Source organism: Ursus maritimus, unplaced genomic scaffold, assembly GCF_017311325.1.
Source record: "Ursus maritimus isolate PB19 unplaced genomic scaffold, ASM1731132v1 scaffold_30, whole genome shotgun sequence".
Lineage (NCBI taxonomy): Eukaryota > Metazoa > Chordata > Mammalia > Carnivora > Ursidae > Ursus > Ursus maritimus.
The window spans coordinates 13,099,932-13,244,110 of record NW_024425564.1 but is presented as its reverse complement, the minus strand read 5'-3'; the positions used below and the strand labels follow the sequence as shown (position 1 = coordinate 13,244,110).

At 41.3% G+C, this 144,179-nt stretch overlaps 1 protein-coding gene and 2 long non-coding RNA genes across 4 annotated transcripts; 2 read left to right on the top strand and 1 right to left on the bottom strand.

Annotated features, from left to right (window-relative positions):
• Positions 1 to 53,335: 53,335 nt before the first annotated feature.
• FOXQ1 (forkhead box Q1) lies at positions 53,336 to 56,016 on the bottom strand. Its single transcript, XM_040645211.1, has one exon. The coding sequence runs from the start codon at positions 55,408 to 55,410 to the stop codon at positions 54,187 to 54,189; it is 1,224 nt and encodes a 407-aa protein (XP_040501145.1). The 5' UTR covers positions 55,411 to 56,016; the 3' UTR covers positions 53,336 to 54,186.
• A 700-nt stretch (positions 56,017 to 56,716) lies between these two features.
• On the top strand, positions 56,717 to 59,020 carry LOC103664977. The gene is made up of 2 exons (XR_569192.2): positions 56,717 to 58,689; positions 58,785 to 59,020. It is a non-coding gene; the product is annotated as an uncharacterized LOC103664977 (long non-coding RNA).
• Positions 59,021 to 64,098: 5,078 nt separating this feature from the next.
• LOC103664979 lies at positions 64,099 to 95,243 on the top strand. 2 transcript variants are annotated; one of them, XR_569195.2, is made up of 4 exons: positions 64,099 to 64,387; positions 93,672 to 93,762; positions 94,221 to 94,340; positions 95,173 to 95,243. It is a non-coding gene; the product is annotated as an uncharacterized LOC103664979 (long non-coding RNA). The 2 variants fall into 2 exon arrangements; XR_569194.2 differs by lacking the exon at positions 95,173 to 95,243 and having other exon boundaries at positions 94,221 to 94,731.
• The last annotated feature ends 48,936 nt before the right edge of the window (positions 95,244 to 144,179 follow it).

The following is a 144,179-nucleotide window of genomic DNA, read 5'->3' as shown; positions in this document are numbered from 1 at the left end:
TCATTGTTTATTAGCATGTTGTTTAGCCTCCATATGTTTTTGGGTTTTTTTCCAGTTCTTTTTTCTTGTATTTGATTTCTAGTTTCATACTGTTTTGATTGGAAATGGTGCTTGATATGATTTCAGTCTTCTTAAATTTACTGAGACTTGTTTTGTAACCTAACTTGTGATCTATCCTGGAGAATGTTTCATGTGCACTTGAAAAAAATGTGTATTCTGCTGTTTTGGATGGAACATTTTCTTTATATCTGTTAAGTCCATTTGGTCTAATGTGTTGTTCAAAGCCACCATTTTCTTACTGATTTTCTCTCTGGTTGATCTATCCATTGATGTAAGTGGGATATTAAAGTCCTCTACTATTATTGTATTACTTTCAGTTTCTCCTTTTATGTCTATTAGTATTTCGTTTATATATTAGGTGCTCCTATGTTGGGTGCATAGATATTTATTTATTGATATAATTATTATATTTTCTTAGAGGATTGATCCCTTTATCATTATGTAATGGCTTTCTTTGTATCTTGTTATAGTCTTTGTTTCAAAGTCTATTTTGTTTGATAAAAATATTGCTACTCCAGCTCTGTTTTTTTTTTTTTTTTTTGGATTATGTTCAATTAACCAACGTATACTACCTCTTTAGTTTTTGATGTAGTGTTCAACGATTCATTAGTTGCTTTGTCCAGCTCTATTGTCATTTCCATTTGTGTGGAGTCCTTCCCATTCCTGCACTATCAGTTTGAATGTTTCTTTAGGTCTGAAATGTCTCTTGTAGGCAGCATATAGGTGGTCTTGCTTGTTTTTAATCCATTCAACCACACTTTGTCTTATGGTTGGAATGTTTAGTCCATTTATATTTAATTATTGATAGGTACATACTTACGGTAATTTTGTTAATTGTTTCTGGTTGTTTTTGTAGTTCTGTGTTCTGAAGGAACTTCATTAATGTTAAAGGTGGCATGTTAACTTATTGGGAGACAAAAAATTATTCAAAAATATTGTTGGAAAAATTGGCTATCCATGTGGAAGAAAAACAATAATTTATAACACCATAAATAATCATCAAATTCAGACAGTTTATGTTATTTTATTTTAAAAGATTTTATTTATTTATTTGACAAAGAGAGAGCGCACAGTCAGGCGGAGCAGCAAGCAGATGGAGTTGGAGAAGGAGGTTCCCTGCTGGGCAGGGAGCCCAACATGTAGCTCGATCCCAGGACCCTGGGATCATGACCTGAGCCAAAGTCAGACACTTAACTGACTGAGCTACTCAGGCGCCCCACCCAGACAGTTTAAATATTTAATTAATTTATTTGACAGAGCGACAGAGAGAGCACAAGTAGGAAGAGTGGTAGATAGAGGGAGAGGGAGAAGCAGGCTCCCTGCTGCTTGATCCCAGGACCCTGGGATCATGACCTGAGCTGAGGGCAGACACTTAACTGATTTCTGAGCCACGCCGGCACCCCTGGCAGTTTAAATATATAGATGTAAATATTAAATAAAATACTAGAATAATGTATTAAAGAATAGTTTTTTAAAAATTTTTTGTTAGTCACCATATAGTACATCATTACTTTTTAATATAGTGTTCTGTGACTCAATGTTTGCATATTACACCCAGTGCTCCATGCAATACATGCCCTCCTTAATACCCATCACTGGCCTATCCCAATCCCTCACCCCCCTCCCCTCTGAAGCCCTCAGTTTGTTTCCCAGAGTCCTTAGTCTCTCGTGGTTCATTCCCCCTTCTGTTTACCCCCCCTTCATTCTTCCCTTCCTTCTCCTACCGATCTCCCTGCTATTCCTTATGTTCCACAAATGAGTGAAACCATATGATAATTGTCTTTCTCTGCTTGACTTATTTCACTTAGCATAATCTCCAGTCCTGTCCATGTTGCTGCAAATGTTAGGTAATCGTTCTTTCTGATGGCTGAGTAATATTCCACTGTATATATGGACCACATCTTCTTTATCCACTCGTCTGTTGGAGGGCATCTCGGCTCCTTCCATAGTTTAGCTATTGTGGACAATGCTGCTATGAAAATTGGGGTGCATATGGCCCTTCTTTTCATTACATCTGTATCTTTGGGATAAATACCCAGTAGTGCAATTGCTGGGTCATAGGGTAGCTCAATTTTTAACTTTTTAAGGGACCTCCACACTGTTTTCCAAAGTGGCTGTACCTACTTGCATTCCCACAAACAGTGTAAGAGGGTTTCCCTTTCTCCACATCCTCTCCAACATTTGCTGTTCCTTTCCTTGTCAATTCTTTTTAATTCATAATAATATTTTTATTATATTATGTTATTCACCATACAGTACATACCTGGTTTTTGATGTAAAGTTTGATGATTCATTACTTGCGTATAACACCCAGTGCACCATGCAGTACGTGCCCTCCTTACCCCTCATCACCAGCCTATCCCATTCCCCCACCCCCTGCTCCTCTGAAGCCCTCAGTTTGTTGCCTTGTCAATTTTTGCCATTCTAACTGGCGTAAGGTGGTATCTCAATGTGGTTTTGATTTGAATTTCCCTGATGGCTAATGATTTTGAACATTTTTTCATGTGTCTGTTAGCCATTTGTATGTCTTCATTGGAAAAGTGTCTGTTCATATCTTCTGCCCATTTTTTGATATGATTATTTGTTTCTTGAGTATTGAGTTTGAGAATTCTTTATAGATCTTGGATACCAGCCTTTTATCTGTAGTTTCATTTGCAAATATCTTCTCCCATTCTGTGGGTTGCCTCTTTGTTTTGATGACTGTTTCCTTTGCCGTGCAGAAACTTTTTATCTCGATGAAGTCCCACAAGTTCATTTTTTCTCTTGTTTCTCTTGCCTTAGGAGATGTGTCATGAAAGAAATCGCTGTTGCCGATGTCAAAGAGGTTACAGCCTATGTTCTCCTCTGTGATTTTGATTAATTCCTGTCTCACGTCAGGGTCTTTCATCCATTCGGAGTTTATCTTTGTGTATGGTGTGAAAGAGTGGTCAAGTTTCATTCTTTTGCATATAGCTGTCCAATTTTTCCAGCACCATTTATTTGAAGAGACTGTCTTTTTTCCACTGGATGTTTTTTCCTACTCTGTCAAAGATTAGTTTCCCATAGAGCCGAGGGTCCATTTCTGGGTTCCCTATTCTGTTCCATTGGTCTATGTGTCTGTTTTTGTGCCAGTACCATGCTGTCTTTGTGATCACAGCTTTGTAGTATACCTTGAAATCAGGGAACGTGATGCCCCCAGCTTTATTTTTCCTTTCCAACATTTCCTTAGTGATTTGGGGTCTTTTCTGGTTCCACACAAATTTAAGGGCTGTTTGTTCCAGTTCTTTGAAAAATGTCATTGGTATTTTGATCGGGATGGCATTGAAAGTGTAGATTGCTCTGGGTAGAATAGACATTTTAACTATGTTTATTCTTCCAATCCATGAACATGGAATGTATTTCCATCTTTTTGTGTCTTCTTCAATGTCTTTCAACAGTGTTCTGTAGTTTGTAGAATATAGATCCTTTACCTCTCTGGTTAAGTTAATTCCGAGATATCGTATAATTTTTGGTGCTATTGTAAATGGAACTGATTCCCTAATTTCTATCTCTTCAGTCTCATTATTTGTGTATAGAAATGAAACTGATTTCTGAGCATTGATTTTGTATCCTGCCACATTACTGAATTGTTCGATGAGTTCTAGTAATTTGGGGGTGGAGTCTTTTGGGTTTTCCATATAGAGTATCATGTCATCTGCGAAGAGAGACAGTTTGATTTCTTCTTTGCCGATTTGGATACCTTTTATCCCTTTTTGTTGTCTGATTGCTGTTGCAAGGACTTCTAGTACTATGTTGAATAATAATGGCGAGAGTGGACATCCTTGTTGTGTTCCTGATCTTAAGGCAAAGGCTTTCAGCTTTTCCCCATTGAGAATGATATTTTCTGTAGGCTTTTCATAGATGGTTTTTATGAAATTGAGGAATTTCCCTACACTCTGAAGGGTTTTAATCAGGAAAGGATGCTGTATTTTGTCAAATGCTTTTTCTGCATCAGTTGAAAGGATCATATGGTTCTTGTCTCTTTTCTTGTTGTGATCTATCACACTTTTCAATTTGCGAATTTTGAACCACCCTTGCAGCCCAGGGATGAATCCTACTTGGTTGTGATGGATAATCCTTTTAATGTACTGTTGGATATTAGCTAGGATCTTGTTGAGAATTTTGGCGTCCATATTCATCAGGGATATCGGTCTGTAATTCTCCTTTTTGATGGGGTCTTTGCCTGGTTTGGGAATCAAGGTAATACTGGCCTCATAGAATGAGTTTGGTAGTTTTCATTCTGTTTCTATTTTTTTTTTAAAGATTTTATTTATTTATTTGACAGATAGAGACAGCCAGTGAGACAGGGAACAACAAGCAGGGGGAGTGGGAGAGGAGGAGGCAGGCTCCTAGCGGAGGAGCCTGATGTGGGGCTCGATCCCATAACGCCAGGATCATGCCCTGAGCCGAAGGCAGACGCTTAACCGCTGTGCCACCCAGGCGCCCCGTCATTCTGTTTCTATTTTTTGAAACAGCTTCAGGAAATAGATATTATTTCTTCTTTGAATGTTTGGTAGAATTCCCTGGGAAATCCATCAGGCTCTGGACTCTTGTTTTTGGGGAGGTTTTTGATCATTGCTTCAATCTCTTCATAATTAATTGTTCTGTTTAAATAATCAATTTCTTCCTGTTTTAGAATTGGTAGTTTATAGGTGTCCAGAAAGGTATCCATTTCTTCCAGGTTGTCTAATTTATTGGCATATAGTTGTTGATAATAGTTTCTAAGGATTATTTCTATTTCCTTGGTGTTAGTTGTGATCTCTCCCCTTTCATTCATAATTTTATTAATTTGGGTCCTTTCTCTATTCTTTTGAATAAGTCTGGCCAGTGACTTATTGATCTTATTTATTTTTTCAAAGAACCAGCTTCTAGTTTTGTTGATCTGCTCTACTGTGCTCCTGGTTTCTAATTCATTGATCTCTGCTCTAATCTTGATCAACTGCCTTCTCGTGTGTGGGTTAGGCCTGTTCTTCTGTTCCAGCTCCAGCTTCTTGAGGTGAGAATATAAAAACTGCATTTTAGGTTTTTCTATTCTTTTGAGTGAGGCTTGGATGGCTATGTAATTTCCCCTTCGGACTGCCTTTGCAGTGTCCCCTAGGTTTTGGACTGATGTGTTTTCATTTTCATTGGTCTCCCAAAATTGCTTACTTTTCTGGTTTACCCAATCATTCTTAAGCAGAATGGTTCTTAGTTTCCAAGTGTTTGAGTTTCTTCCAAATTTTTCCTTGTGATTGAATTCCAGTTTCAAAGCATTGTGGTCTGAGAATATGCAGGGAGTAATCTTAGTCTTTTGGTATCGGTTGAGACGTGTTTTGTGACCTAATATATGGTCTATTCTGGAGAACGTTCCATGTGCATTCCAAAAGAATGAGTATTCTGTTGTTCTGGGGTGTAGTGTTCTGTATATATCTATGAGGTCCATCTGGTCCAGTATGTCATTTGAAGCTCTTGTTTCTTTGATTTTCTGTTTAAGTGGTCTGTCTATTGCTGAGAGCAAAGTGTTGAGGTCCCCTAGTATTAACGTATTATTATCTATATGTCTCTTTATTCTGGTTAAGAGTTGGCTTGTGTATCTAGCTGCTCCCCTCTTGGGGGCATAGATATTTATAATTGTCATGTCCACTTGTTGGATACCTCCTTTAAGAATAATATAGTGTCCTTCTGTATCTCTAACTACAGTCTTTAGTTTAAAATCTAATCTGTCTGATATGAGAATTGCTACCCCAGCTTTCTTTTGAGGTCCATTGGGATGAAAAATGGTTCTTCATCCCTTCACTTTCAGTCTGAATGTATCTTTAGGTTCAAAATGAGTCTCTTGTAGACAGCATATGGATGGTTCATGTCTTTTTATCCAATCTGAAGCCCTGTGGCATTTATGGGAGCATTTAGGCCATTCACATTGAGAGTGATCATTGAGAGATATGATTTTAATGATGTCATGTTGCCTGTGAAGTCTTTGTTTCTATAGATTGTAAATTTCTGTTCTGTATCACTCTTGGGGTCTTTTTTCTTTTATAGAACCCCCCCTTAATATTTCTTGTCGGGCTGCCTTGGTGGTCACATATTCTTTCTGTTTCTGCCAGTCTTGGAAGGTCCTTGTCTCTCCATCAATTCTGAATGACAGCCTTGCTGGATAAAGGATCCTTGGCTGCATGTTCTTCTCACTCAGTGCTCTAGATATGTCTTGCCAGCGTTTTCTGGCTTGCCAGGTGTCTGTAGACAGGTCTGACATTATTCTGATGTTCCTCCCTCTGTAGGTGAGGATTCTTTTCCCCTTCGCCTCTTTCAAGTTTTTATCCTTGGATCTAAGATTTGGGAATTGTACTATGATGTGACATGGTGTTGGTCTGTTCTCATTTGATCTTGGGAGGGGTCCCCTCTGCCTCTTGGACACAAATGCTTGTTTCCCTTACCAGATTAGGGAAGTTCTCAGCTACAATTTGTTCAAATATCTCTTCTAGACCTCGCTCTTTCTCCACCCCCTCGGGGATGCTAATAATTCTGACATTGGAACGTTTCATTGAGTCAGTAATCTCCTGTAATCTACACTCTTGAGATTGGACTTTTTAAAGCCAAGTTCCCATTTTTTTCCTTCTTTTCTATCATCCCATCTTCCAACTCAGTAATTCGTTCTTCTGTCTCATTTACCCTGGCCTTCAGAGCTTGTAGTTTAGACTGCATTTGATTCATAGCATTTTTAATTTCTGCCAGATTCACTCTCATTTCCACCCTTAGAGATTCTATATTCTCGTTAATATTTTCATTAATATTTTTTTTCAAGCCTACACATCATCTTGACCATTGTTACTATGAACTCCATTTCTGAAAATTTGGTTATATCCTATCCATTGGTTCTGTGGCAGAGGCCACAGTCTCTGTTTCTTTCCTTTGTTGGGGGTTCCTCTTCTTTGTCATTCTGATGAGGAGTGGTTGTGGGAATGTACAGAGCCCAGATTATTGACCAGGACCCAGGCAGTGTGCACTTGTTTTATAGGGACCTTAGGGATGTGGGCTTCTTGATTTTTCAGCCTGCCTTCTGGGGGGAGGGGCCTACTCAGGCAAGCCTTTTTGGGTAGAGTTGCCCCGTCCCCTGTGGGGATGGATGGGGTTGGGCACAAGGCAAACTTGTATTTCCGGGCTTTTGTTCTCTGGTGGCTTTTCCTGGTGGTTTTCTGTGACTCTTCTGAGAGTCAGCAGCAGTGGCCATATCCCAGCCTCTGTCTCAGAACAGAGAGATTGCAGTCCGCTCTCCACTGAGCTCTTCTGGCCACTTTAACTGTTTCTGTCCATGCTGCCAAAAACCCTTCAGAGTCCCGGCTTGTGCACCCCACAGCCACTCTTACAGCCCTCGCTCCCAGGCCTGACTCGTCTCTGTCCTTTGTGTTTCTAACACCACCAGCTGCCCCGGTTCCCACGCGTACTCCCGAGCACCCTGTTTCAGTGTGGTTCGGCTCACTCCTGAGCTCTGGTTCTCAGCTTGGATGCGCGCTCCTGAGCTCCTGGTATCGGTCCAGTTCTTGTGTGCGCTCCGGAGCTCCGGTTTTCAGTCTGGTCGCACATGCGTTCCCGGGCTCATGGTCTCAGTCCGCTCTTGCGTGTGCAGTCTGTGGGTCAGCCCACTCTCCAGTGCAGGTGGGTACCGCTTCCCGGCACCCGAGCATGTCGGCTCCCTCCCCCTTCCATTTATCTTCCGCTAGCTGTGCGCGGATTCATGGCTCACCGCTTCGTACCTCAATACTCAGTGCTGGAGATGTTCGTTTGTAGAGATCCAGATGTATCTTCGTGCATCTCGGGCTGATTTCATGGGTGTTCAGGATAATCTGGTAGATATCCAGCTTGACTCAGGGGACCAGCTGAAAAAATGTCCCCTACTCTTCCGCCATCTTTTTCTTCCCCCAGTGAATAGTTTTATAATATTGTGATAAAGATGACATCTAAAATAATATGGAAAATGCATAAAGAAAAAATTGATGGGTTTGAGCACCTAAATATTAAAAAGATTCAGTATTGAAAAGAAGAAAACTGACATTCAGAAGATAAGTATTAATTACAGTGGGGTAAAATTTTATATGTTATTAAGAAAAAGACAATCTAAATTTTTAAATGGACAAATACAATCAATTTAGTGAAAATATGAACAAGTATATATAAAAACATGAAAAAGTATATATAGAAATATGAAAAAGTATGTATAAAAAAGATGTTCAATGTCACTAAAAGATCAGAGAACAATAGGGTAGCATTGTCTGCCATCATTTGTAGAAAGAAAGCAAAAAAGAAAGAAAGGAAGAAAGAAAGAAAGAGGAAGGAAGCATGGAAAGAAGGAAGGAAGGAAGAAAGGAAGAAAGAGATGGAAGAAATCTCAAGTTTCCTACACGGGAATAAAACAAAAAGTAAGTATATTTTTGTCTTTTGTTTCAGTAATATTTTAATTTTTTCTGAAAAACTTTTCTTAATTTTATAATTCTATTAAATCTTTTACTCTTTTAGAATTTAATATCTTTATTTAAAATAAGATGAAATCTATTTATAATGTATTTTCATTATATTTAAGGATGGATCATTGAATTGGAAAAAGGAGATTAGATTTTTCTCAATGAGCAGCTGCACCATTTATGGTATAGGATAAGGATAGATTGATACATAAGGGTGTTAGCTCACTTGTGAAAGGAAAATTGTAGTCCAAAGAAATTGTTTGAAACTGTAAGTAAGAAGTGAAAATATGATGAAAGTTATTTCCTCCTCAGTCCATAGAATAAGAATTTTCCCTACTGTGTTTAATGCAACAGAAAAAATTTCAAATTATATTATAGTGCCAGTAATACTGTGGTACCATTTTTGGACCTATCATTCAAAGTTCAGAGATTAAATATTAGAATATTTTAAACATAGACATGATGAGTTCTTTCTTTCTAAAGATTTATTTAATTTATTTATTTGGGAGACAGAGAGAGAGAGCACTTGTGTGGGCAGGGGGAGGGGCAGAGAGGGAGAAGGAGAGGAAGAAGGAGAAAAGCAAACTGCCTGCTGAGCGCAGAGCCTGACACGGGGCTCAATCCCACAACTCTGAGACCATGACCTAGGCCAAAACCAAGAGTCGGACACTCAACCGATTGAGCCAGCCAGACACCCCATGATGAGTTCTTTTAAAAACTAAAAATTGTTATAGCTTTTCAAACTAGAAATGAAAAAGCCACAGGAGAATCTTAGAGAATAAATTATTATATTGCATAGGCTGGAAAAGTACACACAATAGCTTAGGAAAGAATAAAGTCTTACACAGTTGACTTTGCTGAATGTTTGCTGGCTGAAACGTCAGTGAAAGAAGTGTGGCACTGCCACTTTCCAACAATACTGTAATTTGTGTTAAAGCTTTTGCTGCAAGCATGAAGATTGAGTTAAAAACCTGTCTGCAAAATTCTACTTTTTGCTTATAAATGGACATTAGACTTACTATTTTGCTTCTGTTTATCTGTATTAGATCAAATATCATACTATATGTGAACTAGCTAGAATTTAAATAAAAACTTGAAACATTAAAAAAATGAGTGAGTTGCTAGCTGCACTAGCAGCTTTTTTTCATGGAACATCATTTTTGAAAGAATGATTAACAAACTGGTATTTTCACTTAAGTATTTGGTAGGCAGGCTTTTTTTTTTTTAAAGATTTTATTTATTTACTTGGTAGAGCACATGAGCACAAGTAGGGGGAGCAGCAGAGGGAGAAGGAGAAGCAGGTTCTCTGCTGAGCAGGTAGCCTGATGTGGCACTCAATCCCAGGAGCCTGGGACCATGACCTGAGCCACCCAGGCGCCCCTGGTAGGCTTTTTCTTAAGAAGGAATGCAGTGAGTGACTTCTAGGGAAACAATCTCTGTCATTTCTAGGGAAACAATCTCTGTCTATATTTGTTGTCAATAATAAAATTTTAGTTGTCTTGTGAAAATTAGAATTTTGGAAACTTGTATCCACCATGGTGAGCTTAATAATTCCTAAAACTTAAAGAATTTTCAGCTAGAATCACTGGTGATATTAATAAATGTTATTTTAAAATATCTGTATAAGGAAATGTGTCAAATTTAGGAAATCTCCATACTTCAGTGAATCAACTTTTTGGAATGACCAATAATGCATGGTGTTACAAAATCACACAAGATACAGCAGTAGGTTTTTATGTAACAGAGTTAAAAAGTACAGTGATATGATTTCAGATTTCACATTGCAACTAAGCCTTAAGAAATTGCTACTTGGCAAGTTTTGATGTAATACAGAAGAAGAATATGCATAGTTATCTAAAAAGGTAATAAAATACTCCCCCTTTCCCTACTACATACCTGTGTGAGATTGGATCTATTTCATGTACTTGAAACAAAGCAATATATGGCAACAGATGACATGCAGTACAGATATGAGACCCCAATTGTCTTCTGTTGCACAAGACATTGAAGAGATTTACAAAAATATAAAACAATGCTGCCATTCTCACTAGTTTGTTTTGGAAAACATAGTTACTTCATAAAATATATTTTTTAAAGATTTATTTGTTTATTTGAGAGAGAGACAGGGAACATGAACGGGAGGGGCAGAGGGAGAGGGAGAGAAAATCTCAAGCAGAATCAGTGCTGAGCGCGGAGCTGATCTGGGGCTTGATCACGACCTGGGGGAAACCAAGGGTCAGTTGCTCAACTGACTGCACCACCCAGGCACCCCTTTTTATAGAATATGTATTTATGCTAACATAAAATGGTTTTATTCTTATTTAAAATTAATGAATAAATATTTTAAAACTTAGTTTTGATTTGAATACAGTAAAAGTTGGTAGATATAAATCACCTACACAAAAGCCTCTGGGGGTACGTTTTTAAGGGGGTAAAGAGGTCCTGAGATGAAAAAAATGTGAGAGACACTGCTTTAGAATTTTGACTAGACCAGATTAATCTAGTCCCACTAATTTCAGGAAATGGATTTATTTTTGATCAATTCCTAGTCTGTCTTCTCCCAAACCTGTTAATTCAATTCAAGTAGCATTTTTTGACACCTATCAAGTTCTGGTCATAGTAAGTGATGGTACAAAACCAAAACTTTGAATTCAAATTCCAAGGAGCTATGCAAGTGGATGATGGTCTTTGGATCCCAAGTGAGACTGGTTGATGGATTCGAGATTTTTAAGGGGCAGCATATATAGGTACGGATTCAGGCAGGATGGTTTCTATTTGAATAGTGAGAATAAGGACATGGGAGAGTATGAGCGTTCATGGAAAGAGGAGGTATGAAGTAGTCTTGCATATTTCTTATTTTACAAATTATTCAAACCATATTGTAACAATATAAATGGACATTTAAAGATTTAGGCATCATAAATGAAAGGGGGTAAAATCTGTGATGTGTAAGATAGATAAAGGGTCAATACATCAAATGTAGAAAGAACTCTTATAAATTGTTAAGAAAATGACAAACAATCTAATAGAAAAATAGGCAACAGATACAATTTGGCAGTTCATTGTTAGGGAAATCCATATACATATCAGTATGAAAAGAAGCTGAATGAAATAGGGAGATGGGGTTTATATAATGATATTGTTTTCATACATCAGCTTGGTAAAAATTAAAAAGAGTGAAAAAGCAGAATTCAGAGACAAGAACCCACTGATATATTGTTGCTATGAGTGTGAAGTAATGTACCACTTTTGGGGAAAAAAACTTGGCAATATCGAAAATTGGGAAATAACCCCATATAACTTAGACACAGCAATCCCACACTTAGGAATCTATCCTTAGAAAGAAAACCCTAGTATGTAGCAATACATGTACAAAAATGTTTATTATTGCATTTTTTCTTTTATTGAGATACAAACACGCTCTATTTACATTCCTTTCCCTTTAGTGTACACATTTCAGTGGGTTTTGGTATATTCATAAAGTTATGCAACCATCACCACTATCTAATTCCAGGACATACTTATCACCCAAAAAGAAACCCTGTACCTATTAGCAGTCATTCACAATCTCCTCCTTCCCCCAGGCATTGGCAACCACTAATCTACTTTTTGTTTCTATGATTTGCTTATACTGGACATTTCATTTAAATGAAATAAAACATTATGTGGTCTTTCATTCTGCTACTTTCACTTTTATAATGTTTTCATGGTTCATCCATGTTGTACTATGTATCCATACCTTGTTATATATTTTATTGTATGAATATACCACTTTGGTTTATCAATCAATCGGTTGATAGACATTTTGGGCTGTTCCTATTTTGGGCTATTATAAATAATGCTGCTATGAACATTTGTGTGTCAGTTTTTGTGTGGACATATGTTTTCAATTCTCTTTGGTAGACACCTAGGAGTGGAGTTGCTGAGTCATATGGTAATGCTATGTTTAACATTTTGAGGAACTTTGCAAACTGTTTCCAAAGCTCTACACTATTTTACATTTCCACTAGCAATGTATCAAGTTCTAGTTTCTCCACATTCTCACAAATGCTTATTATTTTGATTCTAGCCATCACAAGTATAAAGTGTGGTTTCAATTTGCATTTGCATTTGACTAGTGATACCAAGCATCTTTCTATAAACTTTCTATTTGTATACATTTGGAGAAAGGAATATCCAAATACTTTGCTTATTTTTAAAAATTAGAGTTATTTGTGTTTTTTATTGTTGAATTATAAGACTTCTTAATATATTCTAGACACAAGTCCCTTATCAAAGACATGATTTATGAATATTTTCTCCCGTTCTTGTGTCAACTTCCACTTTTTAAATTATGTCCTTTGAAATACAAAAGTATAAAATTTTTTTTTGGAAAGATGACTATAGTTTTTACAACTTGTTTGAAACATTGTTGGTTCTCCAATGTTTGCTCTTCCAGATTTTTAAAAAAATTTTTAATTCCAGTGTAGTTAATGTAGTGTTATATTAGTTTCAGGTGTACAATATAGTGATTCAGCAGTTCCATATATTACTCAGTACTCATCAAATACATGTGCTCTTAATTCCCTTCATCTATTTCACCCATCCCCTCACCCACTGTCCTTCTGGTAACGTCCCTTTGTTCTCTATAGTTAAAAGTCTGGTTGTTTTTTTTTATCTGTCTCTTTTTTCCCTTTGTTTTGTTTTGTTTCTTCAATTCCACATATGAGTGATATGATATTTGCCTTTCTCTGGCTTATTTCCCTTAGTGTTATACTATCTAGAATCATCCATGTTGTCCCAAATGGCAAGGTTTCATTCCTTTTTTTATGGCTGAATGCTATTCCATTGTATATATATGTACGTGTGTGTGTGTGTGTGTGTGTTTCTATATACAAGATCATGTCAAGCGTAAATATAGGTAGATATCTTTTTTGTCTTTTTTAGTCTGCTTATTTCTTGCCTAATTATTCTTCCTAGAACTCCAGTACAATGTTCACTAGAAATAGTGATAGCAGATATCTTTGTTTTGTTCCTAATGATAGGGGGAAGTATTCATTCTTTTACCATTAACTTTGGTGTTATCTACAGGTTTTTCATAAATTCCTTTATCCAGGGGAAAAGGTTTCTTATTTTTCTCATGCTTTTATTGTGAGAAGGTATTTGGTTTTGTTAAATGCTTTTCCTGAATCTATTGAGATGATCATATGGCTTTTGTCCTTTTTCTATGGTTTATTACATTAATTGATTTTCAGTTAAGCCAACCTTGCATTCCCAGAATAAATCCCACTTGGTTATAGTGTATAATTCTTTTTATATGTTGCTTGATTCAAGTTGGTTGGAATTTGTTGAGGATTGTTTCATCTATGTTCATAAGGCATATTGATCTACAGATTTCTTGTGTTGTTTTTGGTTTTGGTGTCAGGCTCATACTGGCCTCATATATTGAGTTGGGAAGTGTTCCTTCCTCTTCCATTCTTTTGGAAGAGTTTGTGAAGAATTTGTATTAATTATTTTTTAAATGCTTGGTAAAATTTACCACTGATACCACCTTGTACTGGCCCCTTCTCTGTGAGAAATTTTTTGGTTATTAATGTTATCTCTTCATTTGTTAAAATTCTATTAAGAATTTCTGCTTCTTCTTAAGCCAGTTTTGGTAGTTTGTGTCTTTCTAGGAATTTGCTCATTTCATCTAGGTCATCTAATTTGTTGCCTTTTTAATTCCTTATAGTATTGCCTTATAATTCTTCTTTCCTTATAAGAAATAAGATAGATAGGGGTGCCTGGGTGGCTCAGTCATTAAGCATCTGCCTTTGGCTCTGGGCGTGATCCTGGTGTTCTGGGATCGAGGCCCACATCAGGCTCCTCTGCTGGGAACCTGCTTCTTTCTCTCCCACTCCCCCTGCTTGTGTTCCCTCTCTCACTGGCTGTCTCTCTCTGTCAAACAAATAATAAAAAATAAAATCTAAAAAAAAAAAAAAGAAAGAAAGAAGATAGTAATATCTACTGTTGTAGTCCTAATTTTAGCAATTGAGCCTTCATCATTTTTTTCTTGGTTATTCTAGCTAAAGTTTATCAATTTTGTTAATCTTTTAAAGAAACAGCTTTTGTTTTATTGGTTTTATTTACTGTTTTTCTATTTTTTCCTCTAATTTGTACTTTTGTCTTTATTATGTCTTCCTTCCCTATGTTTTCTTTTTGCTCTTCTTTTTCTAGTTTCTTTAGATGGAAGGTTAGATTATTGATTTGAGAATTTAAAAAAATGTAGGTATTTCCATCTATAAATTTACCACTGAGCACTGATTTTACTGCACCCCACTAGTTTTAGTGTTTTATTTTTGTGTTCATTTATCTCAAAGTATTTTCTAATTTTCTTTGTGATTTTTTCTTTGACTCATTGATATTTAGGAAGGTGTTTTTTAACTTGCAAATATTTGTGAATCTCCTAAACTTCCTTCTGTCATTTAAAAGTTTATTTATTTATTTATTTAAAAGATTTTATTTATTTATTTTTTGAGAGAGAGTGAGAGTGGGGGGAGGGGCACAGGGAGAGAGAGAATCCCAAGCAGACTCTATGCTGAGAACGGAGCTTGTTGCAGGGCTTGTTCCTACGACCCTGAGATCATGACCCGAGCTGAACCCAAGAGTTGGACCCTTAACCGACAGCCACCCAGGTGTCACTAAAATTTATTTATTTATTTTTAAATTTAAATATGATGAATACAGTGTTATATTAGTTTCAGGTGTACAGTATAATGACTCGACAATTTTCTGCATTACTCAGTGCTCCTCGTGATAAGTGTACTCTTAATCCTTTTCACCTATTTCACCTATCTCCCATCCATCTCTCCTCTGGTAACCACCAGTTTGTCCTCTATATTTAACAGTCTGGTTTTTTGTTTGTTTCCTTTTTGATTTTTAATTTCATTCCAGTTTGTTTAGAAAACATATTGTGTATAATATTAATCTTTTAAAATTTATTGAGAGTTGTTTTATAGATTAACATATGGTTTGTCCTGGAGAATGTTCCACATCCATTTGAGAAGAAAAATATGTATTCTGCTGTTGTTGGGTGGAATTTTCTAAAGGTCTAGTTGTTTGATAGTGTTGCTTAATTTGTTTATTTCCTTTTGTCTAGTTTTTCTTTTCTTTTTTTTTTTAATGATTTTTTATTATATTATGTTAGTCACCATACAGTACATCCCCAGTTTCCGATGTAAGGCTCGATGATTCATTAGTTGCATATAACACCCAGTGCACCATGCAATACGTGCCGTCCTTACTACCCATCACCGGTCTATCCCATTCCCCCACCCCCTCCCCTCTGAGGCCCTCAGTTTGTTTCTCATAGTCCATAGTCTCTCATGTTTCATTCCTCCTTCTGATTACCTCCCCTTTCTTTATCCCTTTCTTCCCCTACTGATCATCCTAGTTCTTATGTTCCATAGATGAGAGAAATCATATGATAGTTGTCTTTCTCTGCTTGACTTATTTCACTTAGCATTATCTCCTCCAGTGCCGTCCATGTTGCAGCAAATGTTGAGAACTCATTCTTTCTGATAGCTGGGTAATATTCCATTGTATATATGGACCACAACTTCTTAATCCAGTCATCTGTTGCAGGGCATCTCGGCTCCTTCCACGATTTAGCTATTGTGGACATTGCTGCTATGAACATTGGGGTGCATATGGCCCTTCTCTTCACTACGTCTATACCTTTGGGGTAAATACCCAGTAGTGCAATGGCTGGATCATAGGGTAGCTCAATTTTTAACTTTTTAAGGGACCTCCACGCTGTTTTTCAGAGTGGCTGTACCAACTTGCATTCCCACCAACAATGTAGGAGGGATCCCCTTTCTCCACATCCTCTCCAACATTTGTTGTTTCTTGCCTTGTCTATTTTTGCCATTCTAACTGGCATAAGGTGGTATCTCAGTGTGGTTTTGATTTGAATTTCCCTGATGGCTAATGATTTTGAACATTTTTTCATGTGTCTGTTAGCCATTTGTATGTCTTCATTGGAAAAGTGTCTGTTCATATCTTCTGCCCATTTTTTGATTTGTTTATTTGTTTCTCATGTATTGAGTTTGAGAAGTTCTTTGTAGATCTTGGATACCAGTCCTTTATCTGTAGCATCATTTGCAAATATATTCTCCCAATCCACGGACTGCCTCTTAGTTTTTCTGACTGTTTCCTTGGCTGTGCAGAAGCTTTTAATCTTGATGAAGTCCCATAAGTTCATTTTATCTTTTGTTTCTCTTGCCTCTGGGGATGTGTCATGAAAAAGGTTGCTTTGGCCGATGTCATAGAGGTTGCTGCCTATGTTCTCCTCTAGAATTTTGATGGATTCCTGCCTCACATCGAGGTCTTTCATCCATTTGGAGTTTATTTTTGTGTATGGTGTGAGATAGTGGTCAAGTTTCATTCTTTTGCATGTAGCTGTCCAATTTTCCCAGCACCATTTATTGAAGAGACTGTCTTTTTCCCACCGGATGTTTTTTCCTGCTTTATCAAATATTAGTTGCCCAAAGAGCCGAGGGTCCATCTCTGGGTTCTCTATATTGTTCCATTGGTCTCAGTAATGTGGCGGGATACAAAATCAATGCTCAGAAATCAGTTGCATTTCTATACATGAATAACGAGACCGAAGAAAGAGAAATTAGGGAATCCATCCCATTTACAATAGCACCAAAAACCATACGTTACCTTGGAATTAAGTTAACCAGAGACGTAAAGGACCTATATTCTAGAAACTATAAATCACTCTTGAAAGACATTGAGGAAGACATAAAAAGATGGAAAGATATTCCATGCTCATGGATCGGAAGAATTAACATAGTTAAAATGTCCATGCTACCCAGAGCAATCTACACTTTCAGTGCTATCCCGATCAAAATACCGAGGACATTTTTCAAAGAACTGGAACAAATAGTCCTTAAATTTGTATGGAAACAGAAAAGGCCCCGAATCTCCAAGGAACTATTGAAAAGGAAAAACAATGCTGGGGGCATCACAATGCCGGATTTCAAGCTGTACTACAAAGCTGTGATCACAAAGACAACATGCTACTGGCACAAAAACAGACACATAGACCAATGTCTAGTTTTTCTATCCATTATTGAAAGTAGGGTATTAAAGTTTCCAATTGTTATTGTTGAGACATCCATTTCTCTCTTCGATTCTGTCAGTTTTTGCTTTGTGTATTTTGGGGGCTCTGTTGTTAGGTGCATATATGTTATGCTAGGTGCTTCTATGTTTAGAATTGTAATATTTTTGACTGATTGACTCTTGTATCATTATGAAATATCCTTTGTCTCTAGAAGCATTTGTTTGTCTTAAGATATATTTTATCTGATGTTAGTGTAGCCACTATAGCTCTCTTTTTATTGTTACAATGTCATGTTTTCTTTTATGTTTTATTTACAACTTATTTGTGTCTTTAAGTATAAAATGTATTTTTTTAAGATAGCATATAGTTGGATCATGTTTTTAAAATCCATTCTGCCATTCTCCTTCTTTTGATTGGACTCTTTTATCCATTTACTGTAATGTAATTAATGATAAGGTAGAATTTATATCTACCATTTTACTATCTATTTTCTATATGCTATAATTTTTGTTCCTTTATTCAATCAGTATCACTTAATTTTATGCTACATAGATATTTTCTAGTGTACAATTTAAATATCCCACAGCATTTTTTAAACTAAACTTTAAAAGTTATTTTCAGTTATTTTTCTGGTGTTTAAAATCAACATCCTTAATTATAAATGGTTATAATCTGTAATTTAATCTATAATCTATAACTAAATTATAACCTAGTTCAGATTAATACCAAATAATTTCAGTAGTATACAGAAACATTGCTACTATACAGTTTCACTCTCCTTTCCTTTGTCCTATTATCTTCATATGGATTACACCCTATACATCGTATGCTCATCAACACAGATTTATTTATAATTATTGTCTTATGGAGTGTCTTTTAAATTAGGTAGGCAAAGAAAAAGAATTAAAATAAAAATACTTTTTTACTGTCTTATATTTTACTTAATACACACACACACACACACACATATTTGTATATGTGACTTTTATTGGTACTCTTTAGTTTTTTATTTGGATTTGATTTAGCCCAGATTAATCTCCATAGTAGTTATTGTATGGCAGGTCCAGTAGCAATGTATTTTCTCAGGTTTTGTTTACGTGGAAATGTCTCAATTTCCCCTTCATTTTTGAAGGATGGTATTGCTGGATATAGAATTCTTGGTTGGCAGTACTTTTGATTCACCATTTCAAATGTGTCATCTCATTACCATATGGTCTTCATGGTTTTGATGAGAAATCAGCTTTTAATTTTTTTGAGAAGCTAATGTACATGATGAGTTGCTTCTTTCTTGCTGCTTTCCAGGGTGATCTCTTTGTCTTTTGACAGTTCTTGTTTTCTTTAACTTTATCCAGCTTGGAGTTTATTGAACTTCCTGGATGCATTGATTGTTTTTCATCAAAATTGGGAAATTTTGCCCATATTTTCTTTAAATATTCTTTTTGTCCCTTTCTTTCCTTTCCTTTTTGGACTCCCATTAAGCATATGTACATTTGCTTGATAGTGTTCTACAGGTCTCAAAGGTACTGTCCATTTTTATTTTCATTCTTTTTTTTTTTTCTGTTCCCCATGCTAAATAACCTCTATTAATTTATCTAGATTTTTTTCTTCTGCCTATTCAAATCTGCTGTTGAGCTCCTCTAGTGAATTTTCATTTCAATTTTTATACTTTTTCCTTCTAGATTTCATCTTTTCTAAAAAACAATTTCTCTTTATTGATATTCTATACTGGTGAAATATCATTCTCATACTTTCCCTTAGTTGTTTGGGTCTGATTGCTTTTAGTGCTTTGGACAAATTTAAAATAGATGAATTAAATCCTTTGTCTAGTTAAATTTAATGCCTGGGCTTCCTCGGATATATTTCTTTTTTTTTTTTTTTTTTTTTTAAAGATTTTATTTATTTGACAGAGATAGAGACAGCCAGCGAGAGAGGGAACACAAGCAGGGGGAGTGGGAGAGGAAGAAGCAGGCTCCTAGCGGAGGAGCCTGATGTGGGGCTCGATCCCATAATGCCGGGATCACGCCCTGAGCCGAAGGCAGACGCTTAACCGCTGTGCCACCCAGGCGCCCCCCCGGATATATTTCTTTTGATTGCTTTTGCTCTGTGTGTGTGTGTGTGTGTGTGTGTGTGTGTGTGCTCGTGCCATTGTTTCATTTTTCTTGCATGTCTTATAGTTCTTAGGAAGATGACATTTAATTTTTTTTATTCCTTTTTCATTATTTTTATTTAAGTTCAGTTAATTACAATATATGTATTATTGGTTTCAGTGGTAGAGGTCAGTGATTCATCAGTCTTATATAATACCTAGTGCTCATTATATCATGTGCCCTCCTTAATTGCCATCACCCAGTTACCCATTCTCCCCCTCCCCCTCCAGCAACCTTCAGTTTGTTTCCTATGATTAAGAATCTTTTATAGTTTGTCTCCCTCTGTGATTTTGTCTTGTTTTATTTTTTCCTCTCTTCCCTTTGATCCTGTTTTGTTTCTTAAATTCTACACGTAAGATCACATGATAATTGTCTTTCTCTGATTGACTTATTTTGCATAGCATAATACCCTCTAGTTCCATCTACATGGTTGCAAATGGCAAGATTTCATTTTTCTGATGGCTGAGTAGTATTCCATTGTATATATATGTATCACATTTTCTTTATCCATTCATCTGTTGATGGACAGCTTACTTTTTTATACAATCTGATACCCTGTTTCTTTTGATTTGTCCATTTAGCCCATTTACATTCAGAGTAACTATTGAAAGGTATGAATTTAGTGCCATTGTATTGCCTGTAAAGTCATTGTTTCTGTATATTGTCTCTGTTCCTTTCTGGTCTATGTTACTTTTGGGCTCTCTGCTTAAAAGATCCCTTTTAATATTTCTTGTAGGGCTGGTTTGGTGATCACAAATTCTTTTAGTTTCTGTTTGTCCTGGAAGCTTTTTTTCTCTCCTTCTATTTTAAATGATATCCTAGCTGGATAATGTATTCTTGACTGCATATTTTTCTCAATTAGCACCTTGAATATATCATGCCCGTCTGCTGCCAGTCTAATGTTTCTACCCTTGTAGGTTATGGACCTCTTGTCCCGACTGCTTTCAGGATTTTCTCTTCATCTCTGAGATTTGCAAGTTTCACTATTATATGTCGGGATGTTGACCTATTTTTATTGATTTTGAAGGGGGTTCTCTGTGCCTCCTGGACTTGGATGCCTGTTTCCTTCCCAGGTTAAGGAAGTTCTCCACTATAATTTGCTCCAGTATACCTTCTGCCCCCCTGCCTTTCCTCCTCTTCTTGGATCCCAATTATTCTAATATTGTTTTTCCTATGGTATCACTTATCTCTTGAATTCTTACGTCCTGATTCAGTAGCTGCTTATCTCTTTTTCTCAGCTTCTTTATTCTCCATCATTTTGTCTACTCTATTACTAATTCTCTCTTCTACCTCGTTTATCCTAGCAGTTAGAGCCTACATTTTTTTAATTGCATCTCATTGAAAGCCTTTTTGACTTTTACTTGATTAGCTTTTTGTTATTTTATTTCTCCAGAAAGGGATTCTCTTGTGTCTTTTATGTTTTTTTCAAGCCCAGCTAGTATCTTTATAATTGTTATTCTGAATTTAGTTCTGACATCTTACTTATATCCATACTGATTAGGTCCCTGGCAGTCAGTACTGCCTCTTGTTCTTTTTTCTGAGGTGAGTTTTTCTGTCTTGTCATTCTGTCCAGAGAAGAATAGATGAATGATAGAACAAAATACTAGAATGGCAACAACTACCCCAGAGAAATATACACTAAAGTAGTCTGAAGTGACCCAAAACAAACAAAAAAAATTAAAAAATGGGGGATAATATAATCAGACAGGTGAACAGAATAGACCAATACATTGGATCCTGTGTTTATTTTGGTCTGTTTGATAGAAAACTAGATCCCAAAATTGTAAAGTAAGAAAAACTTATATATTTACTAAAATAAAATTAAATACAATGAAAGGATAGAATGTGTAAGTGTAAAAATGAAAATTAAAAGAGATTTTTAAAAAAGTTTTGATAAAATAAGAAATTGGTTAGAAAAGAAAAGAGGGAATAAAAATTAAAATTGAAAGACTAAAGAATCATGGGGGAAAAACCATGAATTCTCTATGCTATATTCCTCTACTTGAATTTTGTAGTTCTCAATGATCGGTAAACTTGGTCTTGGCTGGACATTCTTGCTGATCATCTGGGCGAGGGGCCTGTTGCATTGGTTCTGAAGTGTCTTTGCCCTGGGTGGAATCACACCCCCTTGCCAGGGGGCCAGGCTAAGTAATCTGTTCCAGTTTGCTCTATGTGGCTTTTATTCCCTGAAGGCTCTCTGCACAGCTTTAGAGGATGAGAATGAAAATGGGGGCATCTCAATTTCTATCTGTGGAGCCAAGAACTTGGGGCCCCACTCCTCAGTGAGCCCTCAGGGAAAAGCAGTCAATCACTTCTTTCTCCCTGGTCTTCTTCTGCACTCTGTGCTCGCCCAGCCTGTGACTGAGCTTTGTATCTCAGGCATGTGATCCTGTTTCGAGTCTCCAAACCCTCCAGACTCTTGTGGTGTGCACCCATGCTGGTCCTTCTGGGGGAGAAAGGGGGGGGTCTTTGGGTGGTTCTGCTGCTTGCTGGTTCACAGTACATGGCAACCCTGAGCTGAAAGCCCACTCCTAGCCTGGATGATTGCAGCTGGCTTCCTTGCTCCAATGCCTGGGAACTCTACCTCACTCAGGCACCTCTAGTCTTCCTGTGACCCCAAGGATCCTGAGACCACACTGTCCTACTTAGGATTCTGCTCCAGTTCACCACCTGAGCACCTTTAAGTCAGGGACATCCCTCACCGGAGCAGACTTCTAAAAGTTCTGATTTTGTGCTCTGCTGCTATATTACTTTCTGGTCGCTGGCTGATGGAGGCTTCCTTCCCCTGTGGTTTATCTTTCCACATATCACCTCGGATTCACTTCTCTGCACCTTCTACCTTGCAGAAAGTGGTCACTTTTTCTATTTGTAGAGTCGCAGCTATTCTTCTCTTGGATCTCTGGTTGAGTTCTCAGGTGTTCAGAATGATTTAATAGCTGTCTAGCTGAGTTCCTGGGACCAGATGAAACCACGGTCTCCTACTCCTCCACCATCTTAGACTCTACCTATCTGGCCCTTGGAAGATGACATTTTATTTTTTTAAAAGATTTATTTATTTATTAGAGAGAGAGAGAGAGTGAGAGAGAGAGAGCACAAGCAGGGGCAGCGGCAGAGGGAGATGGAGAAGCAGGCTCCCTGCTGAGCATAGAGCCTGACCTAGGGCTTGATTCCAGGACCTGAGATCATGACCCGAGCCAAAAGCAGCCACCTAACCACCTGGGCCACCCAGGTGCCCTGGAAGGTGACATTTTAAATAATATAATGTGGCAACTCTGTAAATCAAATTCTCCCTCCTCCCTAGGGTCTGTTCTTTTCATTGCTTTTTGTTGTTTTTGTTGTGGTTTGGCTTTTTTGAACTAATTCTATAAAATCTGTATTCTTTGCCATACATAGTCACTGAAATATCTGCTCGATGATCTCATGATTGAGCAGCAATTTCATTAAATATTTAAAACTGTTAAGTTTTCCAGTTTTTGCCAAGAACCTTTTGTGTGTATTAGGGTATGCCTTCAATACTCAGCAGGGGAAATGCCATCTCTGCCTTAGCCCTTGCTTGCTGTTTGCGCAAAGCCTCAAGGTTAGCCAAAGGTGAGACATTAGGACCTTGTCCAGTCTTTTGCCCTACACATGTATGTGGCCTACTAGAGTCCCAGGAATATGCCACAGCCTTTCAAAACCTTCTATGGATATCTCATTCCACAATTTTTCCTCCTAACCTTTTTGGTTAGCCGAATTTTTGCTCTGCTTTTAGCCATTATTTCAGGCAGTCATGATATTAAATAATTGCTATTGATTTGTCATGATGTTAAATAATTGCTACTGATTTGTCTTTCATACAAATGTTGTTTGCACTTTATTTGAGTCAGGTTAAATAAAGCATGGTCTTTCACAGGATAACCTGAGAAACCACATCATGACAATTTTTTGGGAATGGGGCTTTGCAGATGTTCTAACTTCTTACCTCCCCTTCAGCAGTTGCCACACTGCCAGTTTCCATAATGATTTTGGGCTATTGGTTTTCAAGGCTCCAGGAGATAGAGAGGATGAGATGGGAATAGGGCAGTTTAAAATGCCACAAAGCTCTCTTTTCTTACAGAGATTCAGCTGTTTTACCTGAATAAAATATCCTTGGATAATTGCAAGCCTTAGTTAATTTCCAGATGCCAGAGAAAGTTGATGATGAGAATTTTTGCCAGTGGTTTTGTTGCTTTTATGGAGAAGAAGATAAGAAGATTTTTGGAGGTCATTACTTTGCCATTCACAGTGATGTCTGCATTGTATTTAAGAGCAAAAACCTTAAAACTATCTGACAACCTCATGCTCTATCAACAAGAGAGTTTAATATGTCATGGAACACCCATGTCATGGTATATTGTGAAACCACTCAAAAGAATGAGTTAGAGTTTTGTCTCTTGACCAGGAGGGGTGTCCATGACATTTTAAATTAGAGAAGATAGAGAGAATGAGTTCATGTGTTTTGTGTGTATGTATGTGTGTATATATGTATGTCGGTATGCGTATATCTATCATCTATCTATCCATCTAGCTCCAATTTTTCTAAAAACAACAACCAAAAGCCCCTACGTATGTGCCTGTGTTTTCTTTTGAGCATTGGGGCAGGTGTGTAAGGATAATACTGGGATGTCCATATTGACTGCAATGAGATTTGGGGTCTACAAGGAGACAGAGTGTGGGGGATATTTTATCAGCTTTTAATTACCTTTGCATTGTTTCACAGATTGTGGTAACCATATGTTACACTTTTCATTTCTGAAGTTAACATTATCTTAAGAAGTATTTATGAGGACAAAACTATGCATTATTCTACAAGTCCTAAAGGATTTTACATTAAAATTTTTCTCTTTCTATATCCATAACAATACTTTTTTATAGTAAACCATGGATAAATTTGTATTATTCTTTTTTAAAAGATTTTATATATTTATTTGTCAGAGAGAGAGAGAGCACAAGCAGGGGGAGCAGCAGGCAGAGGGAGAAGCAGGGTCCCTGCTGAGCAAGGACCCTGATGAGGGACTCGATCCCAGGACTCCGGGATCATGATCTGAGCTGAAGGCAGACGCTTAACTTACTGAGTCACCCAGACATCCCTAAATTTGTATTATCCTTTTCCGAGTATACCACAAGTTTCATAATTCAAAAAATTAAGCAGTGCACTGGCTCTCCATGTTTGTTGAGTCTATGTTTTAGAGTCAAGGAGATGAGTAGTTCAGCTGATGCCAAAATACTGTGTTTATGGTAAATCAAAGATGGCTGAAACAGTCGACAGGACCCCCTGCAACCACTGCTACCTGCTAAACTCCTGAAATATTCAGAGTGTAATGAAAGGGAAGGGTTGGCTTTGTCTTGTGGGACTCCTAGAGGACATTCTCTTTTCCTGTGCCCTCTGTCCTCACGTGACACTCTAAAATCTGTAGTAATGCAACCTCTAAGGAATGCGCTTTACTCTTGAGAAGAGTTTGCAGGAAAAGCCTAAATCCTCTACTGCCCTACTTCCACTTTGCTGAGTTGGGGCCCTGCCTGTGCTGGATGATTGCAGGTTCACGGAACAATTCCAGGGAGAAGAGCACACCGGGGGGCTTCTGTTGCCTCTGGCTGGTATTCTTTGATAAACCCTGGAACAGTCTCTGCTTCCCTCCCACTCCCTAGATGGTTAATAGAGCGATAATACTTCCCCACGACATCAGCATCGCTCTGGACTCATTACCTGATAGATGTGTATGCAGCATGATATGTACCGTAGTTCTCACCGTCTGCCAATTGTCTGCCAAGCACCACTGCCACATCTATGGTATGCTGCTGTTATTTAGGGGCTATGGTCCGTGCTGTTATTCCTTAATGTTGCTTCTCTTGCCACATTTTTGTCTTTTTTCCCTCCAAGGTTACACATCCCCTTTCTTTTGGTTATAGGAAATGTATGATTTAAATGGTGCTATATTCAGAACCATGATGCTGTCATTGCAAACACTGTGTGATGTTCTGAAGAGGTGCAGAGATGTGGCGTGGAGGGTGGGAGGACTGTAGCACTGCTGCTGACAGGATGTGAGTGAAGACCACATTCTAACTCAGCCCTGCTCCGGAGAAATTGGGAGGAAGTGTCAGTCAAATGAGGTCTTCAATACAAATGTGAGTATGCCGGGGTGTCAGCTCAGGCCCATGTTTAACCTGGAGGACCATGAGCATGCCAGAGCTGCTGACTGTTTATCTGAAGAATTTGGCAGGTTGCTAGAGTCATGGCCAGGTTAGAAACCTTTGAGGGCAGAGTCTATGACAGGTGCACCCACTGCAGTCCCAGCTGAGTAGCCTGGCCTTATTAGTTGTCTCGTGTGATGTTTTCTGTCAGGACAGCGATCCCATTTCATAAGGGTCAACAGGCAACTCGATTACACCTTCCTTATGAGCAGAGCAGCCCTTAGGATTTTGAGGATTCATGGGATGGAAAGCCATATGCTGCAGCTTTTTAGATCAATCTCAATTTTGAATACTTTCCTTTTTTTCTGTAAGTATATGTGTACTTGTTGAAATATGTCTTATGTGATACTTGGAAAAAATGGTTCTTTCCATGGGTGGGATTTTTCTGGGCACTGTTCTAAGTATCTTACCTTTTCTACCAGTTTGATAATGCTGGGGGGGGGGTGTGTTTGCATATATACACAAGGAGATAGCCAGAATTTTAACATATATGTTACCTGACTTTGAGGTTATGTGATTTCCGTTTTCTTTTTTTGCAGTTTTTTTCACCTTCTTAGTTTACTTGGAACATCAAGTACACTTATGATTAGGTGAGAAAACAATATATTTTAAATAAGTTTCTTCTAAGAGGAATCACACATTCAAAAATACCAGCCACTTTACACTTTTGTGTGAATGGACCAATCATATTTTATTCAGGGAGCAGGTTTTGGTATGGGAAAAGGAAGAACTCATTTCAATCCTCAGACTTTGAATGGTACAAATGCAAGAGCAACACATGGTTTTAACTTTTAGGAGCAACCAGGACCCCAAGAAAGAGAGCATGGGACTCAGAAGAAAAAAAAAAAAAAACGAAAACCCAGGGGTGCCTGGGTGGCTCAGTCAGTTGGGCGACTGACTCTTGATTTCAGCTCAGGTCGTGAGCTCAGGGTCTTGGGATCCAGCCGCACATCAGGCTCACTGCCCAGTGGGGAGTCTGCTTCTCTCCCTCTCTCTCTTCTCCTGCCCATTCCCCTGCTAGAATGCCTTCTCTCTCTCCAAAATAAATAAATTTAAAAAGTCTCAAAACCAGAAAGATTTAAAGAAGAAAAAACCCCAAAATTTTGCCAAAGGGCCAATCTTGTTTATACAGATATGAAAATTTACCCTTTTATAAGATTCAAATTCGGCAAAAGTTGGCAGACATATAGTAAATATATACTTATTCAGAAAGTTCTAGGACTTCAGAGGGGAGGGGGATGGGGGAATGGGATAGGCTGGTGATGGGTATTAAGGAGGGCACGTATTGCATGGTGCACTTGGTGTTATATGCAAGTAATGAATCATGGAACTTTACATCGAAAACTAGGGATGTACTGTATGGTGACTAACATAATATAATAAAAATATTATTATAAAAAAATAAAAATAAATTAGTTTCAGGGGTAGAATTTAGTAATTCATTAGTTGCATACAACACCCAGTGCTCATTACATCAAGTGCCCTTCTGAATGTCCATCACCCAGTTACCCCATCCCCAACCTACTTCCCCTCCAGCAACCCTCAGTTTGTTTCCTACAGTTCAGCATCTCTTATGGTTGCCTCCCTCTATTTTCATCTGATTTTATTTTTCCTTCCCTTCCCCTCTGTTCATCTGTTTTGTTTCTTAAATTCCACATATGAGCGAAATCATATGGTATTTGTTTTTCTCTGATTGACTTATTTCACTCAGCATAATACCCTCTAGTTCCCTGCCCACTGTTGCAAATGGCAAGATTCTATTCTTTTTGATGGCTGAGTAATATTCCAGTGTGTGTGTGTGTGTGTGTGTGTGTGTGTGTATAAAACATTTTCTTTATCCATTCATCTTAAGCCCACATTCTTGGAAAAAACCAGAGCAAAAATACATGATGAATAATGAATAAATTTGTTTAGAAAAGTCCTGAAATTCTAGTAGGGCTCCATTTAAGAAAAGACTTAAGGCAAAAGAGGATAATCATGCAGAATAATCTCCCATCAATAGCAATAATTTAAAAATAATCATTATAACAAAGAGTTCTATATGGTGCTGATGTGTTGTTTGTCATGTTTCACCTCCTGCTCTGAGAGTTTTATTTTAAAAGTCGTTAAGGGCACTTGGGGGCTAGTTGAGTTGGGGGCTGGCAGGGACAGAAGTGGTTAGAGGAAAACAAGAGCATGCATATGACAGCATGTCTACTCATCTCTGTTTCAGAATGCCAGGTGGGTGTGCCATGTTATTCACAAGCCATCACGGGGTGTGGACTGCAGCCTTCATAGTCCACATGGGGTTCTCACCTTGGAGCTTTCTGTGGTACAGAGATGAGTCCATGCTGCCACTTATGTTACTTTTTTCCAACATGCTAAGGTGACAGCATTTGCTGAAATTGTTAGCATCTCCTTTAAGAAGCAACTTGGCAATCAGCAATTACTCACTCATTGGTGACACGTGGTTAAAAGAATACTTTACAAATATACATTTGGATAATACAAGTCTCACCAGAGTTAGAATGTGCTGCTAGTTAGTACAAAGAGCTGGCGGTTGAAAAGCAGACCTCCAGATGTACTTTCCAGCAGTCCTATCTTAGTTATTCAGACCATCTGAGGGATTTATATTCTTAGTTCCTCTAGAGCTTATCCACTTATTTGCACTTTTAGGTAAATAGCTATTGGTCCTGGTGAGGCCAGTAAATTCATGAAATCATTCAACTGGTCTGTGCTGGGTGCTGTGCAATTTGCTAGGAATACTGCAGTGAACAAGACAGTAGCTTGCATGCAGTCTAGCTGTCTTCGTGGTTTCACAATAAGCTGAACTCCATGCCTGCCCTGAAATGCTCTCAGTAGAGGTATGGTGTCATGGTTTAATACACAGGCTTTGGATTCATAGAGGAAAGCTTGTGCAAAACCCATTCCTAATGCATCAAAGCCTCAGAAAAGTAATTTAACCTTCCTATGTACAGCTTCCTTATGTATAAAATGGAGATAATAGCAGTGTAGAGACGTAGGCCTATTAGATGTTAAAGGAAATGATATACATAAGAACTCAGCACTGTGTGTAACGCATAGTAAACCCTCAATAAATATCAGGTAGTGGTATGATTGGACACAAGCCTGGGGGACAAGGTAGAGATGAATTTGCAAAAATCCACCACCGCTCTTAAAAAGAACAATAGAGATGATGCCATCAATAGATATGTTTTGTTCATTTTATGTGCCAAAGACTACAAATTTGGGCTCCTGTGGATAAATGGCTTCCCTGTACTTTGAGAAAAGTTTACCTATAGTGATGGAAATATACACTAAGAGAATTAAACCATAAATGTAGGGGCTCTGTTTAAAAATTGACAAATGTATGTGAGAAAACCTCAACTATCTCTTTCTGAATTACCTGCTTCTGTTTGAAAGGGTTGTGGAAGTTGTTGGCTGACCCTTTTTCTCTTAAACTGAGAAATGTAAATGGTATGAAAAAATGCTAAGAGTTCCCTCCCTGGTTCAATCCCCTCCTTCTTTTCCCTTAAGTAACTATATTCAGTTTTTGTATTTTCATCCGGGAATAATCTGTACATAAGCAAACTCATTCCAAATATTGACTTACACTTTTATTATTTAAAATATTTTTAGTTGTCATAAGATATATAACATAAAAATTACCATCTTAATAATTTTAAGTACACAGGTTAGTAGCATTAAGTATTTTCATATTGTTGTACACTCAATATCCAGAATTTTTTCATCTTGCAAAATCAGAACTCTGTACCTATTAAATAACACCTCCCTACACTCTGTCCTGCACCCCAACCCTTAGCAATCATCATTCTACTTTCTGTGTCTATGGATTTGGCTACTTCACATCATGTAAGCACAGTATTTGTCTTTTTGTGTCTGGCTTAGTTAACTCAGCATAATGTCTTCAAGATACATCCATGTTGTAGCATGTGTCAGAAATTCCTTTTCTTTTTGAAGCTGAATCCTATTTCATTGTCCTCATATACCATATTTTGCTTATCCACCCATCTGTTGATTGACACTTGGGTTTCTACCACCATTTGATGATTGTGAATAATGCTGTTATGAATACAGTTGTAAAGATATTTCTTTGAAGCCCTACTTTTTTTTTAATAATATTTTTTTATTATATTATGTTAGTCACCATACAGTACATCCCTAGTTTTTGATGTAAAGTTCCATGATTCATTACTTGCGTATAACACCCAGCTCAGTTTTTGATGCAATGTTCCATGATTCATTACTTGCGTATAACACCCAGTGCACAATGTAATACATGCCCTCCTTAATACCCATCACCAGCCTATCCCATTCCCCCACCCCCTCCCCTCTGAAGCCCTCAGTTTGTTTCCCAGAGTCCATAGTCTCTCATGGTTCATTCCCCCTTCTGTTTACCCTCCTTTCTTCTTCCTTTTCTTCTCTCACCGATCTTCCTACTTCTTATGTTCCATAAATGAGTGAAACCATATGAGAATTGTCTTTCTCTGCTTGACTTATTTCGCTTAGCATTATCTCCTCCAGTCCCGTCCATGTTGCAGCAAACGTTGAGAAATCATTCTTTTTGATGGCTGAGTAATATTCCATTGTATATATGGACCACATCTTCTTAATCCAGTCATCTGTTGAAGGGCATCTCGGCTCCTTCCACAATTTAGCTATTGTGGACAATGCTGCTATGAACATTGGGGTGCATATGGCCCTTCTCTTCACTACATCTGTATCTTTGGGGTAAATACCCAGTAGTGCAATTGCTGGATCATAGGGTAGCTCAATTTTTAATCTCTTAAAGGACCTCACCGTTTTCCAAAGTGGCTGTACCAACTTGCATTCCCACCAACAATGTAGGAGGGATCCCCTTTCTCCACATCCTCTCCAACATTTGTTGTTCCTTGCCTTGTCAATTTTTGCCATTCTAACTGGTGTAAGGTGGTATCTCAATGTGGTTTTGATTTGAATTTCCCTGGTGGCTAATGATGTTGAACATTTTTTCATGTGTCTGTTAGCCATTTGTATGTCTTCATTGGAAAAGTGTCTGTTCGTATCTTCTGCCCATTTTTTGATTTGTTTATTTGTTTCACGTGCATTGAGTTTGAGAAGTTCTTTGTAGATCTTGGATACCAGTCTTTTATCTGTAGCATCATTTGCAAATATCTTCTCCCATCTACGCGAGACTGCCTCTTAGTTTTTTTGACTGTTTCCTTGGCTGTGCAGAAGCTTTTTATCTTGATGAAGTCCCACAAGTTCATTTTTTCTTTTTGTTTCTCTCTTGCCTTTGGAGATGTGTCATGAAAAAGTTGCTGTGGCCAATGTCAAAGGTTGCTGCCTATGCTCTCCTCTAGGATTTTGATGGATTCCTGTCTCACATCGAGGTCTTTCATCCATTTGGAGTTTATCTTTGTGTATGGTGTGAGAGAGTGGTCAAGTTTCATTCTTTTGCATGTAGCTGTCCAATTTCCCCAGCACCATTTATTGAAAAGACTGTCTTTTTTCCACTGGATGTTTTTTCCTGCTTTGTCAAAGATTAGTTGCCCAAAGAGCCGAGGGTCCATTTCTGGGTTCTCTATTCTATTCCATTGGTCTATGTGTCTGTTTTTGTGCCAATACCATGCTGTCTTTGTGATCACAGCTTTGTAGTACAGCTTGAAATCCAGCAATATGATGCCCCCAGCTTTGTTTTTCCTTTTCAACAATTCCTTGGAGATTCGGGGCCTTTTCTGGTTCCACACAAATTTAAGGGCTGTTTATTCCAGTTCTTTGAAAAATGTCATTGGTATTTTGATCGGGATGGCTTTGAAAGTGTAGATTGCTCTGGATAGCATAGACATTTTAACTATATTAATTCTTCCAATCCATGAGCATGGAATATTCTTCAATCTTTTTGTGTCTTCGTCAATGTCTTTCAAGAGTGATTTGTAGTTTCTAGAATGTAGATCCTTTACGTCCCTTGTTAAGTTAATTCCGAGATAATGTATGATTTTTGGTGCATTGTAAATGGAATGGATTCCCTCATTTCTCTTTCTTCAGTCTCATTGTTCGTGTATAGAAGTGCAACTGATTTCTGAGCATTGATTTTGTATCCTGCCACATTACTGAATTGCTCTATAACTTCTAGTAGTTTGGGGGTGGAGTCTTTTGGGTTTTCCATATAGAGTATCATGTCATCTGCGAAGAGAGACGTTTGATTTCTTCTTTGCCAATTTGTATACCTTTTATCCCTTTTTGTTATCTGATTGCTGTTGCAAGGACTTCTAGTACTGTGTTGAACAATACTGGCGAGAGTGGGCATCCTTGTCGTGTTCCTGATCTTAAGGGAAAGGCTTTCAGCTTTTCCCCATTGAGAATGATATTTGCTGTAGGCTTTTCATAGATGGTTTTTATGAAATTGAGGAATGTACCCTCTATCCCTACACTCTGAAGGGTTTTAATCACAAAAGGATGCTGTATTTTGTCAAATGCTTTTTCTGCATCAATTGAGAGGATCATATGGCTCTTGACTCTTTTCTTGTTGATATGATCTATCACACTGATCGATTTGTGAATGTTGAACCGCCCCTGCATCCCAGGGATGAATCCCACTTGGTCATGATGGATAATCCTTTTAATGTACTGTTGGATCCTATTAACTAGGATCTTGTTGAGAATTTTGGCGTCCATATTCATCAGGGATATCGGTCTGTAATTCTCCTTTTTGATGGGGTTCAAGCTATGCATCATTGCCAGGGATGGACATGTAGCAGAGAATGAAGATGGGATGAGACTAGCCACATGACTGGAAGAATAAGTCAGCTCAGACATCAGCTCTAGGAGAAGGAGATGAGCCCCATAAGTAGACAGCTCCACGTATGTGTTCCCCCAATATGATGCCAGTACTACCAAGTGCCCTCATCAGTTTCCTAATTCTGGCACGTGAGGTGTCACGCTGTGGCTCAGTACCTTGGAATTTGGAAGGGAATCTGGGTGATTTCTGATTCATCTTACCTGTTGTATATCTTTGTAGGAGAATGTGCAGCTGAAGCTGGGGTTGTATCAGTTGGAATAGATACTTAGATGTGACAACTGAAAATTAGCCCTAACCATCAGGTGTTGGCTGTAGCAGGCATCCTGACCTGAGCAGTGTGGCCAAACATGGGCAAATTACTTGTACTCACAGATGTCCCTGCGGAAAGCAGTTTGGCCAAGCAAATTTGGTTAACATTAGTGTCAGCTCAGCCACCAACATTTTGGAGCTAACTGAGGAGCAGGACCCTGCAAGATCCAGTATTCCTAAGAATATCTGGAGAGCCTTTTGTGTATGGACCCAAGGCCATTGGAATGCTAAGGGCTCCCTGGCTTCTAGAACAAGAAGAAGGACTGCAAGAAGGGAGGTTGGAGGGAGAGGTGGCCAGGTTCTTCTCAGGGTGTGGATGAGATGAGACAGGCTAGGTTAAATTTGTTCTCCAAAATAACACTCTTCAAAAGTTAATGTGCAAAGAAATCATTTGAGAATCTTCTGAAACTGCAGATTTTGTTTTAGTGGGTCTGGGATCAGGTCTGCTACTCTGCATTTCCTCTTTCTTTCTTTCTTTCTTTCTTTCTTTCTTTCTTTCTTTCTTTCTTTCTCTTTTTACTTTTTTTTTTTTTACTCTGCATTTCTAACAAGCTCCCCGATGATAGCCAAGCTAATGGTTAGAGATCACCCTGAGTAGAAAGGCTTTTAATTAACTCTAAACAAAAACTGGCATTTATTTTCTTTTTCCTTTAAATCTTTCTCTTTCCCCTGCCCCACTTACCTGCTTGCCTTAGAGACTGCTCCACATCAGTACATTCAGAATGTTTTCATTGTTACTTAAAGACTCTTTTGTATTCCATGGTGTAGCTTTTCTTAATTTATTTAATGAGTTCCTATTGATGAATATTTCCGTGGTTTCTCATCTCTGCTCTTACAAGCTGGGCTGCAAGGAATAACCTTGTTTGCATGTGCATTGCGTGTGTGTATGAAAAGATAGGAGTTCAAATGAAGGGATGCATATGGGCACACTTATATACTGAAAAGTATGGTTATTTTAATTAGTGATGACATCAAAGATCACACTTTTTTGACAGGCTGGTTTTATTTTTGACTCACATTGAGCTGGCGGTCATCGGAGAGCCTGTCATTTTTGCCTGTGTTATTATTTAGCCACATTATCTTTCCCATCTTGATCTTGTGCAATTGTTTTTCTGAAATCTAAGTGTGGGATTGATTTACACAGCCTGTTAAATTTCATTTGCTAGCTTTAGACTATTCGCACCTGTCTTGGTAATTTTGGTTGTTGACTTTGGCATCTACTATTTTCCTCAACTCTCCTGGGTTTATGTTATCTTCACATTTAGTAAGCATGCTATCTTCATTCATTCATTCGTTTATCCACCCAGTGACTGTTTATTGAGTACCTTATAATATGCCAGGCACTGACTGTTCCAAGCTCTGGGGATACAGTGGTGATCAAAACAGAAAAAAATCTCCGTATTCCTGGAGCTTTCATTGACTTAGGGAAGACAGATACTAAACAAAGATAAATAAGTTATGTATATGGTATGGTAATGCCAAGAGCCCAGGAGAAAAATAAAGCAGTGTATGGTGACTAACGTAACATAATAAAAAATAAATAAAATAAAGCAGGGTAGAGAACTAGGAAGAGAGGAGAAGGAGGTTTTGTAATTTTGGATATGGGGGTCAGAGAAAACCTCACAGAAAAGGTGACATTTCAGCAGAGATCTGAAGATGTTTCTATCTAATTCACTAGAAAATATGGTGAAAAATAATTCTTTGATCTGTCATTAGAAACCTCCCCATAGGTTGATGTTAATCCCATTAACTCATACCTTTGGAGCACAAGTGACTAATCCATTGAAACCCTCTGTGACTTAAGTATCTAGCCTGCATTTCTCTACAATGCTTTTAAGGACATTTTGAGGCATAGTAAACCTGGGTATCTAGCATCCACGGCATTTTCCTGATCCAGGCTAGTCAGACTCTTACATAAGGAAAATGAGTTTAATAGGAAAGGCTATTTTTCTCTTGTCAACTTGGAGTAACTCTTAGTGATTAGAAGGCTGCCGTGGGCAAGGGCGGAGACAGGAGGACGTATGGGACATTTTCTATCCTCATGGACGTCATCCATAAAGCACAGGGGAAAACACTCAATTCTCTTGGCAATATTGTGGGAAATTAAACTTTTTCCTCGTAAACTTTGGAAAAGGTCATTCTGAGTATCAGACCACTCCTTTGGCTCCACCATTTGAGTCCTAAGCCAAAGGGTGCCTCTTTACTACCGTCTCTGCAGGTTCTTTGGGCACCGTTGAGTGGAGGGTGAGGCTTTCTGAAGGCCTGGGCCCATCTCCAGGTGCACTGCTGTTATCTTCAAAGTTACCTGCAGGCTGCACTGTTGCCACGATTATCTTCTCGCCCGTACACAGGGCTGTGCACGAACAGGTTGCGTGAAGGTTTCAGGTGGACGCTGAATTCATACAGGAGACAAAGAAAGCACGTGAGAGGTTAGCTATGTATTCCAAGTATAAGGTAAAGCCAAGTGCCTTCACTGGGGCCCCAAGATGTTTGTAAGTAAGCTCACTTTTTGGCTTCTCTGGCCTCCGTTCCTTCATCTGTAGAATCACTGGACTAGACTAGATTATTTCTAAAGTGAATTCTGTACCCCCCAAATTCAAGTTCTCTATATTCATTTAATTAGAAGTAGCTAGGGCCGCAATCCTGTAGAACTCTAATTTCACATAGATTTAGTCCGTTGAAAAATGACATGTGTGGCACAAGAAGACAGTGATTTTCCTGGGATAGGAGTAGAAATCAAGAATGCTCAGAGGCCTGACGGGAGGCACGGTCCCAATTGGTAAGCCAAGGCCGGTGGGCCGGGACGTTTTGATTTGGTGGGAGAGTAAACACAGTGGCAACAACAACAAGAAACACAACAGCAGGAACATAAAATCCCCACAGAGTCTGTGATCTGCAACAAACTGACCCACCTCCTTCTCCCCACCTCCCTCACTTTCCTTCCTAATCCCCCTGACACTCTTATAGGGGAGAATGTGCAAGAAATATCTCCTTTCCGGAAAACAAATTCATACAATATTAGAGAGCCCTGGTGTCAGAATGGCCCTTTGTCCTGCTTCTTAATGACTAATTATGATGCTATGAAAAAGCTTATGCAACCCGGGCAGAGTGGGGCCCTCATGCCAGAGCTGCTGGAAATGTGTCATCTTCAGAAAGCCAGGACTGTGGCCTGCAGTTGCGTAAGAAGTAATTACCGAAGCCAGCAGAGGCTTGCTTCTTATTACAGGCCCCAGGCTCTTACCCCCAGTAGCTTTACATGCTCGTTAATATTTAAACTGTCGAGTACTAGAAGAATATTTTGTAAGCTTCGGTCATGGTTGCAGAGTTCAGCGTGGGGCTAGGAACCGAGGACAGGCAGGGTAGGAGCAGGGTGTTGAGGAGGTCCCATTTGCTTTTTCTAGAGGATTTTGTCCTTCTGCAAATGGCCCTGTAACAGGTCTACATTTTGCTCCTTTCCTATAGAAAAGTAAAAAAAAAAAAAAAAAAAAAAAAAAAAAAAAAAGCCATCCTAAGATCAATTTTTAGGAAACCAATTCTTTAAAAAACAAATCCTCTGCAATAAGCCATTATCTTTTAAAATAGATCTCAAATATGATTTTAATTTTTTTAAAGTGAGTGAGAAAAAATTATGGTAGCTTCTGGTCAGCTACCAGAATCATAAAAGGAAAAAGCAAAGATATTTTATCTGGTAAAAGCTCGCATGCTCTAGTGACAAAGACTGGCGCTCTAATCTGCCCCAGACACCAAAGCTCTCCCTTGGAATTCTGATGGGCTCCGTGGCCTTTAGAAAGAGAGCCTCTTGACCTCCACATGTCTGTCTCCTCTCTGCAAAGTCAGGGCGAGTTCTCTGTCCGACTGTGTACTTTTGTGGCGCCTATCACTGTGGGATCTAGGCACAGAGACAAAAACATCAGGCAAAATACAAATTTGTGTATTATGGGAGGAAATGCCGTCTGGCTTCCTGGAGTCACCCTTGGCTTACATTCAGTAAGGACTTTATCCCAAGGTGGTTTGCAAAGACCAAGAAAAAGTGCGGACAAATCCAGCAGTCTGGTACTTCTTCCTTGTTTTCATTTATAAAAGAGGTAACAAAGTAGTGTTTGTGAAGTTTGCTAAAATGCTGAAGTTTTCACATGTGCTGTCTCCATCAAAACAAGTACATAGGGCTCATCTACTCAAAAGAATCGGAAAGTGTTTATTGTCTCTCTCTTGCCCATTCCCCTCCCTCCTTCACTCTTTTATGCCTTCCCTCTGTCCTCTTTCTTTCTCTCCTTTTCCCTTTTGTGTTCTTTCCCTTTTAGTAAACTACGTTTGTTTAAATTGTAAAGTATGTAAGGTAATATCAGGGACCCAGAGGTAACTTTACAATTAAAGCATTTCTCAAAATCTTTCTGAACATTTCCTCTGCATATATAAGCATTCATACATGCGGACAAACCGTATACTTACAGATCTTTAACATGAAGAGGCCCAGTCAATGTATTGTTCTGCAGCTTTCTATGCCCCACCTCCAACAGACACCATAACAGTGCACAGACACCCACCCATTCGCTTCATAACTGCTTAGAGACCGTTGTGTGGTTGTATCCTAATTAATTTAATCAGTTCCTTAAATTGGTATTAAAAGGCCTTCTTCCAGTTTGGGGGGGATTATAAGCAACGTTGCGGCACGCATGCAAACACACACGCGTTTTTTGCATGGTTGAGAGAGCAGATCCTTAGGATAAATGCCTAGCAATGGGATTGCTGGGTCACAGTGTATGTGCATTTTACATTTAATAAATATTGCCAGATTGCCCTGCAAAAAGGTCGCACCAACTTACAATCCCATTAACACTGTATGAACAGCCTATTTCCTCAAAACCTCACCAACTCCATGCTCTACCAAACTTTTACATCTTTGCTAACAGGCAACAAATGGCAAGTCATTGTTGTTTTATTTTTAGTTTTTTATAATTTTTATTTTGTTATATTAGTCACCATACAGTACATACCTAGTTTTTGATGCAATGTTCCATGATTCATTATTTGCATATATGTGCCCTCCTTAATACCCATCACCGGCCTATCCCAATCCCCCACCCCCCTCCCCTCTGAAGCCCTCAGTTTGTTTCCCAGAGCTTTAATTCACATTTTAATTATGAAAGATTGAACATTTTTCACATTTTATGGGTTATTTACATTTCTTTTTTTGTGGAAACTATCTGATCTTGACCACTGTCCTGGGTTTTTAGTAATTTTAAAAATTGATTTATAAAAGCTCTCATTTATCATTAGCTTGTTTGTGTATTTTTTTAAACAAATAGAAGTTTGCAGTATCTGTGAAGTCAAATTTACCTGCCTTTTCTTGGATAACATTTAGGGTTTGCACCAGGCTTCAGTGAGCCGTGCCTACGTCAAGAAGACTTCACGGTCTTCCGTGCTTTCTTCTAGTGCTCTGAAGGTTTTGCTTTTAGTAAATCTTTGCTATTTCACACATTTATTTTGGTGTATGGAGTGAGGTAGGGATTCAGTTTGAGGAGATTCTATTGGCTCTATGTAGTTTTGCAAGCCAGCCTATTAGCTATAGTGACATGCTGCCTAGTGAGGCTTTGGAAATGAAAGAACTCAGACAGCCCTTTTGTGGATCCAGGCAGGGACCTGCCTCATTCTCTCTTCTCCTTGGATCAAAGATTTTGCCCTTTTCCAGCCAGGAGAATACTTGGCTGTACTTTGAAGGAGGCCTCAAATAGGGAGAAGATGGCAAAAGAAGATCAGGAGAAAATGGAAAATTGAGAGATTCTGGTGGGAAGTGAGAAACACAAATTTAAGATGAGGTTAGGGGCACCTGGGTGGCTTAGTCGGTTAAGTGTCTGACTTTGGCCATGATCCTGGGGTCCTAGGATCGAGCCTCACATTGGGCTCTATGCTCAGTGGGAAGTCTGCTTCTCTCTCTCCTTCTCCCTCAGCTCTTTCCCTTGCTCATGCTCTCTCTCTGTCTCTCTCAAATAAATAAATAAAATATTTTTTTAAAAGATGAGATTAATCACTTACGTGCATAAACCATAGAGCTAATAGGGCCTATTTTTACTTTAATAGTGTGAACATTGAAGACAGAGAATCACTGGGCTAAAACGCAGTTGAGCCGATGAATTCTGTTTATCTTTAATTCATCTAGCTCTGCTCACAAAGGAAAGAAGGAATACGCAACTTTTATGTTACTTGCATTGTAATGATATTTCTGCATGAATTTTCTTGATTTAACAGATAAAATTCTTATGAGAAGGTCAAGAAATCTCATTTACTATATTACTAGGTTTTTAGTGTTCCTCCCATTTTTCCTAAAGGTATTTCTTCTTTGAAGACCAAATAAGTAATTGCACAATCAGTAACGCCAGAGGTTTGTATTTCTTGGCATGAGTGATATGATATGCATGTTGGCAAAGACCAACGTGACTTTGATTTGCAATATAAATAATATAATCCTGTAAATCAAATTCCAGGTGATTTAGTTAAAAGATACTGAAGAACTCTCTCTTCCCCAAGTGTCTGCCTCACATAAACTGTGTAATTTGTATAATAATTATAAGTTGATTGATGAGGATTTGATTTCATCATTAAAGGGTAAGGTATACTACCACTACTATTAATACTGATTACCATTTGTGCCATATACTGTACTGTAGTCAACAAATCTGTGTGTGTATGTACTCTAATTTAATCCTAATGTCTCCTATGAGGCCCACGAGACAGTTCCATTATGTCCACTCTACAAATAGAAGAAACAGAGGCTCAGAAGCTCAGATTGACAAAGTAGAATATAAGATCATACAACTATTGAGTAGAGAGTTGAGACCTAACCCAGAACTATTTGACCCCAAACTCCATGCTCTTCCCCAGTTTCTTAGTATCTCTTTCTGCAAAGACAGGTGCAGACACGATGAGAGGCAGGACAATTTCCAGTGAAAGTTTAATTCCATATCAGCTTAAGGAATCAAGATCTACCATATTCTCTCTTTCCACCACTCCCTTCATCAGTTCTGCCATCTCCTTGTTGCTGTGGAAGACTTACCTCTAAGGTCCCTAGGAGCCCCCAGCCCTGCCCTCACTCTGGTATTCCAACTATCCTAAGAGAGCTCCTATGGAGTCCTGGGCAGGGCAGGGAGCTTCTCCCAGGCTGACCACTGTTAGCTTCGGGCTGAAACGAGGGCTTGCGCAAGGACCAGCGGTCAGGGTTGGGGTGAGAGAGGTCTGGGAGGAGCCCTTAGACCTCCACCCATCAGTGTGCCAGGTGTGTGTGATTAGCTCCTGTTGGCCCATCATGTCAAATTGTGACTGCCCCCCAATCTAGCCCTCACTACTTCTTTTCAAGCATCTGTAGCCTCTCCTCTCTCCTGACTCTTTTCCAGTAACACTTAAAAATGTTCAAGCTTTTTACTTTTTTCTTGGAAAGGAAGAATAATCTTCTCTGGACTCTTTTTCCAGATTTCCCCTAATCTGTTTTCTTCCAGATCAATGTTTTTTGAGAGGATTTATCCCAGTCGCTGCTCCCGGCCCACCCACTCTGCTCTGCAGTGCCCCTGCTCCCAAGGTCACTGCTGATCTTGCTGGGAAGTCAAACCTCATTATCCTTGACTTCCCTGCTCTATTTGGGTTTAATGGATAGCTTCTCTCTTCATAAAACATGATTTTTCCTAGTTCTCATGATTCTATACTCTGCTGGTTCCCTCCCTTTTGGTTTCCTTTACTCACCTCTTAAATGTAAATATCACATCCTTGGCTCTCCTGTCTTCTTCCTTTGCTCGGGGATGCTTTACTGTTAGCTTCAGAAGCTGTGTTGTTACCCCTGTTCTCCCTCACTCTCTCCTATCATATATATATGTATATGCATTTTGATATAGGTTTAATTTGGTATTTTTTAAAAAGATTTATTTATTTATTTTAGAGAGAGAGAGAGAGTGAGCGGGGTAAGGGGCAGAGAGAGAGAGAGAGAGAGAGAGAATATCTCAGGCGGACTTCCTGCTGAGCATGGAGCCCAACCGGGGTTCCAACCCAGGACCCTGAGATCATGACCTGAGCTGCAATCAAGAGCTGGCCGCTTAACCGACTGAGCCACCAAGGCACCCCTCAATTTGGTATTTCTGTGTATTTCTTTCAACTGAACCTCAAAGAAATCTGTTACACCCGCAAATTAAGAACCCTTGTTCAGCTCACACTTCCTTAATGACATCATCTATTTCCATGATTGTAAAGCAATCTATGTGCTGATGTTTCTCAACCTGCATCTCCAGCCCAGATCTTTCCTGGACTTCACACGTGTGTTTACCTGCTTGTTTCACTTAGATGTCCTGTAGGCAACTCGAACTCAGTATCTTCAAAGTCTAACCCCACACTGCACTCAGGGCCATGGCTAGCACATATGGTGCCTTTGAGCAGATTACAAAAATATACTTTCCTCAAAATACTTTATTTTCATTAAGTAAAAATTGTAATTGATACACAGAATTATTGTGACTGTAGTATAGGTGGCACTCCCTCTATTTGTGAACTATATTAAGTACTGAACAATTGCACACTCATAGCCCTCTTCCACCCCCACCTGTAAGCAGGATTAACTCCTTCTTGATGCTCTTGCTGCACGGGTGGCCTCACACCTGCCCAGTGTCCCCTCCGTATCCAGTCAGTCTCCCCATTATCCTCAGCATGACGATCGAAGCTCTTTGTGATCTGGCTGATATTTACCTCCTTTTCTGCTCTCCTTTTTTTTACATACCGCAGGTTCTGCAGCTCATGTATGCAGACAATTTACTTTTCCCTGACTAAGCCATGCTGTCTCTTGGCTCTATACCCTTGTACATGCTGTTCCCTCCACATAGAAATCTTCCCTTCTACTCTCTGGCCCTTTACCTGAGGCTTATTAATGGTCCAGGTTTCAGTGGAAGATCCACTAGTTCCAGAAAGCCCTCTCTAAATTCCCCAAGGCCTGGGAATGATGCATCTCTCATAGAGCCACGTGGCATTGAAGACCTGCCTCTAGTATACCACTAGCATAGGTGCTGCACTTGCCCACTCTCAGTGAAGCCTGGAGGGCAGAGGTTGTGTTTTGCCCTTGCTTCTCCATCAGTGCTAGGTGCCTGGCACATAGGAAGCTGCTCACAAGGCTTGGGATTGAACAAGATCCATGGAAGAACTTCATCTTATCTTTGGATTTCCATTCATATAATTCAATTGGAACCTCCTTATTTTATTGAAGGCACACAATAGACCAAAAAAACTATAGATATAAAAGAAAGGTAAGGAAAGGTAAGGCATCCATTATTAAAAATAGCTTTGACCTGGGCCTGGGGCTCTGCTAAGCCCAAAACAAGGTAGGTCTGCTCTTCTAAGACCCTGGGCTGAAAGGATTATTCCATTGATTGTGGCATTAAAAAGTTTCTCTCATCTCTCTCTTTCTCTCTCTCCCTCTCTCTCTCTTTCTCTCCCAGGATCAATTTTGGGTGTAACTCCAGTTGGTGGAAATGTAACATTATGCTATTAGGGTCTTGACTGATCAACTGCTCATTCCTATTCCTAAGTAATAATAGCTATCTCTAAGTAGTGCTTACTATATGCCAGGCACTGTTCTAAGCAACTGTGCATATAATAACTCAGTTAACCTTTACAAGAACCTTGTGAGATAATTACTATTATTATCATTATTATTTCCATTTTATGAGTGAGGAAACAGGCACAGAGAGGTTAAGTAACTTGCCCAGGGTTACAACAATAATACATGTAGATCTGGGATTCAAACCCGGGCAGTCTGGCTTTAGAGTCCATGCTTTTAATTACTATGCTACATTGCTTCTTAACCCCGAAGTTAACTCCTGAACTTTAAAAGTCAGCACTAGACACAAGAGCTGCTTCTGGGTTGAGGATCCCGTTATAGGGGTCATGTGACCTTGAGATCCAGTCCCCAGGAGATAGCAAATGATGAGGCTAAAGCCAGTGCTCCACACCGGAGTCCCAAGACTTGGGGATCCCCATTCCAGTCTCAGCGGTGTGCTAGAACTGTCTTCTGCTAGCTTGGAGCATAACAGCCAATTGCTAACTAGTTGGGAATGTTGCATCCGGTGCTAGACTGTTGATGGCTTGAAATCAGCCATGGTAGGAATATTTACACCATGGAAATTGGCAAACACTGCAAATCAGACACCACATCCCCAGAGTTCCTCTGGAGAATCCCACTCTTGACTGAAAGAGCCAGATGTGAGCCCACAGGATGGTGGATTTGTTTGTTTGTCTGTTGTTGTTTTTACTTTCCAAGGGCCAAGCTGGGCTGGATTAGATGTTTTCAATTGCTGGAATCAGCCTGAAGCTTCTATTTGAAGGCATGGCAAGCCTCTCAGCCTAATGCATGACAGCCCAGAAATGCCAAGGAATCAACACTCCCCTGCCTCAACCAACTCCAGAACCTCTTCACCAATGGCTTCCTTGTCCCTCTGGTCATTAGTGGGATCTTTTTGAGGCAGGCATTTTATACATCTCCCAGAATTTCCTCATAGCCTTAAAGCTCTAGTCATTGCTAGCTTAATAACTCATCCTGTATTTGCTGCCTTCAGCTCACTAGCTCAATCCCCTGCCCCCTCCTGGTATTTCTTGCACTTTCTAAATAAACTTGTACTCCAGTTCTTCTCGGAGAGTGCTTCCGGGGGCACCTCATCTAATAGAGGCTGAGTGAGCAGTCCCTGGTGCTTGGCATGCAAAGGCAGGGGGCCTGGCCAAGGAGCTGGACTGCTTCAGCCCTCCCTGGCTCTTGCTCTGTATTTCAGAGACTCCATTCCATGGCTTTGCTGGCCCTCCTGTCTTGGTGTGTGCCCTGCCTCCCACCACACTCCTGGAGGTGAGGGTGCATTGCCGACTGCCCAAACCACCGCCTATTTCTCCAGGGAAGACCTTGCAGTGTCTAAAAGAGTTTCCCTCGATGGAAGAAAAGAGTGACATGAACTTGTTATTGTCATTCTGACGCTAGCTGAGAGGTGTTCCCCCCACAAGCCCAGAGTAGATATTACCTGGATCTCCTTCCCTCCAGGTGGACAACATGAACTTTCTGGAGGAAGTCACCAATTCGCTTAGGTGTGACAGTAACAGACATCTCTAGCAGAACATTTCAGGGAAGCAGTCTGTTTGAACTGGTCTCTTACCTGGGTCTGGCAGGGAATAGAGATTTTTGAGCTGATATGTTTGGTTATGGTGATCCCATTTATCCTTTAGATTGCTTTTGACTTAGAGTTAAAGCCTGCCTTTGGCTACTGGGAGCGCTCAGCACTAACAGCACATGTTCATTCTCCAAAAGGGCAAAGAGAGCTGACGTTGGACTAGGAATTGAGGAACAAGAACCTCAGAGCCGTGGCTGACCCAAGAGCCAGGCTGGAGGGGAGGGCAGGTTATGGCTCCTTCCCAAGTCACTATAATCTTGTCCTGTCCTGCATCACTCCCATTTCCCTGAAGCCTGAATTCTAAATATAGATTGTGTATTTTGTTAAGCTCTTGGGTTTGCTTTCTAACTTCAGTAAAAAGATGTAAGTGGGAGAAAAATGATCTGTCAAAGGAATTTAAAAGCAAATTTATTGAAGTACACAATGTGGTATTATTACATCCTAGAACAAAGGAAGAGTGACCACCAAGAGGGAAGGCTGACTGTGGCCAACGGGCAGCAGAACTTAACACCAAATTCACTGTATGAATTGAACTTACTGCCGCTTACCGGAAGTGTTTCACTTATACCCAGTACCTCTCCTAGTGAAGTATAGAAAAGAAAAGTTAAGGGGGGCCTGGGTGACTCAGCTGGTTAAGCGTCTGCTTTTGGCTCAGGTCATAATCTCAGGGTCCTTCAGCAGGGAGTCTGCTTCTCTCTCTCACTTCTTCTCACTTGTGCTCTCTCTCTTTGTCTCAAATAAATAAGTAAAATCTTAAATTAAAAAAAAAAGATGATAAAAGTTAACGTTGGCACCAGGAATTTTTCTGATGACTCTGTCGTTTGTGTTTGTCTACGGACAGATGATTTTGTGTATACAACATGAGTACTCTGTGGCCAGCAAGCTGGTCTGCTTGGGTTCTGCAATTAGCAAAGTTCTGAGAAAGGGCAAGTTGTGTCTATAATGGAACAATGATCGCATCTGTCTTCCCGTCCCCTTTCCCCATTTCTTTTTCTTTTAGTGGTGCTTATGCTCACTATTTTATTAAATAACTCCATAGACTGAAATAGTAATATTTCAGACAGCAGAATAAGCCAGGGGGATGGTAATGGGCTTCTGGTGGGCAAAGTGTGGGGAGAGAGATCTTCTCTGGCAGAGCATTTTGGCTCCCTCCGTAAATCAGTCTGTGTGAGCAACCAACCACTGGCCCCAGATGTGGAGTAGCCCTTGATTCAGTTGAATCAACTGTGACTAAAAGATGCACTAGTTTTAATTTCCTGTGACTCATTAAGAAAGCCGCATTGGGCACACTTTGTTTCTAAGACCAAATGTGTGAGCTCAAGCACTTTGACTCTGCCCATGGGCACAGCTTGAGGAGGTGACCTGGGCCACCAGACATCTCTTAACAGTCATGAGTCATTCCAGGGGTACATATTGGAAAATATGGGCTCAGATTTATCTTTACTGTATCCAAATTGGCCCATATCTTTTACTAACTTCAAACCTCTAAGTTCCACAAGCACTTACAAGGCAGACACCAGAGTTGTTCACAAGAGTGGAGAAGGGTCAAGTCAGAGCTTTTACCTTTCTTGAATTAGACAAAAGCACTGCATGGGCCGAAGGTTTTGCTTCAGCACAAATCCCAAACGAGCCACATCATTTTGCACTTAACAATGACGAGGTCTTTTACTGCATATATAAATATGCCCAGAGGCTATTACTCAAAAGGGTTCAGCTAATAAATATGAGAACTAGTAATTATCTTGTTTCAGATTGCTGACTTGTGTAACTGCTGTGAGGGGTCAAAAGTGTCCAGTTTGCTCAACATTTCCTCAACATTCTGACCCTTGTGATTACAGAATTGGGGTGTAGGTAGGGGTCAGAGAGCAAAGGGAATAAATTATGCTTGTGGGATCTCTTTCCTTTAGTATTCGTAGGTGTATTTGATAGGTTTGGGTGGTGTCACATTGTCCTGGTAGTTCCCTCTTGGGTCCGTCTCTTGACCTCTCTTTGCAGGGGTGCCAGGCATTGATCCAGGTCTTAGGGTTGGCAGCATCCCCCAGGAGTTGCTTTGTGAACTAATCCAGGCTTCAGGGAGCACGTGGGACTTTCTCTTCCACTTGGGTTGACGGCTCATAACCCCTTGGCCTTCATCAGCTAACTGGCCAGGTGAAGAAAACAGTTTGTCTGAATGTGGGAAGAGCACACGTAGGGGAAGTCCTGACATGATATCTCTTCTCGATGGTGGTCCTTGAGATCATTCCCATGTTGAAGTGGAGTGGACACCAATGCCATAGGCTGCCTTGCCCACAGTGGGGAGGGGACAGCCGAGTGCCATGTAGGATTTAAGAGGCACTGGAATGTTTACCTTTCGTCAGAAAATATTCCCCTAACTAGTTCTAGTTAGCTGAAATTTATAAATAAGACTTTCCTTCTTTTAACTTAAGTTGTTATTGGGAAATGTCACTGGTTTGGGCCATAGAGTAAGTCTTAGCATTTATTCTCTATGAGTTTATTTGTTAAGTCAGGGTGACTAAGTAGAATCTACAAGGTTTTTTAGGTATACAGCACTGAGTTTTGACCAACATCTGCAATCATGAAACCACTTTCACAATGATGACGTAGATTACTTCCATCACCCCAACATTCCCGTGTGCTCCTTCAAGTTCCCCAATCCCAGCACCTGCTTACCACAGATCTGATTTCTGTCCTATTTTTCAGAGTGTCATATATGTAATTGGAATTGTACGGATGTGAACTTTTGGGACTGGTTCCTTCCACTCAGCCTCATGTTTAGAGGGTCTCCTTGTGGCTGAACTTGGTCTCATGCCTTTGTTTTCCCGAGTAGCCATCCATAGCATGAGGTTTCCTTTGCTGGTTGTTCCCCAGAGAGGAGAGAGTTGCCCTGCACTGTCTGACCACCCGTGTGACATTTCCCGGCAGTTTCTGTGTCACCCACATCCTTCTGTTGGAGCAGTGTGTGTCCAAGGAGGGCCAGGAAGAGAAGAGTTCCCAAAGGAAATGGGCAAGAGCATGGCCATCTTGGCTGCCTTGAGCTGTTCCTGGCCTGACGGCATAGAACCATGAGAATGACAGATAACTTGACTAATGTGAGCAAAGCAGGACTTGATTGGAAGGATTTTTCTAGAAAGGAGAAGAGCCAGGGCACCTCCAGGGGTTCCTTAGCAGGAGAGGATGGACCATTTCATTGGGCAGCAGGGACAAATCAACCCAGCTTAGGTTTGGCCCTTGAGTCTTGTTGCTCCAGGTCCAGAGTCCTGGAGAAGAGAACGCCTGCCTGACCCTTAGACTGGAGAGCATAACACACAGAATGGTGCACTGCAGGGTGAGGTGGCTCACCAAAAGAAAATCAGGGTGCTGGGACCAGGGGCAGGGGTGTTGACCCTGGGATGGCAGATACAAATGTTGACTCCCCCAGAAAAATACCAGCTCCTCCAAATGAGTATGTCTTGTCATTCATGCTTTCCCTGAGCCTGAGAATGTATCTAGAATATGCTTTTTTAAGTAATAATATTTACAACCATTTAGTTTCATATTTCTAGGGCTTTTCTCTAGTTTCTAGATTTGCCCTCCTTTAGTGTTCCTACATTTATTTTATGTTAGTATTTAATGTTAGTATTTCCGTGTTCTATTTGTACACACATGTGCACATGTTCGTTTTCATGTTAGTTGCATTTTTAGGTTTTATCGACTCTGCCTTTGGCATCTTTGGACTTTTGGACTTTGGACTTTGTTCTTCAATAAACAAACAAAGGGCTGATCTGATCCTCTCATCGCAGGATTTGAACACTGGCCTGGGGGGCCATCAAAGCCAGGAAAGTAGCCCTGGATGCCTTGCTTATAATGAAATCTCTTGAGAATAGCCCAACCTCTCTCGGCCTTGCTTTCCAGACTGAAATAAGCACGCTGGTGTTTTATACCTAATTGTGAAAATTGGGATATTGTGCAAAAATCATGTTGTTGAGAATGCACTGGGGGGAGGAAATGTTATTGAAAATATATGTTATGATCCATTAGAATGACAGCCGTATGTGTGCTCTGTACCCTAATGGTCTCCGATATGTTTTGCTATGTCTATAAGTATTTCAATTATGTTGAATAATGCTAACATGAAACTTGTCCCTGAAATACATATTTGATCCCAAGATGATAGTGTTTAGGGGAAAGAAAAAGCATCCATATGCGTTGATATCTCTGACATTCTATACAAGCTTTCATGGCTGGGAGCTATGGTATGTTCTAGCTCAATTTCCTTGTTTTACTGAGGCTTAGAGGGATGACCCATTTTCCCAAGGTCACACAGCTGTGAGAGACAGAGCCAGAATTTAGACTCGGGTCTTCTTTGAGCTTGCATTCTGAGTTCCTTCTTGAATTGACCACTTTTGTGATTTTGAGCATTACCAGACATGTAACTACAGTGAGCACAGCCAGCCAAAGGTTGGGAAACTTTTCTACCTTTTCCCTTAATGGTTAGAAATTGGTGGTCAGAAACAACAAATACATGTCAAGGATGTTGAATACGTGTATTATTTTGGGCTTCAAACAGATGTGATAAAAAGGCTTAGTTATGGCAAGTCTTCTAAGTTAAACTTTTCCTGAAAAGAGCTGCAAAGAGGGTCCAGGAGTGGTAAGGGAAATGTGGTATTATGTTAATGTTTATGTTTGGCTGTAGTTCACCAAAAATGAAGGTCAATACAGTTCTCTCTTCCAGTCTGTGTGTAAGCTGGCAAATGACAGGAACAACATTTGCTTCTAATCACCCATCCATCTTAATAATGCCGAACAGATACAGTGCAGAAACTATTGCACAATAACCAGCATTTCATGACATTGGAATCTTTGCCAGTTTGAAAGAGGACCTCGAATCCGGGGAGAGTTACATTTTTATGTTTTTGATCACAATCTTCTTAGAAGATACTTATTAGGGCCATTTGTTGACAACATTAAGAATTAACAAATTATGTTGTTAAAGCATAACAAAAGTTTAATGGTTTCATTAGAGAACTATAAAGTCTGTTACTTAAGAGAGAAATATTGTGGTGTTTGAAAGCAGGAAATATTTACTGAAGGACTCTTTGGGTTCTAATTTCTGGAAGCAAGGCAAAACTCCTGATCTAAAGATTAAAAACAAATAGTAAAATAGGGGAGCAATATTCTTGTATGCTTGATGCCAACAAAGTGCCCTAATACCTAAGAAAGTTGTCAGTCATGTGCTGGATTGAGTTGGCAATTTTTAAAACTAAAAATGGAAGGTAAACGATTATAAGTTCTACTTTCTTTTTCATGTGAGAAAGGGGCCATTTTTGTTATTTTGGGCCTGGTGTGGAAAAGTAGGAGAGGTGTGCATCAGGGAGTGCCCATCTGTGAGTGCTCTCACCAGACAGCAGGTACTATGTCCTCTAGAGATCCTTCTTTCTCAGCACAGAATTGTGCTTGTTACCTTCAGTAGGGGTATGCACTTGGCATTCTGCAGAAGTGAGAGAAAGCAGTTGCCAAATTCCATTGTGGTAGCCACCTATCTCATCTATCTATACATTAAAGCTAAAGGGTATAAGACACTTCACATTCAGGTGTCTCAGGTGAGGAGTGGGCATGACTTCTTCCAGAAAAGGACAATTACTGTGGTGGTGCTGGTGGGTGGCAAGTTCTTAGTAACGAAAGAAACCACCTACCGGTTTGAGAAATCTGCCTATCATTGTAATAAAAGTGGCTTGAGACAATTATCTGAATAGTTCCACTCAGCTCAGGCCAAAGTATGTTTTGGTCTGAGTTATTCAGATAACTGTGTTATAAGGGAATTCTGAACTGGGAGTTGGATCTTGCTTTCCACCAGGGTCTCCCATAAGGAGTGCTTAAGCTACTCTGAGCCTGTTTTCACATCTATAAAATTAGGGGTCTACCTAAGGGAGTCAATGAATTTAACTTAGTATTTTGTGTGTGAATACACAGATAAATGCCAAATTTGTGAAATTGTGCCACAGTGGAACCAGAGTGGGCATAGGTCATTCTCCTTAAGGATGCTTCCAGCTCAGCAAGGTCAACCCTGGGGTGCTCATAGAGGAACCACTGTTCATCAGCTGGGGGTGAGACTTTCTCCGATTTCTTTTTTCTTTTCTTCTTTTTTCTTTTTCTTTTTTCTCTTCTTTTTTCCTTTCCTTTCTCTTTCTTTCTTTCTTCTTTCTTTTTTGTTGTCGTCGTCGTCGAAAATTCCTATGGGATCCGGAAACTGATTTACAATTCTACAAGGAGCTTTAGTTAGGCTGCGTATCCATAAGCTAAGGGGCTTGGAGTAAGCCATCGCCAGTGATGGCTTAAGTTATTCACTGTCCAGGCTCACACACAGGCCGAGAGGTGGTGGAATGCGGGCCTCCGGGCGCACGGCACGACCACGGCACCGGCACTCGCACCACCCAGCCCCAGGCTTCCTGTATTTAGGACGCTCGTCTTCTACAGTAGAAAGCGGCTTTTAGATTTATCAGGCTGTCGTGTGTCGCTTCGCAGAGAATTTTCAGCTCCCCAAAGCGGCGGACTTGATCCCTGGTTCTGGGGAAGGCAGACGGGAGCAGGTCCCGCACCCTAAGAGGAGGCCCAGCTGGACCGGGCTTTGCGGTTGTGTACTTCTTTCCCCGCGTTTGTCCACGGCGGTCTGTAGGGGCTCTTCTGAGCTGTGCAGGGGTGACGAGAAAAGGGACTGCAAAGTGCCAACGCAGGAGCAGTAGAGAGGATCTTTGAAAACTGACCCACGGAACCCTCCGCCCACATCTCCGGCTCCCGGCAGGCCTGACAGGTATCAAAGGGCGTTTCCCAAACCAAACAGCCTCCCACCCCCACCCTAGGGTCGGCGCGCTCGGCAGCCGGGTGTTTGCACAGGTGGCCCGGGGCCCCAGCGGCCGGCAAGGGGCGAGCGGGGGGAAGGGCAGGCTGTGGGAGGGGGGTGGACCTGGTGCGGGCGGAGCGACAGGCAGCGCTAGGCCCACCGGACGCGCGCAGAGCCCGGAGCGCTCCTCTGGCGCCGCAGAGGAATCCGGTTTTCTGGGCGGAAGCCACAAGGGACAGCCTTGGCGGGGTCACACCGCCTAGGCTGCAGCCCAGACCGGGGTCCTGAGAGCAAGACCGAGCCTGGTCGCTGAGGGCCCGAGTCTTTTCCGCGAGGTGCGGTTCCCGTGAAATTGGAGTGCCGCCTGAACTAAAAGCGTCCTTGCAACTTTCCACTTTCATTTCGAAAACCGGAGCTTGTGCTGTTCCCTTTCCTCGGGGCCTCCGCCGGCCCTGCAGGGAGAGGCTGGGGAGTGCGAAGGTGAGGCAGAGAGGCAGCGACTAAGCCACAGGTCCCTCCATCCCTCCACTCTCCATATCCTGCTTACCCCCCCCACCCCGCCCCAAAGTCTCGGTCGTGGGAGTAGGAGTTTGGAGCTGGACATGGAAAGTCGTACAGGGACGCCAAGTTCAAGGGCATCTGACCATTCTCTAGAAAACCTTACAATACCTGGGGAGACAGCGAAGGGGACCAGAAGCCAGGGAGGGGACCCCAGTCAGCGGGACTCCGGAGTGTTCATTAGGAAGGAAAGATTTTTTTCAACAGAGGGGAGAATAGCTGTGATTTTTTTTTTTTAAGTCACCTTTCCCTTTGCCCCTTTTACATTGCCCTGTGTTCTTTAACATACATAAATAAACTGCGATTTAAAATCTCCATTTGCAGACCTGACTTCACGTACCAATGTAGAAATGAAAATCGTGGCTTTACAAAACTGCTTTAAAAGTAGGCAGCACCTTGCCTCTGGAGGCAAGGCACACAGTTAGAGAGAAATGGTCTGCTGGAGTTCAGAAGCACAAGCGTCTGACTCCTTGCTCGCCTTTAATCTGAGTGTGTTTTCAAGAGAAAAAGCAAAGGATTGAGTATACGAGTCCTGATATTTTCAACCCAATGAACTCGTTGCCCCCATCCTTTGCCCCTACTCCATTTCAGTTTTATTTTTTAGTCTAATTATTGGCCTCTGGGTGCAAATCTTGACTTCAATGTCTACCTTTTGTCATAATTCAACCCTATTATTATCACTCTTCACGACTACTAAGTAGATATAACCAAAATCTGTCAAGACTTGTTACTTATTACTAGACTTGCAAATGGGCTTCCCCCCATCCCCCACCCATTTCTGCCCAAAGAGAGCATCCTGAAACAAATTCCACTTTTTTTACCCCACCTCACAATATGTAAACCCTAAATCATCCTCTTGTTTTAAATTAGATGAGATCTATGGAAGAACTGCAGGAACAACAATGGGGCCTAAATTTCTGGTTTCTGAATTTCTTGTTCTTTGTGTTGACTAATTAGAATATTGCAATCCATAAATTGTTAGAGCCCCACTGCCTTTGAATTTACTGAACAACAGGTGTTCACACTGTTTTCTGGTACTTCCTCTGATCAAGTATGAGAAATTGTCTTCGCCCCATCTGAGGTAGTGTTTTCTCTTCAGATCACAACTGAAATAGGCCTGGCAGCCCCACCTCTACAAATGATATCCTCGTATGAAAGGAGAGAGTGAAAAAAAATACCACTGATTGGTTCATAAACAAATTAACTTTTGCATTCCTAAAAAGGTAGATCGTTTCATTTTGACAAAAACCATTGACTTTCAAGTTGCTTTTAAAACTGCCCTGAAGAAATCTTTGGTGTATTAAGATAGTCTTATGCCAAGATTGTTTCCAGCTTTTTGAGCTCCAAGTCAGAACCAATTTCTTAAAAATGTCTGCTTGATTATAAGCTTGCTAATAGCTCAGTTTGTCTGCTAAAGGATTCTTGTAGGAGAGGGGCACACACCTTATCATTTGTTCTGGTAACTCTTAGGTGAGTTCTCATAGAGGTCATTGGTTCGAAGTTTAAGAAATCATGTTGATAGAAGTCCCATCCTGGAGATTTGTAGGGCAATTGGTTAGGTAAGGAAACCTGCACTCGGCCTCTGCCTTTATTGAATTATTCAAGAAATTATTTGACCCCCATAGGAAGTTTTTTGAGAGTTAAGCCTGAACCCATTTTCTTGGCAGGGGCAGGGTAGGGGGAATGTAAAAAACTCTCCATCTCCGACCCACTACCACAAAGTGCTAAAGTCAGTTGTGAATTTTATTAAAAATAAGCACTATCCCTGGGTTTCATAAAATTTATACATGAATATGTACAGACACAAATAAAATAATATTAAAAATAAAAATCACACTTGCTTTCACGTGGCAGTGGTCCTGGCACCCCACATACATAATGCTAACTTTTCCTTTAAAGAAATTGCTGGGCCCAAGGAGACCACAGTTAGAGATCACCAAACCACTAATAAGGCTGTAGCCCGTTGCCTGCAACATTTTCAATTCAGGTCTCAAAAATATATAAATAATTTAATTACAAAACCCCACTTTTTTTTTTTTAATCTTTTGGCACAGTGAAGCATTGGTCACTAGCAGAGAAATGACTGAAGATTCTCTGACACCTTTCTCACACTCAGTTATGCCTGTAAATGCCACATACTTACACGGAGTGGGGGCCATTAAGCCCCAAACAGTAGTCATATCATTTATCAGATGGAATGGTTCCCTGATGTGTGTGTGTGTGTGTGTGTGTGTGTGTGTGTGTGTGTGTTTAAAGGGATAAACCAATGGAAGGTGAGACAAAAATAGGAGTAAGGGGAAGTAAGAAGATAGGAAAAGTCTTTGTGAAGGAAGGGGAGGACAGGCTTGGTCAAGAACCTAAAACAATTATGGAGAATTGGTTTGGTCTTCTGTAAAGTCACAAAAGAAGGAAAATATTCTGAACTAAATTAAAACACTTTTGTCAAAAATGCTTTAGTTTTAAGGCACGTTTGATGGAGATTTTTCTTTTACCGTCTTTTTTTGTCTGGCTAGAAAATGCAAAGCCCCGGCCTGCGTTTCCTGCCTCCCCGACGGCGCCCACCCTTGCTGGGCTCCGCGGCGCCGCTCAGGCCAGGAGCGTCTCCACTGGGTAAGGCAGGTGCGGCCCGGGGCCACAGGACGAGGCCGCCTGCAGGGCCGCGGGCAGCCGCAGGGGGCAGTACAGGTGCGCGCCGCCGCCGGCCACCGGGCCTCGAAACGGCTTGGCTGGCCCCGAGGCCGAGAGGGGCGCGAGCAGAAGGTGAGGTGTGGCGGGTGGCACCGAGGGCTGCGCGTCGGCTCCGCGCGCGCCCAGCAGCGCCGGCTCGGTCGCACTGTACGCGCACAGCGGCAGCAGAGCCCCTCCGGAGGCGCTGGGCAGTAGCGCGGGATATGTGGGCAGCGGCGGACAGGGCGAGGCGCCCCATGGCAGCTGCGCCCCGGGGGCCGCTTCCCCGTCGCGGCGGCTGCGGAAGGGTTTGCTGAGGATGCTGTCTATGGCGAAGGAGCTGGAGAACTTGCCCGCGGGGCTGGAGCGCCCCTCCTGGCGGGCGGGCGAGCGCGCGCCGGGAGAAGCCGAGGCGGCGGGCGCGGGCGGCGGGGGCGCGGCGGTGGGGTGGGCCGCGGCCTCCTCGGGCCGAAGCCCCGGAGCGGGGGCTGCCGCCCGGTGGCTGAGCCGCTTGCGGCGGCGGCGGAAGACCCCGTCGGCGAAGGTGTACTCGCTGTTCGGGTTGAGCATCCAGTAGTTGTCCTTGCCCCAGGGCCGCGAGGGGTCGCGCAGCACCTTGACGAAGCAGTCGTTGAGCGAGAGGTTGTGGCGCACCGAGTTGCGCCAGCCCGTGTAGCTGCCGCGGAAGAAGGGGAACTTGCCCATGAGGTACTCGTTGATCTCGGCCAGCGTCAGGCGCCCGCCCGCCGAGTCGCGGATAGCCATGGCGATGAGCGCGATGTACGAGTACGGGGGCTTGGGCCGCCGCGTGTATGGCTTGCTGCGCGCGCCCTCGCCGCCCCCCGCGCTACCCGCACCCGGCCCCGCAGCGCAGACCTCCGCGTGCCCCGCCACCGCTGCCACCGCCGGGCCCTCCTCCTCCGCGCCGGGCCGGCCGCCTGCGCTCCGCTCGCCACTGCCCGCCAGCTCCCCAGCGCCTCCGCCCGCCGCGGGGCTGTTGGCCGCACAGTCCCCGTCCGAGCCCAAGGAGTCGTCGCCAGCTGCCGACAGCGGAGATGGCGCGTTGCTGCCGCCTGCACCCTCCAGATCACTCCCCGGCTTGTCCCCGTGGGCCGCGCGGGGGCCGAACACCTCCAACTTCATGCCCGCGCACCCTGTCCCTGCCCTGCGCCGTACCCTTTCCTTCGCGCGGCCTTGGGAAGGTGGTGTCGGGGGCCGGAATGGAGATCTCGAGGCCAGGGGTCCTCGCGTTTCTTTCCTGGGAGCTCTCCCTCCTCTTGCGAGAGACAGTCACTTTCCCGTTGAAGAGTCTTCTTCCGCTGGAATTTTTTTTGGAGGGGTTGTGCTTATTGGGTGAACTAAGAGGGGCGGAGAGGGAGGAGTTGGGTGGGTACTGTCTTCAGTTCGAGGATGAGAGACTTCGGGGCGAATGCGTACAGGGGTGCGGTTCCACCCTCTGATGCCCAAGTGTGCCGGGCTTGGGACTTCTTGCTGGAAGGAAGAAGCGTGAGCATCTGCTATCCATTCAAGATACCAGGAGGTGTTCTTCACTGGAGGTCCCAGGTCCCGGGCAGGAATCTTCGGGGCACGGAGATGGTGCCAGCCTGTGTTCGTGTCACCCTTGGGGGAAGCTATGGAACCTTCAGCCTTGAGCGCCTGCGGAGCCGAGTCCCTGAGGCTGTAGCGCCGGTAGCCGCCTTTCCGCCCCCGGTTTCCGAAGCTGCATCTCCGCGCTGGCCGGCCGCTGTTACGTCTAGCTTCCACCTTCGCCCCGGCCCAATATAACCCTGCGGCGGCTCCGAGGGGGCGGGGCCTGGGCGCCGACGGCCGAGGGTGGGGGAACGAGGTGGCCTAGGTGACCGAGGCTCCCCGGAGGGCCCACACCAGGCCGAGGCCATGCGGCAGCACGGCAGCAAAGTCACGGCGCAGGTTGTTTGTTTTGGGTCGGCCCGGCCCCGCCCTCCGTCTCCTGCCAATGGGAAGCCTGCGCGCGGCTGGGGGTGTGCGCGTGTCTCTGAGTGTGCCTGCGTGCCCGCCCCGCCCGCCCGCTCCTCCCTCAGGTGTGAGCGCCCGACCGCCTGGGAGGGTCCTTGCGTCTCCCACTTCTAGAAGACGATTTGGGCAGTGGAGGTGGGGCGATCCCCAGGGGGCACGTGGAAGGGCTGGGTTCTGGGCAGCAGGAACTTTGCTCAGGCCTGCGATTCTCTCAAACTGCACGCGGTGTAGTGAAAACCGTGCTTCTTCGGAAAGCAAACCCTTGTCGTCACTGACGAAGTGCTGAACAGCAAAGAACGCGCAGGACGCGTTGCAGGGACCGCTTCTGGGAGCCACATGCTGTGCACCTTTCTATGATTTTCTTTTGCGGACTTTTCTTTTCTTTCTTTCTTTCTTTCTTTCTTTCTTTCTTTCTTTCTTCTTCCCTTCCTCCCTCCCTCCCTCCTCTCCTCCCCTTCTTTCTTTCTCAGTACTGGACTTGAAATTGTGAACTTTTTTTTTTAATGACCTTGACTCTTGCTTAAATGGCCTCTGACTTTCACTTTTCTTTTGTTTTCCTTTACCTTTTCTATACCTGGCTGGTGGCTCTTGGGTAAGGGCAGCAGCGTTCCCCTCTTTGCCTGGAGCGACTGTGTGTGGCGCAGGGTGCCAGGCTCTGCCTGCGTTTGTACCCCTGCGGAATCCTCCAGACGCGGGCGAAGCGGGGGACGTGCTATTCCCGGCTCCGACTATCAACAGGAACGAAAGGGAGGGTGTGTTCCCAGGGGCGGGAGCCGAGAGCATGATGTGTTTACGACCATTTCTTCCCAATTTTTCCCCGTGAGGGCTTTTGCTGTGGTATCGGACCGTCGGGAAAGGGGGACCCTTTCTCTGCCGCACGATAGTTGGGCCTACATGGTGTCCATACCCCAGGGACGGGCGCGCTGGACCCCTCCAGAAGGTGCACTTCTAACCCGCTGCCCTTCCACGTTCAGGTTTCCTCCTTTTTCCTGCCTTTGTTGAAAATAGCGACGGAGCTGCAAGTACGTGGAAGCTTACCTTTGATGTTTATTTTATTACTTTCCACCATTTGTGTAGAAAACGTACACAATCCTCTCTTATCTTTATTTAGGCAGTTTTGACGGCATTTAGAATGGGGCGGGCAAAATGACAGATCCATCGGCGGTTCTGTTATTTTCGTATTTGGAGAAATGATCATTTGGAGATTAGACTGACGTTTCTTGCGTGTTTGAGTTGGGAGTGGGGTGGGGAGTGGATTCTTTTCCAGAGATGAGCCTCCCTCTAGGGGATCTGCTCGCTCTAGCCCTGGGACTTTACGGTCCCTTGAACCTGGAGAGGGGAAGTGGGCTGGGGCAAGATAGCAGCCAGGTAAAGAGCCAGCGATTTGGCTAGCCATAAAAGACACGCAGGATGAATGTCATCCTGGTTTGAACTCTAGACATGGGCAGGGCAAGAGGAGGAAGACCTGTTTTTTGAGTGAGATAAGCCCAGGCGAGTTGAGGTGGGAGCCCAGTTTGGCTGCAGAGTCTAAGGGAGGCCCATAAGACACTGCAGCACCAAGGTGCCCAGCCATCACCCATTTCCATCTTAGAGATAGCACAGGTGTGCTGTCCCACAGGACTGAAGTCACACAGCTACACCAAACCGGTGACCCTGATGTAGCCCAGCCACCTCCAGATTTGCAGCAACACTCATCTCAAGGGCCCTCCGGACTGCCATGGCTTCCTCCACCCTGGTCCTGCAAGCATCCTCCTATCTCCCCTCCTCCTCCCTCACCAGATCCTCCAGCCAGGTGCTGGGGGGGAGGGGGTTCTCCTGTTAGTCTGGAAAGTTCCAGACTGTTGATAGGGATATTGTTCAGAGAGCAGAGAAGAAAATTGGACAACGTACTGGGCCCTGCTGCCACTTACACATGACCAGGTAAGGGGCTGCGGTTTGGATCTTTGCCTGTAAAGAGGCTGATCCCAATGGACTCCTAAATTTTCTCTCAGCTCTTGCACACATAGTTTTTTGGCACTTGTTTTTTCTTGGGTTGAATGTACAGGAGGTACATTTCGGTCTCTAGGAAGTTCACAGGGCAAGGGAGTGTGAACATCCAGCCGCCAGGACTATAGTGGCTGTGGCACTCTTTGCCTTAGCCTGCTAGCTCCAGGATGTGCCTATTGGGCCTGGTGAGAAGAGGGAGGGGGTTGTGGATCTCCTGGGCAGGCAACCTGGGGATGGGGCTTTGATCAAAGGAGTGTTGGCTGCCCCCAAGGAAGGCAGACTGCCCCCATCACTGGCTGTTTTTCTCTTTTTTACCCAGCACCTTCCCTCTCGCCCAACCTCAGCAGGAGCAGACCCTCTTACCCCATCCCAGATGTGAAAAGGACCTGCCAGTCACTCCTTTGGGATAGGCCTTTCCCTTGCCTCCGTGCTGGGACGCTGGTGGGCTGCTATCTGCTGGTTTGGAGCCTATAAAGGTTTGAAGGGAAGGGTGGAGGTGGGAGAGTTCTCAGCAGGAAAATCTTTTCTATTTTCAGAGTGACTTAGACCATTGGCAGTGGACCTTGGAAGGAAGGCCCTGGTAAGAATGGCAGGAGGTGGGCTACCTTGAGAAGATAAAAAGATCCACAGAAGCCCCACTAGGGCAGGGGTTTTGTCTTTGTCCGTCACTGCTGTATACCCAGTCCTCGCCTCCAGAATGTCAGATTGTGCCATTTGCTGAGGACATGGTGCATTTGTCCTTAAGATCAGAAATAAAACTGCTCTTTCCCTCTGTGGTTGATTTGGGTATATTATCTTTAACTGCTATTTGCAGCCAAGGAAGTCATTCACCTTGTCCAGATTGAGAATGGACGGCGAAAGGATCCATTCTGTGCATCTCTATCCACAATATCCTCAAGCCCAGGCACTGTAAAAAAAAATTCACATTTTGTTAGTTCATAGTTCTGCAGAAAAGGTTGGAAATTTCTGTTCCCTAATTCTTCATCCTTTGGGGGTCTGCTATTGATGGGTCAATAATCAATGCCTGCAGGTGGACCCTGACCAACACTAGCAATTACAGGAGACCCATTAGCTGGTTTTGTTCCCCTTGCCTTTTAATTTCCATAGAGAGAAGTGAATAAGCTATGGCCAAAGATGAGTTCACATTTCTGTGATCCTGTGGCCTCCTTATAGTGGGTTTAGGCAAAGGAAGATAATGCATCTATCTGCAGACACCAAGAATTAAATTAACCGTGGAAACAATCTGCACATTTAATAATTTTATAGTGCTTCATAACCCAGTTCCTAAATTCTGATATGGGAGGGAAATCATTTAATTCCTAAAATGCCTAAGGTAATTTGGGAGACTGGAAATTGACTCTGAGTGGAAATAGTGATGACTTGGCCCCTGAATTAAAAGAGCATACAGACTTCGCACAGTGGGAACATGGAATCACCCTGATAACATTCCCTGTGGGTAACCTGGAAACAGCTTTGAGTTTCTTGTGTTGTTAACCTCTGCTAGTAGCTGATGTTGGCCTCTGGGTATGAAGAGAAGGTGAACTTAAAAGCACTTTCCTGTGGGAGTCTGGGCCTGTGGATGAGTCTACATTATAATGCCCTTAAGAACCTAAGATCTGCAGGCACAGAGGACAGGCTAATGTTCAGAGTCCCAGGGCAGAATGCATGGCACTGGACCTATGTAAATTCTCTCTTTAGGCATAGAAAGGGTCCGGACTTGTGGTATTAGAAGTCAGGTGGCAGTGAAAGTTCCCTCTGTCTTCCTTTCTGTTAGTGAAAACATAGGGAACAATACTTTGTGCCCTGTTATAACCCATACCTCCTCTGATTCTTTTGTAGATTCTGAATACTTGGGAAGAATCCTGCAGAGATTCAGGGTGGGCATGAAAGAATGGATAAAACCTAGGTCATTTTACATATCTTTGTAATAGACACAGGCTCCTGTGTCTGTTTGACACCTGTATTCTGGCACTCTACTTTTGGGATTCTGGCCCAGCCCACAGACATGGTTTAATCAAAGAAGCCCAGTATTTCGCTAGGCATTACTGAACAGGTGCAAACCCAAGGGCTATCCTTGAAGTTTTTTCTGAGAGTCCAAGGGTCACAACCCACAAGAAATCCCTTGGGCTTCCATTGAACCGGGGTGTTATTGGGCTACTTGAGTGTAACTTCCAGGTAGTGGGTCCTGGCGAGGGGGAATGGCAGGCAGGTCTAGTGATGGTGGAGAAGAGAGAAAATAGCTAAAGGCAAATTGAGGGAAGTAAAGGAGAAGGAGAGAAGATGTGAAGGTATAAAGGAGATCAGCCCCAGTATGACAGGGAGTAGAGATCACTGAAAAAGCTGTCTGATTCTTCAATTCAGAGACAAAATCCTGCGCAATGTATGAAATATTATCAGAGATTGAAAGAAAGGCCCTGGGATGATTTGTAACAATAAGATGACAGCTTTGATACTGTGGTCATGGAATCCATCCCTTCAGAGCTGACCAAGTCTGAGGAACCCTTCTTGTTTAGTTCTAGTCCAGTTTCCCTATTACCTGAAGTTCTTTAAATTTTAAGTTTTTAAAAACTGAGAAAAAAAATTGAATTTCCTTTTACAATGAATTATCCAGTCCTTTCTTTTTAAATTTGAGGCTGCCATTTTCCATAACAAATTAAAAATTAGACTCTCTCCCAATGTTTGTCGAGAGAGACTGTCTGTCTTTCCAAAGGGAAATCTGAATGGGGTACCTCTGACTCTTACACCCCTGGGTACTGCCCCATTGTCACACTGTCATACAAATCCTGGTGAGAGAGGGACAGGTGGCAAATGAGGTCTAGTTGGTATCCTTGGATCTACAAATGAGGATGTACAAGCAAACAAAACAAAACAGGTCTTTGCAGGGATCCCACTCAGTCCTCCCATCAGGCTAGGGAGGGGTCTTATGTCATTCTTGCCTTGGCCAGCAGTCCCCAGCTTCTGGACCCACAGTCTAGGTTTGTGCATGTGGGGTAGAGGTGGAGTGAACTCCTCCATTTAACTCTAGAGAAGGTGTTGTTACTCTTTGGATAGGTGTGGAATTTGGAGATGGATAATCTTGGGTTTGTATCCTTGTTCTACCAAGCAACTTACTGGTCCTCACTTTTCTTTTTTTAATCTAGAAAAATAACTCTTGTCCAAATTTTAACAACTCAACTCCGTAGAATGTACATTCTGTCTTTCTCATTCTCCTCATCCTTGGGAGATCATCTTGCAAAGATAGACTGTCTGTGTAAGCCCAGTCAGGCAAATTCTTTGGCAGTTATCTACTAAGCAGAGTTTCCAGGTGGAAACTGGAAAAGTGAAAAACAGTCTGTGGGTGGATAGGAAACTTCCTAGGCCTAGCATGCAGCTAATGCCTTAGTCAGTGCTCAGAAAGAAAGAGAAAAGTCAAGTCCCTTGTTTTTCTTCCAGAAAATTGAGGACAATCGTGTTATTCAGAGAGGGTAAAACCCATCTTAGCAAATCATATGGGAAAGATTGTGATTGAGCTGTGAAGAGAATATCTGTCTGTCTAAGGGTCTATCTATTTTTTATTATCTGTCAACTTTTTATCATGGAAGATTTCAAGCATATACAAAAGTAAAGACAAAAGTATAATGAAATCTCATGTAACCATTATCCCAATCAATAGTTACTAATTTATAGCCTCTCTTATTTCATTTGTATCTTCACTGTCCCTACTTCCCACCCTTCCCTAGGTTTTTCTGGGAAAAATCCAAGACATCATATTTACCTTAATATTTCTAAAAGATTTGGACTTCTTTTTTTTAAAAAAATAATGTAACCACAGTATCATTATCAAACCTCATAATATTGCCAGTATTTTAATAATATTATCAAATATCTAGTCAGTATTTAAATTTCCCTAGTAGTCTCAGAAAAGATATTTACAAATGATATATCCAATAAGGGGTTAATATGCAAAATATATAAAGAACTTATACAATTCAACATCAAAAAACCCTAAATAATCTGATTTTAAAAATGTACAGAGGATCTGAATAGACCTTTTTTAAAAGAAGACATAAAAATGGACAATGGACACGTGAAAATGTGCTCAATATCACTAATCATCAGGCAAATGCAAATCAAAACCACAACGAGATAGCACCTTACACCTGTCAAAATGGCTAGAACAAAAAAAACAAGAAACAACAAGTGATGGCAAGGATATGGAGAAAAACGAACCCTTTTCACTGTTGTGGGAATTCAAATTGGTGCAGCCACTGTGGAAACCAGTATGGATGTTCCTCAAAAAATTAAAAATAAAATTACCGTGTGATTCAGTAATTCCACTATCAGATGGCTCCCCAATGGAAATGAAAACATTAATTTGAAAAGATGGGTGTGCCCCATGTTTGTTGCAGAATTATCTATGATAGCTAAGATATGGAAGCAACTCAATGTCCATCCATAGATGAATGAATGAAGAAGAATGAATGGAATATTACTCGGCCATAAAAATGGTTGAGATCTTGCCATTTGCAACAACATGGATAGACCTGGATGGTGTGATGCTAAGTGAACGAAGTCAGGGAAAGACAAATACCATATGATTTCACTCAAACGTGGAATTTAAGAAACAAAACAAATGAATAAACAAAGAGAAAAAGAACAAAAAAGCAGACTCAAATACAGGAACAAACTGTTGGTTACCAGAGGGGAGTTGGGTGGGTGGCTGGGTGAACTTGGTGAAGGGGATTAAGAGTACACTTATCACGATCAGCACTGAGTAATGTATGGAATTGTTGAATCAGTATACCCTACACCTGAAACTAATATAACACTGTTTATTACTTACACCTCAATAAAAATATTTTAAAATTTCCCCAATAGTGTCATTTTTAATAAACAGTTTGATTGATCCAGAATCCAAAGATCCTCCCATTCTGTTTAGTTGGTAAGTCTTCTAAATCTCTTGAATTTATAGATCTTCCTTCTCTGTGTTTAATTTATCGTTGAAGTTGAATTGTTAGACAAGTCAGGTTGTTTGTCCTGTAGATGTTTCCTATAGTTTGGACTTTTTGATTATGTAGTGTTGGTTAACATGTTCTTCTGTCCCCTATATTTTTGGTGAATTGACAGATCGAGAGGCTTGAGCATATTTAGCTTTTATTTTTATTTTTCAAGAGTACTGATGATGCGGATTTTTCTATGGAGGCTCATGATGACTGGTTGTTGCTCGCTTTGCAAATTAAGATATCTGTGATTTTGAGTCTACGCTTGATTCATCTATTATAAAACTCCCCATCAGCTTATTGCCTCATGGTCTTTGAAGCTATTAATGACAATTGTTTATTGCCATCAGAGATTGCAAGATAGTGGCATTATCATATAAAGAAAGAATTCTTTATAAGTTGGAATACTTATGTAAAGAAAAACTTTTCCTCATCAACTATTTGTTACTTGGGAATACGGTTTGTGCAGAAGTAGGCTAAATGCTTAATTCTCTTTATTTACCTGTTTTCAAATAATTTGATGGTTCTCCTAGAACCCTGCAAAGGATACACACACACACACACACACACACACACATCTATATAAGCATATAATTAACAGCTTTTTAAACATGTATGATGTGTTTAAATCCATTCATAGCCTTCTAGATTTCTAATATGACAAGATATTACTCACTTTACATATCCTGCCTTATACGTGGAATTACCTATTTATCCAAGTAGTCCAGGTTCTTTGTTGATAGAAATAGTATTGAGACCAAAATCTAAGTTCTAGAAGTGTTTGTTGCTTCTGGGTAGGTCATTGCTTCTAGGATTTTACAGGGGACATTGCTAAGAAGAAAAAAATTTCTTAAAGAAATCGCGTGATATTTCCAATTCCCCATAGGATTATAAGGGTTTGCAAAAGTTTTTCATTTGATACCTGTATCTCTTTTCATTTGTGCTGAATATCACATCGACATGATTACTTATTGCTTTATCATGCCTTTATATATAGGTGTTCATCTCTGTTCTTGTATCAAAATATCAATTCCAACTTCTGCTAACAATGTGGTAACTGAAGACAGTTTGATTTTTACTTGCTTTTTTTTTTTTTCCTTTACAGGACACAGCTCACTAGCTACACAAATTACCAAGTTTTAGAATAACTTCAGATAATTGTAAGTATATTCTTCAGCTAAAAACAAGTTGTTAGTATTATTTGGTGCATGTTGCTTTTTATTTCCTTCATTGTTTTTAGTTTGTTTCATTAAGTATATAATTTTTACCTGGTTTCAAAGTCAAAGCTATAATGGGAGATATGGTCAGGGAAATTTAGTTTTCTTTCTTTCTTTTCTTTTTTTTTTTTTTTTTGAAGATTTTATTTCTTTGAGAGGGGGAGAGAGAGGGTACAAGCAGGGGGAGCAGCAGGCAGAGGGAGAGGAGAAGCCCGACATGGGGCTCGATCCTGAGCTGAAGGCAGACATTTAACCATCTGAGCTACCCAGGCACCCCCCAGAAATTTAGTTTCCATCCCTGTTTCTTCTACCTTGCTTTCTCCTCTACTCTATAGATAACCATTTGATCAAATTCTTTATAAAATTGCCCTTTATATTGGTTTGCCAGAACTACCATAACAGAAAGAACATCACAGACTGGGCAGCTTAAACAATAAACTTATTTCTCCCAGTTCTGGAGGCGGGAAGCCCAAGATCACCGTGTCAGCTGGGTGGGCACCTTCTTAGTATGGCTTTACTTGGTCTTGCTCTGTGCATACATGTCCCTTTAGTGTCTCTGTGTCCAAGTTTCCTCTTTTTATAAGGACACCAGTCAGATTGGATTAGGACTCTTCCTAAAGACCTCATTTTGATTTGATCACTTTTTATTTTAGAATGTTTTCGTTTCCCCTGGTTCATCTGTGCTTGAACTGCCCTCCGTTCTGTCTGAGTTCGGAGCTGGTTGCATTCCCTGAGTTTTCTGAAGAGCGTCTTTTTTTTTTTTAAGATTTTATGTATGTATGTATGTATGTATGTATGTATGTATGTGTGAGAGAGAGAAAGAGTGTGAGTAGGGGGAGCAGAGAGAAAGAGAGAGGGAGGGGTAAAGAATCTCAAGCAGACTCCATGCTGAGCAGGGAGCCCAATGTGGGGCTTGATCTCAGAACCCTGAGATCATGACCTGAGCTGAAACCAAGAGTCGGATGCTTCACTGACTAAGCCACCTGAGCACCCTGATTTAATCACCTTTTTAAAGATGTTATCTACAACTACATTCACACTTCCATTTAAAATATCTAAGGAGGGGTGGCTGAGTGGCTCAGTTGGTTAAGGTCAGGTCATGCCTAGAGTCCCACATTGGGCTCCCCGCTCAATGGGGAGTCTGTGTCTCCCTCTGACCCTCCCCCCTCTTGTGCTCTCTCTCTCACTCTCTCTCTCTCAAATAAGTAAATAAAATCTTTAAAAAGTAAACTAAGCCAACACACATATATTCATATTTTCCTCCATGTAGATAGTGTTAACACATTATATAGTTAGTTCTCTCTACTTGATCTTTTTAGTAACAACAAATTCTGGAGCTCACTCCATGCCAATATATAGAATTGTTCCTATTTGAAAGATAATATTTTAATGGTTCATTGAGCTCAAGAATTTTTTGACATTGAAGGAAATATATTGATTTTTCACTCAACTTTAAGATTTCAGAGATGGTAGGAGAGCTATTTGAGGCATAAAAATGTATGACTATGTACAGATGGAATGGCCTTGAGGTTCTTGTATGTACGACTTCAGACTCTATGTATGATCTTGGAGGAACCTTTCTTGTTACTGGTCTATTTTTCCATATAAGATAGAGGCAAGGACATATGTAAAGAGAACATGGCCCGGAGACATGGAGTACATGTGTGCAGTACAACAGTACTCTGACATTATCAGAAGACCGAGAAGCTACCAGGCCATGTGACATCAGAACACCATGAATTTGGCCAGTGAAAATGGAAGCTATGTAATTGGTGGTATGTATTGCATCGCATGTATGGTGTCCTTATAAAATGATGCGATCAGTTGTTTATTACAACATTCTGTGGTTTTAGATGGTCTGACCATAGATGTCAGCTGCCTAGAATAGTCTCAGTTTCTGGTTGTCTTCATATCATTATTAATAAGGCCTTCCCTCTTTAAAAGTGTTCCAATTTTTGACAGTAAATTCTATGGGCACCCTAGTTTTAGAGATCCAACAAATAATAAGAAAGTAATGATCTCTGTGTTAGAAGTATAAAGCTATTACTTTTTAGGCATGGCTTGAAGTCTGAGTTCTACATTATTTCCTATTAGTTCTTGGCAGATTGTGGTGCTAAGCCAGAATCAGCCTGTTCCGAGGATTCCTTTAGCCTTCTCATAAATGATTCCATGAGCCTTGGACCTTTTCCCAACCGCATTTGGGAAGAAACTTGTCCTGATCTTTTTGAGCTCTGACTGGTATACTCAAGAAGTTGTCAGCTACTTTCTACTTAACTCAGCCTCTCAAGATGGAGACTGGCTGTGTTGCTACCTAAAGACGACTTCATACTGGTCTGTTGGTATACTCTGACCACCTGGAAAGGGTTGACCAAATATGTAAGGTTGCATCATGAAATGTGTAGAGTTTAAACACTGGATATAATGTTCAGAAACCATGCTGGCAATGCACACTGAATTAATCAGCATTATTTGCTTGCAAAAATAAAAATAATCTGTCTTGCATAATACTGATAATGAATTTCTCTAATTGTCCTTTTTGAGTTTAGTGGAATTCTTATAACTACTTTACCAAGTTCTTCCCAAGTTATAGAAAGGAGATATCTATCCATATTCCTACTGTTTTTATATACAGATGGACTTGTACCTCAAGTTCATATTCTTAACTTTCCAGGTCTTTTACATGTTAGTTGTTTTTACACACTGTCTTCACCATACACTTAAAAGTCCATGAGGCCAACTTTGTTGTCAGGCCAGACTATAATCAAGCTCTTCTCTGTTGAACTAATCATGCCTTCTGAGGAAACTGTTATAACCAATACACAGTTTTACCATTTTTAATTCCCTATCAGAGAGTTTGAATTATTTCTCTTTCCCTTTTCTTCTCATTGAAGCTCTATATCTGTGAATTAGAAAATTATCCAAATCACAATTAATATACACCAGCCTAGTGCTGGTGGTACTATATTAATAGAGAGGAGTGTACAAGTTACGATGGCCAATTGGACTTAATGAAGAGCACTCATGTCTTTGAGACTGTTCAAAAGTACATTTCAAAGTTTCCATAAGATTCCATCCAATTCCTTAATCTTGGCTAAATTAAACTAAGTATGGATAGTGAATCAATAATAGGGAATATTATGAAAATATCATTTTACATTTTTTATACCCCATAATATCTCAGAACAGTTGCTCAGTTTATAATTTTTAAATGAGTAATTTATGACATCATTCATGTGTTTAAAGTACTTAAAAAACTTTTTATTGTGAAAAGTTCCAAATAGCTATTATTTTTATTTTTTTCAAATAGTTATTTTTTAAAAAGTAGAGAAAATAGTGTAGTGAATCCCATATATTCAATATCCAAGTTTGACAAATATCAGCTGTTGGCCAGTATTATTTTATCTCTACTCTTCACATTTCCCAGCCACTTATAGTTTTTAAAAGACAAATCTCAGACAACATATAATTTCATCTGTAAATATTTCATTATATACTTCTAAAGATAAGAACTCTTTTAAAAAAAATATAACCACAATACCATTATCATATCTTCAAAAAATTTTAAGTATTTTTTAAAAAGATTTTATGTATTTATTTATTTGAGAGAGAGAGAACGCACAAGTGGAGGGTGGGACAGAGGGAGAAGTAGACTCCCTGCTGAGGGGGGAGCCTGATATGGGGCTCAAACCTGGGGCCCTGAGATCATGACCTGAGCCGAAGGCAGATGCTTAGCCAACTGAGCCACCCAGGCACCCCATCATATTTACAAAATTAACAGTAATTCTTTAATATCATTAAGCACTCAGTAGGTGCTCAAATTTTTGATTATTTAAAAAATCATATTGCTTTAAAATCAATTTCATTGAGATTTGTTCTACATGTAATAAAATTTAACTATTTTAAGGGCACAGTTAAATGAGTCTTGACGTGTGTAAACTCCTATAGCTACCACCATAGTAAAGATACAGAACATTTTCGTCACCACAAAAAGTTGCCTTTTGCCCCCTTGCAGTCAGTTCCACCTGCCTTCCCCATCCTTAGCCCCAAGCAACAGCTAATCTACTTTCTGTACATTCGTATGAATTATATGAGTATATGTCTCTCTGGGTTGTTTTTTTTTTCTGACCACTTAAAACATTTCCAGCTTATAACTGGTCTCCAGCAATTTGATTATGTTGTTGCTTGCTATGGTTTGTGTTTTTCCATCTTGTGCATCCTTGAGCATCTTAAATCTTTCAATTTGTTGTTTGCAACACAGATGAGAAATTTTCAGTAATTTCTTCAAATATATATTTATTTGCTGTCTACTTTCTATCTTCTTCTTGGACTCCAGTTACATGTATATTTGACTGGTTGATATTGTCCTACAGGTCCCTGAGTGTGTATGTTTTGTCTTTTTCCTTCTCTATCTATTATTTGAATATTTTCCTGTTGCAATGTTTTCATATTCACTGATCTTTTTTTTATTATGCTCAGTTAGCCACTGTATAAGTACATCATTAGTTTTTGATGTGGTGTTCAGTGATTCATTAGTTGTGTATAACACCCAGTGCTCATCACAACATGTGCCCTCCTTAGTACCCACTTCTTTTGCAGCATCTGATCTGCTGTTATGATTGTCCAATGGAATTTTCCCTACAGTTATTGTATTTTTCTTCTCTAGAATTGCCATTTGATCCTTTAAAAATATTTTATTATGTTCGTGCTTCCTTTAAATCTTAAGCATATTTGTAATAGCTTGTTAAAGCCCTTGACTGCTATTTTTAACATCTTTATCATTTATAGATCTATTTTTTTATGGAGTTTTCTTCTTGTTACATAATTTGCTGACTTTTTGCCTGTCTAGTAATTTTTAATTGGATGCAGGACATTGTGAAGTTTATGTTGTTGAACATTTGGATTTTGTTGTTGTAAAGAGTTTCAAAATTTGTTTTGGCAGAATATTAGGTTTCATGGTACTGATTGATTCTTAGCAGACTTGTTTTTAAGCCTCTTTAGGGCAGTTCTAGAATAGTCTGTACTTTAGGGCTAAGTTAGCCCTCTTACTGAGGTGTGCTCCTTCTGGCAACTCTGCATATTGCCCAGAGAATTCTGTTGGCTAGTTAGAATCTGTATACCTTCCAGTCCTATGAAACCTCTAGGATCTATTAATGATTATAGTTCTTTTTCGGTTCTCTGTCCAGACTTGTGGATTTTTACCCCATGAATGCACGGATTCATATTCAGTGAAAGACTTAAGGGGCCCTCATCCAAATTTTTGGAACTCTTCTTTGCTAGTTCAATTCTCTCTGGTACTTTGTCCCAAAAATTCCAACTGACTTGGCCTCCCTGAACTCTGATCTGTTTCTCCTCAACTCAGTGAGATTGTGGAGCTCCTCTTGGCTTTTCCTGTCCCTTTGCTGTTTTTTTAAAGTTGCTTTCAGGCAAAAATCCAGGATGATTGTAAATCTCAGCTCCTTTGTTTCCTTTTCTCAGGGATCACAATAATATTGCTTGATTTCCTATGTCTGAAAAAAGTTTTTATTTATTTTGTACAATTTTCTATTTGTTTTGAGGAGAAAAAATATTCTGAACCAGTATCTCCTTTATGGCCAAGAATCAGAGTTGTAATTTGTTAAAGCAGTTTAAATATTTGAATCAGGATTCAAATAAAGTTCACACATTTTTATTGGTCAGTATGTCTTTTTACCTTTTTCTATGTTCATCTTTTCACCTTTAGTTAAGTCCATCTTTCAGCTTCCTCACATCTTTTTCCTTCCATTTTCTTTTGTTGATAAAAACTGCAATGTATGCCTATAGGGTTTCCCACATTCCAGATTTTACTGATTGTGTTCCCATAGTGTTTTTTAACATATTTTTCCATATGCACTTCCTGGTAATTGGTAATTGAACTTAGAAGTTCAATCAGATTCAGATTATTTTTTTCCAAGACTACTTTAAAGTTGTTGGTTTGTTTTTCCATCAAAGGGTACATGTCTCTCTTTTTGTAATGTTAGCAGCCATGGGTGTTCAATAACAAGATCAAAGCACCTCTTTAAAAATTTGCTAATTTTTCCCCAGGAAGCAAATAATCAAATAAAAAAATGGGCAGAAGGTATGACCAGACACTTTTCCAATGAAGACATACAAATGGCTAATAGACACATGAAAAAATGTTCAACATCATTAGCCATCAGGGAAATTCAAATCAAAACCACATTGAGATACCACCTTACACCAGATAGAATGGCTAAAATTAATAAGGCAGAAAACAACAAACGTTGGAGAGGATGTGGAGAAAGTTGGGAACCCTCTTACACTGTTGGTGGGAATGCAAGTTGGTACAGCCACTTTGGAAAATAGTGTGGAGGTTCCTTAAAAAATTAAAAATAGAGCTACCTTATGATCCAACAATTGCGCTACTGGGTATTTACCCCAAAGATACAGATGTAGTGAAGAGAAGGGCCATATGCGCCCCAATATTCATAGCAACATTGCCACAATAGCCAAACAGTGGAAGGAGCCGAGATGCCCTTCAACAGATGAATGGGTAAAGAAGATGTGGTCCATATATACAATGGAATATTATTCGGCCATCAGAAAGGATGAATACCCACCATTTGCATCAACATGGATGGAACTGGAGGGGATTATGCTAAGTGAAGTAAGTCAAGCAGAGAAAGACAATTATCATATGGTTTCACTCATTTATGGAACATAAGGAATAGCAGGGAGAGCGTTAGGAGAAGGAAGGGAAAAATGAAGGGGGGCGGTAAACAGAGGGGGAAATGAACCATGAGAGACTATGGACTCCGGGACACAAACTGAAGGTTTTAGAGGGGAGGGGGGTGGGGGATGGGCTAGCCCCGTGAAGGGTATTAAGGAGGGCACTAATTGCATGGAGCACTGGGTGTTATATGCAAACAATGAATCATGGAACACTACATCAAAAACTAATGATGGATTATATGGTGACTAACATATAATAATAAAAAAAAGAATTTAAGTGAAAACAAATAGTTAAGACCAAACATCCCAATGGAGAAGCAAATTTGGTTGGTCAGGTTTACCCTATAATTAACACAGTCTCATTCCTATAAATGAAGATGAGATTTGGGGATACATATTCCTTTGCCTGTAGCTTTCAGTTCTGATGACTGAAGATAGAGTATCCTCAAGAATTTTTGTTCATGGCATTTAGGTTATGGATTTACATGTACTCCTTATATTGGTTTAGCTTTCCATAAGTGAATCTTTTAAGACAACATTCAAATCTAAGAGAAAGAAATGTGTACATTCGTATTGTAAAATATAAATTCACAAAGCTAAAAAAATTTTTTGCAAATTTGCCATAGAGACTGGTCTCTGGTTAGGTGGAATTTCTAGACTATGCAAATGGAAATATTATTTTTAGGCATGTACTTGTTTTCAAAATATGAACTACAATGACATATTTGAACTCTGGTAAAAAATGAATTTTTAAAAGTAATCTATTCTTTTATTTCTATTTCTTTATTTTTTTTAAGTCTTAATTCCAGTATAATTAACACACACTGTTATATTAGTTTCAGGTGTACAATATACTGATTCAACAATTCTAATATTACTCAGTGCTCATCCTGATAAGTGTACTCTTAATCCCTTTCACCTATTTCACCCTTACCCCCCTGACCCCTCCCCTCCCCTCTGGTAACCGTCAGTTTGTTATCTACAGTTAAGAATGTGTTTCTTGGTTTGTCTCTTTTTTTCTTTGTTCATTTGTTTTGTTTCTTAAATTCCACATGTGAGGGAAATCATATGGTACTTGTCTTTCTGACTGACTTATTTCCTTAGCATGATACCCTCTAGATCCATCTATTGTGTTGCAAAAAAAAAAAAAAAAAATGTAGTGTTTTTAAACTTGCTCAAGGAAACATTGGCCCATTTTTACAAATTGAAAGGAGGCCAGCCTGAATTATATAAATTCATACATGTTACTTTCAAGGTTGTGCTCTAATAAAGCTGGATTCAATGATACTGCCATGAGGGAAGGCACCTTAAGTCTTTCAATGAGCAGCAAGAATGGCTTTTCTTATCAGTCATAAGACAAGGACGCTTCTGTAGTGCTTAAGGGCACATAAAAGATGTTTGTAGCCTAAATTTGTTTAAATATTTCCTTTCAGGCTAGTTTATGGGGCTGACTCATATTATCTGTGAACATAGGATTTTTTTCAGTTTTAAAAATTTTAATTCCAGTATAATTAACATACCACTTATATTGTTATATTAATTTATAATTATATTAATTTCAGGTGTACAATATAGTGACCCAACAATTCTATACATTATTTAGTGCTCATCAAGATAAGTGTCCTCTGAATCCCCTTCACCTATGTCACCCATCACCCCCACCTGGTAACCATGAGTTTGTGAACATAGGATTTTTAAAACAAAAGCGAGTGTCTGTCCTAGCTTTCATACTAGTAGACATGAAATTATTTTTACGAACACCTTTCTATTATACTCTTTCATTTCTTCAGCCTTTTTAATCTGATATTATCAGCCTAATTTTGTAAGAGTTGGAAATTGGGGCACAGAAGATTTAGGGATTTGGAGAACCTCATTTAGCCGGGGCTCCCTGCCTCTAATCCCTGGTTATTACACATTTGCACTCCATGCCTCGTAGAACCCAGTGGAAAGGTTCTCTTTAGTCTCCCTACTCACCACACCTGTAAAGAAGAATCAATGTTGATGGTTTCCAAGTAGCTTTTGGGATAGTTATTGAGGGTCAGGCTGCTTGTGGTGTCTTGCTTTGAATTTCATTTGTCTGCAATGTCTGGGAAACTCTGGAACATTTGTCTAGTGTGTTGGTTAATCTTCATCGGTATGCTCAATAACTCGTGTGTGTAGGTGTGCTCCCTGCAGTGGTCTGAGCCATGCAGGCAATCCGTCTGCTTGCTTATACGAATCTGCAGCTAACCCTTGTCCTTCTGGAATGCTCCCAAGATGTTTTGTATATTTGGTAAAGCACAATATTGGTTTCTCAAGCTCTATGCTGTTCATTTTTGGAGTATTGCGGTATTAGTATTTCTTCCTTTACCACACTCCAGGTACACCTTAGAAGGTAATCTCCTCCTCTCTAAGTTAAAATATTTGTTTAGCGTGGGATTTTTGGTCTCAGCTTTCTGGAAAGTATGTTTTAAAAGTTACTTCAGCCATCTCCACTCAGGTGTGGTGACAACCTCTTAGCATTGATGTGGCCTGTTGTTGGCTCATTGCCAAACAAGACTTGATCCTTTTTGCCTCTTTGTCTCACTCTCTTGAGGGAAGTAAAATTACACTTTATTTTCACCATTCTTGTAGAGCTGCAGCAACCATACACTCACTTGGGTAATAGTCCTGTTTCAAAATTTCTGACTATCTACATAAATTATTGAGATGCTCTGGAATTTTATATATTTCAATGCTCAATCCGTATCTTCCAGATTGTTTCCTGGAATGTAGAAATGGTATCGAAACATTGTTTTGTAAGGTCTCATGTCCTGTTTGTTGATTTTAAAACTGTGATCGTTGAAATTTTTGCAGGAAATGATTTGTCTTAGCCTGGGTTTCCCTGAGACACAGCCAGGCTTGTATGCAGGTAGTTTTAAGGGGCTGTGTGGTTTATCCCAGGTCTGATGTCAGTTCAAGCAAATGGTGGGTCAATATTTCCTTTATCTTTTATTATTTTTCTACAGGTCACTTAAGGATTACTAGAATTGTATGGAGGGACTTACACAAATTTAAATGTCTTCAACTGGTTGTACACAAGTGTGTAATAGCAGTCAAGGCTGTGTCAAAGTGAAAGGCCACAGGGGCATCCCTAGGGGCTGGAAAGCCAGGCTGTCCTTCTCCAGAACCTAATATGTGTGAGGCCGCATTAACTGAGAGCTGCTCCTGTTATCTCTAAAGCCCTACTGAGGGGATGAAAGCATGAGCTGGGGCAGGCGGAATGGGGCATCAGAAAACAAAATAGTAACAGGAGCGATCAGGGAAGCTACCTTTTACTGAGCATGTTAAGCTCTCTATCTGTTTTAATATATCTAATTCTCATAATAATTCTGTGAGGTCAATATTATCATCCCTCTGTTTGCAAAGGAGAAGAAAGCTCCAAGAGCTTGTTTCAGGGGCCTCCGCTAGTGGGTGGCAAAGGGACCTTTTGGATTTAGGTCTGGCTGAGGCCAATCATGGGCTTCTATCTCCTTCTAGCAGTGTTAACTTGCCAAACTGCTTAATCTCTTAGCAGCTGTTTCCTCATGGGGGAAATAAGAATTGTGGTGAGGATTAAATTAAATATGATAATGTTCCTGAAACGATCAGCTTGGACTAACTGCTTAGTACATAATGAGGATTTCCGAGTATGAGAGGGCAACTAACGGGAGCCATATATTGTCTGGTACTGAATCCTTGGCAATTTCCTATACTTTTCCCCTGAAAAGATTGAGTGTCAGTGCGCTGTGACCTACTTACACCAGAGGCCTCATGTGAGTTTAGGCCACTTCCATGATGGTTATAATTTGAACTTGGAGATTCTCCGGCTGGACCAAATGTCTGGTTCCAATATTTCACACTGGCCAAGGGATGGAACGGGTGGAGAGCCTTTTTGGACACTAACCCTTGCCAGCGGGGACTTCTCACAGTTGACTCTTCCAACACATGGCTCTTTCTCCTTCTCTTGTTGCTCTTGATTCTAATATTTCCAGATTTGAGGGCCGACAGTAGAGCTGAACTTCACCAGGTAGGCTCCGAGTGTGTGAGACCTCCAGAGTGTGAGCTGCTTTTGAGACCACAGCTTCTGTGAAGTGTCTGCCTTGCTCCTGCGATGCATTTGGTCTTATGCATTTGGCCTTTGAGAAGCTTATATTCAGAATGTGTGAAGAGAGAGGGAAATCGCGATGTACCCATACCTTTTCCCACACATAGAATTGAATGTCTGGAAAACAGACTTTTAGCAGACTCTCTTTTAGCAGACTTTTAGCAGAATCTTTTAAAAGATGCCAGGGGCCTTGCCGCAAGGTTTGGCTAGGGTGGAAAGAAAGATATTCTGGCATCAGGCCTTTGAGTTCCTACTGGGTCAAAATGTTCTCTCAGTTGGCATGGGGGTCACTGCCCTTTAGGGCATTATGTTCTACTTGGGAAGAGCGAACCCAGATGAAATGATTTGAGAATGCTCAGAAAGAACCTTACCTGGAAGATAATATTGTAGAGGCCAAGTGCTGAGTATCTACCTAGAAAGGACCCACCCCAGTCAGTTCAGAATCCCCAGGCAAAGACTTCCTGATTAGGTGGGTTTTAAAAGGGTTTGAAGAAACTTCCCTTCTACAGAAGAGAACTGTATACCAATTCTATGCCACACCCAATGCTTTGCACTGTGAAATTATAGAAATCACCCTCAAGGAGGAAACTGCAGTCCTGGGATTTTAGGGAAGGAAGGGGCAGGACAGTGCATTTCTCCACCATATGCAAATCACAAACCTGCTTGCTTTACTGTTTGTTTAGCGCTTACTGTTTGTTGGCTCAGAGTCAGGCAGCAAACATGTCATCTCATTTACTCCTTGCAGTGGCCTATGTATATATCGACTCCAGACTCGAGTGAGGGTAGGCAAGCAGCCCAAGGTCAAGAACAGAAAGGGGGAGTCATGGCCAGGCCACAGAACCCCTGCTATTTACACCCAGGTCTTCTGCCTGACACATCCCCAGCTGGGACGTGATTTGGGGTCTGTGGTGCACCAGGCACCAGGCTGAGCCCTTTGGGAACATTTTTGCACTCAGTCATTTAACTGCCCTATAGCCCACTACTGTTATTGGCTAAATATCGCCTGAACAATCTATAAAAATATAAAGCTGAGAGTGAACCAGGTCCCTCCTGGGGCACGGTGGTTCTCTTAGTAAGCCCCATGATCAGACAGGTCATCTGAATTATATTCCTGTTTGAATGCTCAGAAGGGCTTGATAAGGATGTGGCATATGGAGTCTGTGGCATCAGGCAAAGAAGCATGTGTGCACACTTGTATGTATACGTACGCATATACGTGTATGTGTGCATGGATGCAGGTGCATATGAGTATGCACGTGTGTGTGTGTGTGTATGCTCTTATGTATAGAGGAAGAAGAATTGGAGAAAAGATTAAGTGCTTAAACATGTGTGTGAAGATGTTATTGGAGCTCTGTTACCTGATTTCTGGCCATTTTTTTTGCCATTGACCAGCTATATAACTATGACCAAGTCAGTGGACATTAGTTCTGCCAACTGTTAAATACAGGGTTTGGACTGGCTTATCCCAAAGGGTCTTCCAGCTTGAAAAGTCTGTTTCCAATATGAATGCTTCGAAGCTTTAATGATTCCTTGTTGAAAGTAGTGTAAAATGGCATGAGCTTGACTGAGCTGGTACCCTCTCTGGCAGATGAGTTGTCCTTGATATCTTATGTCCTTGAATCATGCGGGGCATGTATCTTCATTGTGCCAGCTATTCTTGTAGTTTCATTCTAATCCTTCATCTCAGCAACATTTGTTTTGGCTTCATTTCTGAGCTTCCTCCTTAGGAGTTGTATTTGGTTTTAGGCCTTATTATGTGTCCTTTAGGGGCTGGTTATATTGATCAACTTTCTTACAAGTCAACGCACCTGTGGAATGAACTATGGGGACAGGCTGAAGGACTATGGGAGTAGCACCTACTTCCTGAAGTGACCACCTTGGGGAGGAGGGCTGAGGGGCCCAGAGCCTTTGAATTCTGGTTTCCCCAGTGAGTTGGTCAACACTGACTTAGGTCTTGCCGAAATATAGCATTGTGTCTTCCTTCAACAGAGAACTTCTCAGTGGGTCATGATGTTTCTGGCAGGCACTCCCAGGGCCTGGCTGTGGGGGGCTTCCTTGGTGGGGTTAGGCCAACCCCAGGAGTTCTAGGTGACAGTGGGGGTGCTTATATTCTGCAGCCTCTTTCAGTCTCCCATCAGTAAATGGAGGCCACGGGAGGGAATTATGCTACTCAGAAAGATTTTGGAGACAATCAAGGAGCTAATGGGTGTGAAAGTGCTTTGTGGAGGTGTAGAGGGCAAGGGCGTGGTGGGCTTTGTGGACGGGCTTTGGGGGAAGATGCACCTGAGTTTGAGCTGCACTTTAGTCATGGTCTCGTTATGTGGCTTTGGAAACTGCTCAATCCTCTGAATCTCAGTTTCCTCCTGTGTAAAGGGTTCGCAGAGTAGGGCTCAATTCATGGTAGGAATCTTTCTTTTACATCTGAAATGCTTTACACAGGAAGAGTATTATAATAAACATAGCCTGAGGCCAAAGGAGTGGTGTGGTGGGGGGCGGGAGAGATGCCTGGGAATTAAGTAGGTTATCAGCAAATGAGGGGATTGCTTTGGTCCTTATAATAAATTAAGTAGATCACCTTTCTCATCTATCTTCCTGATATATATTCTCATATAGTCAAATGAGAATTTTGCTATCCTGTATAATCCAAGGCAAAGTTAGAGGCTTCTGGGACCAGGAGATTGTTCTGGAATAACCACTGAGGCAATGGTTGTGGATGACAGACATAGGCTGCGGGGAAGCACTTTAGCTGCCTGCACACAGATGGGGTAGAGGGAGAAGCCAACTGGAGTTAGGTTGTTAGGTTGTCAGCTGTCTTCCTGTTTAACTCTGGCAGTGTCTCATGGGACAATTTTGGAGACACGTAAGCTGAAGTTCTAGTTTAACAGCAGGGCAGCTGAGTCAGAGCAAGCCTTTGCATTCCTCTTGTGAATCCCACGGAACCCTCTCTTTCTCTTTTGCTTGAATCAGTGGGGGTGGGGGCAGAGGACCATCTGTGAGCACTTAGGGTCCTGTGAGGCACCAATACTTGAACATTTGCTTAGGTAATTTCCAACCGCTGTGTGACATAGTTGTCATTATGCCGATTTTGCAAATGAGGAAATGGAAGCCAAAAGAGTGAAACAACTTGCTAGGCCACACAGCATGTCCTCACCTGGCAGGGCTCCAAGATGGGGCCTCTGACCCCACGTCCTCTCCCTTGCATATGCTCCACTTTCTGGGAAATGGTCCACGGCCAAAGTGTCATCTTTGTTATAATAAAGGGTGATTAAATTGGGAAATGAAAAGAAGAGATTTAGATCTCTATAAACCATACCAAGTGATAAAACCCTATTTCTTGGGGGTGACCAAAGTGGCAGAAGAAGTCCTGCAAGGGGAAGAAATTCAGAAAGAGACCCATTAAAGGGGAGATTACTATTTCGTGACTTTATCTGCCTCTCCTCTCTCTTACTTCTCCCCCTTCTCCATTGCCCTGTGCTGTTGTCCAAACCCCTTAAGTGTCCACTATTGCATTACCACTAAAATCTAACACCATCAGTTTCGTGAATCTGCATACGCTTGTTCCCATGTCAGGGGTACTACATCAGGCTTATTACAGTCATTACTCAAGTCCTTACATTAATTATAAACAGAAGTGAAAGTTGTAAACTGGGTATAAGTACATTCCAGAGAGAAAAGAAGTTGCTAGCAAAAAATGACAACAAATCAATATTCTTTTTTTTAGATTCATTTATTTTAGAGAGAGAGTGCGCATGAGTCGGGGGAGGGGCAGAGAGAGAGAGAGGGAGACAAGCAGACTCCCTGCTGAGTGGGGAGCCCGATGTGGAGCGCTTGATCCCAGGATACCGAGATCATGACTTGAGCCAAAACCATGATTCCAATGCTTAACCGACTGAGCCACCCAGGTGCCCCCAAAATCAATATTCTCGATACAAAATAGTTATTGCTAATTAATAAGGAAAAGATGAACATTCCAATTGAAAAATGGTTAAAGGCCATAAACACGTAAAACTCATATATAAAAGCATACATAGAAGAAACAGAATTAGCACACTTGCGTGAAGTTGTAAATGGAAGTACAATGCCCTGCTCAACAACATGGCTTTGAGGGCAGGTCTACCTGGACTGAGTTCTGGGTTTACTATCTACTAGCGTCGTAACTTTTAGCCAATTACTATGTCTTTGTTTCTATCTGTGAAATAGGGATAATAATAGTACTTACCTTGAGGGGCTATCATGAGGTTTAAAAAAATAATTCTGGGGGCGCCTGGGTGGCACAGCGGTTAAGCGTCTGCCTTCGGCTCAGGGCGTGATCCCGGCGTTCTGGGATCGAGCCCCACGTCAGGCTCCTCTGCTATGAGCCTGCTTCTTCCTCTCCCACTCCCCCTGCTTGTGTTCCCTCTCTCGCTGGCTGTCTCTATCTCTGTCGAATAAATAAATAACATCTTTAAAAAAAAAAAATAGTTCTGTAGGGTGCTTAGCACAATGCCTGATGCATAATACACTTTCAATGCATGTTAGCTATTATCATTACTAGTAGTGTATGTGTATTGATAACAAGCAAGATTAATATTGAATGTCTCACTGAAATCAAAGAAATGCAATTCAGACAACAGTGCAATATTATTTGTTACCTTTCAGATTGGAAGAAAAGATAAAAGAATTGATGATACCCACTGTTGGTGAGGTGTGGAGAAACGGGTTCTCTCCTACATTGCTGGGGCAATGGGACGTAGCACGCTATTTCCACAGGGCAATTTGGCAATATGCATTAACATTGAAAATGAAATACGTTTTGGCTCATATCCTAGAAATTTATCCCAGGGAGATAATTGGACAAGTGTACAATGATGAATGTTTAAGGATGCTATACTGGTATTGGTTTTTTGAAAATATTTTATTTATTCAGTTGAGAGAGCAAGCATAAGTGGGGGTGAGGGGCAGAGGAAGAAGGACAAGCAGACTCCCCACTGAGCAGTGAGCCTGATGTGGGGCTCAATCCCAGAGCCCTGAGATCATGACCTGAGCCAAAGGCAGATGCCTAACCGACTGAGCCACCCAGACACCCCTGGTATTGTTTATAAAAGCAAGAATTCAGAAGCAACCATAAGTGAATCAGATCAACACATTGTACACTTTAAACTTATACAATGCTATATGTCAATTAGAGCCCACTAATAAATTCAGAAGCAACTTAAATGTCCTTTAGGGAAATTTATTCATAAATTAAGCTTCATCTGTATGATGGAATACTATATGACTACCAATCGCAGTGTTCTAGATCTTCATTCGCTATTATGGCTAAGGCTTTCTGACATATCACTGTATAAACAAGTGGGTTTCAAAATAACATCTGTATAACGTTTATGTCTATCCACCTGATAGCTGAGTAAAAGAAACAGGTGTGGAAAGATGCACTTTAAAATGCTGACATTCTTTTCCTCTTGGGAACTAATTTTATTATTTGATTTTTGTGTGACTCTCCATTATCTTTTTAATCAGAAAAAGAAAAGGAATGGACTTTTTGTTTTGTTTTGTCCTTTAGCAGCATACCCTAAACAGAGATCTACATGTTGATTTTGCTTGTGTAAACGGACTTGGAGTTGGGTTCCAAGAACACATCATCATAGCTTTCTTTCTTTTCTTTTTTCCTTGTTTGTCATTCAGAAGTGTTTCTTCATTCCTTAGTCTATGACTCATGCAAGAAGATACTAGAACCAATGTTTTGCAAGACCTTTCCATGAAATGGAAAGAACATCAATGTTCGCTCCAGTAAGAGGTGTGCACTTAATTTTGCCTTGCTTCATCAATAATGATGAGGTTGCATGGATTTCCTACCACTCTGCAGGGGTGGAGTGAACCAGAAAGAACTGGTCAACACTAGACATTCAGGTGCTATCAAATACTAGCCCTAGGGCCAATGACGTGTAACAGAACAAACACGAAATTTCCTTTGCTGGTGTTGCTTAGAATCATTGTGGTAGGATTCCTGAGGCATCACCTGGACTGCGTCACCTAGCTGGACACATAGGAGAGCTGGAAGGATGCCACAAATGAGGATTTGGGGGATCTGTAACACTCTCTGTGTCACCCAGTAGCTCCCAAACATTCCTGTTGTCCATTGCTTCCCTTCCTGACTTGAACTTCCCACCATAAATTAGAATTTCAAAATGCCTAATGTCAGCCAGCCTTTGTCCTGCGGTGTACATAGTGTTCAGTGAACCTTGTTCCATTTGAACCACACAGCTGTCCTGCCACATAGGCAGAGTAGGAGTTATTGTCTTCATTTTACAAATGAGGAAAGGGTTCAGATTATGGAACAGATTATGGAACTTTTCTGGGGACACACAGCACAGCCAGGACTAGAATTCAGGTTCTCTGTCCCTACTGGTTTGTTTTTTGTTCCCCTGTGATTTCACAGCTCTTCAGAAAGCTGTTGTCGTCATGTAAAAGCTCTATGTGACTGCCCTATATTTCTCTCTCAGTTTCCTAACCAAGACACACAATTTTAATCCACACACACACATACACACACACATACACACAAAGACTGAAACCAGAGTTTCAAGAAACAAAGCTTAACCCTACCACACAGTGTACTCAATGACTCAGGAGTTTTTAGTCTTTTCATTCCAATTTATTCTATTTTTTAAAAGAAGGAGGAGGAAAAGAAAAAGAGGAAGAGGAGGAGAAGGAGAAGAAGGAGAAGAGAGAAGAAAGAAGAAGGAGAAGAAGAAGAAGAAGAAGGAGAAAGAAAGAAAGAAAGAAAGAAAGAAAGAAAGAAAGAAAGAAAGAAAGAAAGAAAGAAAGAAAGAAAAAGAGAAAGAAAAGGTAGCCCATGACTCAGCGACTCCATTTCCTGATGCCCTGGATGGTCCTCTTGTCGCACCTGCACCAGTGCACAGCATGGGGTATCTGGGATTTCTGTGGGCTCCTTAGGACAATCTGGCTGCTTGGCCTGTATGGGGGATGGAACTAGAGTGGAGGGGCTGAGATTCTCTGTTGTTATCTCTACAGAAAGGAAAAGTTGGTTGGGGCCAAGTGGGTTGAAGTTTGAGGTATGCAGGAATGGATGAAACACCTCAAGACAGTGGGCCAGGATGTTTGCTTCATTTTTATGCCTTCTTGTCTTTTGCACTGAGAATTTCACCAGTAGTATGGAGACCATGTGATTATGCTGGGAAGGCTGAAGTCCAGCTTTGTCTCCTTCACAGTTTTCAGGCTGTCCTGCCTCTGGGGAGATCTACTGGAGGAAATGCAGCTTTTCTGTCCCACTGCCAGTCAAGGTGCATCATGTCCGTTGCAGCCAGCAGTTGAGGAACTGCAATGAGGGCCATGTTACCAGGGTAACTGGTCTCAGGGTTCCTTGGAGTCAGACAAAGGCCTTTAGCAGGGCACAGGCCACGATCCAGGTGGAGCTGCAACGCGCTGAGCACTGTGCTAGGCATTTCCACAGGTGCTGTCTCCCTTCATGCTCAGAAAAGCACCTGGAGGTAAGCATTACTAACCCCATGCCCGCAATGAGAATGTTAAGAAAGTAAGTGGCGTGACCAGGGTTGCTGGCTAATTAAGTGGCGGAATTGAAATATGACTCTAAGTCTGTATGACTTTCTACTTACTATCCCACTGGAATGTCTTGAAATCTTTCAGAGAAGGTAAAATTTGATATAAACGTTATAATTTTACATGAGTCTTATTGATCGCTCATGGTAAATCTGGGCTTCTTCAACATCGTTGTTAAAATGTTTCCTTATATCCATATCTTCTGTCGCAATGAATGAATATGGTCCTTTGATATACAAGGACATTTGTAGACTATTATTATATATTAATTTACATTTAAATAGATTTATAATTTCTGATCCTGATTTCTGATTTAATACACAGCAAAAATCCATATTTTAAATAGAATATTGTGTGCTTTAAAAAAAAGATTTATTTATTTATTTCAGAGAAAGAGAGAAAGCGTGAATGGGAGGGGCAGAGGGAGAGAGAGAATCTTAAGCAGACTCCACGCTCAGCTCAGAGCCCAACATGGGGCTTGATCTCACAACCCCGAGATCATGACTTGAGCCGAAACAAAGAGTTGGACGCCTAACTGACTGTGCCACCCAGGTGCCACCAATTTATTTACTTTCTACATAAGAAAACCTCCCATGGCTATTGCCTGGGTCTTCGAGAGCAGAATCACTTGTATTTTCCTTCCATGTCTTCTAAGATCCTAGGACAGTTTAGAACACACAGTAGACACTCAATTAATGCTGAAGAGCACTAACAAAATGAACGACTCTTAGTTTATATAAAGTAGTATGTTGGAAGATTACATGGATTAGCAAGACAGTGTAGTGTAGTCAGAGGCCAACTTCTGAATAGGTTGAGTTACAGCCTGGAGACTTGCAGGGCAAGGTGGAGCTCTGTTCACCCAGTGCCTTCTAAGAATACTACCTCTCTTCTGGTCTGAAAGATATGTGCTTTGGGAATAGTCAGAAGAAAGGAAAAAGCTAACCAATAAGATCAGTGCATTGAATGAAAGAAGATTCTAGGTTACCACCAGATGCTTGTCATTTGGGGTAAAGTATCTGAGATGCGAAGGTTTCTATTGCTTCTATGGAAACAGATACCATGGCTGATTAAGGGTTGTGGACTGTATGGGCCAGAAGATTAGTTGAGTTTTGGTTAGAATTTAATGATACAGAATGAAAGTCCTAAAATAGGCTATGAAAAATCAGAGCAGAAATGATTGGGATTAGACAGTTAACTTATTCAGCTGCAGAATGTGCTGTTTTCCATTCTGGTCATTTCCGCCCTTCGTATATCAAAATGCAGTATGGAGAGGAACATGAATGTCCCCTAATGCATAGGCAGCTTTCCCGTTGGAGAGAGTCAGCCCAAATCACTAAGCAGGTAACATGTGTTTAACTTAGAGAAAATAGGGGAACTGGCAATAGCTCCCCCACGATATTGTAGCCAGTATTCATTAAGAATAGCATTAGTTATTAGTGCTAGAAAACTCAAATTAACAGAGGCTCAAACACAAAATGTTTGATACACTGCAAAAAAGGTTGGATGATAGCATGTCCAGGGTTAGTATGTCTGTTTCACTAAGTCATCAGAGACCCTGGCTTCTTCCAGGTTTCTGTGCTGTCACTTCCAAGGCTTCACAGTCTACCGTGAATGCTGGAATTCCTGCCATCTTGTCCTCATTCCATCCAGAGGAAGGAAGAAGGGGGCAATGAAGGTTGGCTTTCTTCCTTGTATGAAAGATTTCTTAAGATGCAACACTTCTGCTTGAACCTTGTTGACTAGAATGTACTCACAACGGCCACACCTAGACACAGGAGGCTGGGAAATATAGTCTTTATTCAGGGAAACAGGGGACTGACTAAGAACTGGGAGTTCTACTATTGAGGAATAGGGGACAATCTGTATCAGGAATCTGGCATCAGTTTCTGCCACACTGTTCCTGGGACTTGATTGCATGGCCAGAAGTGGGGGTTGGACAGTCCCATGTGAAACCTTGAGAGGGTAGATTTCAGTAACTTAGACCCCACTCTAAAAAACTGTGGATGAATGGCCAGTGGGCTGCATCGGGGCTTTTGTTGTTCTATGCACTGACCTAGGCTGCCTGAGAGTAACTGGTTTGGGAGGCAGCAAGAAACAGGACTCCAAGAAGACAACATTTNNCTACTGTGATGGTTAAACAACAGCTTTGGAGTCACTCTAAACTTGGACTTAAATCCTGTATCTTGGGCAAATTACTTGATCTCTAGAAGGGAGGATTAATATGCACTTAAGAGTTTTGGGCAGGGTTGGGTTGGGTGATGTGTATAAAATGTTTAGTCTAGCGTATGGCAAGATGTAGGTGTTCAAGCAATGGTGTCCATTTTTACAATTAGTGACTTGGGAGCAAAGATGGGGGCAGTACAGCTGGAAGCCTGCCCCTTGGTGCCTTCTGGTCAAGGCTCTGCTCTAGGAGTGATCACAGCAGCATCTGTGCTTGGTCTGTTTGGTCACCTGCTCACTCTAGGTGCTTGAAAATATGTATATATAATTTAAAAATCCACCCTAGTCTCCCTTTGTCCAATTCAGCAGTCCTACTTCAGATCCTCATTATTTTCCCTTGAAATTATTGCAGTAGATTCAGAATGCTAGTCACTTCTCCAGGCCACCTGCCAAATCATTATCACAGCCATCTTTCTGAAGCACAGACCATCTACTTGGCCATTTTTCCATGCCTCCCTATCATCTCCAGGACAAAAGCCAAATTCCTCTGCTGGCTGTCCATGTTCTGTGACCTTAAGTACATGTCAGGCCCTCACCCTTGACTCTTCTCCCCAACCTATTCCCTGCTTTAGACAAATGAAACGTTTCCCAAACATGCTAAGCTCTCCTGGGTTCTGCTGAGCAGGCACTTCCTGCAGCCCAGAAAGTCCTTTTTTCTGTTTGGCAACTTCTGTTCCACATTTAAGCACATCCCCCTAGAGCCTAGATGTGGGCTCCCCCACAGCCACAGCACATTGGGCTAACCCTGTTACACTTACTGATGTCGTTTGCTTGTCTATCATATCACCCCTCTCTAGATTCATCCATTCCTTCACTCATTCACTCATTCATCCACCCAACTAATTTTAGATGAATTTTCTTTTTTTGTGTTAGCTTTTCCTTCTTTGTATAAGACTCAGATATTCCTCCCCTCTCCTGGTTTGGATTCAGTGTCTCTCCTTTGTGCTCCTGCGGGAACTGTGCTTACATTATATACTTATTACACCGTACTGTTAGATATTTGTCTGTTTTCCTTACTAGACCTTTTTAAAATAAATAGGAGCACTTTGTGTTTGTGTTAGAATGTGTGTGTATGCGTGTGTGTGTGCGCGCGCATGGGTACGTGTGTATGCATGTGTATGTACATGTGTGTATGCATGGGAATAAGAATGTATGTTGTATGCATGTATGTGTATGTGTGTGTGTGTGTGTGTGCGTGTGTGTGTCCTCAGTACCTAGGACATGGGACTAATTCAACAAAAGTTATGGAATGAATGAATGAATGAACAGTGTTATGGGAATTGGTCTACTTAAAAATAGCCTGGCAAGATCCCTAGAGAGTGATTTACTTTGCATTTTTATGACCTGAAATACAAAGTCATTTGGGAACATTGTTAGAGGCACAACATCTTATTTAATCGCCAAGGGGTTCTAAGGGGAGAGGGTTCCCATAGCTATAAAGGAACTATATTTAGCAAGACTATTGATCTGCTGTTGAAGGATCTTGTTTCCTTGTGTTAATGAAAGTGTTCAGTGCAATATCTAATGTTAAGAACAACCATGTAATGATTAAAAAGAATAACCTTCATGCTTCTGGACAATGTGCTAAACCAGTTCTGTCAAAATACAACTACTGGGTGCTGGTGATTATATTTAAAGTTGAGCATAAGGGACAGTGAAGGGAGAGGAGGAAACTTCCCCAAATTAATTGTTGAGGTAAGTTCCTGGAGGGCATTCACTGGAGCCTTATTTTGCTTTGTAGGCCTCACAGTTTAGCTAATAAGGGTTATTTCTGTGAAATCCCTGGTCATTATGAGGATCAATTAGTCTCAGCAAGAAGAGGTCTCCATATGTGGATGACATTTGGCTGGGTAGACGTTTTGACATCCTAACTAATCGACTATCTAGGGAAGCCAGCTCTGCATCAGGGCAGTGAGTTCTTCTTTGGGTGATGATTGAAACTGATTACTTAAAAGTTTTATAAGACATGAAACAGGCTCGTAGTGTGTCATTACCAGAAATCGTCTAGCAAGAAGCTGGGCGTCCCAAATGTGGGAGAAAGGGACTTGTGAATTATACACGGAAGTATTTTAAGAAAGTTTTGCAGACCTATATGGTGGAGTAGAGTCCTGAACAGGACTGGAGGTTAATATTCTAGGATTGACTCTTCGGCAGTACACTTTGGTGGTTCAGAGCTCAAATTAGGCAGATCGAGGTTTGAATATCAGCTTTGCCTCTTACAGGTGGGGTGGCCTTGGGCACATTGAAATGATATTTGTTAACCTCCGTTTCCTAATCTGCAAAATGGAAGTAATAATGGTAGTGGTCTGTAAGATTACGGTGAGGATGAAATGAGGTCGTGCAAGTAAAGTGCTCACTCAACTTCCTGACACATAGGAAAGGGTCACCTGTCATCAACCTGAACTGAGCTGAGCTGTTTGAACAAGGGGTAATGAAGGTCTACTGAGGCCAAAGCCTGTGAGCATTGATTAGTTTAAAAGGAAACCACACATGTATACAAGTTTGTCTTAAATGCTGGTAATTGCCTCTTGAACTTGAAGGACCTGGGCAAGAGGATATTTGGCTCAGTACAAAGCTTTATAATTTTAGTCTTAAAAATAAATTATTGAGAGAACAATGCAAACACTTATTTTCCTATTCTCCTTCACTGTAGCTTCCAGTGACTCGGGACTGTGGGGGAGGAAACCATGGCCTCCTCTCAGCTCTGGCATTAATCAGCTGGCTTTGGGCAAGCCCGCCAGTGTTGGGGCCTCACCTGTAAAATGAGGCTATTGGCTTACGATTTTCAAGGTCCCTTCAAGCTCCAAAATTCTATGACTCCTCAACTTAATGCTGGTCAACCCAATATTGTGGTACAAGGCAGTTTTCTTTTTGATGCTTAAAATAATTCAGTTATTCTTAAAATAGTTTTTGTAAGTCGACAGAAAGCAAATTGCTTTTTCTTTGTTTTTTAAGTATGAGTAAATACTGACAAATGCTTGCAGGTAAATTTTGGTAATAGAATCAATCGTGTATAAACTGCATATCAAATATACACAATGGCTACAAATAAAACAACAAGTTGAAATTCAATGGCTGGAGAGTGGTTTCAGGAGTTGGGGCAGGGACAGGTCTGTCTAGGCCCTCTTCATTTGGAGTTCCAGTGACTTTCAGGAGAAAATTGCTGTAAAAATGTCAAGATGTTTCTATGAGTAATTTAATAATAATCAACAGCACCAATTTTATATCAATATACTTGATGAAGAATTCATATCAAATTAGCATAAAGGAATTCTGATTTTCTACCCTTTTTATTATGAATGTGTACCTGTGGTGGAAGATGGAAGGGAAAAGAAGACCAAACAGGAGTAACATCTTGTTGGGCCAAATCAGTGGTTCTCAAAGTACACACTTCAATCACTAGAGAGCTCTGAAGTGTATCATCATCTGGGCTCCACCTCTGGGGTTCTGTATCAGTTGGTCTGGGATGGAACTTGGGCATCCTACAGGTGTAGCGAGGGTTGAGAACTACTAAGTTAGTCATGTCACCACCTCCCTTACCCCAGCTACTGAAGGTAACTTGTTGAGCAGTCCTGCTGTTGTAGCACTTCATTTCAGGGTAGGTCTAGAGCCCTCAGATCCCTCTGCACAATGATACTTCACCTAGGAGTTCCTCAGTCCCAATCTGTTTTGCCCTAAAACTGTTGTGATCATGCCCTCCATCTCCAGAAAAGGGACACTCAGGAACTCTTCTCTGGGTGATGGTGTAACCAAAGAACAGCCTAGAATAGCTTCTTGATTCTCTCTCTCTAGGTATAGCTCAAGCTGAGATGTCCAGTAGAATTTCCTGTGGTGACAGAATTTTCTAGAACTGCACTGTCTAATATAGTAGCTACAAGCCATAGGTGGCTCTTGAGCTCTTAAAATGTAGCTAGTGCTACTGAGAATTTTTGTTTTCATGTAATGTTGTTTAGTTCAAATTTAAATTTAAATAGCCCCAGGTAGCTAGTGGCTACCATATTGGACAGTGAAGATTTAGGCAAAGGTGAGTCATAGAGTCTTTAGGGAGTTGGACTTTGTATTGTAGGAGGTGGGGAGCAAGCTGAAGCTTTTGGATTAAGTTCAGGGAACTGGGAATGGTACCAGAGAGATAAATTGGAGGTGGTTGTAGTGACCCAGGTGAGCGATGAGGAAGACCAGCACTGAGGCAGTGCCAATGGGGACAAAGAGGAGATGATGGACAAAGGAGGGATTCAGGAGTGATGTGGATTGGGCTTTATGCCCAGGGACGTTGACACTGGCTTGGGCAATTGGGCCAACAGTGGTGGCACTTTGAATCAGAACAGAAAATTTCAAAATGCAAGCTGATGTTTGTGGGTAAATATTATCAAGCCACTTTTGGATAGAAATCTCATCTTTGGAAAACAGTGTGGAGGTCCCTTAAAAAGTTAAAATTGAGCTACCCTATGATCCAGCAATTGCACTACTGGGTATTTACCCCAAAGATACAGACATAGTGTAGAGAAGGGCCATATGCACCTCAATGTTCATAGCAGCATTGTCCACAATAGCTAAATCGTGGAAGGAGCCGAGATGCCCTTCAACAGATGACTGGATTAAGAAGATGTGGTCCATATATACAATGGAATATTACTCAGCCATCAAAAAGAACGATTTCTCAACATTTGCTGCAACATGGACGGGACTGGAGGAGATAATGCAAGCAAAATAAGTCAAGCAGAGAAAGACAATTATCATATCTTTCACTCATTTATGGAACATAAGGAATAGCAGGGAGATCAGTAGGAGAAGGAAGGGAAGAATGAAGGGGGGTAAACAGAAGGCGGAATGAAGCATGAGAGACTATGGACTCTGGGAAACAAACTGAGGGCTTCAGAGGGGAGGGGGGTGGGGGATTGGGATAGGCCAGTGATGGGTATTAAGGAGGGCACATATTGCATGGTGCACTGGGTGTTATACACAAGTAATGAATCATGGAACATTACATCAAAAACTTGGGATGTACTGTATGGTGACTAACATAACATAATAAAAAATTATTATAAAAAAATAAAACAAATAACAATAAGACATGAAAAAAAAATAAAACCCTTTCCTTCGTTACAAAAAAAGAAAGAAAGAAAGAGATCTCGTCTTTAGTTGGCAGTTATTTTACCATCAAAGGTAGATAAAATAGGCGGCATAAGGAGGCTTTCCAGGATGTGAAATCGCACCTTACTTTGCCCATACAGTGGAGAGAGAGCTCTTCCTCTCTCTCACAGAGGGAGGCTCTCTCTCAGTTGGCTCACCCTCTAAGTCTGTGCAACAATGCTGGGTTAAGTTAGCCTGAGGTCCCTCCCACACCTTCATCAGACCCCATCCTTTTCCACCATGAGTCCTGAGATTTCCTTCTCAGCTGCTCCAGTCCCTTCATCCAGAACTCACTGCCCACAGCCTTCCTTAGCCGGGCCAACTACATTTTTTCATCCCCTGGGCATTGTTGAGCATGTACCTGGTTCCCAGGGGCGGAGGAAGATATGAAGATGGAAGAGAAACCATTCCTACCCTGGACAAGCTCATAATAAAGTCTAATTGTAAAGATAAACACACAAGGAATAACTCAGTTATAATATCATACAAGAAACAATTTTGCCTTGGAGTGCAGAGTTGTACTGACCAACTTTACCTGGCGGCATCGAGGGAAGGCAACTCAAGAGTGGTGACAGCTGAGCTCATTTAAGTGGATGTTTTCTGAGAGAGAATGAAGAAGGGCATCTGGCAGACTATCACTTGCAAATATGTGGTGGTCCCTTTGAATATGCTGTGCACAGGGAATGGTACAGAGCTGTGTGGCTAGAGCCGAGGGTGCTGTTAGGAAGGTGAGAAAGCATAGGAATGGCACAGGGAATAGATGGAGTCCAGTGAAGAAAAGCCTGTGTGTCTTACTAAAGAATTTGGATTTTTATCTAGCAGATCCCAGGGACTTTTGCTGGTTTCAAACACACAAGTGATACGGTACTATTTGTGTGTTTGGGGTTGCAAGGTTTCTCTCTTCTGCTTTGGCCCCATGATCTCTCTGCTCGATTCACCATCATAAAAGGTGTATGGTGTGTAAGGTTATTGGGAAGAATAACTACATGATGCCTATAAACTATTTGAAAACCTGTAGGTGCTATCTAAAAATGATCATTGTTCTTAGTCAAGGAATTGCAACAGCAATTATCTAATTGCAAGCACAGCTGGATCCTTGCCCCTCCAATTAGCCAACTGTAGGTGCAATTAGTTTGCAAAAACAATTTTGTACCCAGGTGTAAATTTTCTAAAAGTGCAAAACAGAATCTGTGGAAAAATGCGGCCAAGTCTAGTTTTCTTTAGAGTTTATCCTAAATATTTATTAATGTCCAGCCTGAGGGGATGCTATTTCCTTTCCCATCATTTGTATATGACTTGCTTAAGACGTGCTCCTATTTATTTCACAATCTCTGAGGCATCTCACTGTTGGGAAATTCTCAAATTCCAAAGCCTGTGAGCAAAGAAGGCAAAAGTAGGTAGTACCCACAAATGGCTATCTTCAGGGGCCCTTTTTGCTTTTTGAAGTGCCAGGTTGAAGGATGGATTATATGACCAGAATAGAGTCTGCACCTAGGGGAGGGGTCAGCTATCTCAGCATGCAGGCTGAGGAGGGCTGACCAGCTTGATTCCCATGGAACTGAAATTAAGAAATGCCGTCTCTCCCCAGGGTATTCTGTTTTGTGGGTAGTGATGGTGGATGCAGGGCTAGCTCTCAGAATGTGGTTCCCATATACATGTTAGTTGACATTTTGTTTACCATTAATAAGTGAGATGAAAATGAAACAATGAAGACATGATATGAGCAACTTCTTTGTTGAATCAAACAGGAGTTTTCAAACACTGGAGGAATGTTTCCTCAATTATTTTGTGCTGTCCGCAATATAATGCCTACAGACAAGACACATTTTAAAGTTCAATCTGCAGTATTCACATTTTCTCTTATCACTTTCTTAAGTCTAGGCAATCAATAAAACAATAAATCAAGCCATGATTTATAGTGTATGCTGATTTCTGTGGTGTAAATACTCCTACTGTGGATGATTTCAAATTACCAGTTGTTACACAACCAGTTCCTAGACTCTTGAAAATTTCACAATTGGCTCTAGTGAGTAGGCATGAACTGGCTCCAGCCTACAAGCAGTGTTGGTGGAACTTAAACCAAACCTTTTGGGAGTCGGTGACAGACTGTATCTTAGTTTCCATGATTTGAAAGAAGCATGGAAACTTGGAACAAATGAGAAATATGATGAGAAACAGAGAGGAAGAAAACAGCTATATGTGCAATGGTGTTTGGAGAGAAAAACATTCCTCTGTAAAGGACAGTCAGATACATGAAAATGGAATGAAGGAACATCCAGAATGGTGTAGACCTGAGGGACAGCAAGATGTGGAGAGGTTCAGCCCTTCTAGGGCCATTGGACCCAAGGTTTCCAGTATGTTGGATGGATACTCATCCTCCCAGTACCGGGTGGTACTGGCTTCATCTATATTGTGAAGTTGTGAAAATTGAGGAGCACAGGTTCGTGTTACTTGAGTTGAGGTTAAAGACAAAGTTAGAGATGAGAAGAGATTTTATTGTTTTAGCCTATTTGAGGCTCTCTTTATTAGTGGAATGAAATGAAACAAAACCTCACACACTAATCAAAGCACCACAGAAGATTTGATTTGTTGAAAGCCCCATTAGGTAGTTGGTATGCTGGGCAGGCCCATGTTCAACTCTGGGAGAATGAGGTGAGGAGACTCAGGATCAGGACTAGGGCTCAGCTCTGTATTCTCTTGGGGCTGGGAGAATACTTCTGGGGGCTTCCTGTTTTTCCCCATATGATGTTCAAATGCATTTGCCAGTTTCCCAAGTCCTTATAATGCATGCCTGCTATATTTCTCTCAAATAAGGTTTGCACTCTTCTTGGTGGATGGCAACATGGTCACAGCTCTTGTCTCTATCTTGTAAGCAAGCTGGGCTCCTTCCCACTTGGTACTTGCTAATTGCTAATATTGAGGAGCACTTTTGCTCTGCATCTGCTAAGGGACGCCCATGCATTATCCCATTTACTCTCCACAAAAACCATTTGAGGTTCCACGGTTTTACAGAGAAAGCTGAGGCAGAGAGCGTCAAGATCACGTGATTAGTGAATGGGGCAGCAAGTGTTTTAACACAGGACTGACCGCTCAATGGTTATGTTCACAACCCTAGTGTTCAGCAGCCTCTCAGTTCATGTGTTCTTTTCCTTGTCACTTTTCCTCTCAGTCTCCGTGTCCAAGACCTTTGCCTCTCTTCCATGCAGCTTCCCTTACTAGTCAAATTCCCATCCATGTCCTCTGGTTACTTTAGAAACTCGTCTATAGTATACACTTTGCCACCCAAGTGCATCTTTTCCAACAAAAAATATGAGCTCTTCAGGGAAAGAAATCATGTCTTCTACTTAGTCTTCATTTCCCACAGGGATCTCTTCAGTTGTGGTCTGAAGACAGATACTCAACAAATACTTATTGATAGATCGAGTCAGGTGTACATTCAGCATCGTGTACCGAGGGTCTCTGAACTGTGGATCGAAAGATTAAAGACTCTTCCCTCTTTCACAGAATTCCAAATTCCAGGCAAGCAAGCTGATTGGCCAAGCTACAGTGGAATGTGATCAGTACTGTAAAAGCAGAGTTCTGGGGAAAAGCCCAGGTGAGGAGGGTTCTTTGGGAAGGATTCACTGAGAGGGTCACTCCTGAGCCAGCCCAGTCTTGAAAGATGAGTGGAGACTAGAGTTTGCCCAAAGAAGAAGGTTAGAAGGATCCGGGGCCAATAGTAATGTGTGTTGTGAAACCCAACACCCTGGTATATGTTATCAATTCCTCCTGTATTTGACTTTCAACTAGTATACTTGAAGCTACATTTGATATATACCTCTCTTAATGTTATATTCACTGAAGTGAGGGGTCTGTTTACTCACGTGCAAGGCTAGCAGTGACATCGGCAAGCCACGGATGTGACTGGTGGCCACTGCAGGTAGTAGGGTGATCTTGGCCGCCTCTTTGAAGTGAGAGGGGAGGAGCTGGGAGCCCACTGTAGGAATAGAGAGCCTACCCTTCCCTCTTGAGGTCACACTATCCCTCTTATCTCTGGCCCACCTAACTCTGCAGGTGTGCCTAGGAGTCACTGCGCCTCTTCTCTTGGCATCTACCCTTTCTGTTCCTGGTGATGAACTGGCAAGAGGAGCAAGACATCCCAGCACTCTGTCACACATAAAGGATAACATTGGGGTAGGTCCTGGTTCTGGGACACAGTGGAAAAAGGACTTATAGGTCATGTTTCTTAAACTGCTTGGTACAAAATGCTTCATTGGAAAGTTCTGATTTCCTCACATGAGTCATTGTCTTACCCAGGCCCTTAGCCTTGCTAACCATTTGTTTGAAGCCATGACTTACTGGACAGAAGGACCATGTAGCCCCTGAGGCTTGAAGAAGCTGGTGGTGGAGGCCGAACACATATACCTGTATTTTTATTTCTGTGAAACTGACGCAGCCAGAAAATTCCTGTCCTCCCTTCTCTTTCCTTGAAACCCACATGTATGCTCATCCGCTCCCTCCCCAGCCCCCCACACGCAGTAAGGAAAAGGAAGGATGGCTGCTCAAATTTTTGAGCTTAATTCAACAGAATTAAATTAATTCTATTCAATAAACTTAATAAAAATAGAAATAAAATGGTTTCCTTTCTTTTTGAAGGGAGGAGAGATTTAGGAAGTATTAGTCATTCCATTTCATCTCTGTGTATTCAGGATTCACATGGTACGTCCGGCAGCTCATCAAACTCTATGGACAAGGGCCACAACATCTGGATTGACACATAAAAGTCCGTGTCCCAGATCAGAGCCCTAGGAGAACATTATTCTCTCATGTACACTTTTGGAGACAGTGCAAGGTGATGCCACCATTACATAATAAGCCATAGGAAAAAAATCAGGTTGACATTCAAGTAACTTTACAACCTATCCTACACAGTAATATATCTTTTCCCCTCTACACAAATAGGCAAAAAAATGATTAATAGTCCATTGATATGAAATTCCATTTGTGCTTGATTTGCTCTTTTAAGATTTCTGGATTCAAGAGTGAAGAAATTTATATCAGAGGATCACACAGGTTCCAGTTTAAGAGCCAACTGGACGGAAGACTTTGCTGCCTAGAGAGGTGTCATGGTCAGTTAAGGTCTGCCTGGGGCTCTGCGGGCAAGAGGGCCCATGCTTGAGTCTTGAACTCTCAACCCTTTGCTGAACATCTGAGAGTGAAGATGAGTGTGTGCGTGTGGATGTAAGCATATGTGAGTGTGTCCGAGTGTGTGAGCGTGTGTACGTGTATGTGAGTGTGCATGTGTGTGTATTGTGTAGGTGATGATGCCTGTTTCTCCCAAATTATTCTTGGACCTTTCTGATAGAATCCTACTTTACTCTGTGAGGTTCAACTCTCTCCATTTTATTTGTGAGGAAAATAACTTTGAATAAATCAGGTTAGGTTAGGTATGAAGCAACATTAACTTCTGTCGCCATCCCTTGTAAGCAGTAAAACGTTCCTAACTTTCTTACTGTGTACAGTGCTGAGAACACATGCCCTTCTTGGGAGCCTCTTTCTCTGCAGGGCAGTGCTGGAGACAGTGCTCATTGTGTGGACATGAGGCAAGGATGGCCAAGGTCAAGCTTAGGAAAGGGAGCCAAATGGTCGAACTCTGTTGGGTCTTATTGCTGTTTTTCCTGTGCAAAGTCGACCTCCGCTGAGACACTTCTGCATTTGTCCCTACTGCTCACACAGGCCATCGTGACTTTTTTCCGATGTAATTTTAACAGCAGTTAATGCCCAGAGTTGACTTGGGGGAAATCCTGTTTGATATTTCACCTCAAATGACTTCAAAACAACTCTATTTTTATCTTTTAAAAATTCCTTTTGGTGAAACTTGTTGTGGAACTCTTTATTGCTCAGTGTGTTTACAATGGTTGTTTTTATAGAGGCCTTTATTTTCAAAGAAATACATGCTGCCTATTTACCTAATGGGCTAGACAATGACTAAGGAGCAAATTGCATAAAGATTATTACACGGACTTAGTGTGTGTTCTATAGTTTTATGACTCACAGGCCACTTGTTTGTATTGCCTTTATGGGCAGAGGTGCTTTAAAACAACATTTTGCAGAGCAAGAGTTGTGAAAGGATGCCAGTCCTCACAGAGCTCTGCCAAGGGGTGATGCTTTTCCAGCTAGAGCCAACACCGAGTGCTGTTGAACGTGGAGGGTGAGTTATGAAATGCCAAAGAGCTTTCCACAACCCAGCTGCCTCAGCACAGGCCTTATCATGCAGGAGAGTTAATTCCAGGCTTAAACAGAAGCCACCACTTTAGAAATATCCCTACTTCTCCAAAGTGCCAGCAGTTCTAGGTTTGGTGAGTAGAGACAGCTTTTATAATGGTTATCCGTGCTTGGGCGGCGGGATGGGAAAGGAACTCACTTTGGAATGCTGAGGAGGCTGTATAAAGCTGTCCATAGCTTCTTCAAAGAAGTTTGTTTGTTTGTTTGTTTTAATAATAGCTGGTGCTATTTTCAAAAAGTAATATAAAATACACATAACATAAAATTTATCATTTTCATCATTTTCAAGTGTACAGTTCAGTAGTGCTCAGTATATTCACACTGTTGTGCAACCATCACCACCATCTATGTCTAGAACTTTCTCTTGCAAAGCTGAAACTTTGTGCCAATTAAACAATACTTCCCCACTCACCCCTTCCTCAAGCCCCTGGTAACCACTATTCTACTCTCCATCTCTATGAATTGTATTACTCTAGGTTCCTCATGTAAGTGGAATCATACAGTATTTGTCTTTTATGACCGGCTTTGTTCACTGAGCATATTGTCCTCAAGGTTCATTCATTTGTAACTTGTGTCAGAATTTCCTTCCTTTTTAAGGCTGAGTAATATTCCATTGTATTTTTAGACCACATTTTGTTTGTTGATAGACACTGAGATTGTCTGGGGTGCATTTTTTATTCCTGTGGTTTTTTTTTTTTTCTCAAGTTTCATGCAGCCCTAGGGACCAGGTGTGTCAGGTGTGGGCTAGTGATGTGAGATGTCCGCCCGACTCCTTACTGCTGGGCTCAGCTGCACACTACGTAAAGCTAGTCTATGTCAAGTCCATTCAACTTCAGACTTTCTCGCAACTGCAAGACAATTGGCATGGTGGCTCTGCTCAGCACAAGGTTAGTGTTCTGGACTGAATGTTTATGTCTCCTCCAAATTCATATGCTGAAGCCCTAACTCCACTGTGACTGTATTTAGGGGTAAGGCCTGTAAGGGGATGGTGAAAGTAAGATGAGTTTCATGAGGGTGGGACCCTAATCCAATAGGATGGGCTCCCTTACAGGAAGAGGAAGAATGGGGGCACCTGGCTGGCTCAGTCGGTTAAGCATCTGCCTTTGGCTCGGGTCACGATCCCGGGGTCCTGGGATCAAGCTCCGTGTTGGCTTCCTGCTCAGCTGGAAGTCCGCCTCTCTCTCTCCCTCTGTCCCTTCCCCTGGCTTGTGTTCTCTCCCTCTCTGTGTCTCAAATAAATAAATAAAGTCTTAAAAAAGAGAGAGAGAGAGAGAGAGAGAGAGAGAGAGAGAGAGAAAGAATGACCAGAGCTCTTTCTACCATGGGGGACAAAACAAGAGGGTGGGCCTCAGCAGGCCAGGAAGAGAGCTCTCATGAGAAGCTGAATCGGCCAGTACCTTCACTGGAACTTCCAACCTCCAGAACTGGGAGAAATAAGTCTGTTTTTAAGCCACCCAGTTTGTGGTGTTTTGTGGAGGCATCCTGAGCTGACTAAGATGGTTAGGGACCTATAAGAGAAAGAAACTCTTTCCCCCTCAGCTAGCAGCTTCGAGCTTGCATGTGTTGTTCAGTCATGCTGTATGGTATCCGTGAGGGGGAGTCAAGGCTGTGAATCCTGGGGACCAACACCCTGCCCCTATGACTGCTGAGAGCTTTCCCTTGGCAAGGGTCACGTTTACAAAGACTTCTGTGCAAATAAAACGACCTCATTTGGAACGCCTTTGTGATTGTAGAAATGACATCCTTTTTTTCTGCCCCCTCCTAGGGAGAAATTTAAATATTAAGACTTGACATCATTCTAATGGTGCGAGTTGGGACTTGGTTCATTTATTAGTACCTCTAAGAAAAAGTTCTTATGTCTTCTTGGAATACATTGCAGATTTGCATCGTGCTGACTTTCTTAATTATTTTTTCTCATAGACTAACAGTGAAATTAGTATTTGCGTTTTCTCAGTTAATTGGTGGATGGATAAAGGCAGTCAGCTATACCTTTAGGTATGGGAAAAGCCAGTCTGGGCTTTCTATAAAATTCACAATGGTTAGAATGGAGAACGTGCTGGGTTCTATCTAACCTCATCTCTTGGGCAGCAGACTAATCATAGCCAGAGAGGGACTGAGAATGCACTAACTCCTCTAGAATAGCATCCTCAGGAAGCAGTTTACAGGTATTCCAAGAAAAATGGACCCTGATACAAGCTTTGGAAAGGCTGGGTTCCATAAAGTTATATGGGGTTTTTTGTTTTTCTTTTTTCCTGAAGCAGGACTTCTTATGCTGCCATTCATTCACTTCTTCACTCATTAACCACTTTTATCGAGTGCTTACCATGTATCAGGATTTATATTAGGTCCTGGGAAGATAGTGCAAAGCAAGACAGGTATGTTTCCTGCCCTCACGGAGATTAAACCCCGGTGGAGCTCTTAAAATGTTAATTTCAAACAGGGAGATAAAGTGGACAAGGTCCCCAAACATACTTAACCGATGAGACCCTCTTTGCGAGAACATTTTCTGGCACATGGGTTTTGTGGGATGTGCTTTGGAAAACATTTGCACAGTGAGGAAGACCAAGGTTAAGTGGAAGCACGGTGGTGTTACGGTAACAGCTAATCCCTGCCAAGCACACTACGTGCATCATTTCCAGTTCTCACCACCATCCTGAGAGTCTGCAGCACTTTTCTATTATAGACAAGAAGACTAGCACTCAGACTGCTTGGACGATAGCCCAAGGCCACATAATTGGTAGGAAGGAGAGCTTCATAGATCCAACTCCATAGTTCTTTCATCTTCCTTTATTATCTCTCTCCTGAAGTCTATGTCTTGGGCTAAAGAAACCTGAATTCTAGTGCTGACCTTTCTGCTGATTAACCTGGAAGTCTTGACTAAATCCCTCACATTCCTGGAGTTGGTTCTTTAAACAGTTAGGAAGAGTCAACTTCCATGCTTACCATATGGTCGGATTAAGTACTGTATGTTCTCTTGCTTTGCAAAGTCCACCACATGTATTGTGTTATTTGCAGCCCAACATCAAATGTAATTTGCCGGAATAGAGAGAAAATTGACAGAATTGGATTCAACTGGATTCAACACATTGGCATTGTATTTTGTCTCCTTGAGTGCATGAGAGTCATGTAGTTATGAAATATGCCAGTGTTTTTTTGAATAATTCTCTACAGAGGAACCTTCACTACTAGCTGCCTCTGAAAATGACTTCAGTCCTCCTGAGTACTTGTTAAGGGACTACTTGTTAAACTACTCTTCTTAAGAGTGGTAACACCTTGAGGCTCATTTTTCACTGTCTCTGCCCACTGGAGATCCCACCCATTGAAGAATGATGGCAAAAATAATACTTACACAATAAGCTGCTGAAAAAAAATGGAATGGAGCCCCTCTTTGTTGAAGGCAGAGATTACTGACCTATTTGTAATGATTTTAAATGGAATTTTGATCAGGAAGATTTGTGGCTTTGCAAACACAGAGGTTATTACATCTCTATTTAGGGAGAGAAGTATTTTTCTCTGAAATTCACATTGACAAGTGGCACATCAGTTGATCTAAGGAAGGACCATAGGCTCCATAAATGTTTATCTTTTGCTTGATTGGAATGTTTTATGCTGTTGCTGTGAGGGGTCCTTAACAACATAAAGTAATAAAATCCCTCCAGACAGCCCTGAGAGCAAATCCTTCCTGCTAGGGTCAGTGGAGATGGGGTGAGAGGTAGAAATAGGCCTACAGAGACCTGTGAGCTAAACCAGAGGCAGGCAACAACTGAAGCTTAGTTCAGAGGAGCAGGTAAGGAAGTCTGAGGCGGGGGAAGGTCTGAGGACCTCTCCCTGCAGGAGTGGCATGCCCAGCCTCTTGCTGGACCATACATGGGCAGCAGCACTGGACTACTCCCTGTCTTCTTCTGTCCTCCCATAAGCCCATGAAAGAAAGAGCAGGCCTGCTCATTGGAAGCACATCCAGCTGAATTCTGGGGGAAGCTGAGACTGGAGACCTAAGTGGTTTCCAGAGCTTTCAGGACAACTCCCCCTTTTTTCTTTTCTTTTTCTTTCCTTTTTCTTTTCTTCTTTTTTCTTTTCCTTTTTCTTTCTTTCTTTTTTTTTCCTTCCTTCCTCCTTCCCTTCTCTTCCCAACCCTTTCCTTCCCTTCCCCTTTCCCCTTTCCCCTTTACCCATTCCCTTCCCCTTTTCCCATTTCCCTTTCCTCCTTTCCTTTCCTTTCCTTTCCTTTCCTTTCCTTTCCTTTCCTTTCCTTCTATCACCAATAAACCTTAATCAGAAATATTAGTTTCACAATCCTAAAATTTGTGTGGAACTACAAAAGAATTTGAGTAGCCAAAACATTCTTAAAAAAGAAAACAAAACTGGAGGTATCACAATTCCAGTCTTCAAATTATATTACAAAGCTGTTGTAATCAAATCAGTATGGTAATGGCACAAAAGAAGATACATAAATCAATGGAACAGAATAGAAAACTCAGAAATGAACCCACAACTATATGGTCAACTAACCTAGACAAAGCAGGAAAGAATATCCAATGGAAAAAAGTCTGTTCAACAAATGATATTGGGAAAACTGGACAGCAACATGCAAAAGAATGAAACTGGACCACTTTCTTACACAAAACACAAAAGTAAATTCAAAATGGGTTAAAGGCCTAAATGTGAGACCTGAAACCACAAAAATCCTAGAGGAGAACACAGGCAGTAACCTCTTTGACATCAACCATAGCAACTTCTTTCTAGATATGTCTCCTGAGGCAAGGGAAACAAAAGCAAAAATGAACTATTGGGACTTCATCAAAATAAAAAGCTTCTGCCCGGCGAAGGAAACATCAACAAAACTAAAAGGCAACCTATGGATTAGGAGAAGATATTTGCAATGACATATCTGATAAAGTGTTAGTATCCGAAATATATAAAGAACTTATACAACTCAATGCCCCCTAAAAAACAAATAATCTAATTAAAAATGGGCAGAAGACATGAATAGGCATTTCTCCAAAGAAGACGTCCACATGGCCAACAGACACATGAAAAGATGCTCAACACCATTCATTATCAGGGAAATGCAAATCAAAACTACAATGAGATATCATCTCACACCTGTCAGAATGGCTAAACTCAACAACACAAGAAACAACAGGTATTAGTGAGGATGTGGGGAAAGCGGAATCCTTGTACAAACTGATAGGAATGCAAACTGATGCAGCCACTGTGGAAAACAGTATGGAGGTTCCTCAAAAAGTTAAAAATAGAACTACCCTACAACCCAGCAATTGTACTAGTTGGTATTTACCCAAAGAATACAAAAACACTCTTTCAAAGGGATAAATGTACCCTGCTGTTTATAACAGCATTATCTGCAATAGCCAGATTATGGAAAGAGCCTGGTGTCCATCTACACACACACACACACAGACACACACACACACACACACACACAGTGGAATAGTATTTGGTCATAAAAAGAATGAAATCTTGCCATTTGCAATGACATGGCTGGAACTAGAGACTATTATGCTAAGTGAAATATGTCAGTCAGAGAAAGACAAATACCATATGATTTCACTCATACATGGAATTTAAGAAAAAACAAATGAACAAAGGAAAAAAAAAGAGAGAGAGGTAAACCAAGAAACAGACTCTTCACTATAAAGAACAAGGGGATGGCTACCAGAGGGGAGGTGGGGGGGTAGGTGAAAATAGGTGATGGGGATTAAGGAGTACACTGGCTGCGATGAGCACTGGGTATTGTATGGAAGTACTGAATCACTAGATTGTATATCAGACACTACTACTGCATTGTATTTTAACTAACTGGAGTTTAAGTAAAAACTTAAGAAAAATAAATTTATGCGTACAAGCATACAGGAATAGCTGTTTGCTTAACTCATTGAAAAAGAAAAGTAAATATCAGTTTCATCTGGATGGGGTGAGAAAGCAGAGACAGCTACTCTTGTGATTATCTGGGTGAAGGTCAGAGGGAGTATTGTTATAGCTGGGAACCCCCAACTGGGATGGAAGGGAGCCCCTCAGTTCCTAAACCTCAGGGGAGGGATGGTGGCTCTGGCCCAGACTGGTCTTCTGTGGCTCTGTAGACCCACTGGATGGGGTATGGGTGTCACCCTTGCAGTGTCTATTGCTAATTCTTGGGGAGGAGTCTTCTGTGTGGCCAGCCCCTTCCCTCCCACAATGTGTATACTGTACCTGAAATGGCTTGGGGGTTGCAACGTCAACGAAGTCAAAATAGGAACTGAGGTTTCAGACATATAAGGGTAACAAGGCTCAAGGACACACACACCATCTTGGATAACCTCCTCCTTTAAATTGGTGAAATGCTCTTTTAGAGAATTCTCCCACCACTTTTATGTAGCACCGTTGACAACCAGGGCATGGGCATCCAGGGCATGGGCATACTCATCAGTATTTGCTGGAGTAGCAGGGCAGTAGTGGCAAAGCTCAAGTCAAAGTTCACAAGCATAAGTCACCTTAAAGCAAATTCATTGTTTCTTTTGACAGGGCCAATAGACTGGTCGGTCAAGAAAATGCTGCCACTGTGGGGTATTCTCAAGGCATTTGGCACAGTCTCTCCTGATAATATCCTTGTGTACACACAAAGGCACGTGACTAGAGGTCAGTATGACGGCAGTTCCTTAACAGGTTCAATGACTACGCTCAGCAAAGACTGGTCTAGGTGATGACCAGCAGTAACTTGGAGAGATGCTTCTCATGCTGAGTCATGGGACTCAGCTCTGTCCTAACCCAGGATAAACACATTTGGGAGGACGGCACAGATGAAGGTCTCCAAGGACTTTATAGCACAGGTGAGAAAGAAAGGCTGAATAAGATAGGAACGCATTTTAAAAGCTTCAGTGCAAATTATCTTCAATTGGGTTGCATGAATTAACTTCACTAGTACTCCTTGGGTGCAACATCACCCAGTACACCGGAGTATAAAGTATAAAAAGAACCTACAGCTTATGGTTGAAAGTAGACATCATCTGTCTACTCAGTCGATCTTCGGCTACATTATGGAAAATATTTCCTTCTGTAGTGCTGAACTGCTCCCCTCTTCTCTGGGCCAGCGTAACCACTCTGGGAGTCCTGGCATTCAGTTTTGGGCAATGCATGTAAGAGAAGGACAACATATGCCCAAAGCACAGAGATCAGCTATAAAAGGGCCTCAAGAAGAGTGAAAAACTGAAGAGTTCTACTCTGAAGGCATGGCCTAGGAAAGCAAGCTACGACTGTGTGTAGCCTCCAAAGGCAGAAGTAGGACTGGGATGGAGCAAAAACGTTTTTACATTCAGAGATATACAAAGACAGGACAGGCCACCCTGAAAAGAGGGGAGATCGATCTCATTTCCGAAGCTCAGGCACAAAGCTGGTGGCAACCAGCTGGTTGGACCGGACGGTTCCTCCTGGCCCTGGGATTCCATGAGTTCATGATGAGGAGTTAGGAAACCAAGATTCTAAGCCCAGCTTTGCCACAAACTGCCTTAGTGACTTTAAGCAAGTTGGTTCAATTCCCCAGATCTTATTTTTCTCCTCTGCTAAAATAGGAAGTTGGACAGAATTAACTCCAAGGTTTAATCCATTCATGTTTTCTGTTACCTTTATCACCATGGATCTCTGCCAAGGGCTAGTAGTTTGTGATCTCCTTCTTTTTTCATAGACACCAAGGAAAGGATTTAGGGCATTACATCTTGGCTGCCACTGTAGGAAGCATATCCACTGCCTTGCTGTTTTCTCTGAACCCTGGCTCCTTTTTATTTGGATTTCCCTTGTCCTGTATTTTGAGATCAATTATAGCAGACCATAAGAAGAACCAAATTAGGAGTAATTTTTTTCTGTGGTGAAGAGGCCATGGGTCCGGAAAGCTTCTGGTAAGTTACATCAACAGGAAAAATAAGTGAAAATGATTCTAGAGATGTTTTAAGAAGTTATTTTAGTTTGGGTATTTAGTTTTTCTTTTCTTCTGCTATTTTTCTTCCTGAGAGAGGAGTCAATGACCATCATTTATGGGAGGGGGCTGTAGTTTTTACTGTGTTTTGTGGATTCTTTCAATGTCCACACCTGAATTCAGCCTGTTCTTTAAACTGGCTGCTGGTAGCAACTAACCTGGCCTGTCAGTCCCACAGGGCCTTTGCCTTCTTTGTGACGGCTCTAAACTGAGACACACAGAAGTCTAGGAAAAGCAGCTCAAACATCAAAGTAATTTCAAATCTAGTGGAGGACAAAGAATAGGCATAATTTGGATTGAGGAGGAGCCCATTCGAATGGGTGGATGAGAGGCAGTGTGATGCTCATGGATGTCTGTGTGGGTGTGCATGTGTTTGCCCATGTGCACACGTGTGTGTGTGTGTGTGTGTGTGTGTGTGTGTGTGTGTTGGGAGTGGCACTCCTGCAGGAGTTTTATGACTTCCCAGAATCATAAAACTGGGTTTTATGGTTGGCTGCCTCCATCTGAAGAGGCTGGGTGAGGCCCAGCTCTTAAGTGACGGGGTTCAGCGGGTGAGGGCAAGGTTTGAATGAGGCTGAAGAAACACACTTCAGCGCTGCACACCCCTGTCCTGTATTCACTGTGAACTCTGCTTCTTCCTAAGTGCCAGCTGCCTGGGAATTAGGCATGCAATAAGCAACCATGAAAGGTATTTTATATCCTATTCCCTGAGCAAGCAAAATGACTCAAAACCAACTTGTGCAGGTGGCAGAGGGGGACTGTCATCTTTGATCAAATGTAAAACAAAGGCAAAACACTGCAAAAAGTGATGAAACTGGTAACAACTGAAAGTTTTCTTGATTTGTGAGAAGTCAAACTTTTAATTTTTTTTGGCTGCTGACCTCAGGACCAAACGTGGCCTTATACATTGGCAGTTTTCCCTGCTAGCTTGTTCTCCCTCCTGGTCCTCAATGTTCTGTGAAAGCCGTGTTTCAAAGACTGGTGTTCCATCAGAAGCACCCATCTGAGGTGACAGCAGCTTGCCGCGGCTCTCTGGGTGCTGCTGAGGACGCATGAAGAAAGCAGGCCGCTCCAGCTCGGCATGGAGCCCCGAACCGCGGGGCTTTGCATATCGTATCTCAGCTGTTGGTACTTTTGTATTCCCTGACTCATGCTTAGAAATGGAAAAAAAAAATCATCATCTTCCCAAGACATCTGTGATTGGCAGCTCCTGTTAGGACCTGGGCATGTGGGTTTCATTGGAAAATGAAATGCATCTGACAGGGAGAGGCTGTAGCCGGCTTCCTTTACTGTTTGGGGCAGCTTAGAATAATGTCATAGCCACACACTTCGGGGGGCACTTTGGTCCAATGCACCAGCCATTGGTTCAGCCTTGACTTGCTCAGAATTCTCTTGGCCATTTATAAAGAGAATGTTGCTCACCACCCTGATTCCCCAGGGAGAATGCGAAAACAGAATGGCAGAGTATCAGAAAGGGCATTCCTGAACACACTTTAAAGTCGCTTTAATGACTTTAGTCATCAGATTACCTGCAGCATCAAAATATACAAATAAATATCTTAACAGTTGGTCAGAGCTAGTCAGTCTCTCTCATGAACATTTATTTAGATGCAGAAATAGCCTAATGCATTACAGAGTCCATGTGGGAGGGGTGGTGTCCGGCCAGGGTGGAAAGGTGTGCACGGTCAGGATATGTTCCGCAGATGCAAGGCGGACTGTTGGATTCGTGCCACCCACGTGCCATTCCTATTCCCAGAAGATGAAGGAAAAGTCAGCTTTTCTTACCACCTCCAAGATATCCTTGAAATGCGTTTTGTCTTGTTATAATTCGTCACTGTAAATCATTTGTCCCATTTCATGTGTAAATGATGGTAAGTGCTGTGTAACTAAGTCAAAAGATACTTTATCTGCACACTAAACATGAAGCCAACATCGGCTTGTTCCTTTGAGAGAAAAACTTGACCTTGCAAGAAAGGTGGAGCAGAGCTCTGAGAAAGATCTCTTCTTTGCCCTGTTGTATGTAGCACTGGTCTGCTTGTTTCGGGATGGTTATTATCTGCCAGGAATCTTCCTGCAGGCAAAAGTACATTGTCCTTTGGAATGCAGTCAATCAGATTTTGTTACTGAAAAGAGAAGGGGAATGCAGCTCAGAAAGGATACTTCGGAAAAAAGTAGTTTTAGAACTTGAAAGAGGGGAAGAGGGTTATAACTCCGAAAAAGGAGGAGAAAAAGAACTACAGACAGCTTCTTTGGGTAGAAAGATTCCCTACCTGGAGAAGGGAATTCATCAGGCTCTCAAAGGCTTCCCTTGCTCATTGAATAAATATTTCTTGAGCACCCATTACATGCCCGTTCCTTTCCAGTCTTGTAATGAAAAGCCAACTTAGAAAGAATTCCACTGTCTGCTCTGACTTTGACTCAGCAAGCCATCCGCTGAACAGCAATTTAGTTTCCAATCTAGGCCCACGCATCATGAGGATAGTCTCCGGGGCAAAACCCAGGAGTCCCTCTGGGTTTTCTGAGAGTAGCAGATGAGTCCATTGATGTGTGAGCAGTGATAACTTCCACAGCAGCTCTCCCGGGTCCTCAAAATGTTCTCCTGCAACTTAAGTGCCGGTGCCCAGGAAGACAATTATTTGATATGTACACTGACGTGCTTAGGCTGCCATTACAAAGTACCACAGGCTTAAACAACAGAAATTCACTTCCTCACAATTCTGAGATCAATGTGTCAGCAGGGCTGGTTTCTTCTCAGGCTTCTCTCCTTGGCTTGCAAATGGCCACCTCCTCCCTGTGTGTGTCTGTGTCCTGATCTCCTCTTCTTATAAGGACACCAGTCAGATTTGGATAAGGGCCTATCCTGATGAATTCATTTTAAGTTAATTACGTCTTCAAAGACCTTATCTTCAAATAAACCCACAAACCATTAGGGGTTGAGACTTCAACATATGAATTTGGGGGGACCACAATTCAGTCTGCCATAATCATTAAAAATTCCAGCTACAACTCCATTAATTTGTCTACATCAAACCTCTTGCTTGACTGGTCTTTAAAGCCTCCTACCCCGTCTCCTCAGTTCCTCAGCTTCCCTTTGCCAGTTGGGCTGCTGGTTATTGCACTGGGTAGAGGCCAAGCAGAGAGAGAGAGACACACACACGATGGGAGGAAGCGCCGTATTGTAAATCTGTAGGGGGTTAACCCTGACATAGGAGTCTAGGTTAGGTGAAGGAATGTTGAACAGATTAGGTCCTGATGAGAGGAGAGCAGAGCCATCCTGCAGGCTAGCAGAAATCCCTTCCAGGAAAAATATGTATGTGAATTGTTTGCAGCTCCCGTAACAGGCAGGAATTTTACAACTCAATTATGGCATCTGCCACTCTTGGCCTCAGATAGTAGTTCTTTCTGTGTATGGTATTTTCTTCTGCTAGCCTAAAACATTTTTTGAAAGGGTTGTTGAGATGCTAAGATGAACAAGATGTTTTCTAGCAGGAAGAGATCTCAAAGGAAAAGAGCCACAAGTCTCCCATACCTACAGGGACAGGTTCCAACGCTCCATAGCATTTGACGGTCTCTGCCAAAGCCAAAAAGTGGAATGTTTGCTGAGCTTATAAAAAATGTATTTGAAGGAGCAAGTGAATAGTGTATATTTTGAACTTCAATCAGACATAATCTCAAACATTAAAGACTTAAATAAAAGACAAATGAAAGTAAACTGACATTGATAAAAATGCAAATGGCAATAGATTTACATTTCTAAAAGCAACCTTATAGTTGAGCTGCCTTTATTACGAATGAGAAAACTCAAGTCCATGCAGTTGAAACCAAAGCTGCATATGGAGTTGGTGGGAGAAATGAAAATATATCAGAGTTTCTTCACTTTGCCCAATACTATTCCTAAAAGCCACATCGGTCATCAGTTTATCATCTGGGAGAGCTCTTTATTCTTCATAGCATACTCTCTCTACGAAGTTGGGTTTTCTAATTCTCTGGGGTCTAACCTGTGTACTTCATACTTGAAAATTAGGTCGCTTTAAAGATCTCAATTACTCATTCAACCACTAGGTTAATTTTTAGTAAAATAATGCTTTAGTATATTTCAAATATACTAATTTGAGGATGTTTCCACTTTTTTCCATTGAGTGTTTTCTTTTTATCCTTCTTTTATTCTTCATCCGTGAATGCAAACAAATATAGAGGATTGTTACTTTGCATGGGTGGTGAGCATTCTAGAGAATGTAGATTAAAAAGTCTAGGACTGGGGCGCCTGGGTGGCACAGCGGTTAAGCGTCTGCCTTCGGCTCAGGGCGTGATCCCGGCGTGATGGGATCGAGCCCCACATCAGGCTCCTCCGCTATGAGCCTGCTTCTTCCTCTCCCACTCCCCCTGCTTGTGTTCCCTCTCTCGCTGGCTGTCTCTATCTCTGTCGAATAAATAAGTTAAAAAAAAAAAAAGTCTAGGACCAACTTTATAATTTAAAATTTTCATTCCTCCTTATGTTCCTTTTCTACTGACATACCTAACAACTTTATCCCAAACCACCTAACCCCACTGATATTTTTTTTATTTAAAATACTTATATTCACTTTTCCCTTAGCATAGCTTCTTTTTCAAAAATATAAAAACAGAAAAAAAGAAAATAAAAAATGCACCTTAATCTTACTGCTCTATAACTTTACAGTTCTGTGAAAGACAACCAAACCAAACAGAAACCAAAACAAAAACCCCAAATGCTCAGCAATATTAAATATTCTTTTGACAATCAGTGAAAAGAAAATCTGTACATCCCAAAATAAAATTATATGAAAAGATTCTTTAAGAAGCCAGAATTACCAGTTCATGCACAGGATTTTCCACAAGCATTGGACTCTACCTCTGAACACTAAATAAACAGCAAATGATAAAGAATAGAAACAGTTCCTTTTTCCGTGTTGAGTGAGTGACCAAGCAACACAAAGAAATCTTTTTTTTGTTTGTTTGTTTAGAAAGAAAATAGAAGAAAGGGTTGTTTTACAGACAAGGAGAGATATTGCCACCAAACTAAAAGCTTCTTGATTCTCAGGTTAATTCTAGGTGCCAGGCTTTTCCCAGTCTTGGTTTGCCAAGTGACCCTATTGTCAAAGCGCAGAAGACCTAAGTCCACATGGAAACCGTTCAGCCAGTGGCAAGTTTCTGCGGGCCACGTCCAGACAAACAGAGCTGGATGTTCAACGGCATTTGTTACAGGAGGTTGGAAACCCCAGCAATGTCATAACATAATGCACTATATAATTAAGCAATTGCAATGATCTCAAATGAAGGGCGTTTTGTTATTGTTTTGACCTTCCTCACCCGTGTCGACTGCCAGTCTGATGATAGTTGTTCTAAACCTGGAATCTACATAAACAACCACTTCTTACCCTCAGCTCACCTTTCCCTGGAAAGAGTCGGGGGCTTAGAAAAAGTTTTCTTGGTCAGTTTGGGTCAGGAGATTGAGGGACGGGCTTTTCCAACAAAATTACAAGATGGTGCCCAGCCCAGGTCATTAGGAGAGGCACAGGTGTGCTGGGAGGCAGTTTCTCTTGGACTGTGGGAATAGAGATGATGGGAGATTTCCAAAGACCCTGTGTCTGAGAGTCAGGTTGGAGAAAGACCCCTTTTTCCTACTGTGACTCTGTTTCTGGTTCTGCCACTATCTGCCATTTTAAATTAAGTCTCAAAACCAGGAGCCCAGGTTATATGTGAGTGTTCACTGTCCCCTTGGCTCCCACAGTCTGTCATTCTATCCCATTTAGAGAGGCAGGGCAGCATAGAGCTCATGGCACAGACTCCAGAGTGGATGCTGGACTCAGACCCCAGCGCTGCCACTTGGTTGGTGTGTGACCGGTTTAAGCCTGTTTTAACCCCTTGTGAGCTTCTTGGCCTACCTAGCTCACAATATGTGAGGTCTGTATATAAAGCATTGAGTCTGCAGCTTCAGAAAAGCTAACTTCCATTGAAAAATTACCATTGCTACGAGCAGAGCCATGTCCTGAGGACATTTGGTTCTAATTCCAGTCGAACGGCTGTTTTATCTTCTGAGTAAAACAGAGTTCATCAAATCAATTTGAAAGATGGCACTCTGGTTGCTGCCTCATAGATTGATCTGTATGGCCTGGCGGGGATTGGGCACATGGTGAAATTTGTTTAAATTCAGAGGAAACACTAACACCTAAAGTTTTGGAATTTCTTTTCCCTCTAAGCACCTCTGAGAACTGACAGACTCTTAGAAATTCTGGTGAGGATCTGCTCAGTTGTACAAGTATTTGTTATTGCTGTCATTACCTATTAATGTTTTTGGTGTTTGGAGAGGCAATAGAGTCTGTATCTTTAGGGCAGGGACTCTGGGCTCCTGCTTTTGAATTCATCTCTGCCGATAATTGGCAGTGTGGAAGGAGGTGTCCTTCTCACCTGTCCCCTTGTAACTGTCTCATGTGATGTGTTATAAAATAAGAGTAGATAATATTATGGAATACAGAGAAAGATCAAGATTCCGTGGGGCCTGAAGCTTATAGGGCTTAGGGAGTCCTCTCTAGGAAAAAGAATGCGAAGCTATCATGCCGAAAGGTGTTAGTCGTTTTTCAGATGAGGGACTATAGTTCGTAGGGAGCCATGTAGTAATGCTGGGTTTGAGGTTGTTACCATTGTGAACCTGACACCTAACTCTGGGCTCTACATTAAGTAAGCTGTTATCAGTAGGTCTCAACCCTACTTACCTTCGGACTGTTTCCAGTCTATACTGAGGTTTCCTGTTATAGAAATCCAAATCTCTCTCTTACAGGTTAACATTTCAGTGTTACGTAGTTGTTTTGTGTGAGTTTGTTTCAAATACCGAATGAACTTTTGCTTCTTCTGTATCCTTTACTGAACTAGTACACTTAGAAGGTTTTTAAAAGTATTTGTATAAAATTTATTTGTCAACTTACTCAGATTAGTGATAATTTAAAGTTTTGTTGGTTGCCTCAAATATTCTTAATTTTATCTCAATTAAAACTTGGCTCACGATTGTTTTCTAATTGTGTTTGACCTTTAAATGATAAATTCTGTGGTTTCTCATGTATTTCCTGTCTATAAATCATTAGGTAAAATTGGCAACTTGTTTCTTCACGTACGACAGTAGGAGAAAGGTCTGTGAGACTCTGAGCTTCATCTGGCCTAAGCTTGACAGTCTTGCTGGGCCCGCTGGCTGGTACAGACACACAGGGTTAGGCCTTGTCTGGCTATCATTCCATTTCAGACCACTTGAAGATGTTCCGTTGGCAGGAGAAAGAAGAAATAAAACCCCAGGTGAAAGTTTGAAGCTAAAATATGTAGTTACTAGGAAATTACGGCCTTGGAGAAATTTTTTTCCAATGTTATTTTGAAAGTTTAAAACACAGAGCAAAGTTGCATCGAATTCACAGTGAAGAGTCACATATCCACCACACACAGTCTACCTATCCAGTCAAGCAAGCTTATTAGACTTACAACATGCCTGTCATCTATCCGTCTCTTGATCCATCTGTCAAACCATCTTACATTTTAGTGCATTTCAAGAGTATCCTTTTTCCATAAATACTTGGTCTTAAGAGAGTTTATTATTCATTTACAGCTTTTCTCTTTTGAGGCAAATTTACAAAAAGTGAAATGCAAACCTCAAGTGGACTGTTCTCTGGGTTTTGACAAAAGTGTTTCTCCCTATCAAAGCATAGAGCATTACAACCACCACCCAGCAAAGTTCCATCCTGTCTACCAAGCTCCACCTCCATCAGCCTCAGCTGAAGTTTTCTTGTAGAACTTCATATAGATAGACTCATGCATCACGTACTCCGTGTAAGCCTTTTTTCACTTAGCAAAATGGTTTGAAGATTCATGTGTGTCATCGTGCATAGCAGCGGTTCTTTTTTTTTTTTTTTTTAATCCCTGAATAGTGGTCTACTGGATGAAAACAGCCCAGTTAGCTTATTCATTCTCCTGTAGATGGACACCTGGGCTGGTTTCACTTTTTGGCTATTAGTATAAATATAGCCATTGTAAACATTCTCATACAGATCTTTCGGTAGAAATGTGCCTTCATTTTTCTTGGGTAAATCACCCACTAGTGGAATTTCTGTGTAGATGCATGTTTAGTTTAAGAAACTGCAAGATCTTTTTTTCAGAGTGATTATACCATTTTATACTTTTCCCTGATTGTTTCAAATCCTCACCAATATTTAGTATTGTCAATCTTTCTCAGTTTTATGTCTTCTACTTTGTCCGTAGTGGTATCTCATAATAGTTTTAACTGCATTTCCCTGATGACTAGTGATGTTTAACATTTTCTCGTGTGTGTGTATTCTTTTGTGAAATGTTGAAATCTCTTTCTTTTATTTTTCTTTTTATTGAGTTTTAGGGGTTCTTCATATAACCTAAATATATGTTTTGCAAATATTTTCTCCCATCTGTGTCTTGCCTATTCATTTTCTTTTGTTTTTTAAGATTTTATTTATTTATTTGAGTCGGGGGCAGGGTGGCAGGGGCAGAGGATGAGGAAGAGAGAGTCTTGAGCAGACTCTGTGCTGAGATCCCCTGAGATCAAGACCTGAACTGAAACCAAGAGTCAGATGCTGAACCAACTGCACCATCCAGGGGCCCCAACCTATTCATTTTCTTAACAATATCTTTTGGTGAACAGAAGTTTTAAATTTTGTAAAGTCTAATCAATTTATGTTATGATTATTGTTTTCCATATCTCATCTGAAAGAAACCTTTGCTTACCCAGAGTCACAGATATTCTTATGCTCTTTTTCATGCTCTCTTTTAAAAGGCTTACAGTTTTAGCTTTTACACTTTCATTTGTGATCCATCTCAGATTAATTTGTGTGGATGGTGTAGACAGGAGTCAAAGTACATTTCTCCCCCGCCCTCAGACATCAAATTATTATAGTACCATTTGTTTCAAAGATTATTTTTTCTCCATTCAATTGCTTTAGCCCCTTTAGAGAAAAATCGAATGATCTTGTAAGTGTGAGTATAGTTTTGGTCTCTCTATTCTGTGTCATTAATCTACTTTCAGTCCTTATGCCAATACCGCACTCTCTTGATTACTAGAGCTTTATAGTACATCTTAAATTCAGAGAGTGTCATTCAACTTCAACTTTGTTCTTTTTTTTTTTTTAATATATCATTCCTTGTACATTTACTTTTTTATAATAATATTTTTTTATTATATTATGTTAGTCACCATACAGTACAACCCATCTCCAACTTTGTTCTTCCTTCTCAAGATTTCTTTGGGTATTCTAGGTTCTCTAAATTTCTATAGAAATTTTAGAATCACTTTTAATTTCTACAAAAAATCTACTGAGTTTATTGCATTGACTCTGTAGCTCAGTTTGGGGAGAACTGGCATCTTAATAATATTAAGTCTTTTAATCCATGAACACAGCATTTATTTTTCCTTTATGTAATTTTTCTTTTTCTCAAAAATATTTTTTGTAGTTTTTATTTGTTAAACTTATCCCAAAGTAGTATATGTCTTTTTGTGCTATGTAAATGAAATTTAAAAGATTTCTTTTCCAATTGTTTTAGTATTAAAAATATAATTGATTTTGTATATTAATCTTCTAGTTCTGAGACTTCAACAAATACTCATGTAAATTTTAGTCATTGTATTATATATTTCATAGGATTTTCTAAAAAAAACATCATGTCATCTGCAAATTGAGAGAGTTATACTTATTCTTTTTTAGCCTTTATGGCTTTTCTTTTTCTTACCTTATTACAGTGGCTAAGACTTTAAGTACAATTTTGAGTAGAATGGTGAGAGTAGACTCTTTGCTTTATTCTCTGTATTAAGGGCAAAGCAAAGCATTTAATATTTCACATTAGGTTTTGTTTATAGATTCTTTTATCAGTTTGAGGAAGTACCCTTCTATACAAGTTATTAAAAAATCATTAATGAGTGTGAAATTTTGCCAAATTCTTTTTGTACATATATTAAATGGTAAACTTTTGGCAGTTTTAGTTTTAATTGATTTGAGTTCTTGGCTTTTGAGACATTTCTAAGTGTTTTATCTTCATTGGATTCGGTGGATTCAAGTCTGAATTGAAAAGGAGCTGGCATTTCAGGAAATTTCTAAGTATTCAGGTCTGAATTAAATTGAGGTAGGTTGCAGAAAGTTCTTCAAAGAGCAATTATCTTGTTCTTGGTTGATTTGATGACAATTGGTCTGCATTTTTTTTCTGAGTCCAAAGAATAATACCACATTTCTTCAAGTCCATTTTCCTTCAAAAAGGTCCACAGGCACTGGAGATTTTCATTATATAATAAACTGAAGTCCAGAATAAAGCATGCCAGAATTGTTTGAAATAACAATTTTAATAACAGTTTTAATAACTCAAATGGCAGACCACCTCTTCAAAATTAAATCAGTTATGGCACACCTACATATTCTAGTTTTTGTCTACTTATTTCCTTTACTCATCTCCAATATTTTTAATGTCATTACTATTAGTATTTAGAGCACTGTAATTCACTACAGCATTACTCACTTAATGAATTTCATCGTCTAAGCCAGAAATAAAGGTTTACTTCATGATTCATTTTATATAAATAAACAAATCATTTTGTTGATCAAGGGTGTTTCATCTCTTGATGATGGCAAAGAATTTGAGGATTAAGTAAATGATGGATATAGGATTTAATAGGTCATGACAGATCTGAGGCATAATCTTTTTAATCTTTTATGAATGTACTTATATATGCATTTTACATAAATACTGAATAGTCAATATCTTTTTTCTCTCTTCCTTTTTTTAAATTTAAATTCAATTAGCCAACATATAGTATGTCATTGGTTTCAGATGTAGTGTTCAACAATCCATCAGTCATGTATGACACCCAATGCTCATAACATCATGTGCCCCCCTTAATGTCCATCACCCAACTGCCCCATCCCCCCACCCACCTCCCCTCCAGCACCTCTCAGTTTGTTTCCTATAGTTAAGGGTCTCTCATGGTTTTTTTTCCCTCTCTGATGACTTCCCATTCAGTTTTCCCTCCCTTCCCCTATGATCCTCTGCACTGTTTCTTATGTTCCACATATAAGTGAAACCATATGATAATTGCCTTTTTCAGATTGACTTATTTCACTCAGCATAATACCCTCCAGTTCCATCCACATCTATGTAAATGGTAAGTAGTCATCCTTTCTGATGGGCTGAGTAATTGAATAGTCAATATCTTTAGATTCTTACAAAATCTCCCATATATTTCAAAGCATAACCATTAATATATGCATAAATTGTCCATTCATTTTTTCTTTGATTTATTTTTGATAATAACCCATATTATAATTGCTTCGGAAGAATCTTTTCAATCAACAGGCAATGCACCAAGCGTTCACTAATTCCTTACCATGTTTAGCAAATTTTCCAGAGGTGGTAAAATTGGGATTCTCCTTTCATCCCATGGGAAGAGTCTAATGAGGCCTTTTATATTTAGTAGGCCAAATATTTTCATTTATATTTGTCCTTCTTTTGATAAAGACATGGAAGCCAAAAGGGTCTCTTATCTTCAACCTAAAATATACTTTTTGATGTATGATGGAATTTGATGTGAGATGAGTACAATTTGGACACCAGCAACTAAAGTCTTTTGGCTGAAGAACTAAAGGGCATCATATAATGGTACCTCTGTATGAACAACTGTAGGGCAGGAGTCCAGAATACAATATAATTATTAGGCTGATGTATATGCTAAGGATTTTTTAATGAATGTGCGTGTACACATGTATGTGTATGATTGTATGTTTTGATTAGGTAATGTATTAGTTACCTACCACTGAGTAACAAATTATCCCAAACTTAGTAACTTAAGACAACAAACACTTATTATATCACAGTTTCGGTGGGCCAGGAATCCAAGAGGGCTTAGCTAGGGGGTTCTAGCTCGGGCTCTATCATCAAGTTATAGTCAAGCCAAGGATGTAGTCATCTAAATGTTCAGCTGAAGGAGAATTCACTTTTCGTGTGGTTGTTAGCAGGTCTCTCTTCCTGTTGGCTGGGATTTCAGTTCTTTGCCCTGTGAACATCTGCAAAGGTTGCCTGCATATCCTCAGAATGGGCGGCTGCTTTTCCCCAAGCAGTGATTCAAGATAGAGGGCAGACATTGGGGACTTTTTACCATTAGTTCTGACATATTCTATTGGTTATACAGACTAAGTCTGGTGTAGCATAGGAGGGGACTAGACAAGGATGGAGGCCTTTGGGGACTGTCTTGGAGGCTGCTCTCACAGGTGGGTTTCTATAATAGAAATGGGAGCTTTGGTAATTTAACCTAGTATGGAAACAGATGTTTCTCGATTTCATTAGCTTTAAATAGCAATTTTCTATCCAGCAACATGGCCATAATAATGTTATGTTATCACAAGTGGGTAAGTATAGGTAAAATAATAAGGTTCTGTTATTTTGGGGAGGAAATCAAGTGCTTCTGTATAATTCCTCACTCTTAGAAGATAAACATTTATGAATTACAGAAACAATTGTATAATTGGTTTTCATGGCACCTATGGGCAGAATATGGCAGCAATTATTACTGATTCTTATTTAAAAACAAGAAAAATTGAAAGAGAGTGAGAGATTTTCTTGAATCTCATGTAAGTGGGAGGGAGGAAACTCACATTCACCATGTGTCACTTTAGGTGTAAAACCACACAACAACCTTACCAGGGCAGTACACTGTGATTACTCCCATTTTGCAGATGAGTAAGTTGAGGCTGAGTAACCTGCCCAAGGTTACAAAGTTAGTAAGTAAGCAGAGCTGAGAATTAGCTCTGGCCTTCAGGCTCCAAAGCCCATTAACTTCCCACTGCCCCTCCTGTCTCCCCAGTTAGAGCCATGTGACTCCATCCCTCTACCCACAGGTCAAAGCACTGCAGTGGTCAGCAGCAATTTCTCAAGTAATATCCTAGTTCGTGTGATTTGATATTTGGTCTTTATAATATGATGAGGTGAACACATCTGACACATGGAGTGGAACTTCATGTGTGATGCCAAATAAAAATTATCAACTTCCTGGTATCTCATTAAAACCCGGGTCCTCTGAGTTTTCATGACTATGTTTTGGTGCTCATATGGTTGCACTTGAACTCTTTGGCCACTGGTTGGTTTTTTGGTTTGTTTGGTTGTTGTTGTTCTTGTTGTTTGGAGTGAAAAAAGTGGCTAGTGAGTTGAAAATCGAACAGTGTGATGCCAGCGCCTCTTCCATATGGCCATCCCAAATGCCTCCTGAAGACTCCTGGGACACCTTTCTTTCCCCTGACTCACCTTCCGCCCTTATCTAGCATAATGCACTGGGTTAAAAACTATGATAGTCAAACAGTTGTTTGAGCTGTGAAGTGGGGAAAAAAATTGGATGACTTTCATTATATTAATATCCATCACACATACATTAGAGGGTCAATGTCAGGGATGATTTGGGGATCCCCTTGTACTTTCTTTGTTTTCTCCTCCTGATCCAGGATTTTTCAGTTAGTTAGTGCGGTTGTAATTTTGTGGATCTTTTTTTGATATTATGTGAGATGGTATAGGAGTCATTTATTCTGATAAGACTTGTGTTGCATAATTCCTAATCAACTTTCCTTAATATTTATACATGACATAATATTAAGTTTTTAGTATCTTTTTATATATTAAAAAAATTTTACCCTAATATCTTGTTCATTACACATATTGTCATTCTCCTAAACTGTTTCTTGTGGAGATGGAGATGGTGGAGGGCTGGGGAGAAGGAGAGAAAACATACTGGGAGGTGGGGGAATCATCCTATTGTGCTGAACTGATGTTACCTCTACGTTTTTAGAGTTATGAACAGATAAGCATATTAACAGGGCAACAGAAGATTGAACAAACAAGAATAAGGCTTAGTATTTTAATAAAATGAAACTTGAAACAAATTTAATGTGACACATACTATCATACCTAACAGTTATTGTGCTTAAGATAATTATCCACAAGAGACAATCAGTTCTCCCATGAGACTGCAATTAATATGTACATATTAGAATACATAATTATAGCTCTTTTCTTCCCTTTATTGCCTTATGTCAACAGAAGAAAGAATAATTTTTCCCCTGATGTCCTCTACCCTGTATTCACCACAGTTTCTTTCTCCCAGACGCCCTGACTTTTCAGTCATTAAAGCCCAACAACCAGGCTCTGACTTTGTTCCCTGTTGGTGGTCACTGACTCCCCATTTCTGATGCTCTCCCATCCTTGATTTAGGTCTTGGCTTCTCTTAGTCCATCTGATTGTATGGCCTTTGGAGGAGAGGACGCTGTTGATAGTAAGAATTAAAAATGAGGAACTAAGGGGGTGGGGGTTTCAAAAAAATGCCATATATATATATATATATATATATATATATTTTTTTTTTTTTTTTTACTTTCCTCTTTTTTGTGTGTGTGTGTGTGTGTGTGTGTGTGTATATATATATATATATATTTTTTTTTTTTTTTTACTAGAGTTGACCAGTCTATCTTTCTTTGTATGTGTTAAAAACTCATATAACTTATACTCACTTATTCCACTTGGTTTAAAACAATAATCATGGTAAGCTGCCTATTCTGATAGACACCCCATGGGAGATTCTTTGGAAAGTGGCCTAAATTATTCCTTCTTTTGCTAACCCTCTCCCTGAAACCTTCCCAGATTTCTTCAGGCCCAGCCCCTTCTTTGGCCACCATTGTTTGAAGATCAATAGAGACCTCACCATTTTGTAGTTATATACCTGGTAGTCCCTTGAGAATAGCAACGTGCCTTACTCCGTTAAAACACCAGCAGCTGGCATGTGCATAGAGACAGGTGTCCCAACACACAAGGAGAACAGAAAGGAGACTGTCTGACTTCATTTTGGGTCTTTAGCAATGACCTCTAAATTTAGGGCTAATAGAACTTAGCAAGGCTAAGAGGCATGGGAAGAGTGTGCATTTTCCTCAGTCTAGCTGATCTTTACTAATGTTCACTTGCCACTCCTCTGAGAAAAGAGTGACATATATGAAGTGCTCAGGCAAAAATTAGATGAGTTTACACTTAGTTAAAATTCACTGGGCACTTTGAAAGCAAATATGTGTGTGTGTGTGTGTGTGTGTGTGTGTGTGTGTGTTTGTGCGCGCGTGTGTCCAGGGCAGTAATTTACAGCAAATGTCTATCAAACTCATACCAACTTCAGCCTCAGGGTATTGTTGAGCCAAATAGCTTCATAAGATTTTTAAAAGGATTAGCAATGCATATGAATAGGACCAGGTACTGTAATTATTCCTGAAACAGTTTCTCAGTGGGCAATTAGAGGATTAACTGTACAATTCGATCAAATGTTTAGACCTTTTACATACTGTACTTACCAGGTCTAGGAACAGATCCATTTGTCTTAATATAACAGTCATCCTTAAAAGAAGCACTCAGCTAAGAGATTTACCACCAATAATTAAACTGAAAGCACTACCGCTCAGAATAACAACACCAAAATGTAATGATTTTTACGTCTCCAACATCACAGAGAATTCCAGCCTTCCTTAGAATTTCACAATCATATGTTATTAGTCCTGTGTGGATGGGTGCTCTAGATCAAAGACCATGCATATATATGCGAGTTTTATATACAATCTAGGTAATTCTTATGTAAGAAAAAAATGGCATGACTAAAGGTTAATTGTAGAACTGCAAGGAATAATACCATGAATATCATTAAGTTAGTGAGCAATGAATAGACGTCTCCTCTTAAGAACAAGCTTTCTGCTTCTTATAAGTGAATCATTCACATTAATGTAATAGCTTTCTTCTATTTGAATTCAGATTTTCCCAATGAAGACTCAACCTTCAAGCTCAACATTGCTATTTCCTTTACATGAAACATTTGCTTTGAAAATAATGAGAATTTTTATAAGGGATATAATACATATATATATTCCTAAGGACTTCATTTAAAACAATTGCTACCTTTTCAAAGTTACTTATGTTTTAGGTTAAAGTTGTAAAAGCTGTAGCTGTTTATGTTGGCTGTTTTCATATGTGGCTTCTTTCTCATTTGGAAGAGGTACCATGCTGGGATTTGGGGGGTGTAGTACAGAATGCATGGTCATTTCCAGCATTGTTTATAGTACTTTTGTTTTATGGATCGGATTTATTTGTAAATTGCAAATTGCATGTGGCATGTAGGGTGGTAGGATAGACCAGAAGACCCCAAAGGACAGATTTCAATTTTGTCTGCTCCTGCAGAAGTATCTCCTTGGAGGGTGAGGTGGAGAAGACCTTCCCACAAATCCCTGCCTTAACTGGCCTCCACTAGGGTTTCAACTCCTCTTAGTAAAGTAACAGAACCCACCCATTGCATTAGAAGTGCGAACTCTTCAGGGAGGAGAAGCCTCCCACTCAGGGTCTGTATGTTGACATATTTGTGGTTATGCGTGCTCTGTGCAGAGACATACTCCGGCTCTTTCTACTGAGCTCTCTTAAAGATGAAGGGAAGATTTGAATCTGGGAGTGTCTAGGTCTTTTCTTTTGGTTACCTACTGGAAGGCAGCCAAGAGCAAGACCTGGAGCTAGACGGAGCAGGGTTTAATCCTGCTTCATTTATTGGTTGTGTAATCATAGGCAAGGAATTCCTATTACCCTCAGTTTTCTCATACTAAATGTGGCTAATGCCAACCTTGTGAGGCTGTATGAAAGCTTAAGTTTAATGTTTCCAAAAGTATATTCCACAAATATTTATTAGTTACCTAGTTAAATGTAGCTCAGTAGATCCTATTATCTGATTTGCATAGTTTGTATTGTAACTTTGAACAAGCTGGCTTCAGTGAAATCTGCAGACATGAATAAGTAAAACACAGACATCTCAGTTTTGCTAAAACTGTGAAGACATATGATCACAAAGTGATAAAATGAATGCAAAAGCATTTAGAATAATGCTTAAAATATTGTACTCATGCTACTTGAATCATTCTTGTAGGGAGAAGAGGATGAGTATTTTATTTTTTATTTAAAAATTTTCAATTTAAATATAGCTGACACACAATGTTCAGGTGAACAGTATAGTGATTCAACTTCTCTATACATTATGCTGTGTTCACCACAAGTATAGCTACCATCTGTCACCATACAATGTTATTACAATACCATTGACTATATTCCCCATGCTGTGTTTTTTATTCCCATGACTTATTCATTCCATTACTGGAAGCCTACACCTCCCACTCCCCTTCATCCATTTTGCCCAACCCTCCAGTCCCCTCCCCTCTGGCAACCAACAGTTTATTCTTTGTATTTATTGGTCTGATTCTACTTTTTGTTTGTTTGTTTTGAATATTTAGTACAATGGGAGAGTATTACAAGGTACAAAAACCTATGATAATTCTTCACTAAGTCTTATCATGATTTTAAAACAAGCTTAGAACTCAGTATCTCATAGTCTCTAATCTCCTGGGGGCTGTTATTTGTTGGATCAGGTTCTTTTCTAGCAAATTAGAGGACTAAAAATTCTAGTACTTACAAAAATTATCTATAGAAAAAGCCGACGAGCCAGATTCTCCCTATTTCCTGAATCACTTCCCCACAGTAGGAATCTAAGAAAATTACATTTACTCATGGGAGACCATGGTTGGCTAAGAGTGGCCCATAGAGTAAATAGGAGCACAAAGTCTCTTATCAACAACATTAATATGCTCCTTCTGTGTATATTAGGGGAGAAGGGGCCAAAATCCAGAATAAAGCCTCTCCCTTATCTCAGGGCTTTCTGTCTAGCTGCCGAAATAAGACCTAAACATAAAGAGGTAAGTTTCAGGAAAGCACATGGAAAGCACATGGTCAGGGTCCAAGCAGTGGAGCAGAAGGTACAGATACAACCGTTCAGAGGAAAGTCCTCCCAAGGAGGTGGCAATGGGCTGGGCCTCAGGTCCAAGCAGAGAGAGAGAACAGCACTCTGGGCAGGGAAAAAGCATGACTGCAAGAGTGGGGAACTGAGAAGATCGGTTTGGCTGGAATCAAAGATTTACAGAGAGAGAAGTGCAAATATATCTAAGGGCCATATCATGCAAGGCAGAAAGAGAAATGTGTGTCATTGCTTTGAGAGTGAATTACAGTGGATTAGAGAGAGGAGATGCTGACAAGGGGTCCAGACAGGAGACTGTAGGAACAATGATCCAGTGTGCTGGTGGCTGGGCTAGGGAGGAGGCCACTGGATGGAGAGGGAGGGACAGAGACAGAGCATGTGGATAAAGGAAGGATGAACGGGACTTGGAGAGGGAGGGTCAAAGATAGCCTTAAGGTTCTTGGCCTGGAGACTTGAAAAATCAAGGAAAAATGGGAAAGTAGATGGGGAGAAATGTTTGGGTTAAAAAATGGTGATTCTGAGTAAACAAAGAATGAGGCAGGACGGGCAGCATCCAGTTAGAGAAGCTCAGTGAAGCACAGCTGATTTCCCTCATAAATATCCGTAGTCCTGTCTCTTCTCCCCATCTGCCCAGGTCTTGGTAACCCTTGTCTAATTCACCACCTGGTCAACCCAGCTGTAGGAGCGATCTCTCTAAGATGGGCACTAGATAAGTCACCACTGTGAGGAAAGCCCAGCACTGGAGCCCACAATCTATACCACCAAGTGCAGAGTCCTCACCTGGGCTGACAAGACCCTGAGCAGGCCGGTCTTTGAGGGCTCCTCTCTACTCCTCTCTGCATCCAAAATGGGACTGCAGCAACATCAAACTGCCCATGGCTTTCCGTGTACGTTGACTGGACTGCTCCAGCTGCCTCCCTCACACTGGAGCCCCACTCCCTTCCCACTACTTGTCTGAGGCTTCATTCAGCCCTGGCCTCCTCTCTATAGTCTGGCTTTCCCTTGTCCTTCCAGGCTGGCTCATGCTTCCCTCTTCTGCTTGCTTCTGGCAGCCTGTGGATCTTTATCCTTCACCAGTCATGCTGATCTGTCCTTACCGTTTACCTATCCTGACTCCCTGTTCAGAACGGGAACGCATAGGGAATGAGGCTGATTCCTCCTTATACCCCAATCCCAGAGCCCTAGCCCTACCGGATCGGGGGCCATTACATGATGAGTGAGTAAGGGAGCAGCAGGACCAAGGCAGGAGTGAGAGCACGTGTGCATGGGGCTGCTGTTGGAAGATGTGGGCATCTTATTTCTCAAGGAGAAAAGGAGATGGTGAGGAGTAAATTTGGGGAACAGAACATTAGAGAATGGAGGAAGACATGACGTCACTGAAGGTAAAATCCAAGCGAGGCGGAAGAGAGAATTCAAAGAAGGAGGTACAGTCTACAGCGGGTTGTGCTGGAGAAAGTGAAGGTTCCGTGCCAGGCAGTGCGGGGAAGCGAGGCCAGGGAAGATGTGGTGTTCTGTGTCCTCAAAAAGCTTATAGCGTAGTGGGGCAGATTATACAGGAACATAAGCAGCCCCCAAAGAAGGCGGAATAAAACAGAATGCTATGGGATAGCTTTATCCAAACTGTATTCCAAGGAGGTGCTATGTGATGTTAATAGGTGTTCTTTTGTCAAATATGTTTGGGGAATGCTGGGTTTATTCTCACAGACTTTCCAGAGCTTTTGTGCGCTAATGGGCACACATTTTTCAGGGGGGTAAACCTTGTCGGGATTTTGAAGCCTATCTACGGAATGGGTCCTTTATTTATTTATGTATTTATTTATTTATTTATTTATTTATTTATTTATTTATTTTTAATTATGTTATGTTAGTCATCATACAGTCCATCCTTAGTTTTTGATGTAGTGTCCCATGATTCATGGTTTGCGTATAACACCCAGTGCTCATTACAACACGTGCCCTCCTTAATAGGAATGGACCCTTTAAAGGAAGTGAGGTGGGGAACACTGGGTGATGACTCAGGGATATCTGTGCTTCTTCAAACGTTGTTTGGGACATACTACAGAGGAAGGAATTCTAAGGGGGGACACCACTTTGGTTTGGAGGTTCAATGCCTTCCTTCCTTTTGCATGCTTGCCTGCTTCGTGAATGGCACTGATGTCCCGCACTGCTTAGGTTTTGACCCCTCAGTGCCTGATCCAGTTCTGGGCATGGCAGGAGAACATGTGTAGAGTCAGAACCACCAGGGAAGCTCGGAGGCTGATATGTCATTGAAGCCTGGGGAGGCTTGCTCTAGAGCCCAGCTCTGTGTGCACAGCCAGGGCACATCGGCTCCGCCAGGACTCCTGTTTGATAAACGTAAGTGGGCGGTCAGCCACATCCTATGCTTGCGTGCATTCCCATTTCTCTGCCAACAGGTGGGCTCGGGGCCATGTTGTGCCAGATTGCCCTGTTCCTTTGGCCACAGCTAAGCAGACTAAGTGTGAACACCTCATTTAAACTGAGTCATCATGTCTAACCTTGAAAATTTGAAGAAGAGGCCTGGAGTCTTCATCAGACAGTGTTGGCAAGGTTGAGGCAAGATGAGCAGAGCTGAGCCCAGAGGGCACAGCACTATGGACCTGGGGGAGCTGCTGTTGTAGGTACATGGGAACAAGGAGTCCTGCCCCAAGGTAAGAGAATGGTCAGCTAGAGAGAGAGACAGAGAGAAAGGGGGGGGGGCAGAGAAAGGCAGATAGAGAGGGGGAGAGAGAGGGACAAAGAGGAAGAGAGATTGAGAGAGACGGAGAGAGTGAGACTGAGAGGGAGAGAGGGATGGAGGGAGAGAAAAAGAGGGAGAAGGAGGGAGGGAGAAAGAGTGGGAGAGAGGGAGGGAGGAAGAGGGAGACACACACACATATACACACAGAGTTGCTTTAAATTTTCAGTGTCTTATCAGATTCTATGAGGGTTCCTCATTCTCCAGGTAACAAGTAGAGAAATACTTCTTTACTCACTTGGAAAAGTAATTGGCTTGGCCTTTAGGATGGACAGTGGTTGTCAAGATCACATGGCTTTAGGAACTAATATTAAGGATAATAATGGCTTACATTCACTGAGTACTTACCACGGGCCAGATGCTGTGCTAGCATTTTTCTTAGATGTTTTCATTTGAACCTCAGAGTGGGTACTATGAAAATTCCCATTTTTTTTTAAAGATTTTATTTATTTATTTGACAGAGATAGAAACAGCCAGTGAGAGAGGGAACACAAACAGGGGGAGTGGGAGAGGAAGAAGCAGGCTCATAGTGGAAGAGCCTGATGTGGGGCTCGATCCCATAACGCCGGGATCACACCCTGAGCCGAAGGCAGACGCTTAACCGCTGTGCCACCCAGGCACCCCTCCCATTTTTTTTAAATTTTGTTTTGCTTTTTAATTTTTCTCTAGGAAAAAAAAGCATTCTTATTTGTAGTTTGCTTTTTTGTTTTTGAATGTTCCCATTTTATAGTTAGCAAGACTGAGATTAAGAGAGAGGGTAAGTCACTGGGCCAATGTCACAGAGCTGGTGCTGGGGTGGTACCAGAACTCAAAATCAGGAGTTATCTCTTAAAGCTGCTCTGAAGGAAGAAGAAGAATTTGGAACTTCCAGAGGGTCCTGGCAAGATTGGAGGAGATGCTGAAGGGAGACAGTCAGTGGAGAGGGGGCAGGGAGGCAGCCGAGGACCAGGTACTGCTTAGGGTGATTTTCGGTAACCCCACAGAAATGCCTGCATGGTAAACGTGTAAGTTCCTGATCTGATCAATGGATTGCTTTGGGCATGGAGGAAGGCTCTCCAGGATGTGAAGTTATGATGTGCAACTAACCTCTTTTCAGGATATGAAGGAACTGAGACATCTATGGGACATAACTTTCCCAGGGAGTCATAGAAATATTAAAGAATATTGGGAGTGCTTTTTATGGCCACATAAAAATGGGTGATTGAGGTAATTTTGACTGAAATTCCTGTTAGTAGAAAAATTTTCCCCTTCCCCCATCCTGATAATTTTTTTGAAAGATGTTATTTATTTATTTGTCAGAGAGAGAGGGAGAGAGGGATAGAGAGTGTGCACAAGCAGGGGGAGCGTCAGGCAGAGGGAGAAGCAGGCTCTTGGCTGAGCAAGGAGCTCCATGTGGGACTCCATCCCAGCACCCCGGGATCATGACCTGAGCTGAAGGCAGATGCTTAACAGACTGAGCCCCCAGGCGTCCTATCCCACCCTGATAATTTTAATAACTCTGTTTGTGTCATATGGAGCCTCAAACCCAGGCCTGCTCACCTGCCCTCCAACTTGCTCCTCTCCATAAAACCTAACTTTCCTTAACACTCATTGGTTTCCCCCAGGGGACGTAGAACTGTTCATTGGTTGGTTCCTGAGACCCTCCTTCAAATAGGTTGGGATAATAGTATTTCCTAGAACCTACAGTACCCATGGCTGCCCTACTGAGGCACACCCCCTTGGGCACTGATGCTGGCTTGAACTACAGTTGGGTACCATTTGGGCACTGGTTATCTTCCTAGCTCCTCTCCCCGGTTCCTATGTATTTCTGCACATGCTTCCAGTTTGGGGTTCTCCTTCCTTTTTGGTCTCAATCTCAGCTTTATTGACTTTGGGACCAGATCATCTTTTGCTGGGGGGAGGTGTTCTGTACACTGTAGGATATTCACCGGCATCCCTGCTCTCTATCCACTCGATGCCAGGAACACTTTCCTTCCCAACTGTGACAAGCAAAAATGTGTCAATGTAGGCCCTGCAAATGGAATGAATGGACTTGGATGAATGGGTAGAGTCTTGCCAGGTGTAGATGTTGGCAGTCTGACCTTTAAAGAGGTGGGAAGGTGGTGGGTCATGGAAAGTGAGGAATCAGCTCAGACACTGTAAGTCCTGCCCCTTGGTTGAATGTTCAAGGATGTGTGCTCGTCCTCTGACGTGAGAAAACCCAAAGGGACTGGACTGGGAATTTTCTGATGGGCTTGGATAGAAAAAGAGTCTGTAAATGTGGAAGAGGTTGCTCACTCCCAAAGGTGAAGGTAAAGAAGAGGCACAGACCAAGAGGAGTCAGGAAGGCTGAGTCCCTGAGGCAGGGAGGCTTACAAAAGAGGCAGAGCTGAATAAAAAGGTATTTTCGACAGGTACTGGTTTGGAGCAACGAGAAGAATGAGGAGGCCCAGGCCCCTGCTTAGGGCACGTGGTGCTAACAGAGGGTAGGGAGAAAAGCAGCTCTCGACCCTGTGTTCTGCTTCCATATTTTCCATCAGGGAGAACTGTCTTCATGCCCAAATGGAGAGAATCAAGGTGATTGAGAAATATCTCAGCCCAGACTTCATGGAGAGAGATGAAGACGGCTGCAAGGGACTTCGAGTGAGTTTGCAGTGTGGCTCTGGGCACAATGACTGCGTTTCAGGTGCATTCACAAAACCACTGTCAGTGGACTCAGAAGAGCCACTGTGAGGGCTGGTCAAGCAGCAGGCAAATGACCCCGCTGTCAGAGAGAGTGCAGGCAGGCTCCGTCCTCATGGTCCTACTACACCCTCCTCTGGCATTTTGCCACAAGCCTATAACTTACCTGAAGTTTTCCAGCTTCTGAGGGTGTCCAGTGGTTTTTGTTCTTGAGCCTTTCCAAGATGCTGCATGTCGGCCTGGGGTCCAGTTCCAGCCTCGTCCTGGACATGTGCCACTTTTATAATCATAAAAATATTTTAATTAAAACATTTAAGATCCAGTGTTCAGACAAGACCTTAGGTATTATTTTCTATGTGCAAAACAGTTCACCAGTATATGTAATTACTGCCTTTTATTTTATTGTTAATATCAACTTTTTGGTCCTGTGGAAGCTTAATGTATCCCTTTCAGAATTTAAAGTATTCTGTAGAGTTTCATAAGGTCACAAAGCGACATCAGTCTATGCTCAAACTTTTTCTCATTCACATTTTCAATCATCTTTCCTAAAAGAAAGGTCACTTGATGTCATGCCCTCTGCTGAAAAGTGCCCCAAATCCAGACAGACTTTGGAACAAAGCCCAGTCACTGGAACCATCCTGGCCCTCCACAGATGGACTGTGCCCAGAGAGCTTTCTCAGCGTCCCACCCCTCCATACTTCTGAGCAGCCCTCCTCCAACACGGGAGACCAGTGCCTTGTATGTGAAGAATCTTAACTCTCTTAGTGTAGATACTGTGAATACAGTCTAAATGGCCCTTGGGTTTTGGTTGGTTTCATAGTGTGGTTCATAGCAATCATACATTCAAATAAATCGCATATTCAAATAAATACACACTCAACCCCAGCTTTACTGAATTTGGGGCCAGATAATTCTTTGCTGGGGGGTGTGCCCTGTGCACCGTACGGCATTTAGCAGCAACCCTGCCCTGTACCCACTAGAGTAGGTAAAGAAGTAACACCTTCCTCCCCAGCTGCGACAAGCAAAAATGTCTCTGGACACCGCCAGAAGTTGCCTTAGTTAGGTCCTCCTTAAGAGACAGATTGCTCCCTGTTGGGAATCTGGGACAAATAAAACAACTAAGATTTTTTGGGGGGATAAGGTGGGGAGGTGGTGATGCATAGACAGGATGCCATGCATTGTAACATTTTACATGAAGCATTGCTGGAAACACAGTTCATCTTTTTTCTTTTTTTAAAAATAAGCTCTAGGCCCACCTTGGGGCTTGAACTCATGACCCTGAGATCAAAAGTCTCATGTTTTACTGCTTGAGCCAGCCAGGTGCCCCAGTTCATTTTTATTTATTCCAAAAATTGTGTGAGAGGAAAAAAAAATGTGTCCCCCAGTGTCCATGTTTTCAGATAGTTCCTAAATTAAAATATAGCAGAGACTCTCTTGAGATCAAATTAATTATAACAGCACTTTCAAAATAATAGGTTTATCCGTCCTAATGTCCCTAAGAGGTTGTTCGTATTCAAACGACATAAGCAGCTGTGTGGGGGGCCTTTGGGGCTATTACTTCTATCCCATTTTGAGGGTGCCATCCAACCATAAAAACCTTTTCAGTGAAAATGTAGATTACGCGTTGACTTGTTCTAAGCTTCTAGCAAGGATCTCTCACTCGAGGGTTAAGGTTGGGGTGTGCAGGCTTTAGTAAAGCAGTTTATACAAGATGGGTGCGCCAGTTTGATAACCCAGATTTACCAAGGCATTAAGGATAGGGGTGGTTCACTTCAACAAATCAGGAGCTGTTGACAGGAGATGGGAAGATACCATCTTATATTGTTGTCCTGTTGTGGAATGCACCTGGGATTTTACCTTGATAGCACTTTCTAACTCTACCTTTCTCACTTCTGAACTGTTTCGAGGAAAATTTTGACACTGGGTTCCTAAATTCCTCTGTTTCCCACTTGAAATGGCATTTCTGCAAGTTGCCTTAGCTATCTACCTACTTTGGAATCTTTGAATGGGAACCACCCTAAAGATTACAACAAAAATGAAATCAATAAAGAACACAGGTTTCTCCAACCACAGAATGTCCCTAATTCTTGCAGTGACAAGCTCAGCGGGGAGAGAGATATGCTGGGCCATTGCACAACCTGGGAAGAGCTATTGTCCAGGTCAGGTCCCCTTGCCCGTATCTTTTTATTTGTAAAACAGGGAAAATACTAAAGGCTGTTTTTATCTTGGGTGGGGGGTGCGGCTAGGAAGAGAAGCTGGCCTGAGAACTTCAGGTACCGCAGAGATTCAGACAATATTGTAACTAGTATGATGTTAGAAAGTCAGCTCTGTGCTGGGAACCAAATTACAGTACTCTGGGACATCTCTCTGCCAAAGTAGCAGTAAGTAGATTCTTAAAGATCTCCTGAGTTGGGTCTGTGGTGCAATGTTATTGAGAGGAGTGCCATTGTCAAGACTGCTGGTGTCCAGGCCCTCCTTATCATGAGTCCAAGTTCAATAGATCATTCCTTGCTTTGTGTACACGCTGAGTCAGGTGCTAGACACTCCTTCTTCCCCAGTATTTTTTGGAACCCTAGAGTGGCCCTGGCGTTGGTGTTAAGTACAGACACTGCTGGGTCTGCAGCCCTTCCGGCGCTGGGTGTGATGCAAGATAGGATGGTGTTGCCAAACATCCCACCTTAGCTTGGCTTCATGAATGCCTCGTTTCTAGTCCTAGAGTATCTCCCTGGCTCACTTCCGACAAGAATGAGGCAGTGGATATACACGAATTCTGAACCTAGAAGTCATTGGGGTTGATTTTTCTCCTCCACGTATGTCGTTTCAGAGCACACTAGGCACTTCGGGCTAGGCACTCTGGATTATGAGGACCTCCTTTTCTTAGCAGTCAAAAAGGGGTTAATTTAGATCTTTTGTTTCTAGCGCTCTATCACTTCGAGTTTATTAGTGCAACTGGGTACATGTGTCTGTAAGAACAGATCAATTAGTTGAGGTCAGGATGAAGAGGTTGCCTTCCCTGTATTTGTGGTGATGTTTACTTTGGGGAAAATATATATTCCTGAGTAGTTGCCCCTCTTAAACACACGGAGAATACCTTTGTCTGCAGCAGAAGTTGGCAAACCATAGCCCTTGGGTCAAATCCAGCCTTTACCTGTTTTTATAAATAAAGTTTTATTGGAACAGGGTCTTGCTCATTCATTTACACACAACCCGTGGCTACATTTACACAGCAATGGCAGAGCTGAGTTGTTGGGAGATAGACCACTTGGTCGGCAAAGCCAAAAGTATTTACTATGTAGCTCTTTAGAAAAGCTCGCTGACCTTTAGTTTAGAACGTCATTCATGCAGTGATTTTATCAAGGCTCTGCAACATGCCGGGCTCTTTACTAGGTGTTAGGGCATAGAGAGAAACCAGACACCGCCCTTACTTTGAAAAACTTCAGTCTGGTGGGGAAGGCACCAGACGCTGCTTTACTAAAAACAAAAGCAACAATACAAACAATAACATTAGTATTATTTATAAGATGATTTTTAAAAATTTTTTTAGCACACTAATGATGATTATTCTGTCCTATTCTATTTATTGTATCTGTATGGGCTGTGGCTATATGGTTTGTAACATTGCCATGTGTCTTTTTTCCACACTAGATTTCAGTTTTCCTTAGAGCGGTGGCAATGTCCTTCTGTCAGTGGGATAAAAAAAAAAAAAAAAAAAATTAGAACCTTTATTCATGTCAAAGCCCTGCTTAAAATGTTCCATCTGTATCCATCTTTTTCAGCTGAAAGGAAGCCAGAGTATTTTCTGTTACCAAGGCCTTCAGTAATCTGGCTGCTCCTTTTCCCCCTGGCTGCCTCTCACACTGGCCATCTCTCATACCTACATGTGCTTGCAGTTCTTTTGTCATTTTTTGGCTTTTATGCACACTGTTTTTTGCCTTTTTGTTGTTTTTTCCTGCCTGAATGGCACCACCTCAGCCCTAGACTTTCTGTCTACCCACTGAGTTCCTACTTTCTTTTCAAGGCCCTGTTCAGCATCATCTCCTCTGAGTTCCTTCTCAGGCAATCATGATCATGTTCAGGCTCTCTTTCGTGCTACATCCATAGTTTGTCTCTAACCCTGCTACTACGTTTATTATACTGTATTGCAAATATTTGTCTGTATCGTTGGCTCTCAGTGGGGGCTAGGAGTAGCAATTTTGTTCTCCAGAAAACATTTGGCAATATCTGGGGACATTTCTGGTTGTCACAAGTTAGGGGAAGGTGCTCTAGTGGGTAGAGGTTAGGGGTGTGGCAAGACATCTCATAACACACAGGGCAGTCCCATCACAAGGGGCGATCTGGCCCCAAATGCCAGCAGTGATGAGGTTGAGAAACTGGTCTACCTATGTACCCTTCCTACTAGACTGAGTCTCTCATCAGCAAGGATGGAGTCTCATTAGCCTTTGTAGATTGAGGCCCTGACACATAGTAGGCACTCAAGTCTTGTTAAAAGAATGAATGTCTTCCATTAATTCTGTCTTTGTTTCTAAATCCGTAGCACAGGGCTAGATTACTAGCAGGTGCCAAGAAGCACTTGTTGACAAACTGTTTAACTGAAGAAATGGGTGGAAGAAGAAATGCCCTTGCTCTTAACCTGGTGACAAAATCAGGGAACCCAGTTAACTTTCCAAGTATCCTGTGAATTCTGCGCAAACTTATTGCTCTCTGATCAAATGAGCCTCCTTCAGGTCAATCCTACTTTCAGGTTTAAAAGTTCTTTTTGCTCAGAATTGTTATTTTTAGAAAAATGTTGTCCTTTCGAGCCTCCCAGTTCCCACACAGGGAAAGGAAGTGAGACAGGACGGGGTGGGAGTGGGGGAGGGGAGGGGTGCTAAGCCTGCTAAGTCAAGTCAGCTGAGGGGCACTCCTCCCCACTCTACAGGCCCTGCGAGAGAATGGAGTGTTTGGCCAGTGGATTCATCTGGAAAGTGTGCCTTTTGAAAAGGGAGATGATACAAAAATTGCTGCTCAGTGCCCTGCAATTGTCACCCACAGGACTGTGCCCTCCTGGAGAAAGTTGGGAGGTTCCAGGCTGGAAATATGCAGAAAAGTACCAGACAGCTGCAATAATGGAGGGCTGGGGAGCACAGCTCTGTGAAGGTCATGGCGCCTCCCAGCCTTGCTTCAGCCGGCGATTTCACCTCCCACACGCCTCTTTGAAGAGTGGCTCAGTAACAGGCCACAGACCTCTCTGGCTTCACGGTCATTTTCTCTTGCTCAACCCCTGGAGGGCTTGGGCCTCAGTGAGCATCCACCAGCCAGCAGATAAAGGTGCAAGACAGGGGAAGGATGCGTTTGCTGAATATCTAAGTCCATCTGATGTAGCCTTTGTGGGCTTTGAGCCTTAGTCAGAGTGTGAGTTCAAATGAAATCCTGAGGACAGAATGAATTCCAGGCATTGAGAAGGACAGAAGTACGGTTTCTCCATAAACATGGGTCACCCACCCATAAGTCCCCACCTCTGGGCTACAGATCTCTAGGAAATCTGTTCTTATTTGAGCAGGTCCTGAGGAACACTACCTCTTAGACATGCTGTTGATGGGGTTTTAATTCTTAACGTTGAGTGTGGGCACCCAGTGTGCAAAGGGACTCCCCCAGCCCATCAACGGTTCACCTCGGTGAAATGAGCTTCCCAAAGGAGACTCTTTGTTTTAGAGGTTGCCATTCTGGTTACTTCAGGGAAATGGTGTGTGTTTGTATGTGTGTGGCTTCTCCTTTCTTAAACACATGGATTACAGGTGATGACATTGTTCTTTGTAAATCAGTGATTCTGGATTGGGCTAGTTCGCTGACAGAGGGAGAGTCGGGTTACACAATGGGGGTACTGTAGTGGTGCAACCATCTGGCACTCTGCCAGCCTGTGGCCCAGAAGTATGCTGTTTGCAAGGATCAGTGTGCTTGCCCCACTGTCATTGGTTCACATCAGTCCTCTGAATGTGGTAGGGAGGCACATTGCTCCTTGCGGAATCTGCAGAGTAATTCTAGGGATAAGGCTAATATTTTCTAGAAAATGCAGTGGCAGGTTTCCATATGACCTTGCAGAGACCTGTATAGTAATTTCTCTGGCTTATGTTTGCATTTGAGAAATTTTCGCTGTAAGTATGGAATAGCCTAGAGATATCTACCCCAGTGTTTAGGGCTGGTGGAAAATGTGGAACAAATAGTGATTTCTTTAGGTAGCCTACTTTAAGTTGCTTCTGAAACAGGATAATACTGGACCACAGGAAAGCTTGATGTATGTTCACTGAAGAAGCTAGTCCCTCACAAGGATGTATTTTTTTCTCTCCAATGGCTCATCTTAGACACCTAATAGGGTCAAAGAGGAATGGCACCAAGGTCATTAGGGATAAGTCAGAGGTTCCCAAGTAGGGTGATTGTATCCCCGAGGGGATATTTGGCAATATCTGCAGATGGTTTTGGTTGTCGAAATTAGCTCTGTGTGTGTGTGTGTGTGTGTGTGTGTGCGCGCGCGCGCTACTGGCAACTACAGAGTAGAGGCCTTGGGATGCTGTTGAACACCCTGCAATGCACAGGACAGCCTCGACAGCACAGATTCATCTGGCCTCAAATGTCAACAGTGCTCATGTTGAGAAACCCTGAGACGTATGACTCTGAGACATTTCTCTCTGTGTCACTCTAAAACCATGGGCCCCATTATTAGTTAGTTCACTTATTGCTCTACCTGCAGCCTGCAGGCCCATGGGGACATCGTTCATCCTACAATGCCCAAGCAGTAGCTGTTTTTTCTCCTGAACTTCATGAAGCATTAGACCGAGAGTTGGAGGTAAATGGTCACCCTGCTCCTGCTTCGGGCTTCCCCACCATGTCTTCTGTTAGCCCTGAAAATCCCCATCTCCTTCGAACTATACATTCTCAGATAGTACCATTCTCTGTGTTCTCTGCATGGTTTTCTGCTGGACTCCCGGGTGGTCTCTGGCTATTCCCTGAAGGTTGAGATGGCTGGCTGACTTTCTTCTTCCTCTGCACCTGTTTTCCGCTCTCACCTCCTTACAGAGCTTACACCTGCAATTAAGTCCTCTTCCTCTCCCATCATTAATTTCCCCTCCCCTTTTGGGTCATCCCAAGGAGCACACAAACATTCCAGACTCTTTTCCACTAATAAAAAATCCTTCCTGACCCACCACCCATGCCAGGGGCTACCTTATTTCTCTCTTCCCTTTCACAGAAAAATTCTTCACAAATAGTTGTGTGGACTTTCCACTTCTTCTGTTCCTAACATATTCCCCAGTGAATTCCATATTGCCCAAACAAGTGTCCGATCCCCAGTCCCAATCTTACTCTGTCACTCAACAGCAGTTGACATAATTGATATTGATCACTTCCCTCTTCCATCCTTGGCTTCTGGAACATGCAAACTTACTTTGTTGTTGTTTGTTTATTTGTTTCTTTTCTTTTCTTCTTCTTTTTTTTTTTACTTTTGGTCTCATGGTTAGCTTCCTGTCAGTCTCCTTGGCTGGTACCCTTTTTCTTCCTGCTCTATAAATGCTAACGTGTCCAAGACATAGGCTTTGGATCTTTCTCAGCATCACCTTCTTCTTTTCGCTAGGAGGTCTCACATAACCTGAAGTGCCATTGATTGAATCAAACACCCTCTGCTCCTTCCCACGTTGTCCTCGCTCCCCAGTCCTAGACTTGTAACCACACTGTTTACATAACTCCTCTAAGTAGACACTGTGTGAGGCACCTCAAATTTTAAAATGCCTAAACTAGAACTCTGCACTCCTACCACCTCACCCTAGCCTCTGTTCCCCATTCTTCTCCATCTCAGGGATTAGCACCAATTGTTCTGATACAAGATTAATTCTTGATTCCTTTGTTTTCCTCACCCTCGATGTCTAATGTGGACCAAATCCCATCAACTCCTACCTTGAAAGCATCTCTAAAATTCAACCTCCTCTCCCTCCCTCTCCACTGCTCCCGGGTCCAGGCTGCCATCATCTTCCCTCTGGTCTACTGCAATGGTCCACTGCCTGATCTTGCTATTCCTCTCTGTCCCCATACTGTCTCCCAGTTTGATTTCTTCATACTGCCATCAGAGGGACCTTTAAAAAATGCACGTCAAAGTCATATCACTGTCCTGACCAGACCCCTTTAAACGTCCCCATCCTCCTCAGAATCAAGTCTAGGCTTCTTTTCATGGCCCACAAGCCCTTCAGGCCCAGATCCTGCCTCTTTTGGTGGACACTTGCCCTTTGTGGAGCTCACTCAGCTGGTTCTGGCCTTAGCTCCTTTACCTTCACTGTTCCCTTTGCCTGGGAGATTTTTTCCCCTGGGACTTTCCATGTGCTGTTTTGTATAATTCAGAACTTTACCAAATTTCACCTTCTCAGGGAGATCTTGCTGACTACTGCATCTAAGAGTATCCTTCAAACAAACGGACAAAACCCCCAAAAACAAAAACAAAAGAAACAAGAATATCCTTCACCACTCCCTTTATCTTGCTTTATTTTCTGCATAACCTTGCTCTCCATCTGACATTACATTTTATATGTATTTTATATGTTTGCTCATTATTCTGCTTGACCAGTAGAATATCAGGTCCACAGGGCAGGGACTTCATCTCTTATCTGCACAATATATCCCTGGTGTCTGGAACAGTGAGAAGAAGAGAGTGGGTGCTTGTCGGATGACTCTGAGGTCTAGAACTTCTGTTCTGTTCTGTCATACGTACAAGGGAAAAACTGAGCAGAGGGCTTCAGTTTCCACAGTTTTGAAAGTAACACTTTCATGGAGTCTTTGAGGGTCAGTCTTAAGTTAGAGACTTTGATGAAACTTGTCTGATGCTATTTCTACTTACTTGTGTGGTCTTGAGCCATTGGCTTCATCTCTAATGTCCCTCCCTTTTAGTTTAGAATTTCTGTGTTCTTTTACTAGGGATTGACTTATTTGTTTCTATGAAAATGTAAATGTCTTTACTAGAGGTAACATTTCAAGTTTTATTGGATAGTTGAGTCATGATGAGATTTCTATGTTAGGTTCCGTTCTAGAGCAGATTTTTGATAAGGGACAGTGAGCAAGCAGGGAACAGCTGTATGTTTCAAGTGGGAGAAGGAGATAGTTTAAGGGGTAGAAAATGAGAGAACAGAAGAGAATAGAGCACTAAGTCAGGCTTCAAGAAGTTCACAGCCTTACCAGTGGCCAGGTGTGGATGTTTTGCTGTTTTTTGGGCTGCAGGGAGAGGTGGGTGCAGACAAGAAAAGTTTATTAGGTGTGTTCAGAGAAGTATGCCAATATGGCGATTTCCTCACCATTTCTGTAGTGGAATACCTATGTCCTGAAACCCTCATTGGTTCAAATCTTGCCAACTCTGACCTTTTGATGTTTAACAGACAACTTGAACAGAAATCTGCTTTGAGATTATCTTTGAGGAAAGGCTTACCAAGCAAACCATTACTGAAAACAAATCAGAGGTGGACTCTTCAGACTACTTATAGAATGGACTGTTTTAGAGACTTCAGAATAATGTTTCACAACTGGCATTCAGGGAACCTGAGACCCACTGGAGTTTTAGTAGGAATTTCAGGGACACATGATTCTGTGGTCAAATAGACTCTCCATACAGTAATGTGTCTTAGAAATCTGTAAGAATATGCAGAATGTGCTATCTGGCTATGGAAGCTTTGTTTCCCTTCAAACACCTACACATAGCTCTAGTTTCCTTTGGGACACAGTTTGAGAAATGCTGCTTTGGAAGTAACCATTTGATTCACAGTAATTTATAAGGTGATTATAACTCTTCTCCATTCATTAAACATCTTCACTGCATAGATTTATCTATAAAGCAGTGATAGAACTGGCCTAGTTCAAGTTAATGCATTTTTTTGAACACAAGAAGCAGTTTTTACATCAAATGTATTTGATAATTTAGTATATTCTTCCCTCTTTCCTTTCCAATGCTGTCCTTTTTTATTGATAATTTATCTGTGTTAAGGACTACAGATTGGTTGATAAGGTAAGTCAGATTGAAAACACATAATTTATTTCTATGTTAAACGTTAGAGATCTAAAAGTTTAAATTCAGTGTAAGTTACATTTTTTTTTTTTTTAGATTTTATTTATTTATTTGACAGAGACAGCCAGCGAGAGAGGGAACACAGGCAGGGGGAGTGGGAGAGGAAGAAGCAGGCTTCTAGCGGAGAAGCCCGATATGGGGCTTGATCCCAGAACGCCGGGATCACGCCCTGAGCCAAAGGCAGACTCTTAACGACTGCGCCACCCAGGCGCCCAGTAAGTTACATATTTTGTAGGTTTTCTTTTGTTCTTTTTTTTTAAGGACGCTTTTCTGCATGGCACAGTTCCCATATACCCAGCATCATACGATCACATGATAGAGGCCAATCTTAGAGCACTCATCGGTAGTCACTTTAACAAAAGGCTTTATAATTTTCCTAAAGTGATAAGACAATTTGAACATGGTGGAGAATACTACTTATCTTTTCATTACTTGGTTGAAAACAAATAGAAAGCCATCCTATATGTTGGAAGTGACTGTCATTTGATATTCAAGCCCCCAAAGTAGAAACCTGTGTAAAAGGAAATAAAATGTCTTGTGGTTTTAGGGGATTATTCGATGGTGTTGTCATCTGATACAGTGAGAGCAGAGGTTTGACACTTTTGGTGTCTTGCTGGGGCTCAAGTCAAGGTTCATTATATAACTGATTCTCGCGGTGTTGTTTGGTGTGAAGCCCATGTTGTCTGACGGTGCTCCCACTGCAAACTGGAGTAACTCCCTTTGCCTTAAGACTGTCCTGGAAGACTCTTCCCCTGACCTGCCTGATATCTAGGTTCAGTTTACAGACGAAGTAAAACTGAGAAATCTCCTTGCTAAGCCTACATTGACCCCTGTGGTCAATCCCACCGCTGGCCTGATTCTTCAAAGTTCTGTGTGATGACCCTTGTGCTTGGGATTTCAACCAAATCAAGCCCCATCATCCTGTATTCCCACCAACTAGCTCACTACCCTTTGTAGGTCAGAGGTTGGGAAGGAAATTTACTGCCTGTCCTCTCATCTTCAGCCTGGCCTCCAGCAGAGCCCTTAGGAATCAAGTCTTTTCTCTACCTCCATTAACGGAAGTTGAATGAGGGAAATGAGCTTATTCTTACTCTGATGAGCTCACAAGAGAAATCAAGAGTTTTGAAAATTATCACTATTTTTCCCAAAAATGACTTGGGACAAACAACAAGGTTTATTATTATGGCTATATGTATGTATGTATGTATGCATGCATGTATTTATATTATTATTATTATTAACAAAAATCTGTGCCACCCACAGAGATAACTTTCAGGAATGGAAATAAAATTATATTGAAGATAAAATAACTATGAATTCGATTCTAGTTCTTTTAAAAAGAGTTAAAGCAACGCTTTAGGCGATTCACTACTGTTGGCCTCAGTTTGCTAATCTTGTACAGATTGGTGGAGGTGGCGTTTGCATTAGATGATCTCTAAGTCCTTATCTTGTTCTCAAACACGGATTCTATCTTCTCTACATGTTTTTTTCCCTCCCCAAAGAGGCTGTGCCTTTGAAAATGTAAGCATTCTTTCCTTGTGCTATGTATCCTCATGTTTTAGTCATATATTATACTTTGAATTTTAAGATAGCCATATACTTATAAAGAAAATAAATTTACCATTAAATCCTTTTTGGAACAGTGTGGGTATGAAAAAATGGATAGATACAGTTTTATTTCAAGTTGCTAGAATAAATGTGGACGATGACTATCCTTGACCCAGATTTCTGGATTTTGCTAAGAATGTGGAAAATTCTTTTGCAATTACAGTAGTTGGATTTGGGTTTCCTGACTCTGTAACAAGTTTTACAAAGGATGTTTATGTAATTGAACACAGGGCCATGTCTTGCCAAGCAGCTAACATGTTACTCTGCTATTCTTATCACCAATAGTCATTATAACCCCAAATTGCATCACTTTTGTTTTATATAGATTATCACTCGCTGGAGCCATTCCAGGTCAGTGCTACCATTTCCCCATTGGCATTAAAGTAAGTTTACTAAGCGAATACATTACTCTTGCTTTTAACATATAAGCATTGATTGGCAAACTCATGCCAAACATCTTGCGTAAGTTTCTCCTGGAAGCTGTAAAATCTAATCTGAATAGGAAAATAGAAACAACTTTTACAGATGTTAGTATAATACACACTGAGATAGCTTTCTTTGGTCCAGTTATCTTTGCAGTATTTTTCTTTCTTTCTTTCTTTCTTTCTTTCTTTCTTTCTTTCTTTCTTTCTTTCTCTCTCTCTTTCCTTTTTTTTTTTTTAAAGATTTTATTTATTTATTTGACAGAGATAGAGACAGCCAACGAGAGAGGGAACACAAGCAGGGGGAGTGGGAGAGGAAGAAGCAGGCTCATAGCGGAGGAGCCTGATGTGGGGCTCGATCCCAGAACGCCGGGATCACGCCCTGAGCTGAAGGCAGACGCTTAACCGCTGTGCCACCCAGGCGCCCCTCCTTTTTTTTTTTGTAATTGGAAATAGATCCAAAAGATTTTGATTGTTTCAGACAGATTAGGAAATAAATTCAAGTATTTGATCCTTCTTGGCTAAATATGTTTGGTAGAGTAAAATTTTTCTTGTCACTTTAACATTTTAAATAGTTATAATCATTCTTTCCTTTTTCCTTCTATTCATAGAAGAGCAGTTGATTCAACTGAGATCGCTTTTTATAGCCCACTCCCTCCCCCACCTTTTCAAAGAACATATTTAAATAGCTTTCATTTTAGGGGAAAATGTGTTTTGCTCAGCCTGTGCCGTGGTATCATCCAAATTAGTTTCCTTTCACAGTTCCACTTCTCAAACATTTGGTCACCTAGAATGTCTTCATTTTTAAAATCACCTATTCCTTAATTATCTGCACCTATTGTTCTTCCGAAGGCTAGTGGTCAGTTTTCAAAATATCTGATCTTTCCTCCACCTTTTTTCTCTTGAACTCCTTACAGCATTTGGTGCTCATGACCACACCCTGTTCTTTAAACTCTCTCCTCCCTGAAACATAGTGACATCAAAGCTAACTCTTTAGTGACTTCCTTTCCTCTTGGCTCTTCCCTGGGGATGCTCTCCAAAACCGTGTTCGATCAATGTTGATGATTTCTTGCTCCTAGTAAATAATTTTCTTGTCTCATGACTTCAGCTATTACTTCAAAGCTGAGCCTCTCATCTTAGAACTATTCTCTTTCCAGCCCCATGTTCTGAATTGTTTTCCAAGCATCTTTGCTTGAACATATCATGATCATCTCAAACTCAACATGTCCAAAGCCACAATAACACAACTGGTCTTTTTTCCCAATTTCTTTATTTCCATGAATGATGTCATTACTTTACTAATTAAATAGTTTCAAAATCTTGAAATAACTTTTTATATATTCTTTTCTGTCTCTTCTCACATAACTACATCTTGGATGATGATAAATACTCATCAACTCTATAAGATTCCACATTACTCATTAATATGACTGATAAGTTAGTTCTAAATATGAATGGTAACATTATTACATGCTTAGGAAGACATATTAAATTTGAATGATTGAACCAGTAACCACAGGACAAGATCATACCAAAACTGGAAGGATAATCATGATACTGTGAGTCAGCCTTTTGACTCAAAGGTAAGTTCTAGGGCACAGTCTTATCCAATCACCCACCTATCCATCCATCCATCCATCCATCCATCCATCCATCCATCCATCCACCTACCTACTTAATTACTTACCTGTGGACTGAACCACCTACATCTCCGTCTCTCTCTCTCAGATTTCTCAGCCTTGGCATATTGATGTTTTTGACTGGATAATCTTTTGTTATGGGGGGGCTGTCCCGTGCATTGCAAGTTGTGTAGCAGTATAGTGGCCACTATCCACTAGACGCCAGTAGCACCCCCTTCCTCAGTGGTGACAACCAAACCTGTTTCCAGACACTACCAAATGCCTGTCCCTCAGGGGAGGGGGAACCGAATCTTCTTCCTTCTCCCCGTTAAGAACCACTACTCTTTCCTGCCTCCAACATTACTCCATAAAAATGTCCTATTCCCAACATTGTTCCATAAATTCCACGAAAGTATTAAAAATATGTTATTTCATTTTAAAATATGTTAATGTCTTTCCAAATAATTAAGTGTTCTGTAGGTAATGTTATAATATTTAGCATTCATTGTCTGCCCATATTTTTTTTTAAAGGATCAATTGGAGAAATCACATGGATGGGCCCTTATCTGTAGCTTCTACTTAGAAGCTTTAACATCATAAAGTGGCACCAAAGAAAGGCCTTTGCCCAGTGAAATTGGAAGACATTTTATTTATACATGGTATACAGAGTACAGATAGTCCTCTTGGGCTCAGAGCCCAGGTTTGCCGCTTCACTTGTTGTGAGAAGCACATTTCAAAAACTCTCTAAGACCCAGTTTTCTCATTTTTAAAGAGAGTAATTGTACCTATCATATAGCACTGTTGTAAATGGCAAATGAAATACTTGCAAAGCCCAGCACACTGTAATACCACGATACATGCTAACTTTTAGCTGGGGACAAATGTGGTGGGATTGTTCTGGTTGAAGTGGGGTAGGAAGTCTGGACCCAACACTTAGGCCTCGCCCAGTCCCTTGTGGCATGGAACCAGCTACCAGCTTCTCATTAGGTGGTTACTCTAGGCTACTCCCTGTGCTGAAATCAGCAAACGCAAGTAGAGCTATACTGTGGCTGCTAGATCGTGTGACATCGCACATACAGCATCTGAAGCGAAGAATTGGTCTGGATGGCAGTTTCCATATTTGTGCAACATTGCGTTGCTTAGATAGTGCAAACTCCTCCTCTTGTGAGTTCACACTTACGGAAGGAGGATTAGGTACTGTGAGGTCACGCTGTCCATCGAAATTGCTTTCCTGAAAACTGATGACCATTGACTCCTACATTAATTGACATATATTTGCTAAACCTACTTTATTTTAAAAACTAGGCTGGGTATTGCAAGGAATGCTGTTTAACTTAAGATACAGTCCTGCCCCTTTCGAGGTTAAAATGTAAGTATAAAGACAAGTGTACCACGCACAGGAATAGTTGAGTTGAGAGTCTATGTCATGTAATAAAAAGCACATGAATACTGGAATCAGATAAAAGCTGAGTTTGAGTTTCAGCTCTACCACATTCTAGTTCTTTATTTGGATAATAATGTTTTTCTAACTGAGGGTTTGCAGAGATTAAATAAAGCTACATTACAAATTGCCCAGCACAATGTACACTTGCACATCATAAATCTTTTCAATGAAAATAATTTTTTTCCTCTGTTACTATATCATGCACAAATGGTTGGGTAGATTTTCATAAATGTAAAGGGTATGTTTAGGATTTCTGACTTAAAATATAGACTGAGGTCAACAGTCTGTTACTAGAGGCCAAGTCACACTTGAGGTGGCAGATGTGACTATATACCAGTTCTGAGAGACAGACTTATTCCTTGGTCCCCATGCATCTCAGTTCTAATGATGAGAATGGGTCTTGGTCCCCATGTCTGAATTCATCTTTAGAATCATCCTTGGACTAGTTTTGGAACGAGGTTTTGGAACTGAGGTTTACTCTCACCAGTTGTTCTTGTAGGTGGAGAATTGTGGCACTGAGGCTCAGCCCTAAAACCTGCTTATGGGACAGGTATGAGCCTGTCCCGGAAACCCCTCCCCAACCCCCGGTGTGAGCTTGCCCCAAGTCCTGGCCCTTTCAAGGCTGCCTTGCCCTGCTTTGTGGCTTTGACAAAATCCTTTTTTAAAACACCCCATCAGAGGGGCGCCTGGGTGGCTCAGTCATTAAGCGTCTGCCTTCGGCTCAGGGTGTGATCCCAGGGTCCTGGGATCGAGCCCCGCATCAGACTCTGCTGGGAGCCTGCTTCTTCCTCTCCCACTGCCCCTGCTTGTGTTGCCTCTCTCGCTGGCTGTCTCTCTCTCTGTCAAATAAATAAATAAAATCTTAAAAAAAATCCAAAAAAAAAAAAAAACAAAACCACCCTATCAGGGAACATTATATAGTGTGGCTTTGTCAAAGCTATAGGAAAGATTTCTAGCTCCTTAAACAGCTCCTTTTGAAGACAGATGGTGAAGTCAGCCCTTTAGGCATGAGGAGCTCACGGAGGGATGCTACGTTGGGGAGGGCGTTTCAGAGGCTTAGGGTTCCAGATGCTGGGGGAGAATGAATCGGGAGGATAACAAGGGGTTTTTAGCTTAAATTTTGCAACCAGTTATTGTGTCGCTGGCTTTGGAGCTACAGAGTGGAGTACGGTGGAGGCCCCTGCTGGGACTGAGCATTCCACACAGCTGCAGTGGAAGCTGAAGACGGCCGGGGGCAGGTCTTCCCCACCAAGGGCCGGATAATGGTGCAGGTTCAAAGGCAAGTGCGTGTTTAGATAAGTGGAACAGTTAATTAGTGACAAGGCTATGCAACTCATGCTTAGAAAG

What these genes read in the sequence shown, in the direction of transcription:
- FOXQ1 (XM_040645211.1), bottom strand. Translation starts at nt 55,410, where the DNA reads ATGAAGTTGGAGGTGTTCGGCCCCCGCGCGGCCCACGGGGACAAGCCG.